The 114,751-nt window shown below is 42.0% G+C and overlaps 1 protein-coding gene across 1 annotated transcript; it reads right to left on the minus strand.

Annotated features, from left to right (window-relative positions):
- Positions 1–12,227: 12,227 nt before the first annotated feature.
- Positions 12,228–70,189, minus strand: LOC104254160 (ephrin type-B receptor 5). Its single transcript, XM_059834351.1, has 16 exons — positions 70,001–70,189; positions 59,254–59,318; positions 54,011–54,707; positions 39,241–39,396; positions 36,745–37,083; positions 23,327–23,451; positions 22,057–22,219; positions 21,086–21,200; positions 18,245–18,300; positions 18,010–18,129; positions 17,354–17,601; positions 16,461–16,676; positions 15,241–15,390; positions 14,898–15,091; positions 13,494–13,649; positions 12,228–12,439 (listed from the first exon to the last, which is right to left on the minus strand). Exons 1-16 carry the CDS (start codon positions 70,092–70,094, stop codon positions 12,331–12,333), a joined length of 3,003 nt encoding a protein of 1,000 aa, XP_059690334.1. The 5' UTR covers positions 70,095–70,189; the 3' UTR covers positions 12,228–12,330.
- Positions 70,190–114,751: the final 44,562 nt, after the last annotated feature.

Consider the following 114,751-nt stretch of genomic DNA (forward strand, 5'->3'; position numbering starts at 1 on the left):
AATGTCTTGTTTGTAAAGCCTGTCGTACTCATCAGAGAGGTGGTGCCCCTTCTCTTACTAGCCTTGGCTGACATATTTTTGAGAAGAAAACATCTGGGGTCTGCATGTTTGGGTAACAGGCACAGGGCTGTGGCTGTAGTAGAGAATAAACTTGCCGGGGGGAGTAGAAACAGCTGAATGGTGGGGATTCAACACTGAGATGGTTAATTTATAATTGTCTCTCTAGGTGCAATGGAAGAGACAGCCCTTCGTGCAGCTGCCTTGTATGGCAATGTGGATGCTGCTCAGGCTCTGATGGAGACAGCCCTGGATCTTGTCAATGAAGTAATGACATCTGAGCTGTAAGCAGGTAAAAATGCTCAGCTGAAAGGACGGTGTGAGGACATTCAAATAGTCCAAAATGGTCCAATAATGGTCCAGATCCACATTAGAGGTTCACCCAGGATCCAAAATAGCCAGTGAAAATCACCTACTCAAGGATGTTCTATTTTACTGTCCCCTGACTCAGTTTCTTGACAACTCTGGATACTCTGCTTTCATCCCAAGTAGTAAACTGAGTACCTATGCTGATCTAAAAAGCATATGTACCTAAACTGTGTACATATGCCAACCTAAAAAACCCAAAGTTAATTTTGTCCTTGGAATATATCCCATTCTCAACCCCTTTTCTCCATTTCTTATTCCCATTTGATTTGTCTGGATTGATAATTGATCAAGATCAGTTTGTGATAACCTCTGCAGAAATGTTTCAGTGTTTCAAGAAGCAGTATGGATGCAGAAGATGACGCTTCTCTCTGAAGCTCATTCTCACAGATGTTGCTAAATAGAGACATGCCAGAGGAAGCAATGCAAGCAGTCCTGGGGAGGAGCCTCCTCCCTGACCAAATACACTCCATGAGAGGAGAATGCATATGAAGCTCTTGTACATTCATGTAGCCCTCAGGAGCAGCAGTATTGATTCTGCTCTTTTGCCTAAATTTTAGGGTGAACATTACCTTTAACTCTGTGAATTTTTCAGGGATGTCACTTTTTTAGAATTATTTCATAGCAATTCTGTGCATTTTGTGAGCATTGCATCCTTCTATTTCAGAAAAAGACTGAAAAAAAGTGGGGTATATAGTGATTTATGTGGGAAACTTAACTATGGCCATTTGCCTCTACCTGAACGAGGTTCTTAATTTCTCTATGCCTCAGTTTCTCCACCTGTAAAATATCATTAACTATTTCAGAGCCATAAACAAAGGCTGATGTAAAATTTGGTGAAGTAATATTTCCAAGTGCTTGAGATATTTACATAGAAGCTATTACAGAAGTGTAAAAATAGGAGTAGGAGCATAAGTGGAATAAACAAGGCGCTAAAACGCTTTAATGAGAAATGCTGAGAGTGAATATTGTTCATTCTGAGTGGCAATTAATTTCAAAGTTGTAGTATCTGCCTTTGTGTCAAAACAAATTAAAGACTGCATGGATGAGAAACTAGGCCAGATCCTGTGGTCCTTCTCACAGGACAAAATCCAGAATGTCTTCCACAAAGTCACTCCTAACATGCAAATGAGATAAGAGTCTGAATTGAGAATTTCAAGAGACTCTAAAAAAATCATACACTTGACCTCCCTAGTTCCATGGATACTCATTACTCATTCCCACAGAAATCTTTAAAATCCTGTATTTTGCCATGCATCTCTCAGTTTTTCACTAATAAAATATCTGTGGCTGTGCTGTGGATTTCTAATTGTTGAAGTGCTTCTGGCACCTTTGGTATGGTGTGATAGACAACAAGGAAATGTTGTGTTGCAGGGGAGATTACTCTTCATATTGCTGTGGTGAAAGAAACCACCAGTTTGGTGAAGGCAATAATGGAAAAGGGAGTTGATGTCAAGAATCCTTGGGCCACTGGGTAAGTTTTCAGACACAACAGTTACAATCTCATCTACTTTGGTATTTACCTGTGGGCTAAACTGCTGTGATGTCTTTATTGCTGACATGCCAGCTGAGTGTCTTTGCATCTGTCCTCCTTTTCTTCCTCTTTCTACAAACTGTCTAATCAGTAGCATGTCCATGTGTCTTCCATAAATCCTAACTTCAGAATTGCCAACACAGGCTAGTCTTGTCAGAGAACTTTGCTCCAGAAGTTTGATCTTCACTAAAAAAGAAAAAGGAAGTAGTCTTCAGTCCATGTACCACAGTGGAACTGTTACCCATGATGAAATGCCTGTCTGAGCCTGTAGGCAGCCTGATACAGTTAAAAGAAGCATCAAACTTTAATCCTGGATGTTAATTCTGTAATATAATGATACTGACAAGAGCTGTTAATGACTTCACTATCACCCATTACAGCACTAATACAACTAATCTGAAATTTCATATAATGATGTTTCTCTTGTGCCCGAGAGCATGAGCTCTTCCATATCCAACTATGAAAAAATTCAACTGTGAATGGAATTATGCAATATGAAATTCTGATGTGTATGGAAAATAATACCAAACCAAAGTCAGCATAAAAATGATCTAAAGAACAAAAGGTCAGATTATGCAAATGTACCCATATTTTTGAATGTTTTCTTCTCAAATGGGACTGTTGTTCTGTGGGTCCACACATGTTGTAAGGAAATATTTGGTATCAGCCATGGCTCCACAGTTTGCCCCTTAAAGTAATACAGATGGCTTTGTGTGAATGATATTTTCCATTCAAAATGTAGCTGTCTGAAAGTATATATATATATATATGAAATATTCACAGAATTTCTTACTTACCATTTTGAAATTAAAGATCATTGCCTCAGAGCGCACAGACTTGTGATTTAGTCATCTGTCTTTCTTATTTCTTTCTCATGTGAACGCATTTCTTTCTCCTGTTCTCTCCTATAGTCTTCATGTCATGTCACGTCACATCATCTCATGTCATGTCATCTCGTCTCATCTCATCTTATCTCATCTCATGCTTCAAAGAAGCATATGACAGCCATGGAGAGCAATTTTTCAAAAAGGTCTCAGAAAATATAACAAAAAGTAAAGGACTGAAATTTGATAAGCAAAAGTGTAGTCTGAGTATTAGGAAATATTTGTGATAGTACAGAACTTGGGATACAAAGTATTAGGCAATTAGCAGACATTTCAAAGCACTGGTCACTTAAAACTAGAGCAGAAAAAGTAAAGAAGAATGATATGTTTGCTAACAGTCAGTAAGGCTCTCTCTTGACACAAAACATCAATCTTTCTATCATAAAAAACCTCTCTCTGAAATGTTGGAATACGTCTGCTGCCAGGATTTGTCAAGATAGAGAAGACGTGAGATCAGCGTAGTGCCTTGTTGCAGTAGAGAATCATCTTTTCATTGTACTGTTAATCTGAATTACCCCTGAAGAGCAGAAAATCTCTGCAGGACAGATGGAAAAGAATGCAAAACCAAAACTGTTTTCATCTCCAAATTTAATTTCTGTTTTCATGTCTCCAAATTCTATAACCTGCTTGTCATATTTCTTCTCTCTATAAAGTTGGGTTATTCCCTTAAGATGTTACTGGGCTGGATTGTCATTTAATAAAAACTGGAATAGTGCAATAAATGTAACTAGCTGATTTATGTTAGACAATGATCTGGCCACTGTATTTAGTAATTGTTAATGCCACGATCTATGAGTGTAAGCAAGTAAGTTTAGGAGAGAAGTTTACTGCTACTTTTTATGCTGGCCCTTCCATTCTTTTTCAGTCAGATATCTGTGTTGTCTATATATGTATATACACGTGGGGGGTGTGTGTGTATATATATGTTGTGTTTATATATGCATGTACATATGTGTATATTACACTTCTATTTCCATTTCTTTCCCAATAATATTAGAATCTACTCCAGATCATAGATCTTTCCATTCCATGGAGTTTTCAATATTCTCCTCTAAAACTGCTACTGGGCCATTGTCTAATTTCAGATTGAGAAAGCATGAAAACTTCTAAAAGAGGGCCACTTATCTCTCCATATACTTGCTTAATAAAAGCCACTTTTCAGAGACTTAGAGATTTTTCAGATAAAATCTGCTACAGATGGTGGGCTAATCTTACTCTTGATTATCTCATTGTAAATATAGTGACATTTCATTGAAGCAAAGGCATTTTAAATGAACTACTTTTATAAGGAAAAAAATAATCTTCATAAATAGAGCCATTATGAGGCTGATGAACTCCTTTACATCCTACTCACACTACAAAATAAGACTGAAGTGGGACGTGGGCCTTGCACTGCTTCTCTGTGCATGATGAACTTCTCTTACATTAATGCTAAGTAGGTACATCCACTCAGGTTCGGTTTTTCCCTGTTAATAGAGATCATAAGTAGGACCTAAGATTATAAATCTTAAGATTAAGTATAAGTTAAGATCAGTATAAACTATTCCTTTCCCTTCTTGTTTGTCTTTTCTGATGTTTGTAAATAATTGTCTTTCTTTGTTATGCTTCCACTTGTATTTCATTATAGGAATGGTTCTTTCTCTCCATACCCTAAAGCCAAGGGGGGATTGCTTCTTTCACTCCTGCACCAAAATGAAAGCATGAAAAAACCCTCATATAAATCGTGCCTCTGGCTGTGTGGCTTTGCAGAAAAGGACCTGGGGGGTCCTGGTGAACACCAGGTTGAACAGGAGCCAGCAATATGCCCTTGCCACAAAGGCGGCTAATGGTATCCTGGGCTGCGTTAGGACGAATGTTGCCATCGATCGAGGGAGGTGATCCTTCCCCTCTACTCAGCTCTGATGAGGCCACACCTGGAGTCCTGCGTCCAGTTCTGGGCTCCTCAGTACAAAAGAGAGAAGGACCTGCCGCACAGAGTCCAGCGAAAGGCCACTAAGATGATGAAGGGACTGGAGCTTCTCTCCTATGAGGCGAGGCTGACAGAGCTTGGTCTGTTCAACATGTACAAAAAAATCTGAAGGGAGGGTTTAACGAAGGCAGAGCCAGGCTCTTTTCAGTGGTGCCCAGTGACAAGACAAGAAGCAATCAGCACAAACTAAAACACAGGAGGTTCTGTCTGGAACATCAGGAAACACCTTTTTACTGTAAGGGTGATTAAGCACTGGAGCAGGTTGCCCAGAGAGGTTGCGGAATCTAGTTAGCCCTGTTCTTGACAGGTTTGCTGCATTTTCAGTCGTTTTGAGGTTGTAGGTCCAAAGCAGTTTCTTAGTTTTAAGATTCTTCATGGATTTTCTTGTTGTTTGTTTCTGATGCTCTTCCTGCCCAGCCTGGAAGGTCTTCTTACTCCTTCTGAAGAACATACATGGTTCATTTGCTCTGCCTTTACTCTTCGCTATGACTTGATTCTTGTCAAAATAATTTTCTCTCCTTCTCAGGCAAAAACCTCTAGATTCCTCTGCTGCTTTCACCTTCAGAAATAATTTTTGAATGTTGTTGTGGCAATTTCAAATTAAGTGGCGGTGTGTAAATGGAGACATTTTTTGACACAGAGTTTTTCTGACTTTTCTGTTAGTTTTGGTTAACTTCATGTTATTTCCTGCATTTCTTTTAACTGCTTTTCAGGGGAACATGTTTTATCTTTTGCTGCCTGTGCTGGGAGCAAGGAAATTGTATGTTTACTCATTGAAAATGGAACTGATATCAGAGCACAAGGCTCCTTGGGTAAGAACTGTTCAATAACCTCTTTCAGTTTTGCTTAAATAATGTGCTATCAGACACTGTATCCCATTTTCCCAAACTGTTTCTGACTGCTGTCACTTCACTTTAAGAGTGCTGAAGTATGAGTTTCAAACAGTCAAGTGAAAAGAGGGATGGTCATGAATCATACATAGTATATGGCACTAGAATATATTAATATAGAATACAGTCCATGTCAAGGTTTCTGAAGACAATCTGTAAGTGAACAATGGACAGCTGATCTCTCCAATTTCCAGAAGTCTAATTTCTGTTGATTTTTTAAAGAAACACTTTAATATTAGCTTCAGCTCAGCAAAGTCTGTCCTCTGTGACAAGGCAAAACACTGTAGGGATGTGCATATGAAAAATTATGCCAAAGACTGGAATTTCAAAGATATAAACAATACCAATTGAAAACCAAGGGGAGAAAACAATCTGCTCTGGAGAGGTTGTAGTCCTAGAGCTACCTAGGCAGAGAAATGCTCAATTCCAAACTGACTATTGCTAAATCAGAAAGGAAAGAGGCTCTTATACTGATAACCTATCACGTCCACTTCAGGTCAGCAGCAAACTACCTTTTTGATGATTTTTTTTAAACACTGAAGGCCTCTAATCCCCTTCAGAAGGGAAGGCATCATCTCACAGCCATAAGAAAACAGAATGCACCTAGGTCTGCAGTACTGAAAGCTGAACTTACAGTTCAACTTGCCAATTGTGCTGCATTCTGACTGTGGCTTGATAAGAGAAGTCTCAAGAATGGTTCATTGATTTTATGATATATATTTGTGTGAAGCTACTCAACCTAAGATCCTCAGTGTTAGCTTAATAACTTCGGACTATTTCCTAATAACTTCATCTATTTCCTAGAGATGTCTAAAAGGCATCCTAAATTTGAATAAAAAGAGTCTAGCAGTCCTCACAATAAACATTACATCCTCACTAAGCTCTATGGGCATACAGTTAAGCAGCTGTTCACATGATCCTAAGTATGTCCCTAAACTGACATTTAGTTTCCTAATTGGTAGGTTTGATAGACTGATCTTTCAGTTTGCAATATTTCACCTGTCAAAAAAATACCTCACTTCTCAGTACAAATCACAGGCAACCCAGCTGTTGAACTACTGCTATTTTTCCTGTAGTTCTCTTCTTGGAGAAAGCCACATTTGTTTATCATGAAAATTGCTATTATTGTTGTCGTTAGTTTGTTCTTGTTATAAGTCTGCAGAGATGACAGGTTAAAATAGCAACAGTTTTGCAACTTACTCTTATAGACTTATATAAGTAGAGTTTTGCAACTCTGCTTAACATAGAGACATTAAGGTACATTATAATTACTGTCCTTTTTAACAGAGCAGCACTAATAGATCTATTTTTAAATAGATTATTTCAGATAGTGCCTTCTCATTCCTATCTGTCAAACTAGCTGACTTCTCTGAATAAATCTGATTTTCTTGTTTTTAATCTCCTGTTCACTTGCAGAGTCAATATGGTTCAAAAAGGACTAGAGCCTGTTCTCACCACCAGAATTGTTTATAGATGATCAATCTGTAACAGCTGTCCAAATGCATGGACAATAGTAGGTTTGTATAATAGTTACCAAAATGCAATGAGAGAGAGAGTTGCATGTATGTAACTAAAAATTCTAGATTTAGCCAGCAGCGTGTATAATTTCCAGTGCCACTGTAAACTAGAAAAAAATCCAACCTTACTTAGCATGGCTTGAATTTAAGGGATTAGTTTTCAGAAGCAAACAGCATTATTGCTGTTAGCTAAGCACACTTGGTCTTGTATAAGAGACATAAATAACAGACCAAACTCTATTAACTAGTTGAGGCATAGATGCCACGATGCCAACCCATTGTACTCATACTTGTGACCTGCTCCTACAGCAGTTGACTAGAAGACCACATTACTCTGCTCGTTCAAGGAACAAAGGTCATGGCAGAAACTAGAAATAAATATTAATATGTCTTCATGAATCTGCATGTTTCAACTGAGACTATTTCAGGAAAAGAGTTTTCTCATTACCAAGAAAAGGGAGATAAGGTGTATAAGCTACAAGGCTCTTTGAGGGCAGTTAAGCCTTCTCTTCTGTGTTTCAGGGAGCAGAACACCAGGGGGAGTAATTCCTCTTTGAACAGGTCCGAGTTACAAAACTGCGAGCTCTGGAAGACACGGTGATTTCTCATTAGCTGAGCGCAGCCCTTTCAGTAACACAGGAGTGGAACAGCTTCATACACACAGCATGATGATTTTGAATACCACAACAAAATGTAAATTCTGAGGGAGGTGCCCTTTTTTCTATACAGATTTGAAAAGTGAAGGATTAGCTTTTTAGTAGGACATGAAGTTTGCTCTTCCATGCTGTCTTTTAATGATATCCAGATTCAAATTTACATGTGATCTACAATCCTTAGGATGCTCGATACTCATGAATAGTTGCTAGCATGGAATACATGTGAACAGCTCATTGCATTGTCCCCTCTGGCATCAGCTGGTTTCAGGGATGAGAAAGAAACAGTTTTGTCCTGAACCCAAATCTATTGCTTAGCTGCACCTTTATGCATAAGAACTGTGTAGTTGACTGCTGAGAAAGTGTGCCAAAGGCAGGATGGATTCAAGCTGCTTACCTTCACTTAGACTAGCCCCCAGGTAGATTCATTGGCTGGAATCCCTGACCAAAGAAGATCCAGTGGTAGGGACAGCTCTACCTTTGTTTTCTTACTAAAGTTAGGTTCCTTGGTGTTGCCCATCATTTCCCACCACACCCAGAGGTTTCATTCAGCTTAATAACATGTGAATTGTCTGGGACTAAGGAAGCTACAGCAGCTTCTTTCTTTCTAGATAGTCCCAGATGCTGAATATATTTGTACTAAACAGACAGACTCTTTCACCTTGCCTTCAGCAGCATTAACCAGCTTGTGCTCCCACAACTAGCCCTAATATAATGCTCTCAAAGTATGCACTAAAATCACATCCTTGAATTTGAAAAAACAAACAAACAAAACAAAAACTAGGGACTGCAAGCCATATCATCTGCACATGCACTGAGGGTACTTGCGTGTCAAACATAGAAATCACTGTGTAAGTCATACTGTCATTGAGCCCTTCCTGAACATCTTTTCAGGCATGGGTGCAAAAATCTTCATTTACGTGCTTGTCTTCGAATACTCCCGGTGAGGAGGGCCTGCTTTTCACATAATGTGGATATTTCACATAAATATGCCATGGCTTAGTGAGGCAGGGGGTGCACAGACCTGTAGCTCCTGGCTGAGAATTCTACTTGGCTGCTGAAGCGGTATAGGTGTGAACTTGCTTGCCTGACGTGCTCTTTGGCAGCACGATACATTAACTGACATACTGGTGCAGACCCAATTGTCTGTCTGGGAGACTGTCCAGCAACAGACACCCAAAAGGCAGGTGCAAGGAACCTCATCCGGAATAATTACAAAACAGCTTGCCTTAAGGTGAAGTTTCTTCCTGTTTCGAGATAGTGAAAACTTGGTGTTCAAGCAGAAGAGCTATTAGTCTTTGCAATATATTCTTTCCAACTGCAGGTATGACTCTTTGGAGTTTTCATACAAATGCCTAGTGCCCTCATGAAGGTCTACGCATTGATACCTATGCATTTAATTTACTCAGTCTTCTTACACACTGCATATTATAGGTATCATAAGGAGTAAATGTGAGCAGTAACTTGTTAATCTCCCATTGCTTCTCTGGCAATGAATATAGCTCTGTAAGACTTTTTTGCATTGTTTCTCACTATTCTGGTGAAGGACAGATTATCAGGTGCCTAGATGAGTCCCAATCCTTTCCCTCCTGGTTCTCATCCTTACCTGTTGAGGGTGCTCATAAACTGCAGGACATCCCAGATGATGTCTGTGGAAACAGAATGTAGGATTTCCACTTTCACATAAGATTGAGAAAAGTCAGATCAGGATATTTCTAATGCTTTTGCCACGACTGCCTTTCCTCCATGCTTGCAGAGTTGAGAACTGACATGATGACAAATAACACAAGATGCATTGTGACACAAGAGCCTTTGCATCTCAAATTATGGAAGAAGTTAAGTATTCTGAAAATAGGTAACACCCTGGGAATAAAGAGAATGGGGAGACTTCTTACAGAAAAGAGTTACCCTTTTGCACTCCATCTGTGACCCCAAGTCCATCCCTGTGCAGTTCTAGCCACAGCCAGGACATCTTGACACTTAACCCCTTGGAACTATCATAGGGACATTTCAACCTTGCCTTAGAACAGGAGGAAGAAGAGATCTATGCTGTCCAATCACTACTTGCCTGCCTTGGTATAGCAAGTAAATCCCTTTCCTCTGACTGTGAAAACAACTTTGCCATAGACCTCATATGCAAAATTAAATGTCCTACTGCCTGAACTACCACCAAGCACTGCAACTCCCCATAAGGGGCTATTAAATGTCATTGTCATTGGTATAAGATTCAGTCAAGGCTCCCATTTTGCCTCCCATTGCATGAAAAGAGAGAAAGCGTTTTCTGCATAGAAGTTTCCACTAGGCTGAAAAGAAGCAATAGGATCTGAACTAGATCACAAATTTCTCCACTAATCTTGATCACCCAAGGCATGGAAAACACAGCCTGCCGTGTTTCCCCAAATGGCCCGCAGAACTTCTAGAATACACTCATGTATGAATATGCATACATGCATTGTTGTCCTCTGGCGAATACATATGAAAGGTGCTAGAGACCACAGATTCCCCTCAACATCTTGTGCTCAATACTTTTTCTGAAGAGGACACCACTTGTTCAGTCTCAGATGCTGTAGGTGGAGCTGACAGTCAGTCAGTGTACATGTAACTGGATTTGTCAGCATTACAAGTTTGTAGAAACCCCTTAAAAAGCAACAGACTCAAATTTTCTAGGGTAGGACTCACTCTAGTCTGATGTGGTTTTTTTCAATCTTCACACTCTCTTGGTACTGCTGTGAATATTTTATTCTTGTTTCCTTGTATTGTTTTTGTATTGACTTTTTTATATCTTGAAAGAATGCACTGCTGTTCTCTGCTGGGTTGACTGGGAGAATCCTTAAATCTGTACAGGAGCAGTATCTGCAGAAATCATGCTATTCTAACCTTGACAGCTGGAGAAATACAGTAAGTTTGTGACTAGTTCAACAGATGGGCACAGATTGGAACAGCTAGGGTTACTTCCTCTCTAGACACAAAGAAGGTATCTTTTTACGTAATGTCTTCACTGGGGTCTTGCTTAACAAGGCCATTTCCATTTCCCTTCCTATGTGTTGGTGAGGTGGACAAGTATATAGTTGATGAGTTTTCCCCTCAAGCTCAGCTTCATGTTTTCATACTCCTGCATAGGGATGGATACAGAGATAGTCCTGAAGCTCTGCTCCTCCTCAAAGCAGATCTTACCTTAAGCAGGTACTAGCCTGTCTGAAGGGAGACATAAGCTCTGTCATCCTGGTCACTCTCATGCACCTCTACCAGACTATATAGTGGATCCCAAGGACATTGTTATTCCTTTTTTAAGGACTGAAGTGACTTGGGGGACTGGTATGCTTCCCTGATCACTCCTGACAAGGACTTGTGAAAGAGTTTCACATCCCTTGTTCCAATTGTCTATTTGGAGTTGACTACTGCAGGACTGCATTTTCTTCAGAAACAATATTCAACCAGCTGTGCCCATTGATGTAGCTGGTTAGGGTGAGAAAATGAGCAAGTATTTTTCAACAGCAAAGGGCTTCAGATTTTTTTGTCACACTCTTCAGTGTCTGTAAGAGGGTCACAGGAGAACAAGACCCAAATTCTGGGTGCTCAGGATTTCAGAATATCAGAATACTATGGCTTTTCTCTCAAGAATGGGCTTGTGAGGACCAGAGCCTATTTGTTTCCCACTCCACTTGCAGATCTAGCAGGATGGATTCTAGGAATCCTTATTGTTCCATTCTGTTGCAGTCCCATAAATAGAATTATGTAGCACCAAGGATTTGCTGTTTCTTGTGTCAGCACAAAGGATTAGTAAGTTTCCCTCCTGGATCGTGGAGCAGACCCAAGAACTACACATGAAATAGCACAGAATTTTGAGCCCTTTACTCTCAACCTCTTTACCAGGTGACATGTCTTATTGCTTACCACATATTGTGCACTAACTGGAACTTGAGTTCTGGACCAAGCTGGCATACCATACCAAGATGGAGACAGCCTGATGCTTGTCTCCATCTGAGTAACGATCTCTCACACCATGATGGTATTCTTTTGGGAAAAAATGGTAATTTTTTGTTGCCTTTATTATGTCTTTGTAGCTTTGCTGGGCTCCCAGCCACAGATAAAGCCTGCTGATGGCATTGTAAAGTTGTCTGACACCTTTTGTTGGCAGAGAAGAGGCAACAGGTGCTTGTGATTTGTCCAAGCTATTATTCCATCTCCTCCCCATGTTATTATAACTTTCCCTCCCCCAACCTATTCCCAATGTATGATGTCAGCCACATTTAAACACCGTCAGTTATTTAGCTCTGCCTTCTAATCATGGCAAGGCTTTGTTTTTGTTCATGGAACAGGACATGTAGTGTGCACTCTTTGGGTGCATTAAGTCTTCAAGTAGCATACTGACATCTCTTCTTCTTACAGTGAAAATCCCGCTGAATTCCCCCAGAACCTTTCCAGAGTTTGAGACTAGTGGAATAAGGATGGTGTAAACATCACACTTCGACTGGTTCAAGCTGATTCAAATGGACTCGCATGAGCTGGATGCTGTTTAGAATCTTTTTCTGATGACCAATGAGGGTGATGCCAATACGCTGGATATCTCTGCAAGAGAATAGAGGAAGGTGTTAAAATGGGCTTCTTGTTCTGAACAGTCCCAGTCCATTTCCCCGTAGATCCAAATCAATGTGTATGGATATACATGTATGTGTATCTTTGTCTGAGAAACAGTTGACAAGGCTTCTGCTTTTGCTTGGCAAATGTGTGTGGGTGGAGGAAGGGTCAGCAGGACTTGGTAGGTTATGATACAAAAAGAAGCAGTGGAAGTGGGCCATGAAAATGATCAGAGGGCTGGAACACCTCTCCTATGAAGAAAGGCTGAGAAAGTTGGGGTTTTTCAGCCTGGAGAAGAGAAGGCTTTGGAGAGATCTTATTGCGGCCTTTGAATATACAAAGGGGGCTTACAAGAAAGATGGAGAGAGACTTTTTACCTGGGTCTGTAGTGACAGAACAAGGGACAACGGTTTTAAACTGAAAGAGAATAGGTTTAGATTGTATATAAGGAAGGATAGTGAGATGCTGGAGCAGGTTGCCCAGAGAAGTTGTGGATGCCCCATCCCTGGAAGCATTTAAAGTCAGGTTGAACAGGGCTTTGGGGAACCTGATCTACTGAAAGATGTGCCTGCTCATGGCAGGGGGGTTGGACTAAATGATCTTTAAAGGTCCCTTCCAACCCAAACCATTCTATGATTCTAAGAATGTTCCTTTTCCTGGCTCCCGTCTTCTACATAACACTTCAACCCAGTATATGGTATGACTGGTTCTACGTATCTCCTTAAAGTGGTTATTACCTGTGGCAGCTGTCATAAAAATTCTGATGTAACAGTTTCTCTGCAACACTGACAATATATTTTGTAGTGTACACAGGGTCAGTATTAGTGCTTATAGAAATAGATTATAAATGTACAGTGGTATGGAGGGTGTCCAGAGGCCCTAATAAGATGTAAGAAACAGTGGCTACTTTGCTCTGGCTTCCCTCTCCTTTTTCATGTGTATGTATTCTCCATATAGCCCTTACTAAATATTTCTCAGACTGCTTTCACTTTCTCCATGGAAAAGTCAGTGTCTGGTATCTTCTGCTCTCTGCCCCTCTACTTACTCCAGAGTCATGCGTGATATGACATCAAATGTAATCAGACCAGCCTGGTCAAAATTCTCCTTGTAACGGCCCATCTTGATAGCATCCAACCACTCATGGGCATTGCTGAGTGAAGGGAAATCTGGAGGACAGTTGCTCAGGAGAGGCTGAGATGGTCTGCAAAAGAGGCAGGTTCTAAAAACCCAAGTTATCAACATCAGCTGACCACACAGGTCAGAGTTATGAGAGGGAGAGAATGCAACTTCTGAAAAGCACAGAATGGAGCAGAACAATATTTGTTCTTTATGCCCTGATTCTTAAAGTCTCACCTTGATGCCCTGTTTCTAGCCTACCTGTGTTCCCTGTTCTGCTTGAAAACAACCAACCCAACCCAAGAAATTGATCCTTCCTTCCCATTTTATACTCTCTCAGGCACATTCTCTTCTTGCTGGCCCAGATGTTTCCACACTTTCTGGGTACCTATTAGCTGGGCAAAGAGTTGCAGTGAGGAGGTTCCTGAGGCACAGAGGTGAGACCTTATAACTTTTTACCTTTGTGACTATCTCTCCCTCTCCTAGATGCACTCCTTGGATGAGAAAGTGACCTATGAGACAATGAGCACGTTGTTTCAGCTCCAACACCCATCAGATAAAAGCATAGCAGTAAAAGACCGAAGAAACGACTGTTTATACATGGCATTTGCTCTTTTCCCTGTCATCTGAATCTGTCCCAAAGCTGTAACTCCCTTTATGTGCTGTTTTTTAGTAAACTGGGCATGACTAGGCAGTTTTCCCCTTCCCCAGCCGTGGGGTACATTGCCGTGAAACAAGGGGAAAAACCCTCCAGGCCAGTAAGATGTAATTCCGTCATCAGCCCAACAGCCTTCTAATTCTGGCACCATTTACACTCCCCTCCCACCCCTCTCCTGGGGACTTCCCCTTTGCAAACCTCCTGCCTCTGGTGCCATCAGGCTGCAAAATGCAGTTGGGAAAATATGGGATGCAAGCTGCAGTTCTAATTAGTTTTAGCTACAGATCTCCTTCCCTCCATAAGCTAAGGTCTTCTCTTCCTTCATCACCTCTTGTGTGACAATACTGTGTGATCACAGAATATCTTGTGCAGCTGCACCCAGATGTGTCCCTCCCTTTGTTCCTTAAGATCCCTCACTCACGTTCATCCTCAGTGCACCTCATCAAGAGATTTATCTCCCCTCATGTTCAGCACTCACAACTCATCACCCATTAAGTGAATCAGGATATACAGTTCTTCTAACCCTCTCCCCCGTTTTTTTTTCCTTCCCATTTGGTCACAGTCTTAGATAAGAGGGTTGGAAAAAATACTGTATAGCCTGATTTACTGCTTTCTTTTCGTCATGATGCCTACCCAGAGACAAGCCTATTATTTTCCACTAAATCCTCATCTCACCTGCTGCTCCCAGTGCCAGTGGCTTTGAGGGCAGATGGCTTGCGGATCATTTTATCTAGGGCACTGACTATTTGCTCAAATTTGGGTCTCTGGATCCGCTCCTTCTGCCAGCAGTCAAGCATCAGCAGGTGCAAAACAGTTGGGCAGTCCGGGGGTGGTGGCAAGCGATAGTCCTGGTCAATGGCATTAATTACCTGCAGGAAAAGAAGACCAAAACTTTATCACAGCTGGGAAAATAAAAGACAAACAAGCTTCAATCACTTGGTAGTGTATGACATTCTTCTACTTGAATTGATACAGGACAGAGAGTCAGATGTACATTCTCACCACTTCTAAAACTTACATCCTGATTGGACATGTCCCAGTAAGGCCTCTCACCATAGGACATCACCTCCCACATGACAATGCCATAGCTCCAGACATCACTGGAGGAGGTGAACTTGCGATACTGGACAGCTTCAGGGGCAGTCCAACGGACAGGGATTTTGCAGCCCTAGAAAGCAGGCAGAGAGCAACCAGAATGTTAGTAAGGTAAGGACTAAGTGAAAATAACATCACTGAACTGATCAGATGCCAGTAGCACGACACAACTCTGAGTGTGGAGTACCAGTCCAGTTGATGCTGTCTTGTAGACATTGTTGGTTTGAATTCAAACTATGTTGAAGGTTTTCACCTTTTTCTACTGACAAATAAAGATGAAAAAACAGAATCATGCCCCCTTGCTGCCTCAAATCCCATGATTATTTTAACTTTTATAGCTCTTCTTTGTAGCATTTGAGAGGTAGCAGATAGTCAAATCCTCCTGAAAGTCACAACCATTTGGAAATCTGAAGTCACTTAAAACAATCCCAACCTGCAACACCCAGGACAGATACACTGAGTGGCTAGCATTAACTCCTTCCTCTTTCCATCTTGACCTCTCTGACTGCAGGTATGACTGCCAGATGAAGATTCATTCAGGTGCTGGTTCTTCAAAACACATACATCTAAAACTTGTTTCACTTTTCAGTGACTGAATTCTTCTTCATCCCCTCAACACCAAATGGAAGTTTCAACCCACCTATTATACTCACACCCATTTTGTGGTATGTATAACAGGTGTCAGAGCTTCATAGGCAGTAAGTTCATTTGACGGTTGGTTGTAAGCCCATAAATATAGACTTATGCCAGTTATCTTTTCTGCAGGAAAAAAACCCAACTCTTTCCTCAAAGGGTGGTAGTACAGGACTTCAATCTCTCCTTCAGTCCTTTATACTTCCTGTAAGAAGCTAATGAAAGGGGAAAGATAACGCCTACATTAGGTTATGAGGTTTGTCCTATTCACCATCATTCCACAAAGAACGGCACTGAGACTCCATTTCACATGGCAGAGTGGATCAGATACTCAGTAATTTTTGGTTTTTTGCTGATTTGGAACAGAGAGCCCACAAGATAGAAGGCTGTGCTCCACTGGTCTCTCTGATCTCAAGGTGGACTAAAAAGGGTATATCAAATCAAGGAGGAACACAGAAAAAAATTACAGATGGCAGCACTACAGTAACTCACTCCATAGTGGTAACTCACCAGAGCTCCAGTATAGGTGGGATTTGAAGCATCATCCTCCAGAAAACGGGACAAACCAAAGTCTGACACCTTGCACACAAGGTTACTGTTGACTAAGATGTTACGTGCTGCCAGATCACGATGCACATAGTTCATGTCTGAAAGGTAGCGCATACCAGATGCAATCCCCCGTAGCATTCCCACCAGCTGTAACACACTGAACTGTCCCTCCTTCTGCTGCAAGTGAGGAGGCAAACATAGGCTTTTATGACCACAGAACACAAAGGCAACAGGGAAGACTAACAAAGAGCAAGGTAACAAGGTTGATTTATGAAGTTAGAGAATAAACACCTTAACTTCAGCCAAAATCTGAAGGCTCAGGGACAGCAAATAAGAAAAGAAGGTGGGCTTAAGGCAATGAATCTCAAATAAAGTCAGACACTGGTGATCTTTTTCTGAAGACAAATCTCATCTTGTGGCCATATCCTTCTTTAGCATCCTATGCCTAGTCTTATTAACTACTAAGATGGATAAATGAATGGGAGCAGACAAATCTGAATAAAGTCTAAAAAACATTATTAGAAAGGCAAACTTTGGAGCATGCACATAAGGAACTAGAAGGCTGTGTACAAAGATAAACAATTTCGTACTGTTTACCATTAATTATTTGAGCTGGAGAGGTCTAAAATACAAGAAATTTTATATGATGGGTGAGCTTTTGGAATATTTTCACCATCCTGGCCCAAAACAACTTACTCTGGTAATTTGCTATTATTTCTATTGCATCTGAAAAGGGCAACTGAGGACTTATAGAGACCAAGGTGAAGAGGAAGGATAGGCAAAATTATCAGATCTGAGACTGGCACATAGCAAGATGAAGAGGCAATGGTTGTGGGAGACTCTGGTTGTGGTACCCTGAGGAAGGAATCCAGTGATCCATTCTCCATGAACTCTGTGACAATCATGACTGGTCGGCTCTTGGTGACCACACCCTCCAGATGGATGACATTGGGATGTTCAAATTGCCCCATGATGCTGGCCTCGCTCAGGAACTCCCGCCGCTGTTCATCTGTGTAACCTGACTTCAGGGTCTTAATAGCTACTGTGTATTCACGCTTCCCTGGGTGTTTTAGGCGCCCAAAGCACACCTCTCCAAACTCTCCTGTCAGGGAGGGAAGAAACACACCTCAAGTAAGGAAACACAGCAAAGAATTTTAGTCAGATGCACTAAAACATTCTACTATGGAAGACTGCAGATGCTGCTTGAAAATAGGGTTACTAGGACTGTTTGTATTAAGGTCAAGTTCTTGATGAAGGCTCTGAATTCAGTCAGGTTGGAGAGTACATCTTCAGGGTTCAAATGAGGAGCTCTGAGTCTTCAAGGGGTGTTTTAAACTTGGTTTGGAGGCAGCATCTAAGGATACGTAGGTTAAGATGAATTTTGGTAAAATGAAGGTTAGCTATCCTGAGACACTTGATGTACCGTGGTTGGGTCCATTTCAGGCCAGTGGTGTGTCAGATCTCAAGGTGAACAAGAAGGCACTTCAAAATCTGCAGATTCTCACACTACCTGCTCCAATGACCTCCTCAATCTTGATGAAGGACACATCAATCTCCTTGGCAAATTCTCGAATAGCTTCATTGGGATCTTCATAGGTTGAAGGATCAATGTAATACCTCACTCCAAGTCCTGTAGTGGAGGAGACAGCCCAAAACATCACCAGAATCAAATCGTGAGAGACATCTGTATTAATGAGTCCTGAAAAGAGACAGGCCCTTGCCATCTGTTGCTCAAGAACACTTACCTCGTGCACTGATATACTGCTGCAGGCGGTCTGTGTATGGAGTCTCTCGCCTTTTACTGCAGGACATAAAGGAAAGGAAAGTCAAAACACACACAAGAGTCTCTCACAGGATGTTGGGGTAGGCTTCTCAATGCAAGACTCAGAGAATCCTTGAATTTAACAATAGAAGACTGGTGTTAAAGATCCTGCTCATCTGTTGGTAACCAGTGCATGCTTGTTTTCTATGTGGTAGTTTTTACACCACTGTTTACATCCCCACTTTAGATAGGACAAAAGATAGGGCCTCCAGCACTATGCTGAAAAAAAAATATTACAGTTTAACATTACTGTCTTGAAAGTTTTCTTGCTATTCAGGCTAAATGTGCATTTTAATTTCATTTAATTACTACAAATTACTCGTCAATACTAATCTAAGCCATCTCCTGTGATGCCTTTTAAGTTCTTCAAAAACATTCTAGGAGCCATTTACTCTAATGCTTAATTTGTATAAATTCCCCCCCAAAGATTAGTTCTTCTTTATTTTTCCTCCTGGTCCTTTAAAAGCATTTACTTTGACTATTCTTTTCATAAGTATGCTACCCAAAACAAACCACACAGAGACAGATGGACAGAAATCTGTTCCATGACATGATTTTTGCATGTGCAGATCAAAACAGGTATGGTCTTTATTATTGTAATATTTATGGCATATATGCATCTAATTTCCAGTAGGCATAGGTCCTTTTCCACATAGGCGTTTCTCAGATTTCATTCTCCCCTTAAATGTGTGTGATTCAAGCAATTTTTTCCCACATGATCTTGTTGTTATTCTTGGTTTGCTCTAAATATATTTTCCATTTTCAAGTCACTTCCTTTGTTCCCAAAAGTGTCTGTATTTTTTTTCCAAAAATGCACAATTCATTGTACTTTACAATCTTTTCTAAATTATATTAATTAGACCAGATTGTAAATCAAACCCCATGGTATCCTGTAGTGTCCTTGGTATGTATGGTATCCTGTAGTATGCATGGATTTGTGTTTGCTGTTTCAGCACAAGACCTTCTAGCTGCTGATTCAATTAGCATCTGAAGACAGAGTATCATGGAACATTATTTTCTTTACTTAGCAGAACTAATTCTGTCATTCTAACAGGAAACATTGTGTATTACTCTTACTTGTCAGGCTTATCTCTTTAAAGTCTGCTAAGATTAAAACCACAGATATTTCTACCTTCAAAATCTGTTCTTTCTGTTGTGGAAAGAAATTGGCTTTACTGGGGGCCTGTACCTAAGAGCTCTAACTCTGCTATTGCATCTGAAAGTCAGGTCTACATTAATGTTTTTTTATAGTTTATCTGACATACTAATGGTTTTCCATCATTAAAAAAAACAACTAGCTAAAATAGGTAAGTGCTTCACGTTGTATATTGCCTGGATAATGTGTACCAACAATTTACAAAAACAAGTTAAAATTATAGCATTTGACTCTACATACATTCAACCTTTTAAAGAACTCCTCATTTCATGTGGTGTTCCTCATTTCCTACACCTTCAAACTTACTTTTCTTACCAAGGACAAATTTAAAATAGAAATTTGGTATCTCCACTTTTTCTGAACCACTATCTATTAACTGCAAGTGATCCTTCAAGTATAAACAAATCTATTTTTTACGATATTTCCTTTTATGTAGATACATTTACAGAAACCCATTAATTTCTTTCCCCAACGCAGTTTTGGTAATATTAATTTATTCTGGGTTTGGTTTATTTTTTTTAGAAAAATATACGCTTTATTGAGTTGTGCACATAATATCACATTTCCAGCTGTAACAAGAAATTATATTTTAACAGTTCAAAGCTACAAAAGGAGGCAACAATGCAATGTAACAATATTTGATAATTCTTTTCTTTCCAGAAAGAAAAATTTTAAAAGATAATATACACAGAAGGAGAAAACAAATGTAGAAAAGGGAAGAGAACAATAAAGAAATAACTAAAACTAGACATCACTTTCTTAAGTAGTTTATACATTTTTTTTTAGATCAGCAGAAAAAGCTAAAAAGTCCCTCTTGTGCAGAGGCAGAGTAGAGCAAAGATACAGAAATCCATTACTGGCAATCTAGGGGATTAAGTTCAAACCTCAGTAAATTCAGGGAGCTGGTAATGACTGTTTCTTTTCTTCAAATAACAAAGCCCCTATTGTTTACTTTTGTACCTCTACACAGCTCTGCTAGTGACACTTACTTTTCTCTTTTTAAAATTTCTGTCCTTCTTTTTTGCCATAACAGATTATCTCTACATTGTCTTATCTGCCCTTTTTTCTTCCCAAAATGGGAAGTGGGATTTGCTTTCTTTAACCTATATTTTATGAGTCAGTGTTCCATGGAACCATTGGGGTTGTACAGCTTTCATTCTTCAGCAAATAAGCTATTGTCTCTTGGTCCTTGGTTAAAGGGTATTTAGCACCTTCTAAATCAGTAGATCTAAATACTTATTCCACCAGACCTTCTTCACTACATTGTTTAATTCTCCACTTGCTTGCCTAAAATGCAATTTACAGTCCCTTCTTTACAGTGATGCATTTAAATACCTTTTGAGCGCTAGCTTTAAAATACTTCCCTTGTGTTCTTATTGCTAACTAGCCAAATATCAGCTAAGTATTTGAGCAGTTTACCAAAGGAGAGGCTCCTCACATAGGAGCAATGGGGCAAGATCTTTCCTTAATTAGAAAATGGCATCTCAAGGACATCTGGATAAATGTAGATCAGGCTGTTTCCCTTGGGACGGGGTTATGTAGCGGGGGTAAGAAAGTTCCACTGTCTGCAGTGCAGGCACTGGCACACGAGCAGGTCAAGGAATTCACCTCTTGAAGATGATGGCAAGGATGGCAATGGCAGCAATTACCAAGAAGGCTAGACCACCGAGTGCTGAGCCCACGATAAGCGGCAGTCGGTCCTGCACCATCTCCGAGCGCTCCCCTAGCAAGGAAGACACATGCATACACACACACAAATGCAGAGGACAGGAACTGTTAGTTTCCCTTCTACTCAACTAGGTCTCACCCATAATTCCATCCCTACCAACCCTTTGCTTCCCAGGCTAGTCCTTACAGTTCAACAAATGCTTGACTTGGTTATCCCTTTACCCCTTCAGTCGCTATGCTTCTCCAGTGCCTTCCTTCCTACTTCTGAAAAGCCAGTGCTCCCTCTGAATCCACTTCTTCCCCTGTTCCACTGACACCTGACTAGCCACCTAAGTATAGCCTCGCTCTACACTTGGGCTTTGATCTCATTGTCCCCTATTCATTTAGCTTTTAGATGACATACATATATGAGTCCTTTGATCCAGACCAAAGAGTATCACAAAGTAATATGTTACTCTCTGCATAAATGGATGGTGATGCTGCTGAAAGGCAAGCTTCTGTGTGTATGTCCTGTGCCCACCTGTCTTTAAGACTTTCACAGAGCATTCAGCTGTAAGATGTCCCACGACAGCTGGAAATCAAACTACAGCAGTGTATAGTGCTATGTACTGTAACACCCTCATAAAGAGAGTTCTACTGACACAGTCTGCTCCTGCTAGTCAGAGGCAACAAGGAGCAGGACTGGGGAATATGGCAGTAGCAAAGGATAAGGGAGTGCAAACAATACGCTCTGACAGCATGAAGCTTCTTTGAGTGAACAAATCTGCATATGCAAATTACGATATACAGAAATACAAGTTGAGTAGGAGTGTCTGATAGCAGTCCTCCAGAGGGTAAGCTAATACACCCAGGGACACACACAAGTGAAAGGTGGTCATGTGCAGATTTGAGTACAAAATGGTAGCACTTACCTCCCATTAAAGTCTGGAAATACATCTTTCCACTGTATGGGCCATAGCCCACTGCTGTTCTAGCTCGTACTTGGAAGGCATAGATCTTGCCTGGGCTCAGATTTGATATGGTGGCCATGTTGGTTTCGCTAGTCAAGGTGAATGAATTATCCTCATCTTCTGCCTGTGAATGGCAGTGACCAAAAAGGAATGTGAGACTTTTGCCTACACCGCTGGCTCTCCTCATCAAGGAATGCTAGTTCCATGTCAGCCCAATATTCTCCAAATCTGTTACAGAGCATCCCAACCACAACTGCTGTTCCAGATCTGAATTCCTCTCACACTACTCATTGCTCCTCACTGCTGCTTTTCATTCCCTTAGGCCTGGACTTCCCACAAAGTTCTGCCAAAGACCCTCAGTCCTGACCTAAACCAAAGTGAGAGACAAAACTACCTTGTTCTGTGGTTCCTTGCTAAGCATACCCATAAAAAAAGCCCTAGCCAGTCCTGAAATTTTGCTTTCTACTGGCTCCAAACTCATGTATTCTCCTAGGAGAATCCAGAGCAAGAATACCTGTAATGCTGCTAGCCATGTTATTACAAATAGCAGGCCCCTTTATTGCTAGAAAAACAGTAGCCCTGCACAATCCTGCAAAACTATTTATGTGAAAGATCAAGAATATGGAATGGGAGCTTGTCTGAACAGCCTTACATACCTTTTCCCCTCAAATCAGTTGGATTAGGAGTCATGAAAGGTGTGAATGGAGAACAACTTTATATTTGCCACCCTGTAATTCCAGCACATAAAAAGGTAACTGATACCTGTCATTTAGTGAATGAAAGAGTGCATTCCTCCTCTCAAAGTTTCTTAGAGATGTCTGTCCAGGCATAAATAGGGACACAGGACTTCCCTCCACAAACACATGACAATGTTGCAGTGAGTCCAATTCCCATGTACGCATTTGAAAACTTCAGCTCCTTCCACTGCTACCCGTGTCTGCTGGTGCTAAACTTACTAGCTTGTTAGCCACAGCTTTTTAGCTTAGCTACAAGCTCTTTTTTTAATCTGCATCGTCCCTAGATGGTTCCAAGTTGGGAAATGCAGATGGACTCATGTCAGATGAAGTGTATATTATGGTTTTGCTATGGCTTGTTCTTCCCTCATAATTGAAGCATTTTTCTCCACCTTACCCATCCTGATCCAGGGGTGCATCTCCCAGACAGAAGATTTCCCTGTTCTTTTTTGCATAACAGCTATACAACAATCAGCACTGCATCGCTTTCTGCTCACCTTGTCAAAGTAGCGTAGCTGGTAATCCAGGATGATCCCATTAGGCTGGTCTGGCTGAGGCCATGATAGTGTGATGCTACTGGTAGTACGACTCACCTGATGCATCATGGGGACAGCAGAGGGGACTGGAATAAAAGAGAGGAAGGAGAGATTGCAAAAGGATAAACTTAACAATTAATTATAATCGAATATTCATTATGATGAGCTAATAAGTTAGGTCAGCTCTTCCTTTTATTTCCCTTAATTTGCATTATGAAGTACTTTATAAAATAACCAGAAGAAATCCAGGCACAATTCTACTCTACTGGGAGATACAGTCACTGATGACTTGGACAGAAAGAAAATGAAAAAATCCACATCCAGCTGATCATACACAGGAATTATGAAATGATCTATATTGTATCTGGAACATTATTCTGATCTTCAAATTTGCAATTTTTACATGCCTTGTTCTAGGATCATGCTTGGACAAACAATGTGTTAGGGGTCACAGGAAAAGCAGAGCACACCACCTCTCTTCTGCTTTCCCCCCAGATTATAATTCTTTGCCTGGGGGAAAAAACCAAGTATGGGCTATCAGAGTAATGGAGGCCTTTCACTACCAGATCACTGTTGCAAACCAGAAGACGTAGGCAGATGAGAACACTGATGGGTTAAGGAACAGACTTTGAAGCATTCCTCAGTTCAGTGGTCCCAGTTCAATTGCAGACCATAGAGAATGAAAGCATCTCATTTTCATAGCCTGATATAGATCATAGAATTGTTTAGGTTGGAAAAGACCTTTAAGATCATCAAGTCCAACCATTAACCTAGCACTGCCAAGTCCACCACTAAACCATGTCCCTGCGTGCCTCATCCACACGTCTTTTAATATCTTCAGGGATGGCAACTCAACCACTTCCCTGGACAGCCTGTTCCAATGCTTGACAACCCTTTTGGTGAAGAAATTTTTCCTAATATCCAATCTAAACCTCCCCTGGCGCAACTTGAGGCCATTTCCTCTTGTCCTATTGCTTGTTACTTCGGAGAAGAGACTGACACCCACCATGCTACAACCTCCTTTCAGGTAGTTGTAGAGAGCAACAAGGCCTCCCCAAGCCTCTTTTTCTCCAGGCTAAACACCACCAGTTCCCTCAGCCGCTCCTCATAAGTCTTGTGCTCTAGACCCTTCACCAGTTTCGCTGCCCTTCTTTGGCACGCTCCAGCACCTCAATGTCTTTCTTGTAGTGAGGGGCCCAAAACTGAAATTCAAGGTGTGGCCTCACCAGTGCCCGAGTACAGGGGGACAATCACTTCCCTAGTCCTGCTGGCCACACTATTTCTGATACAGGCCAGGATGCCGTTGGCCTTGTTGGCCACCTGGGCACACTGCCAGCTCATATTCAGTCGGCTGTCGACCAATACCCCCAGCTCCTTTTCCGCCGGGCAGCTTTCCAGCCACTCTTCCCCAAGCCTGTGGCAACCCAAGGGCTGGACCCGGCACTTAGCCTTGTTGAACCTCATACAATTGGCCTTGACCCATCGATCCAGCCTGTCCAGATCCCTCTGTAGAGCAGCCTTGTGTTCAGACTAGCTCCTGAATCTCAGGCCAATCCCTGTCAGGACTGTTGCCCAGATGTCAAAACTACTACTGTATTTGAGATGCTCAGTCCCTCTGTGGGCTATTGAACCATGGAAGTCTAGTCTGAATGGGCTTCTAACCAGCACTACTGCCTGGAACCACCACCTCAAGGTCACTGATAAGTGTAGGTGTGGAAGTTTCACATGCAGTTTTCCTGTCTGTTCTTACATAGCTTGCTAAGCTTCTGTCTTTTGGTGAACAGGCCAGCCTAGCATACCACCCAGATGGAGCTGTTAGCTCTCTTGATTCCATTATGGTATTAAGTGCTTATATCTGTGTCCGGTATTAAGTACTGTGGGAAAATGTCAACTGCTCTTCATGTACCAAGCAAGGATCTGGACATCAAACATAAAAGAGGGCTTTGGATGTATGAATCTAAACCAGAAAGCAAGCAAGGACTTGTGCCTATGAATTTTAGAAATCTTCTGACTGGGTATTCTAAAAGTCTGAAGTTCAGTTCAAGACTTTGAGACTTGTGTAATTGCCATTACTTCTCACTAACCTGAAACTCATTAAATTGGTAGGAATGAAACAAAATATTATCTTGAAGATAATATGATTAATGATTTCAAACACTGTTCACTGAACTAAAATTAGATTGCAATGAGAAACAATCCAAGCCACTATTTGGGGTAGTTTTGCTTTTCATTTTTTTGTCTTCCTAGAGGCACCATTCACATGTTCTGAAGACAAAAGAAGTACAGAACATCTATTTAATAGCAGGCCCTTTCCTGAAGTAGTTAATTTTTCTAAAAATGTCCTCAGAGCAGGAAGGGAGATGAATGGTTGTTAAAGCCACTTGCACGTGAAGCTTTCTGGAGAATGAAAATCTCCTTCTACAAAAAACATCCATTAATTTATCCATACACCCCACACACACACACACACACACACCAAGTTCGTGCAAAAGCTAAAAAAATATGAATTTCTTCTCAGGAAGAGATTTCCAAGCAAAAATTTCAGGATAATTGGAAGAGGATCTTTCAGCCTGCCAGCTGTCTGTCCACAAAGCGCTTCTCAAGTTTTGCTTTCTCTCTGCAAGCAAAATGTCATGTTGCCAAGAAATCTCCAGGTAGGCAGCTAGGGAACCCTCATTTTCCTAATGGAAGTAACATTTTCAGCAACATGTAAATTTTCCAGAAAAAAGCATGCCAATGAAAAGTTGCCACCTAACTCCACTGGTTTTACACAATAGACATAAACTTCCTTGATGTGAGGAATGAAGCAGAGACATTAGGCAAATGATCAAAAACTGCAGAATAGCATTTTCTTCCCTCATAATTGTAAAAAAGATAAAAGGACTGTTTTTAATAACAAGATACAATTATTCTGAAGGACACAATTCAAATGGGCTCCAAACAGCTCAGGCAAGTGGGAACCAGTTAAAAATGTAAATTAAACAAAAATGTAGGAGTATAAACAATACAATACTTTCTCTCATTCTTACTCCTTTTATTTCTTACAATTGCTTGTCTTTCAAACAGGATTGCACAACTATTTCACCTGCTAATGACAATGTTTCGGCAAGCATGGAAGACAGCAGCAATTAACCAAGACCGTATTTAGCATTTAGGACACAAATGAAGAACACTGCATTCAAAAGACAATGTGAGGACGTAACTGGTCACCTAACATTTGATCAAGACAGATTCTGCTACATTTTAATGTTGTGAAAAGGTTAACTTCCTTCTGATGGAAGATAAAGCTCACACAGGGAGATGTGCAAACCTAAATACACAGCTACACTGCCAGGGAAGAGCCCACTTCCTTCTAGTTTCGAATGAAGATTTTGCAGAATGATCAGAGTTAAATCTCCCCTCCATTCCTGCCCTCCCACCTCTTTTCATTCCTCTCCTTCCCACACCCATCAGTTATTCTTCCCACTCTTCTCAGTTCTTCCCAATCCACAATTTTTCCCCTACCTGGACGGAATACTCAAAGTCAACTAGCAACATTTCACCTGTATTTTAGTTAAAACTTACTCATTCTGATGTCAATATGCACTATCAATTTTTAGCTACCCATCACAGGTTATCTTTTGCCAACAGTACAAAGACCTGGGCTGGCACTGTGCATAGTACATTTAGGCACAGCAAAATCTGCACCAGAACAATGATGATAAATGGCACTCGCTCAGATGGGCAGTATGCAGAAGCAGGTTACAACTACTGGAATTAGAAATATTGGGAAACATAAGAAAAAAATCACTGGAGAGTCTTTACCCAGAGTTACACTGTGTGTATCTCTTGACCATGTGCCGCAGCATTCTAGAATGTCCCTATTATCCAGGTATGTCCATCACTCCGGGTAATCAGGTGGTGGCGGGGGGGATGGCCAGGATAATGCAGTCTGTTGTATTAAAAATAGTAATTTCAGTGATATGTACCTAATAAGCAGATACTACTTAAGGCAAAAGCCTAAATCAGTAAAAATGCTCAGTAATAAAAATAGCTATGAATCAACGCAAGGCAGATGATTGTCTTTAATCTACCTCTCTGAGACAGAGTTCAGATTTTGATACATGTGTTTGCCTCTCTTTAAAGGACAAAACTTATGAAACACTGACCAGGGAGCTCTCCCACCATTTCAAATAAAAGAGATATCTAGATTTCTCTTTTGAAAAATTTCATGCTATGGTGATGTGAATACTAATACTAAGGTGATGTGAAATGGGAACATATTTGTGGGTGGAATAAGTACATATTTCCTGTCAGAAGTGTATGATAAAATTACTCTCCCAGTGTTAATAAATTAGGAAATAAAGAGTTCAAGGTTTTATGTCGTAAGACAATACCCAAACTACTCTACCTCTGCTGCCACAGAAGTGCTAGATAAGTATTTTTCTTTGTATGCATACCAACTATTAAAAATGTTTATAATGGAACATTCCTTTGAAAGTTTGTTTCACGTATACAAGTGTCCAGTTCTATGTTGATTTGTCACTTTTATTAATTTTGCTCTTTTCACATGGGGTTTATAAATGGAGGCATCCTAGGTCTGTGTCTAATGACAGCTGAAATCACAGGGCCTGATTCAGTCCAATCTGGGCAGTTGGACTAGATGATCATTGTAGGTCCCTTGCAAGGGAACTATTCTATTCTATTCTATGCTATGCTATGCTATGCTATGCTATGCTATGCTATGCTATGCTATGCTATTCTATTCATTCACTGAGTGCAAACAACATGTTGTGAGATCAGACCTCTAAGGAAGACTGAAAAATGACTGCTTTTTGTATACTATTTATAAAATAGCAAATTTATGGAAAATTCTTGCCTATATAAAACCTAATTAAAGCTGTAAAGCAGTCCAAACACCAGTTAAATACAGCTCCCAGATTCTATTTTTTGTGGGCTGTCAGTTGCAACTTTTCTACATGGCAGGACAAATTTTTTCCTGGTAGCACAGGGGTGGATTTAAGATATTTTGAGTACCTTGAAAGTGCTGCATTCTCTGAGTTACTAATGCTTGATAAATTTCTGCTGTTTTCTAATAAAGCTGGTGTCCTTGATGGTCGTATCTGCTCAGACCAGCAACACGTGCCTGCAAGCCTAAAAATCTACCTAAGACTAGGTAAGGAAGGAATGTGAAGGAAGTACAGACTAGTATAAGAGTACATGGTGATCCCCACTCACGCAGGGAAGACCATGAACATCTCTGGCATGTGACATTCAGTCCATATTCCATGCAGGTACCCATGATTGATAGGCAGCTGAATCCCATCCCCAGTTAATACAATCAGTGGAACCTAAATGAGCAATTTGGCTCACTCTAAAGCAAACAACTAAGGAGCAATTCAGTTGCCAATACGACTGAGAGGTCCCTGGTATCCATTCCCTCTGTCATCCAGATGGCATTCCAGTAGGTACAGGGTCTTCTACTGTTACTGTGTCATATCTGCTAGCCCTGAGTAGATGTCTTGGCTACACCAGGGTGTCTCAGATGGCCTCAGATGCTTACATGTGAAAAACTGAATGGAGCTGAGAGCTGACAACTCTAAGTGGCCTCACATTCAGAGGCACTGATCCTCAAGGGGGACTTCAACCACCCTATTATCTGTGAAAGGAGCAACACAGCAGGGCATAAACAATCCACGAAGTTCCGGGAAAGCATCAGTGCCTACATCCTGACCCAAGCACTAGAGGAGGCAATGAGGGGAGGTGCCCTGCTGGACCTCACAAACAAGGAAGGGCTCACTGGTGATGTGACGGCTGAAGGCAGCCTTGGCTGTGATGACCATGAGATGGTGGAGTTTAAAGATCCTGAGAGGAGTGAGCAGGGCAAAAAGCAAGCTCACAACACTGGACTTCAGGAGAACAGATGGGATCCCCTTTGGGGGATCCCCTTTGGGGATCTGCTTGGAGTCGTCCCATGGGATAAGGCCCTGGAGGGAAGAGTGGCCCCAAAAAAGCCAGTTAATGTGCAAGGATTACCTCCTCCAGGTGCAAAAGCGGTCCACACCAACAAGCAGGAATTCAGGCAAGAATGTCAGGAGGCCTGCATATTTGAACAAGAGGCTCCTAGCTAAACTCAAACATAAAAAGGAAGTACACAGAAGGCAGAGGCAAGGACGGGTAACCTGGGAGGAACACAGAGGCACTGTCCGAGCATGCAGAGACATGATTAGGAAAGCCAAAGCCTACCTGGAATCGCATCTGGCAAGGGATGTCAAAAGCAAGAAGGGCTTCTCTAAGTACTTAAGTGGCTAAACGAAGAATGGAGAAAATGTGGGCCCACTGCTGGGTGGCGCAGGGGACCTGGTGACACAGGACACCATCTTCACATCAGTCTTTCCTAGCAAGACCCGCCTTTAGGTCCCAGAGACCCAGGGGAAGTCTGGAGCAAGGAAGATCTTCTTCTTGGTAGAAGATCAAGTGAGAGAATATTTAGGCAAACTGGACCTACATAATTCCATGGGCCCTCATAGGATGCACCCATGAGAGAGCTGGCTAGTTATTCTGAGGCCACTCTTGACAATCTTTGAATGATTATGGTGAGCGTGAGAGGTGCCTGAGCACTACAGGAAAGCAAATGTCACTCCTGCCTCCAAGAAGGGCAAGAAGAAGGACCCAGGGAAAGGCAGGCAGCTCAGCCTCACCTCAATCCCTGGGAAGGTGATGGAAAAACTAATCCTGGAAACCTCTTCCAGGCACATGAAGGACAAGAAGGTAATTGTGAGTAGCCAGCATGGATTCTCAGACGGGAACTCAGGCTTGTCCAACCTTCTACAATGAAATTACTGGCTTGGTAGATGAGGGGAGAGCAGTGGATATTGACCACCTTGACCTCAGTAAGGCTTTCAACACTGTCTCCCATAATATCCTCAGGGAGAACATAGTATGGGCTTTAAGCACTGTCTCCCATAATATCCTCATGGACAACCTGATGAAGTACGGGCCGGAGGAGCAGACAGTGAGGTTAACTGAAAACTGCCTGAACAACTGCGCCCAGAGGGTGGTGACCAGTGGAATCAAGTCGAGATGGAGGCCAGCACCTAGTAGTGTACCCCAGGGGTCAATACTGGGTCCAATACTGTTCAACATCTTCATTAATGACATGGATGATGGGGCAGAGCGCACCCTCAGCAAGTTTGCTGATGACACAAAACTGGGAGGAGAGGCTGCTGCAACACCGGGTTGCGCTGCCATCCAGAGGGACCTCGGCAGGCTGGAGAAATGGGCTGACTGGAACCTCATGAAGTTCAACAAGGTGAAGTGCAGAGTCCTGCATCTGGGAAGGAATAATCCCTTGAACTAGTATCTACTGGGGTCTGACCACCTGGAAAGCAGCTTTGCAGAAAGTGTCCTGGGGATCCTGGTAGACACGAAGTCGAACAGGAGCCAGCAATGTGCCCTCTCTGCAAAGAAGGCCAACGGTATCCTGGGCTGCATTAGGAGGAATGTTGCCAGTAGGTCGAGGGAGGCGAGCTTTCCCCCCTCTACTCAGCTCTGGTGAGGCCACACTTGGAGTCCTGTGTCCAGTTCTGGATACACTCTCATATGAGGAGAGACTGAGAAAGCTGGCATTGTTTAGCCTGGAGAAGAGAAGGCTTGCAGGGATCTCCTCAATGTGCACAAATACTTGAAGGGAGGAGGCAAAGAGGACAGAGACAGGCTCTTTTCAGTGGTCCCCAGTGACAGGCAGTGTCCACTGCAATGGGCACAAACTGAAACGCACAAGGTTTCACAAGGAAACACTTTTTGCCATGAAGGTGACCAAGCACTGGAGCAGGTTAGCCAGAGTGGTTGTGGAGTCTCCAGTCTTGGAGGTATTCAAAAGTGTTCTGGACATGGTCATGGGCAACCTGCTTGAGGTGACCCTGCTTGGGCAAGGGGGTTGGAGAAGATGTCCCCCAGAGGTCTCTTTCAAATTTAGCCTTTTTCTGATTCTGACCAGACAGCTGAATCACTTACTCAGGAGTACTGACTAGACATCCATGGACTACAACAGGAGTTCAGACCACTGGCTCACAGGTCATCACTTAACTGGGATTCAGACTAACCCCTGCCAGGGCCTGTGTGTTCTTTCTAGTTATTTATGGGTTTTCTTCCCCTTCTGTCTCACCCCATAAGCTTCTGAAAGCATCCAGTGTCTCTCTCATTATATTTCACACGGTTTGATCAACTTCAGCTATGCCTCTAATGTTCTCTAATATGCCTCTATATTCTCTAAGTCTAGCCCCAAATCTACCACTCTCACATTCTTGTTTCTCCTTCATTACCTCTTCGGGTATCCTATTATCCTCATATTCTAAGCAAATGGCATGAAGACCCTAGCTTTGTTCCACACATCCCACATATCATCTTCAAGGAAGATCAGTCTGAATACAGCGTGCAATTCCCTTCTTTATGTGTTCAATATCTTATCTTTGTTTTGAAAATGTCCTATGTCTTTTCTACAGACTTCAATTTAGTTCTGACCCTTTCTTTAAATACCTGAAAATCCTTTAAAAGTATCTTGGGTTGCCTTCTGTCACAGCCTTGTACTTTACTTCCTGTGGATGAAGACTGCTCTAGAATGGCAAATTAGTTAGTTATTTTCACTTCCCTTACCTCTATCGTTACTACTTTTTGTGTATAGGTTCTACTCATGCCTAATAAACAGGAAAAAATCCTTTATGCCACAAGGTGCCATGTTTTACTGTGCACCTCCTAATTCTACTTGCTCAAAAAGCTTCTGTCTTCATTTAAACAGTTGCTGAAACCTGAAATGTGAAAACAAGCACATTCATTCTCTGCTCATGCTGCAGAAATAGGGCATAGTAAAGAGAGAAACTGGAATAGTTTCTTTTTGTGGAGTGACCACAGAAATTTTTATTAAGTCCCACTCATAACCGGGCAAATCCACTGAAGATGGCAAAGTTGATAAATGTCACTAATGGAAAAATTAGACCTTAAGAGTATTTTTGTTGTTCCTATGTAAGAAGAAAACAATACAGTTAAATTCTTAGGGACCTTTGGAAAGTGCTCAGGGTTGGCAATTAGATCGTAAATAAACAAACATCTTGTTACTTTGAAAATTCATGTAGTTCATTCAGAGGACAATGAACACAGAGCTCACACTCCACTTGCTTTACCTGCTGATTTTAGCCTGGCAAAACACAGTAGCATGTAGCTTTTGACAGGCCTCTTTTTATTCCTTTCCTGTTTTGATCAAGAAAATGCCTTGCCTGTGCCCCTGCTCTTGCCAACTAAGTCTACTGGAGTCTTTTGCCTCTCTTTGGAAAAGCAAACATCTTCAAGCAACTCATCCATTTCCCTTCATAATCTCATAATCATACATGGCATTTAATTCTTTTCCTCTTCTCACACCATTTCACCTGAAAATCTTCTGTCAGGTCCTCTTAAATTTCCTGGCACTACCCATAACTGTCCTTGTCCCCATTCTGCCTCTTACACAAGCCTTCAGACTCTCTAGCTTTCATTTCTGCAGTTCTACGGATTTTTGGCATTGCCAGGTCCCACTGCACTGAATCCAACTGATGCAGAAGGCTGCTACACAGCTTTTCACAGGTACAAGTCAGCCTGGTCACATAACCTTTATCCTCACATATCTCCATTAGCTCTCATAATGTCTGGATTCAGTTACAAAAAAATCTACTTGCTTTGAAAAGTCTGCATAGATTTGCTCCATTTGAGTCTCTGCTGTCTTTATCTCTTCCTCTTTTTTCTAGGAATGTAACAACTGCCTGAATGAGTAAGTTCAGTAGTGTGTAGGCAACAGACATTACTACATGCTTCAGTGGAAGGTGTAGGAAAAAAATGGACAGGTAGTTACAGCTGTGCACAAAGAAATTTATTTCACAAGCCTTTTAAATGAAAACCTGACTTCTGTCCTGAGACGTGAGAAGAGATATTTGTTTACCCTGATAAGTACATTTGAAGATGTTAAAATAATCATTAAAATTTTAGTCAGATACTTTTTTTTTTTTTTTTTTTAATAATATGGTTGGATTTTAAGTTCTTTGCTTTCTTTCTGTCAGGTTCCCCTCTGTGAAGAAGCATAACTCCACTACAATTATGTAATAGCCTTTCCTCATGAAGTTCATGCTATCTGGAACAGCCTCCCAACATCTTTCTTTAGGCATTCACCCTCAGCACTTCCAACCTGAGCTGAGGGCAATTCCCTTCTCTCTTGTCTCATCTAGACAGTTTTTCCTTCTGGTAACTTGCATATCATATTTGCATGTCATAGTATTACTATCCAAACAGGTTTCAGATGCTTTTGCTATAGAAGGTTGTCTTACTATATTAAAGGAAGTTTTTCAGTGCCAGCCCTTCTTATTCTGTCTTCAAACACATAGTCACTGAAGAGTAGGAACATCATAATCAGGCTACCGCAGAAAAATGTGATTGTGTAACCAAAGGATCCTATCACACTTCGAAGCAGGGCTTAGCAGACTGTTAGGGGTAAGCAAACTCTTAGATGCAGTGTTTTGGAGACAAAGATGAAGATCAAATAGGTATCAGGGGAAAAAGAAAAGTAGAACTGTTGCAACACAGAATATTGCCTGAGATACCTCTAACAAAGGGGCAGAGGGTGAGGAGGAGGATTTTTTGAATCAGCAACTGGAAGAAGTGAGAGAAGTCCGACTAGTGTATGAGTAAGCAGTATATTCAGAAACTGCCAGGGCTGGAGTGTCTTTCTTTGGTCACCTTTAATTCAATGGAGAGGAAATGTTTGCTACGGCCATTTATTCTGAAAGCTTATCTTTCTCCAGTTTGCTGCTTTTATACCCTTCATGCCTTCCTGTCCCTTCCTTGTCTCTTCCAGAACATAAGATCCTGAAATGTCCATCTCTGCTTGTATAATAATAATAGTAATAATAATTGTTACAATATCACAACAACAACAATAAGGCATGCTAAAGTGAAAAGCTGCTGAAGGGATCGAAGGGAGGGCGTATGGATGAGACAGGTCACGTGATGGAGGAAGCAGGGCCTTGTTAGTGGGAGCTGTCACTATGCATCGAGGTCAGCTCATCTCAAGCTCACTCCTAATGATCTTAAGGAAGAGCAAGGAAAAAAAGACCCCAAACACAAAAAGAAGCCATTCAGCACACATTGCTGTTTAAGAAAGTTGGCCTCCCCTGAAACTGCTTCAGTGCACAAGAGAGGCACCTTAGAGAGAGACACCCAACACACCCAGAGACACCAAGAGACACCTGGAGGAACAGAGTGGTCAGAAAAGTCGAACAGAAGCAAAAGAGGAGGGTAGGTTTGGTGATTCCAGGCAGGCGAAGGAAGCAGCTACTCCATTACCTTACCTCAGATATAGACGAAGAAGGCTGAGGTGAGAAGCATGGAGAAAGAGAATTCTTTAGGATGTTAATAGAACACCCACCTGTCTCCAGCAGAAGCCAAAGGAACTGCCTGCAATTACCATACAAACTACTCAGCCATGTCGTTTACTGTAAACAAAACCTGATCACCGACTTGCAGCCAGCCTCTTAAGGGGACCGGGTAGCCTATACATGCTCTGCTACCCAATGCCTGTCAGGTAACATTTCAAAGGGAAGAAAAAGATGTTGTCAAACCCCTGGCATCTGCTAACAGTAAGAAATTACTTGGGGTGTACATATATTCCCTTCCTTTCCATAGCATAGAAGCAGAAATGAAAAGATGTGCTTTAACCAAGATCATGATGCCACATCTGATCTTGCAGCATTTCTCCTGAGCTTTACTGAAGCCTGGTTTTGCAGGGGTTTCCAGAACTACACTGTGGAATCTCATTGGGGATTTGTTTGAGTTTAACATTTACACATCTCTAAATGTTTACAGACATTTTCTGTCACTCAGCTCAAATTGTTCCCCCTCTTTCTCCTCCTCAACACATTACTCCTCATAATATCCTCTTAAATGAGCTGTGTACAATTCCTCTCCATACCAGCTTATACATGCTTGTAAAGAACAATATATGCCCAGTCTCTTGTTGTTGACATTTAGCAGAACTGTACGCCTGTATGCATGTGGTGCTCTCCAGCTCCAGTCCTTCTATTTGATATTTACAGAAAATCAGAATTTGCTTGATGCCGTTTTCCATTTTCCTTCATATATATAAGCCTTCTGTACGATATCCATCAGTCTGACCCACTCTTCAACTCTTTAATCTCTCCCCTTCTTTTGACTGCCCACACAAGCCATTAGTATTTTAGCTCAGTCATCCCTGCAGTTTACTTCCTAGTTACAAGGATCACACCACCTTTGATAGAACTGTACAACTGTATTTTAGTATTTCTACCATGCAAAAGGCAAAAAAAACCCAAAACTTTGTTTCCTATTGAGAGGAGAATAATATTGCAAGACCACTTATCAGAACAGCAAGGTTGAAAAGGCAAAAGCAAGGCAGAAGAAAATACATGACATGTGGAAGAACCCAAAGCAACTTCAGTAAAATAGGAATGGTGATTCTGCTTCTGGATCCTTTGTCAGAAGTCCATTTAACACCTCTCCAGGAATTGTCAAAACTCTAGTTTTCATATCCTTTTATGACCCACAGGACTACACAGTATTAACACATGCTATCTCAGGGTCATGCATATTTAGGTGATGAGTAAATATCATTGTATACATTCTTTCTTGTCATACAGCGCCTATCTGTATCTTTAACTGTATCTTCATCTTTAAACAGTGCCTATGTGTCTCTCTGTTTTCCACTTCCTTACTTTGATATGCAGCAAGGCAAAGGTCAACAGATTTGATGAAACACTACCACTTAAAGTGCACTAGAATATGAACTGAAATGAGGAGAATGCAAGGTGGTGTATAGGAACAAGAAAGGATGGAAAAACAGAGTATCTCAAAACATGGAAAGACAAAACAGAAAAGTGAACAGGTGAAAAATGCTAGAAAGACTGATTGAAATATAAGAAGACAAAATGGTGAAGAGCAGGAGATAGAAAAGGTGAAGAGGAAATGAAGACATTCTCTCTAAGAGCTGCCGTGGCAAGCTGATGCTCACAAAAACCCTGGCATACCCTGATCATGTACTCTGTCTTGCACAATGAAGCAACATGCTTTGTCTGACCCACAGAATTACATCTCCCATTTCCATCTTCTCCAGGGCAGCTTCTGCCCCAACAACTCTTCCCCATATACAAGAGGGAAGAAAGGAAAGCCCATTCAGAGAAAGCAGGAATGAGAAGGGCGAAAGTGAAATCATGGAACAAGCAGGGCAAGATAAAAAAAGGCACAATACACAAGTAAGAAGACAAAGCTCCAGGATTCAAAAGATAAAAGCAAATCAAATGAGAGACAGAAGTAGAAATTTTGGGACTCAGGTGCAGGGGTCTCCTCACCTGACTGGCTGGTGCTGACATTGATGGTGGCATAGTGGGGTGCTTCTGAACTCAATTCAGTCACCAAGTTGACAGCCTGGATCTCGAAGGTGTACTGCACACGGGCCAAGAGGTTGGAGACTTGCACACGACTTTCTGTCAGGCCCACCTGGCGTGGTTCAAATTGTACACTGTCCCCACAGCGCACACATGGTCCTGAGGACCCTGCTGGGCATACTTTGCAGATGACATTGAAGAAAACGTCCTTGCGGCCACCCAGGTCCTTGGGAAGGCGCCAGGTCAGGAGCACGTTGGAGCCAACAATTTCATAGCTAAGGTCACGGGGAGCAGAGGGAATGCCTAGAAGACAGAATGAAAGATCAAAATCCCATGAAAGAATGTGAGAGAGGTGGAAGGAGGGGAAAAGACAAAGCAGGGGGAAAAGACCAGAAGAACAAGTTGCTTTTTCTTCTCATTCTTACTCTTCTCTAGTTGTTTCTCTGAACAAGGCTAAGAAAAATGTATTCGTTGCTGCATCAAACATACACTTACATACATGAAGGAGCAACTGTACTATCACATTTTAGAAGAACAAAATTAACAAGAAGGGTCTTTGTGTCAAGGGTGTGACTTTTACTTTTCCCAAAAAGAACAGCCAGTGTGTAGGGAAATTCTAAGCCTTTGACACTTTAAATTTTGCACAAGCTTAGTAAAGATTTTTCTCTACTGAGACCTCTAATTCTCTCCTTTGCTACCTAATATCTCTGAACTCTCTCAGACTTCAGTTAGCCTGCTCCATCTATTGCAGGAACTGAACACCGCTTTCCCTATGATTATTCCTGCTGCCAGCCAGATTCCTGAATGGTATCAGGAGTAAACTCTGACAGCTGAAAAACTACTCATTCTGTGCATCCAACACTTCCCCTGCTGGCACAGAGACAGTGAAGAGAAGGAGGAAAAGGCAGAGGGTGAGATGGCATGGGGATGAGAATGGGACAAGACACTGGAGCTAGAAAGTGAAAAGCTCAGACAGGTAAAAATAAGCAGCAGTGTTGCACTGCTAAATCTGGGCATAGACACAAAGCAAGACTGGAAGGGCAGGGACAGAGAGGCTGAGCTCAGTAACAGGGAGGGGCAAGGGAAACATGATTACAGAACATTTCCCTCCAAAGGCTGTAATGAAATCCAAGAATCCTCATTCTCACCATTACTCTATAGTCAACAAATATCGATGAAAACTATGGGCAAAGCCCTCTGTCTAAAGCTGATCAATACAGAGGATGACACCCCCTATTAGTACCGGTGGATGAGGTCTTTGTGGGGGATCTCTCTAGCTGCAATCTAGTTCATTGCTGGAGCATTTGAGTATTTCCAATAGCTATATTTCCCTGGGGACTCACATTTCCAGTGTTGTTAAAAAAATCAATTATGCTGGAAAATTGCACACAGAAGACTGTTTAAAAAATTTATTACTGACAAGATAAAGCATTTATACATCAGGAAATGTCAGAATTTTTTTTTTTTTTTGTCATCTTCACTGGGCCACTCAGCATTTGCATTGTGGTATAGTATTTAATTGCACGATCACATACTAGTTTTCCCTGAGGATTCTTATATCATTCAATGCAAAGGATAGACAACTGCTCAGGAAAAATAATCACTGTGAAGTAAAGATTGCTTGATGCTGCTGAAGATGGATTCTGTGCAGTAAGGAAGCAAGGGATTACAGAAAAAACCCACAATCACATTTCCTAATTTCTGAGTATTTAACTTCAGAGCCATAAAGTGTTTGCAAGATGCTTTAGGAAGTTAATTTTTTCCCTGTCACTTCCACAAAGTTCAAGGGTGATGTTTGATATATTAGTTAAACTATACTTTTGAGTGCTAATCACTAACCCTATTTCATTTTCTGCATCTAATTATTCTTTCTTGACCTATTAACAGTCATAATCAATGACTGTGAAAAGTCATAACTGGTAAGAACCACAGAGAAGCCAATGAAAAGATTAATTGCAGAATTCGAATTCTGTGCAGTAAATATGGTCTTCACACTTTCAATGATAAAGGGAAGAAAATACTGGTTAACTCCTTCAACGAACAATGTTTACGCCGTGTATGAAATTAATTTAGCATTTCATGAGAAATTAGTATATTATTCTCTCATCAAAATTGGCACCTTATGCATACTTGCAATGGACTTATTTAAGGTTGCATGGGCCATCTACAATTTGACATTTTTTCATTTCTGAGCATCTAGTATTGCAACACTCCAGTATTCCCAAAACACAGTTTCACCAATGTATCGACATTGTAAAAAGCATGAGGGAACACTTCTGCCTTCTCATCTACATTCAGTGAGTGGATATACCCTGTATTCAACTGGAGGAGCAAAGGGAAGTTTTGGGTTATTTCAGAGATCATGAGAAGAGGTGAATTGCAACTCTCCTGAATCATTCAGTCACATTCCATCTCATTAACTGCCCTTCTTGCTTTCAAATACTCCATCCAAATACTTACCAGTGCAGGGAGCATCAGAATTGTCCGAAGCAGACCGATAATAGCGGTTCTGACACACACATTCACTGGAACCTGGCAGTGGAGCGTGGCTGTGGGCAGGGCATAGATGGCAGGGGTCATCTCCCACAGACACTTTAAAGAAACCAAGGGGACAGGCTAAGAGGAGGAAAATGAGAGAGGCAAAAGCAGGAAACTCATTAATTCAGATTCCAGAAACAATGCAATCTTATTTACATTTACCTCGTGCTGCTGCTGTAGGGAGAAGTTATTACATAGAGTAGCCACTACTGGTTTTGTTGCTTTATGGAGCATGTATTGTTAAAGTTGCAATTTCAAACCGGTTTATTTCATTCTATACGATAGTTGCTTAAATTGATTCACTGGCAGATGAAAGAGAACGAGTCCAGAGACAGCTTTGGCCACCTGAAATAAATGTCTTCTCATTACTCACTCAAAGGGCTTTAGCATTGGAGAAGCCAAAGAGCACAGTCATGTGATCTGTTTGGAAATAGCCATAACAGTTACAGATATTATCCACACCTCCTTCTCCCCACCCAACACAGCCACAAAAAATTGATTTTTTTATGCTGCCTTCAACATGTTCATTGCTTAAAGTGATATAAACTACCATGGCTGATTTTGCATCACGATTAGAAGCAGGCACTCAGATCAGCAGTCCTATTGTTTTCCTGTAGATCTGGAAACTTCCCAGTAATGGATAAAAGCCTCTTAATTTAGTCAGATTTAATCTGCAAATGCATAGGAACATGCCTATGCAAAAAGCTGAAACAAGGATGGAAATCCATCCTACAGGGAAAGAAAATGAAAAAATAATAACTTATTAACAATATGGGAGTACTGCACATTCTAGGTTTGGCAAAGATGCTGTGCTGAATTACCTTACAGAAGGTGCTTGGATCTTACATTGAAGTGCTAGGATAAAGCTTTTACAATTTTTATGTAAGTTTTCTGTAAGTTTTCTAAAGCTGGTTTTCTGTATAAATAGATACAGCTCTTTTAGACTTTATGGACTAACAAGATCAGGTGAAAGTTCATTTGTGGACTGACATTTGGCTAGTTAACTTCACAATAAAGAGCATTTACAGGGAATGGGAAACTTTCAGATAGACCGCAGATGACTGTTTGATGTCAAAAGACACAAGGGATACACTCAAGAGAAGAACTGTTCTAGTGATTACCACAAGCAGAACAATCCAAAGGATTGTGGATAGCAAAAAGCTATATAAAAAAAGAAAAATGTATAAGAGAAGAATATTGTATAGAGGTGTTAATATGAAATTAGGGTATCTAATGCATGTTCCAAAATGGAACACCACACCAGAAGCTGCAGAATTAGCCCACTGGTTATTACTTACTGTACTTACAGGCTTCCACCTCCAATAACAATTATTTGGAAAAGTTTCTAACACACATAGGTGCTGAGTGGCCATTGATGCATCTTTCTTAACACATAAACAACTTAGAAAAACAGAGTAGTTTGCTTATCTAACCTTCTTCTCATTTGTGTTCAATTCCCTTTGCTTTGGGTTTTCAAAGCCCATTGTAGAATTTGTGATCTATACTGTGGGACTGCAGGTATGCAAATCTTAACAAAGCTGCAAAGGTTACAGTTGCAGTCCAGACACAACAGCCAATAACATTTGTGGAGTCCCATCAGCTTTACGCCTGTTATATTACTTCATCTTCTCTGTCAGAAGTCTTCTTGGCTGCAGAGTATCCTCCACATATACTGTGATAAGAGTGGTAAGTCCTGGAACAGGGCCATAAAAGGGACTTCAATAACTCTCTCTTCAATAACTCTTCTTTCCCAACACTCAGAAAATGACAACATTCAGTGTGTGACACATTGCCATAAGGAAAGGAACGGAGAAGAAGAGATTGTAATTTTGCATATGATGGATGATGGTAAGAAAAGAACAACTGCCTTTTCCTTCAGGCCTTTATCCAAGCAGAAAGTCAAATTATTCTCATATGGAAACATCTGTCCCTATGTTCCCATGGACAAAAAAGTAAGTAAGATTTTGTCCACTTTATGAATTATATACCTTTCATTTAGTTTAAGGCTCTGCTAACAGCCACAGATGTAGAATATAATTTTCACATTTCTTGGCAAGCGCACCTGTACTGAAACTAGGAGTACTATGAATGGGAAGTTCTCATCCAACCCACTGCATAGTCATTCAATCAAAATTTACCACTTTCAGGGATCTTCCTTTGTTTATTTCAAATTTGAGTATGCTGAACTGAAAGTGAACATCTTTATTTTCTTACAAGTCATTTTATCTCACCCATTTTTTCTTGCATCAAACCCCTTCTCAGGCTTTTGTCAAAGCTTAGAACTAATGGCACATTCATTCCACTTGTCAAGGTAAACCCTGGAGAACGGTTCTTTTTCTTCATTCAGTACTAGAGTCCGACATCAAGTGGGATGATGACCTTGCTGCTAGTCACAATAGTGAAAACGAACAGATAACGATAATGCCTGCAGTCTATGTGATGCTAAAAGGAAATCTGTAGAGGATACAGACTTTACCCCTGCAGTGTAAAAACATATTTACCCCACAAGGGTAGGCCTAAGAGAATTCAGGTAGATTAATCTCTAGCCAAATTGCAAATCATATGGAAAGCTAGACAAAGCTGTGAATGAAGACGAGTTTGTCTGGTATTTGGTAAAAAAAATTATTTTTAAATAAACATGGTTGTGTTAAAAATAAACAAACATTTATTTTTACATGGTGCTTTGAAGTCTACCAACAATGTGCTGTTGAGCCTAGGGATGCAGGGATGAGGTCTGCAGGGATGGCACACTGTTGAGTTAGACAAAGGTATTAAGCAAAAGTACAATGTTGAAGGTTTTATGTAATGGAATGAACATGCCAGTAGCACTACCAGTTCAGGAAAGAAAACCAGTTTATATAAAGCAGAGCAAGTCTATTGCTTAAAAGGCCATGCAAGATTTCATTAATGCTGTGGACAGTCACTCCAAGTGACCAGAAGCATTCAACAGCTGCTTATAAAACCAACCAACCAACCAATGTCGCAAGAATACAAACCTTTGTATAGTGACATGGTTTCTGCTAATGGATAACAATGTTATCTACTCATTCCACAGATACAGTACAATACTACAGAGACAACACTTTGGAAAAGGTACTCATAATGAATGCTAGAGATCGAATACTTACAGCTATTCTTTCATATTTGCCTCAGAAAATCTGATTTCTTCATCCATGCGCCATGCCTGCCATTATATGCCTGCACCATATGCAAAGGCATGCTACTGCTGTCTCCCCCCGCACTGCCCAGTATGCTATGCTTTTCGTGCTCTCTTACTCCTTGAGGCAGCATCTGTTCTCGAATGTAATACCAGAACTGTAAAAGTCAGTGAATGAAGAATTGTTTACTTCTGCTGAAGAGCAATGTCAGCATGAAAACAGGTGACTTCACAGTAAATTACAGGTTTAAATAAGAAGAATGTTTCCACCAACTAAAGCAGCAGGCGTCTGAGAAAAACTTCCAATACAAGCAGCAGACAAAAAAAAAGCCCTAACCACATTTAGGAAGGAACACGGCCTGTTTCTGAAGTGATTTTGTGACACAGTTATCACTGACAGCAAAGTAGCAGACTTAATGTAAACATATCTCTCCCTCTCAATGTCTCCAGGTCCAATACTCCCTCATCCTGTATTTAACATAAGCAAAGCGTGAAGCTATGTGGCCACATAGGCTCATTTATAAGCATTCCACTATAGCTGAGTACACCGGGCAAATAAAATTCCACTGCAGCTGTTTCACCAATAGAACAAATTTCAGCAATATTTCTCTGTCCTCATATGCTCCCCCTATTCTGGGAGAAAAGGTGGAATTTCTGCCATTTTGGCTATCATATTCCTCCTCAGTGACCCAAAGAAACACATGAAAGAGGGGTACAAACAGTGAGTTAAAGTCTCCATAAAGATGTATCATTTTTACAAGAATCAGGTACAAAAAACCCAACTGTGATGGCTAATTGGTTTTCTATGCAAAAAAACAACCCTAAAATGTTAAATTACCACACCACAGAGAGACGGGAGCTAAGAAGGTTCCCAAGCACTAGAGGAGGCAATGAGGGGAGGTGCCCTGCTGGACCTCACAAACAAGGAAGGGCTCACTGGTGATGTGACGGCTGAAGGCAGCCTTGGCTGTGATGACCATGAGATGGTGGAGTTTAAAGATCCTGAGAGGAGTGAGCAGGGCAAAAAGCAAGCTCACAACACTGGACTTCAGGAGAACAGATGGGATCCCCTTTGGGGGATCCCCTTTGGGGATCTGCTTGGAGTCGTCCCATGGGATAAGGCCCTGGAGGGAAGAGTGGCCCCAAAAAAGCCAGTTAATGTGCAAGGATTACCTCCTCCAGGTGCAAAAGCGGTCCATACCAACAAGCAGGAATTCAGGCAAGAATGTCAGGAGGCCTGCATATTTGAACAAGAGGCTCCTAGCTAAACTCAAACATAAAAAGGAAGTACACAGAAGGCAGAGGCAAGGACGGGTAACCTGGGAGGAACACAGAGGCACTGTCCGAGCATGCAGAGACATGATTAGGAAAGCCAAAGCCTACCTGGAATCGCATCTGGCAAGGGATGTCAAAAGCAAGAAGGGCTTCTCTAAGTACTTAAGTGGCTAAACGAAGAATGGAGAAAATGTGGGCCCACTGCTGGGTGGCGCAGGGGACCTGGTGACACAGGACACCATCTTCACATCAGTCTTTCCTAGCAAGACCCGCCTTTAGGTCCCAGAGACCCAGGGGAAGTCTGGAGCAAGGAAGATCTTCTTCTTGGTAGAAGATCAAGTGAGAGAATATTTAGGCAAACTGGACCTACATAATTCCATGGGCCCTCATAGGATGCACCCATGAGAGAGCTGGCTAGTTATTCTGAGGCCACTCTTGACAATCTTTGAATGATTATGGTGAGCGTGAGAGGTGCCTGAGCACTACAGGAAAGCAAATGTCACTCCTGCCTCCAAGAAGGGCAAGAAGAAGGACCCAGGGAAAGGCAGGCAGCTCAGCCTCACCTCAATCCCTGGGAAGGTGATGGAAAAACTAATCCTGGAAACCTCTTCCAGGCACATGAAGGACAAGAAGGTAATTGTGAGTAGCCAGCATGGATTCTCAGACGGGAACTCAGGCTTGTCCAACCTTCTACAATGAAATTACTGGCTTGGTAGATGAGGGGAGAGCAGTGGATATTGACCACCTTGACCTCAGTAAGGCTTTCAACACTGTCTCCCATAATATCCTCAGGGAGAACATAGTATGGGCTTTAAGCACTGTCTCCCATAATATCCTCATGGACAACCTGATGAAGTACGGGCCGGAGGAGCAGACAGTGAGGTTAACTGAAAACTGCCTGAACAACTGCGCCCAGAGGGTGGTGACCAGTGGAATCAAGTCGAGATGGAGGCCAGCACCTAGTAGTGTACCCCAGGGGTCAATACTGGGTCCAATACTGTTCAACATCTTCATTAATGACATGGATGATGGGGCAGAGCGCACCCTCAGCAAGTTTGCTGATGACACAAAACTGGGAGGAGAGGCTGCTGCAACACCGGGTTGCGCTGCCATCCAGAGGGACCTCGGCAGGCTGGAGAAATGGGCTGACTGGAACCTCATGAAGTTCAACAAGGTGAAGTGCAGAGTCCTGCATCTGGGAAGGAATAATCCCTTGAACTAGTATCTACTGGGGTCTGACCACCTGGAAAGCAGCTTTGCAGAAAGTATCCTGGGGATCCTGGTAGACACGAAGTCGAACAGGAGCCAGCAATGTGCCCTCTCTGCAAAGAAGGCCAACGGTATCCTGGGCTGCATTAGGAGGAATGTTGCCAGTAGGTCGAGGGAGGCGAGCTTTCCCCCCTCTACTCAGCTCTGGTGAGGCCACACTTGGAGTCCTGTGTCCAGTTCTGGATACACTCTCATATGAGGAGAGACTGAGAAAGCTGGCATTGTTTAGCCTGGAGAAGAGAAGGCTTGCAGGGATCTCCTCAATGTGCACAAATACTTGAAGGGAGGAGGCAAAGAGGACAGAGACAGGCTCTTTTCAGTGGTCCCCAGTGACAGGCAGTGTCCACTGCAATGGGCACAAACTGAAACGCACGAGGTTTCACAAGGAAACACTTTTTGCCATGAAGGTGACCAAGCACTGGAGCAGGTTAGCCAGAGTGGTTGTGGAGTCTCCAGTCTTGGAGGTATTCAAAAGTGTTCTGGACATGGTTGTGGGCAACCTGCTTGAGGTGAACCAGTTTGAGCCAGGGCGGTTTGAGAAGAGGTCCTCCAGAGACCTCTTCCAGGTCCAGCAGTTCTGTCATTTCCCTTAAACGTATGCAAATTAATATGTCTGGATAGATCCCTGTGTTATTGGCTGCCCCACTGCCAGATCTTTCACCACATACATGATTGTGGGTGTACACGGAACAATGAATGGAAAGTTCTTGACACTAGGCTACATATCATTTCAGATGTTCAGAAGTGAAATGCGAATAGAATTGGCATGTTCCCTCTGAGGGAGGAACCTGAGAAAAGAGTTTAAAGGAGACAGAGAAAAGTGTAAAGAAAGGCAATAAGGAAGATACTCACCTGCCCAGTTCAACACACATGACAGAAAAGGCAGCTTAAGAACTATGGAGTGGAATCCATAGCAACTTTGGAGGAAAGATCTCTCGCACTGATTATTTTTGTATTGTTTAGTGAAAAAAACTAGTGACTACATAAACCTATAATCTCACACTGGTACTTCCAGGAGGGATGGCAGATACAGAGAAAGGATCATGCTTTGAAAGTCTCATTCTGTCCCTGGGTATTTCTACTTCCAGAAGAAAAACAGCAAAATGAAATCATAAAGCATACTGCAAGCAAAGCTGATTTGCAGTGATTAAACATGATTCATATCTCCCCCACCTTCCTAATGAAAAGATAGTTGGAAGAAAAAAAAGAAAAACTATGACCGAAAATTCATAGTTACTTAAATTTTACATTTGCAATTTTGACCAATAAGGCTGGACTGACTACAGTAGACACTAACAGTCCTCCATGTAGCTAAAGAATGGCCTCCATGGCCAGGGACTACAGCTATCACACACCTTCTGCTTCCACCTAAACCCTGACCCCTGCCCCTGCATCCAGTCAGGGAGCTGCTTACATTCACAAGCACCTTTATCCCTTTCCAAAATTGCCTAAGATATGCTAGCTCACTGCACTCAGGACTTTAGCCCACAGATGGCAACAAGAATTGTTCCCATGACGTGGAGCTTTTCCTGGCATTCCCTCAGTCCAGTCACTCTATAAATAGTATATCAAAGGTCAAGTTGGGAGGAAAGACAAAAAAATCCCCTGGCAATCTGAATAGGCAAAAGCCACTTCCTTTTATTCCAGCAGTTACAGTAAGTCTAGGGCTGTCTTTCTACACACAGACAGAATCCGTCTCTCATTTGTTTCTGAAGGATTCTTTTTTCACACCATGAGATTTTTCAGTTTTCATGTACCTGACATTCCCTTCTTATTGCAGATCATCATGTCCACTTGCTATGGTCCTACAATCGCTGCAGGTGACTGCTGTGCTCAGTGGAGACAGTCATAACAAATACCCAAGCTGCAAGCCCACCACCACTAGGACTAGCAGGTTTTGCTTTAGGGAACATTACCATTTCAGGACCATTCCGGAGAAAGCCTGAACAAGAGCAGCTTCTCCTGAAAAACCTCCACTGCGTGCCTGCAGAACAACTTCACACGGAACACCAACACCAGTTAAGCCACAGGCCTTGTCACGAGGGACAGTGCAACTTAGTCATCCCGCAGGCACCACTACCTTCCAAGAAAACACAGATTTCGCTCTCATTGATTCACAATATCCAATGCAAGGACAGAGGGCTGCAGAGCTAGCACCTCAGGGGGCAGAGCAAGCTGCCGCTTCCCATCAAGTCAAGGTTACTATGAAAGGAGAAGGCAGAGTTCAGAGTGCGCAAGCGCTTTTCTCTCAGCTTGTCTCAGTCATTTTTCACATCTTGGCACAGTGTCAGAATGCCACAACAGTTCAGCTGGGCACAGCTCATCTCGGAGACACTGACCCAATTTTCCTCAGCTCCACCCTACAACACTCGCCCCTGTGTTGCCTGTATTTGCCTAACTGCTCACTGGAGACAAGTTCCACCCGGGACGCCAAAGGAGCAGATTCTGACAGACTTCTAACAATAATAAATATCAAAACCAGCAGAGAAAAGTGCTGGAATCAGGAGGGGGGTATGTGTGTGAAGAAAATGAAAATGGGGAAGGGACAGACCAAGAACCAAGGAAGTGAAAAGAGAGAAAGAGGCACTGAAAAGCTCACTTGGGCAATAAGGACAGAGAGGAAATATTCCAAGAGCAAAACAAATTGCAGCAAGGGAGAGGGACCAAGAAGGGCAGTCAGAAACTTCAGCAGAGCTTTATGTACCCCCAGCAGTGTTTTTAGGGAATGTGATACAGGTGACACTCTGTACCCAGATATGATTTGGAACTGAGCTGGGACATAGGAAGACATTTAGAAGAGCATAAAATTGCTCTCTTCTTGACTGAGCCAAGTGATCTCTTTCTTACACAGGAGTTCTGCTCCCAGGTGTACTGTGGGGCAGCAAGAATCAATACTAGATGTGAGAGGTCGAAAATGAACAGAGTGTCAAAGCTGGCACTGGAGTCAAACTGGGAGGAATGAATGGACATACCCAAAGTTGAGGCCTAGGGAAAACTGGACGTGCAGTGCTACAGAGGGCCTCAAATGAGAATGACTCTAGGCAAAGCAGATTCAGCATGGAGTTTAAAAGAGAAGATAACTGGTATGGGCCATGCCACTTGCTTTAACTAGATAATGGGAGGCACTGCTAGAGTAAGCCCCGAACGGAATCAACTGGAAAGAGGGATAGAGTTTGGCAGATACAGAGGGCAGGATGATGGAAAGGATTTAATAATTGATACTATTGTAGAAATGTGATTTAGACATTACTCTCTTATAACACAAGAAAGATGGTGTAATTGGCATCCAGAAGACATACTAGAAAAGAAAAATCTAAGTAACTTTTAGATAAAACACTCCTTTTTTTTTTTTTTTTCTCCCCTTACGGTGATAGGAAGTAATTTCTCACTGGAGCTGGCTATTCCACAGTGACTACTGCTGTGTATCTTGCATCTTGTTCTGAATAAGGTGGGATCAGCCAGAGTTAGAAGCAAGGCATGGTGAAGCAATAGGGCCCTAGGTTGATCTAGAATTTCATAGTTTCTACAACTGTTTAGGTGGGGAAGAGATAGTGAAAAACGAAAGAAACATAAGGAGAGAAGAGTGTGGCTTTTGGGTTTTTTAGATGGAAAGGGAGAGCATCAAATCAACTGAGATAAAATAAATGAAGTGACTAAGAACTGTTTCCTGCTGAACTGTTGATAGGACATCAGTTGAGTAAGGGATTTTTAGGTAAAAGAGGTGGACCTGCAGCAATTACTAGCTAGTTATGGGGATGACTGCCAGGGAATGGGCTGTGTGAAGAAAAAAAGGCAAAACAAGAGAGGAAAGATTTGGGCAGGGGAAGGATGGAATATGAATAGAGAGCAATCACTGGTCATAGGAAAAGCAGCAAACTACTTGAAAAGCACCAAAATGTATGTGCATGTATGCACATCTGTAAGAAAACAAAATATAAATAGGTAGTCTAGCACAAGGCACCAAACATTATTATCAACTGTAAGTTTACCTAGAAGTTAAAGTTCTTACTCAGGAGAGGCTAAGACACTGAGTTTGTTCATTTCAAAGAAAAGAAGGCTGGGGTGGGGGGGAACTTACAGCTGGCATCAGACACCTAATGGGAGGATATAAAGAAGGTGTAGGCAGAAGGTGTAGGCACAAGGTGGTAGAACATGAGGCAAGAGACACAAGTTGTAATAATCTCTTATTGCATCTTATTACAATCTCCTTCTATATAGGAATAAGAAATTTCACCATAGGTGTCGTCAAACATTGGAACAGTTGCCCAGGAACATTGTGGAATCTTCACCTTTAAGAATAATGAAAACTAGACTAGAATAGGCCTTGAGTGACCTTACCCAATTTGGTCCTGCTTTGAGCATGGGATTGGAGCAGATAACTTCCACAAGTCCCTGCAATGTAAATTACTCTATGGTTTTAAAGGAAGCATCTTTTAAGTCATTAAAATTTGAGAGAGTTTATTGTGTTTTGTTTTGGTTTTTTTGCTGATAGTGTATGCGTATTTTTAGCAGACTACTGAAGATTATGCTTTAACATAAATCTTAACATTTCCTTCGCCTCACACACTGGAAAAAGTTTATCCAGGCTGGTGAGGAAGGGCATCTTTTAATAACACAAAAATAATCATGCAATATTCCTCCCAAATGAGCCCTCAAACAGCTGTGTGCATAGTTACTAGCTCCTGCAGTTATCAGTAATACAGACGTGAGTCCTTCTGCAATCAGAAGGGACCACATATGGCCACAGGACATGGGCAATTTTATGGAATCCTCTTCTCCATCTGATGTCTTCATACACCCTTACATCCTACAGAAGAAGAGCCAATTACAACCACTACAGAAGACCTTTTGCTTCCTCAATACTCTCAGAAACATCCAGGGAAAGAAGAGAGGAGAAGCCACTGTGTGGTGGGTTAATCTTGGCAAACAGCCAAATGCCCATCCAGCCACTCTCTCACTCCTCCTCCTCAGCAAGACATAGGGAGAAAATAGGATGAGAAAGCTAGTGGGGGTAAAGATAAAGACAGGGAGATTGTTTACCAATTACTATGACAGGCAAAAACAAACATTAAAACAACACCTTTCCTCCTCCCTCTCCCAAGCTCAACTTAACTCTTTTCACTCCAAACTACTCCACCCAGGCATCACAGGGTAGGATATGGGGTATGTAGTTTCCCTCTGTCACTCCTTCCCTCTCACACTTTTCCCCTGACCCAGAGTGGGCTCTCCACGAGCCACAATTCCTTCAGGAAATATCCATCTGCTCTGGCATGGGATCCTCCACAGGCTGCAGTGCAGATATCTGCTCCGGCATGGGCTCTTCCACAAGCTGTAGAGAATATCTGTTCCAGCACCTGGAGTATCTCCCCTCCTCCTTCTCTGATCTTGGTGTTCCGTCTGCTGTTTCTCACTCTTTTTGTTCCCTCCTCCTCTCTCTGGCTGGTGTTTTTTGCCCTTTCTTAAATATGTACAGAGGTGCCACACACGTGGCTAATAGGCTCTGTCCCGTGGTGGGTCCATTGCAGAGCTGTCTGGAAAAAGCTATGATGTCTGGCATGGGACACCCCCTGCCCTCTTGCCACAGAGGCCACCCCATCAGCCCCCACCACTACTAGAACCTTGCCACGTGAACCCAATACACTATGATACCCAACAAAGGGATCAGTAGTCCAAGTCCAACAAGGGGACTTCAACAAGGATGCAATGACCTGCCCCCAGTCTCGTGATTGAAATAGCTCCCTCCACTCTATCCCTTTCTAAATACGGTTCCATCTATGTTTTTGTCCTATAGTCCCATGATCTTCTCTCCCTCAGACATCAAAGCTGGATAAAGGGAGAAAAGTAATTCCTGTGAGCTACAGAAACAGCAGGTGGGTAGCTGGAGGGTAATTGCACGTGTAGGGATATACTGATACAGTAATGGCGTATTTTCAGTGCTGTGGGACAAACATCATATTGGCTACTGCTATGGGACTGAGCAGAAAACCAGACATGGAACCTGATTGGCAGAACTGACCTGGGATTAATTTGTATTTGGACTTGAAAGGAAAAAAAAATAAACACCATATTATTAAATTAATAGTTCTATTTCAGTGATTTTTCAAGCTAAGAGCTCACCTTACTTCTTCATTTGGAAGTCAGCTTAGCACTTTATCAAGCAGTCATTTCTCTTCTCTTTTTTCTCCACATTGACATTTTTGAAATATTTTTTAAAATGTCTCAGTCATGAATTCTAAGTATTATTTTCAAAAGAATCTGGTAACCTAAATCCCACGTGACTTTTAGCTAAAAGGCAATGATAAGCAGTGGGCAGTGAATCCCAAGAAACACATTATATTGTAAAATGGTTTGTGGGGATGGAATCCAGGAACAACTCTTTTCAGTAATGAATCTGTCAATCTGAGAGAAGTCATGGGAGAACAGCCAATCAGTCCAGAATTTTGGGAACCAGTAGCCTAGGATGGCCTAATCACCCAGAAATTTCCATTTCTGGCCTTCTATGTGGAAAAACACCTAGAGTTGCAGGAAACCTTGCAAGGCAAGGCACCCTGTGTGTATACATCCACAGAAAGAAAAGGAGCTAAGGTCCCAACCTTCCTTTTTCCTCTGTAAACTGCCATTCTTTCTGACTGTTCCACATGAGAAGAACTCTACTTGGATAAAGTCAAAAGTGAATCCCCCCCACACCCCACATCACCTAGAGGGCTTATTAAAGGATGCTGTTTCTCCCTTCTATTCAGCTGGAGAAATTGGCCATATAGTAAGAAACAGCAGGCAGTCTTATGAAACCAATGAAAGAAAGTATCTTAACTCATGGTAGGGGGCAGGAAAAAAATGGGCTTTCTATCTATCTGCTCAGAATGGTTCTTGTCAGATTCTTTGTTCTAAATAAAGAGGTAACAGCTGGTCCAGGAAGGACTCCGCAGGCTTCCATATGGTGAGGGGGAAGGCAATGCCCACACACTCTTCTACTAAAGTATAAGAAGGAAACTTGCTTCTCCTTCCTATCCTTGACTCATTCTTCAGTCCTATTAACAAGAGCTCTCTGCAGGACCATCAGTAGAAATCTGCCCTTGGGCTATTGCTTTTGTTCTTTATTGCATATAGAACACTGTAGCAACTCTGTATCACAGTGTACTTCTGTTCTTAGGAAGATGGGAGAACATACAGAGGAGAAGTCCTGGAAAGGACTCCACGCAAAGAAACACCAAGTCAGGGGTCAAACTACGCTAGCTGAACGTGGCTCCATTCAGACAGAACAACTAACAAGTATTGTTAGCAGGAGAAGAGATCAGGAATGGTGATCAAGCCAGAGGAGTTTGCAAGAAACATGAGGAAAAAAAATACCTTTCTGGAAAAAAAATACCTTCTAACATTAAGGCTCATTATTTGGTTGTCTTTGGCTGTTCTGAGCTTTTATGAGCTCTCAGGAAGTAAATGATGGGAACAGTGTTTTGTAGTTTGATAGACTGTCGTTATTTCAGTTATTCCTTAAAATATTTACCATTTTCATCTATCTCCAGCTTCTGGGATAATGGGGCTGCAAGGGAGTACCAGCTTTCATTGAACGCTACAAAAAAGGGAAGATAGATTTTTAAAAATCCCAATTTTTATTTGCCAAGCCTAATTTCCATATTTTTGAGTGCTTAAGGCTACTATCTGATACTAACTGGCAGTTTACCTGGTTTGTGAACTAGTCATTCTACTGATGCAGACAACAAAGTTAGTGCCATATAGAGCTGCTCTACGTCCATCTGAGCTTTCTGTCTCAGGAGCAGCACTATATGAATGGAGTTACATTTCTTTCAGGATGAGCAGGATAAAAGGTGCACACATTTTAATCATTCTCAAAGCTTAAACAAATAAATAGCACTTACCAATATTAACTGCTTTGTAAGTCTCCAGCACAATGAACTGTATTTTAATAAAGTTATTTTGTATGACCCCAATCATTTCATGAAACAGGAATTTAAGGTAGCATATTGATAACCATTAACTATTTATTTGTTTGCACTTGGGGTTAACCAGAATATTTGTACTCTCAATGTCCCAGTTGAACTCTTACTTGAATAAATTACAATCCAACTTTAAAATTGTGTCTGCAGCCAAAACTGGGTTCCACATTACATTTAATTTTTTAGAGTACTAAGTGTGGTGCAGCAACATTTTGCATCACTGACAGATCTTGATTAGATGCATATTAAAACCAAGGAGGCACCAGCAGAACATTATACACAAAATTACATAACCAACACAAGCAGAGTTTGGTCTAATGGACTGTCTTAAGCTTGAGATAGGAAGACAGTCATGACATTAGACTGGGTATTCAGGCTTGGCCAGATTTTGGCTCAATACCATTACTGGGTGATACAAAATTTATTCTACTTCCTCCTACAACCGTTTCAAAGAAAATGCCATGGGTCCTAGGGCAGAGAGCACATTAGAGGTAATGATTATACTATTATGACTGTTTTTTCTTACCAAGCCAGGCTCATAGATCCCTCCTGCATGTTCCCTATCCCATGACCAGGCTGCTGCCATTTCCCTTTTCTTTTTTTTATCATGAGTTCCAACAGCACTAGCAAAAAGGCCCAAACTAGTTAGGACGGTAGAGTGTATTAGCTCTGGGCTCAGCTTTGCTCCATGTGGCATCTCTCCTCTAACACTGCTGCCTCTTGGTACAGAAGTGGAACTATGTTAGAGCTGGCTAGAAGCAACTCCTGCTAATTTTGTATATGTAGCTGTCTCTGGCAGCAGCTTGAACTAAGGCCTGAGTGAAGTTTCCAGCCATGTTCTTAGGACCAAGAAGTGGTTGCTCCAACTCCAGCCTGAGGCGCTAAAAATGGCAAAAGAGTCTGCTGGTAAGCGTTCTCTGTGAGAAATGATCTAACCTCCTAGCTCTGTGAACTTTTGGCAAATGCCAAATACTACTCATACAGAGAACCAACAAAGAAGAGGCTACCTAAAGGGTGGGGAAAAAGGGTCTCTCACCTTGGCAGGCTCGTTCATCATCAACAGGCTGGAAGCCAGCCTTGCAGGTACATCGTCCGATGGCCACCATCCACTCCCCTTCTCCATTGCAGTGCAACCGGACACCTGAAGACCCAGTCATGCTTGTCTCTTCAGCATTTGGTACGCACGTCCCTGGTGACTCCACCAGCGAGGTCCTCTCCCCTCCAGCAAAAGTTTCAGGGAAGGAGGCAAATCCTTTCACCACAGCTGGGCACTTGTAGAAAAAGACTTGGACTGCCACCAGGGACATGCAGGCTCCTGAGTCCTGGAAGGCCAGGTAAAAGCCATGCTTGGTGAGTGGCCCAAAGCTACGTACTTTAACATTCATCTTTACCACCTTCCCAGTGCTGTCCACCTGGGAAAAGCTTTCATCAGCTGCAATAGTATCCACTTTGGTCCAGGGGCCCTCACGCCACTCTGGCAGTTCCTGAGAGGCTATGTCAGCCTCCGACTGGTGGTAGTAGAGTGTGAAAGTCTCCTTGCAAGAAGAGGCCACAGTGCGCATGCTGGCACAGTCTCTCACTGAGAAACGGAGGCGGACATGGACTCGGTGGGCTCCGCGTCGCTCTATGAAGTGAGTACGCAACCAGTTATTCTGACCTGGTTCAGCCACATTACAAACTTCAAAGGTCCGGATCAGGCGCTTCTTGTCATCCAGGACACTTACCTCATCCCACTATAATGGATATATGGGAGAGCAAAGGAAGAAGAAATAGTAAAAAAAAAAAAATTGATTCAGTGTTCAACTGCACCAAAAATACAGGACAGGCCTTCTTCTTCCCCTCCCGTCTCCTTGCCATGTCTATGACAAGACTTGAACCTGCTGATGGCATGTGCAGCACAGCACTCTAGACAGGACAAAGTATGACCCTGTAAAGAAGAGCTGTTAAAGCCTGCAAGTAAGAACTGTTGTGACAGAAAACATAATTCATGCAAACCTGCCACATGGCACTGAGAATTCTAAAATCCGAGAGTCACACTTTCTTCCCTCCTATTTCCCCACCTCTTATCTCCAGAGACAAGACTCACAACACAAACAAATGAGACAGAGAAACAAGACACTGTTCTTTGGAGAAAACATTAAAGCAGAAGTCCCTTCTACCCAACTTTATCACAGTTAGAGCTGTGCTTTGCCATCTCCAATGCACACAAGGCCAATGCAGCATGACCACTATGCAGGCAGGTCCAGGATCTGTTTTGTGCCAGGAAGGCACAAGGGAGGGATAGGGAGGGGTGGAAGCAGGTTACTGCTGTAAGAGAAACCCCTCCTTACCCTCTCAACTAGCTTTACAGCATAGGTACAAGGCCCTGGGTATGACAGACAAAGCGCATAATGAGATAGAAGAGAAGGAACCTGTGCAAGCACTCTTGCCAAGATCAGATCAACCAATTCCTCGCAACAAAACCTGCATTAAGACCAGTGCCAAGAAGAAACAACAGTAAGTTATGGTCATTGGTGACTCCCTCCTGTGTGAAACGAAAGCACCCATTTGCAGGCCGGACCCTCTTTTCAGGGAAGTTTGCTGCCTCCCTGGGGCCCGGATTAGGGATGTCACCAGGTGACGGAAGAGCTTAGTACAGCCTTCAGACTATTATCCAATCCTGCTCTTTCATGTGGCTACTAATGATGTTGCAACAAAAAGTCTAAGGTTGATCAAAAGAGATTTCGGGACCCTGGGAAGAATGCTAAAAAATTCAGGAGCACAGGTAGTGTTTTCCTCAATCCTCCCAGTAACAGGGAGTGACTTTGGAAGAAACGGGCGATCCCAAGATATTAACACCTGGCTTCAGGACTGGTGCCTCCGCCAAAACTTTTGGTTTTATAACCATGGAAGAGTCTTCGAGGCACAAGGTAGACTGGGGCCTGGCAGGATCCACCTGTCCCAATGGGGGAAGCGTATCTTTGCTCATAAGCTGGCAGGACTGATTGAGAGGGCTTTAATCCAGAATTGATGTGGGAAGGGGATACCAACAGGAAAGCTGAAGGTAAGCCAAGGGTTGGCATGGTATCGCCTGAGGGTGGCAATGCTAGTGGGAAAATTATGGTGCTCCTGGGAGCGTGCATGGCTCAGGAGCACATCTGAAATGCTTGTACACCAATGCATGCAGTATGAGAAACAAACAGGATGAACTGGAAACCTTGGTCAGTTCCCAGAGCTATGATATTGTTTGTATTAGTGACACTTCGTGGAATGAGTCCCAGAATTGGAGTGCTGGGATGGAGGGCTAAAGGCTGTTCAGGAGGGACAGGCAGGGCAGGGGAGGTAGAGGAGTTGCACTGTACATAAGGGAGAGGTTTGATTGTACAGCCCTTACAGTTAGTGACGATGCGATTGAGAGCCTCTGCATGAGGATTAGGGGGATGGAAAACACAGCACATGTTGTAGTGGGTGTCTACTACTGATCGCCCAGCCAGGATGTTAGCACTGATGATTCTATAGGCAATTAGGAGAGATCTCTGGATTGATAGCCCTTGTCCTTATGGGAGATTTCAACTTCCCAGACATCAACTGGGAATACCATACTGCTGTGATGAGCAAGTCTGGGAAATTCCTGAAGTTTGGGGAAGAAAACTTCTTGTCACAAGTACTCAGTGAGCCAATTAGGAAAGATGTCCTCCTAGACTTCCTATTTGTGAATAGAGAAGGACTTGTGGGAGATGTAATGGTAGGTGGCTGTCTTGGCCACAGTGATCAGAAAATGGTTGAGTTTAAAGTTTTTGGTGTAATGAGAAAAAAGGACAGCAGAGTTTCTACCCTGGATTTCAAGAGGGCAAACGTTAAGCTATTCAGGGAGCTACTTAGCAGTGTCCCACAGGAATCTGCTTTTGAGGGCTTAGGAGTCCATGAGTGCTAGTCAGTTTTTAAGAATCACCTTTTAGAAGCACTGCAGCAGGCAATTCCAGCATGCTGGAAGCCAACCAAGTGGGGCAGAAGACCATCTTGGCTGAACACAGAACTCCTCATGGCTGAACAGGGAACTCCTCGTGGAGCTCAAGAGGAAAAAGAAAGTGTGTGATCTCTGGAAGCAAGGTCAGGCTTCGCAGGAAGATTACAGAGCTGTAGTTCATACATGCAGGGAAAAGACACGAAAGACCAAAGCTCAGTTAGAGTTGAAACTAGCCAGTGTTGTGTCAGACAAGAAGAAAGGCTTTTTAAAGTCCGTTAACAGCAAGAGGAGGTCTAAAGAAAACATTGGACTGATACTTGTTCAAGATGGACACCTGAATAATAGGGATGAAGAAAAGCTGAGGCATTCAATGCTGGTTTTTGCCTCAGTCTTTAATACTGATAGACCTTGGGCTGCCCAGTCCCCTGAGTCGGAGGACCGCAAATGCAAGAACAGTGACTTTCCATCTGCAGACACTGAAATTGTAAGGGACCAGCTGTATCAGCTGAATGTTCCTAAGTCCATGGGTTCTGATGGGATTCATCCCAGCATACTGAAGGAGCTAGCAGATACTACAGCAGGACCCCTCTTGATCATCTATCTACCAAAGGTCTTGGGAGTCTGAGGACGTCCCTACTCACTGGAAGCTAGCCAATGTTATTCCAATTTACAAGAAGGGCATGAGGGAAGACCCAGGAAATTACAGACCTGTTAGTCAAACCTCAGCACCTGGAAAAATTATGAAGATTACACTGAGTACAACTGAAAGGCATTTAAAGAATAATGCCATCATCAAGCACAGTTAACATGGGTTCACAAAGGGAAAGTCCTGTCTAGCTAATGTGATATTCTTCTATGATAAGATCACCAGCCTGGTGGATGAAGAGAAGGCAGTAGATGTAATTTGTCTGGATTTTAGTAAGGCTTTCAATACTGTCCCTCACAGTATCTTTCTGGACAAGTTGTCCCACTGTGGAATAAGCAGGTACACGGTGGGCTGGGTGAAGAACTGGCTGAACAGCAGAGCTCAAAGGGTTGTAGTGAATGGGGCTACATCTGGCTGGTGACCGGTCACCAGTGGTGTTCCTCAGGGCTCAATTCTAGGGCCAGTTCTGTTCAATATTTTTAACAACTATCTGGATGCAGGAGCTGAATGCACCATTAGCAAGTTTGCTGATGATACCAAACTGGGAGGTACTGTTGACACTCTTGAGGGACAAGAGGCCTTACAGAGAGATCTGGATAGATTGGAGCATTGGGCTATGATTAATGGGATGAAATTCAACAAGAACAAATGCTGGATTCTGCACCTGGGATGGAGCAGTGCAGGACACAAGCATAAACTGGGGGAGGAGTGGCTGGAGAGCAGCCCTGCAGAAAGGGATCTGGGGGCGCTGGTCGGCAGCAGGGTCAGTATGAGTCAGCAGTGTGCCCTGGCAGCCAACAGGGCAAACCGCATCCTGGGGTGCATCAAACACAGCAAAACCAACTGGTCAAAAGAGGTGATTATCCCACTGTATTCAGCATTGGTGAGGCCTCACCTTGAGTACTGTGTGCTGTTCTGGGCCTCACACTTGAAGAAGGATGTTAAGGTCCTTGAATGCATCCAGAGGAGGGCAACAAAGCTGGTGAAAGGGCTGGAAGGCATGTCCTATGAGGAGCGGCCAAGGACTCTGGGTCTGTCTAGTTTGGAGGAAAGGAGGCTGAGGGGCGACCTCCTTGCTCTCTACAGCTTCCTGAGGAGGGGAAGTGGAGAGGGAGGTGCTGATCTCTTCTCCATGGGATCCAGTGATAGAAGGCGTGGGGATGATTCAAGGCTGCCTCAAGGGAGGTTCAGAATTGACATTAGGAAACATTTCTTTACCAAGAGGGTGGTCAAACACTGGAACAGGCTTCCTAGAGAGGTGGTCAATGCCCCATGCCTGTCAGTATTTGAGCAGCATTTGGCCAATGCCCTTAATAACATGCTTTAACTTTTGGTCAGCCCTGAATTGGTCAGGCAGTTGGACTAGATGATTGTTTTAGGTCCCTTCCAACTGAACTATTCTATTCTATTCTATTCTTGTTAGTCTGTGTGGAGGGATGGCTGGAGACCTCATGAGTATTTCTGAAGGAGGGTGGAAAGAAGAGGGTAAGGAGGTGGCAAAAGTATCCCACCCAGTATCCTCCTCTCTTAACAATCTGGCTTTGCACAACATACCATGTTCAAATTGTTCATATGTACAAAATCCATAAAACAAGTCTCATTGATTCCAGTTCCCCTTTCTTCATCAGCTGCATGCACGCCTTCCCAGCAGAGGTGCACTCAAGAAGAGGACAAGGGAAATGCTTACCCCATCAGAAGGGTGGGTGGTCCAGCCAATCTCTGAGGTCTCTCCAGTTGTATCCAGAAGTATTTCTGTTTATATTTTAAGAAATTAAATAAAAAAAAAGTATTTGGTGCTTTTCCAAGTCAGGCTAAAATCTTATCTGTCCCTCACAAGATTGTGTCTGAAAAAAAACCCCAAAAACATGTCTTGTAGAGGGCTTCCACACACCCAGAATACACATTCATGTTTTGAGATTAAATATGACAAGCTACGTCATTAAGCAGGGCCAAGACAGCGGCAGAAGCACTGGGCACATCATCATGTTAACTCATGGTTAGCAAGTTGCTTGGCAATATTCTGTCTGGATGAAAACTTTCCCAAGCAAAGTGTAAGCACACTGACAGCATGGAGCAGAGTAATCATAATGAACAGTACAGGTGAGGCCACCCTCTTTTTGGAAAGGAAAGGGTGGGACAGAGGGATGAGTTATATGAATGCATGCCAGTCTCCTCAGGACCATGGCTGCCCATTTTTATTTGCAGGTATAAATGCGGACACAAGGCCAAGACACTTTTGTTTCTAGCTCTGGAGCCAAATTTCTGTGGGAGTTTAGGATGATGACCCAGTTGATCCTGTAATGGATTCACTTTGTTCTGGAGCTGGGCATTAAGTTGTAAGCCTGTGTACGAGTCCCAGTTTTATCAGAAAATCAGGATTAAATAGCCTCTTGCATTATGCTGCTCAGGAGTAGGGTACGTGCAGAACTTCACAGGCCTAGCTTATTCCCACAACTAGTCTGCATTTCCGTTGTTATTGAATCTACCACTGGAGATAGGTACTAGACTTGACTGCTCTTGGAGTTGTTATTGTCTATTCAGGTACAAAGAAATACAGAAGATATTGTGACAGCGCAAGTCACGCATAGCATTCTGCAGAAGTGAATGTCAAGGTCTGAGACCACCCTGGAAGTTACTGGTATGCAAGCATGTGCATTTTTCTGTGTACATTTATAGCGAGGACATAGGGGAAGAAAAAGACTCCATCAAACAGGTATTTACATGTGTTCATACATACTGTACAAATCAACTGCTTTTTCTTAAATTCTGGAAAGTCAACCCTTTTTGTTTGCTTATTTTAAATTTCATTTTTCTATCTTGTTGCTTTGTTTAAAAAAAACAAAACCAAAAACAAATAGAAACAAACAAAACTCAACAGCAACATCCAGCTTATTTACAAACAGGATTCATTATTCCCCTTGCAAAGGTTTAATGATATGATTGTTCCATCTTTTACACAGGAGAGATCCTCAATAGTTTCTATTTCCAAATTATGTATTGCTGACTTCACTATCCCTATCAGTGATTCACTCCACATTAATCAGCAGAAAGGAAAGACTAGACTCATTCTAAAGCAGACATGATCAAGTGAGCAAGTTTATCCAGACCTCAGCCTTCATCGATGTCCCCTACCCAAAGCGATGTTCCCTATATTCTTACAGATCATATATTTCTTAGACCTTCCTGAGGAACCAATGCAGTTCCTTGCCCCAAAGCAGTGCAAAAATATCTGGGCAGGCTTGCCAGAACTGGAAAGAGCTACTGGTTACAGCTAAAGCAGAATCCCACTAAAATTACCTAACAGACCTCAGGAAATGCTGAGCAGCTCAGTACTCAAGGATAGCTCAGCTCAGATGGCTCCTCTGAGCGGCAAAACATCTGTGAAAGGCCTGTGCCTCCTTGAGGCATAGTCTTCTCCTAGGCTGTCCTGGCAGCAGAGGGACTTGGCATTCCCCCATGCCCATTACTGTCTGAACTGCACAGTCTGGCACAGGGGTTACACTGTGTCATGCCAATAGTTTGCCATTGGGTTCCCAAACAAGGCTTTGATAGACTGGAATAATATACAAGGTCATTTTTCAACAAAGAAAGAACTTTTTTTCTAATCAATTCTGAGTCTCCTGTTTACCAAAGTATAATGCAAATAACCCATGGAAACTCTAGGACAAAATAAAATAGAGAAAAGTTCATCAGGGCATGGAAATCCAGATAAAAAGTGGGAAAGGAAAGGAGAAGAGAGAAAATGAAGATGACTTGCTTGGCAGCCTGGGCTCTGCCACGACTAGCAGGAAGTATATTCTCCAGACAGCTTCTCACCAGTGAGCAAGGTAATCTTTATCAAGCACATGAGTATTTCACAGGCGAACAGATACAGGCAGCCTGAAGCAGACAGAACTGTCCCTCTCACTGTGAATATTTTAAGTCAGGAAGCATTAGAAACATAAGACAAGCACACAAGAATGTTGTGTGCATAAATCTCATTTGGTGACCTATGGTCAAAAGTCCCTCACTATTCTTCTTCTTCTCCTCCCTCTCCTACTGGCTGTATACCTTGAATCAGATCCCCAGTCATACTAGCTGCATGTACGCTCATAAATCTAACAAGCTGTTAGGCTGTTCTCTAATTCTGAGGACAACAGGCACAGTATGGTTCATGTTCATGTAGCTACAAACTCCAACCCCACAGAAGTGCATGGCTGCATTCAAAACACCTCTCAGGAATGGTTCTTGGTCCATCCTAACCTCTGACATATGCCTAGGCACTGTTTAGGAGAAGCTTAGTTGGCATGGGCCAAACCAATGACTGTGCTAATAATTTTACAGTATCAATGACTACATACCAGTGTACAGGTATAAGCCTTCACTCTGCCACTTTATTAGTACTGATGTAGCATTCCACATCGTCAGTGTGCTGGGCCAGACCAGCGTTCTGCTGCTCTTCAGTGGCAATAGCAATGATCTCTTCAGCTGAACCTACCAACCTGGATGAAAAATGGCTTACATCCTTTCTATCTTGCTCAAAATCATGGGTCTTGCAAGATCAGATCAGACCCAGGCCCAGGACAGTCCATGATGGTGCTAAGGACAACACTTATTGAGGTGACCTCAGAGTATCAACGGAACAATATTCCACTCTGGATTAGAAATGAGGAATAATCAAGGTATCTGAGCAATCTGGAGGCTTTTAAACACATGAAATTATGACAATTCTTCTTTGACTCTTGCATTAATCTTACATTTTTGAAAAATGAGATTCCAATTTCTTATTAAGACTCTTATTTTAATTCAAAGAAGAGAAAAATAGCTGATGAGAGATTCTTCTATATTTCTCTTCCCTAAACTAAAAAACCCCATCATCTTTTACAGCAGTCAAATGGATTAATTACAGTCTTTGTAAACAAAATTCAGAATTAACTACACTCTCATTTCAGTGTCCTCTGTTCTTGCAGGCCAGAAAAGGGGAAAAAAAAATCCCTAAGACTTATGCTAGTACCAGTCTATACTTACACCACAAAACAATTTCTTGGGCTGCACTATACTATAATGGCAACATCAAGATCAACTGAGCAGAGGTTGGAAGTTGCTATTACAGATCAGGCTGTTCAGAATAGGCATGTTAATGATTTTCAGATTTTGGTTAGCCTATACTTCGAAGCGAGACACTTTAGTGCTTGTGTTATAGGCAAAACATTCCACTGATGCCAAGAAGATGACAGTTCACCCAAGGATGATTGACCCTTGGACAACCTTCATGAAGGCAGAGATGGCCTAACAGCTTTCTGGATTGAAGAACACTTGTCCTCAGTATCTTAACAGTGGAGTGGTGCAAGAGGGAATTATACAACCCAAGTCTAGGCAAACTATAGCCACTGAGAAGAAAGCTGATCCTGAGAAGACAGCAAAAGAATCCCTTTCCCTGTGGGATTAGAAGCTGGTGCTAAAAATGACCAGACCATAGAATCACAGAATGAAACAAGCTGGAAGGGAGGTATAGAGGTCATCTTGATCAACACCCCTCTCAAGGCCAGGCTAAATTAGAGTACATTGCTCAAGGCCTTGTCCAGTTGAATTCTGAATATATCCAAATGTACACGTACCTTGGTAGATAAGGCAAAGGGCACTAGGGTAAAAGGTAACACTCAGAGAGTTTACTTTTCTATCCAGCTGAATGGCCCAAGCAGCAAAACTCTCCCGCTTAACAGACTTCTTGAAAAGAACTGAAATATTACTGGGCTTAAGTCTGCCTTGTATGATCATGCCTTGAACATGAACAAGTAGGAAGACTGAGAATGCTCTCTAAGAGGGCTGGAAAGAGAAAACATTCTCTGGGCTTGTGCAAAAATATTGTTAGGGTTTGCCAAATCCAGTAACCCCACATAAGCAAGGCTGCTGCAGCTCCATGTCCTCAGATCCAACCAACAGCAAGGTTGAGTGGGTATTCCCAACAGGCACACACACAAACACATGCAGGCACTGCACATATATACAGGGCCAGCCAGGAAGGTCAACACAAACAGAAACACTCACCAGTCATGCAAACAGAAACAGCACCACCAACGGCCTCATCCTGCTCCCCTTTCTGGCTGGTCAGGATGAAGGTCTGTTAGTGGGAAATATATATGCATTTATATACAATATGGATCCCTGCAATAACTGTCCTTAAACATTCAGTCTCTGGTAGCTGACCTCTGGATCTGTGGTCTCCCATTTGCTGGCACCTGCGCATATAAGCACCTGAAGCTTGCAGCCCCACTCCTGTTCCTAGTACTCAGACACCCTCACACACTAATACATCCCTTCACCCACATACACCGGCACACTAGGGATCCTGTACTAACTAGCCTTAGGCATGCAGGCTACCCAGTAGCTGGCCCTAGATTCTTGTTACCCAAGGTTGCTAGCACTCGGACATGTGAGTTCCCAAGCCCTGCAGCCAGTTGCTCTAGTGTTGCCCCACTCCACAGAACCCCACTTATACATACAAACACATGCACAGGCACACACACTATGGACCCCTCCAGTAACTGGCCTTAGACACTCAGCCTACCCAGGAGCTGGCCCTTGGATCGTCCTGTCTCCGGTTGCACAGAGATACACAATATACAGACAGGACTCTCAAAGAACCCCCAGAACTTATGGTCTCCCCAGCATTTGGCCTGGACCTCCTGATCCCCTCAGCAGATAGCTCCTCTAGCTGTCTTGCTCACAGAGACACACACATACAAACAGGTGTCTCATTCATCCTCCAGACTATCTGGTCTCTCCCTGGCTTCCCAACCCACTTACTCTACTAACCAGCTAGTCTGGCTTGACACCTGCTAGAGCTCACATTCTCACTCATATAAGCTTGCTCACTCCAGTTGCTGGCATCAGAGAAACACAAATCCTATGACCTGTGGTCCAACTTGAGTTCCTGGCACTTGATTTTCATCCATTCCAGGCTCTCCAGTTGCTGGCAGCACTGGCAGATGGGCCCCTATGACCTGTGGTTCAACTCCGCTTGCTGGCATTTACACATCCATGTACACACATACACACAAAATAAAAACCCCTCACCCAGGTAACCACTGAAAAATTGAATTTAATAAGAAGATAGGATAGACTGTGGCAATCAGGTGCAGATCAAGGCCTGACAGGCATGCTGACCAGCAGCCTGTTTACACATGACTTACCTATTTTCTCACATTTGATCCTCCCCAAAACCACCTTGATCCCTCCCTTTCCCCACCTATAGTGCCTCCCCTAAACCACCCACACTAAGTTTTGCAGAAGTCCCAATGATCTTCCCTACATCCCATAAGTCCCATGTCCTTGTTGGCAGTAACCCCCCTGAATCTGCAAGGTGTTCTAGAAAGCACTGCCATTGACTTATCTTAATGGGTTCCATTCTCACTCAATGGGCTGATCAGGCTCCTGTGATAGCCCTGGGAGAAGCTGGGTCAGGGTGCTTATTCCTCTATTAGGTTATTCGGGTTCCCCTGCCTTTCATTGGTCCTCTGTGCTCCTTTGAGTGTGCAGAGATGAGCCTTTTATCATGCAACTGAACAAATGTATTTATATATGTGGGCTATCACTTGGAGACAGAATACAGTGAAACCTTTGGGAAGCCTTAAATACACTAGAACTTCTTCCAAAACTAAACAGTTATTCTGGTGAAGTAAATAATGTATCAATGGCTAATGACATATGCAACTGTAAAAAGTATTTTCTTTTTCAAGAATGAGTTGATGAAACAAGTAAAAAACCAAACAAAACCAGCCAAAAAATCCCAGTTGTTCATAACAACTCAATACAAAGATTGCTGTTATTTAACAAAAAATGTGTTTTTTACAGTTCGGCTATGACTTAACATGAAAGAACAAGCTACAGAATTATAAAATATGCCTCCTAACATAAGAGAATATATAAAAAAATAATCTATATGAAAGAAATTAGTTTGATTTTTTTTTCTTGGATAAATCTACATTGTGAAGTCATTCCTGCAATGGATGTTACTTCTGTACTCATATGCAATTAATAAAAAAAGCTATTTGGAGCCCATGGGATATGTATTTAGTGAGTTCCATGAAGTATAATAATTTTTAACTACTTGCTATGTCAGAGTAAAATGCTGACACTATCAGAACATCGAAGCTGTCATCTGCATGGAGGAATTCTCACACCCCAATCAGGAGTTATGTACCATCTGTGAAAGAGAGACATGACAGCCAAATGCTCTAGGATATGGAAATACACAGCTATTTGGAAGGTAGCACAGCTTTTAAGCTTTATGAATGACTGTGTATTTTTCTCTTTACCTCCCTTATTCTTTTGTTAAAGCTCTAGGGAAACTGCCAGGATTAGTATGTTGCACTAATTCTTCTGATGTCAGGAAATGCAGACATCAGGAAATAAAAAAAAATGACATTAAATGCTTAGTTTCATCTTTGCATATGCAATCAAATTAAATTATTATCTACAACTTTCCTAGTAATACAATATAATACGTATTCTTACAGAGCTTAAGAGATTCATTCTGCAAACACCCACTATTGAGACTAGAACTTATCCAACTGCCACTGCCATCAAACTGGCTACTTTTGATAACTGTACAGTGTGATTTTTCATGTTTATCTATCTTCTTCTGCTTATTTTTGTTTCATAAACACTAAAAAGTGAGCTTGGATCTTCCAAGGTTTCACTGAAGCATATACTGAAAGTCCCAGATACCATATATGACAAGAATGCTGTTTGCTTTCTTTGAAGCTTTAATTAGCTTTGAATATAAACAGCGTTAGTTGCAGCATGAATAGCCTCTACCATCCTACTGGCCTCCAAGCAGCAAGAGCTAGCCTGCAGCTTGTGAACAGTTTCAACATAGGGCTACGGTACATACCTGGGAATAGGGATGTCCTAGCACAAGGACTACAGAGTAATCTCTTATGGGAGAGAACAAATCAAGCGGAGCTGCTGAGACTGACCAATGGGATAACCCAGACACTCCTCCCCTTACAAACAAGCTGCACATCCAGTCCCATTCACCTTCCGAATGTCTACAACAGGAGATTCCTCTCCCCTGGGCTTTCCAAGCATGCAGCAAAGATTTTGTCATGCAGGGAAGTGTCAGGAAAGAACTGGGAAGAACATAACAGAAAATCTTTGGTGATTTTAATAGCTCATGTGGATCACAAGCAACAGAAGTAAAAAGTTAATTTTACTTCTTTTTTTTCCTGATGTAAAATAACATCTATTTAAACCTTTCTTTGTATATAACAAAACAAAAGGCAATGGTATTTTTTGTACTCTGAAGATTACCTTTGAGGAAAGTATAGTTTTCCTCCGCTTCAAAGTCAAGCCAATTTGAGCAATCAATACATTATTTTCAATAACCCAAGATGACAACCAGTTAATAGAAAAGATAGGGGAAAAAATGAAATAAGAATGCCTGACCTCCCAACCCTTTTCTTGCATATTCCCTTTGGCCAAGGAGACACTTTTAATGCAAAAAGTTTCTACCAAAGCTATTATTACCCTCTCTATATCTTGAACTTCCAGAAGATATTTAGAAAGTCTGTCCAGCCATTCTGCTGGCTGGAGAGTTGTAAAATAAATGCAGTCACTCACATGCAGAACACACCATTCCTTTGGAACATATTTAATGAGTTCTGCAAAATGAACTCCGCTTGTGTTTACAGCTGTGAACATTTATAACTCAGTCAAACCAAAACCAATATTCCACAGAAAATTCAGCTCTATGCCTCAGTAAGAGCTATTTCATTAGCAAGTTATCACTTGCTTGCAGCTATTCTGACTGTAGCCCTCAGGCATTCTTAAATTCTATGCTTCACTAACTTTTACAAGCAGAAGGGTTAACCTACAAAAATGTTAAATAATAAACTGTAGACAGTAACTACATACATATATAGATACTCACAGAAATAAAATTTCTGTGTATTACTTTACACAAAGAAAAAATCTATTTTTTCACCCAGCACGTAGCTCAAAAATAATGCTCCCCGAACTAAAAGCTCAAAAACTCTTGCAGAGCCATAAACATTGGGAAATGCAATCTTAATGAAAACTTTTGTCCAATCTTGTTTCCTTTTATACAGCTGAAATAGTAAGTTTACAAATGTATTCTATTTCCAAAACAGTTTTCCCTCATGCTTCCCATGCAGGTTTTCTTTTAGCCCAAAAATCATGTCAGGAAAATTTTGGATAGACATGTTCATTCCTAGTGAAATCAGTGTGTCTAAATACTAGATCTGTATCAAAGAAGTTCAGCCTAATGATTCCTTTTTATGCATTAAAAACAACAATAAACAAAAACATTTTCAATTGCTTATAAGAACTTCTTTACTTTTGAGTCATGAGGGGGTTTAAAGTGCTATTAGGTCCTGTAAAAGGGTACTGCCTTCCTTATATCCGAAAAGCATTCTGCATAAAAAATATTTGCTCTCTTCATAATGCATAGAAAGATGGTTTGAATACTTTGGTTGCTTCTCTTCCCCTCTCTACAGCTTCTCCTTCTTTTCTTAACCATTTACATTAAGGTTTTATCAATATTGTTCTTCCCTGTTAGAAAATTTCAAACAAAGCTTAGTTTGAGACAAAAAGTGATTTACATTCAGACTGTTTAAATCTAACGCAAATGCCTGCGAAACACTTGGAAGAGAAATTACCTTGATTGATTTTCTCACTCAGTCAATCATCTTTAGTTAGAGGCAAGACATATTTTAGACACCATCTATAAACTTCTAAGAAACCTTACAAAAACTAAAGACCAACCCGGATATTCCCTATATTTTTCAACTTAAATCTGAAACCTGAAGTTCAAGTTTCTACTATATATAACAATGAGTCAACAAAATGGCCATGGGCCTTTTTTCTTCCTTATGGATAACTCTGTTGTAAAGCAAAGCTTTCTACATAGTTATCATCAGACTTTCTTTCCCCTAATGCATAATTCTTGGCCTTTTGACCACAACAAAAATACTTAACTCTGAGATGCAAATTAGCTTTCAAGTGCAGTCCTAGGACCACGTAGTACAGTCACAATGAAAGGTGCTGATTCCCCTGACTCTGAATTGAGAGTTGAAATTCAGCTCATGGGCACTTTTACTGCTTCATCTCCATAGGCAGAACTTTACTGTCCTATTTTAATCCAGGCAATTCAAACATGTGATCTGTGAAGCTGTATCACACAGTGTTTTCTAAATTCTTTTATGTCTACAAACTTACAGGAGTAATCACTGAATTCCAAAAATGTCAGTTCCTACAGGCATCACCGAGTTACTTCATATTTGCAGAGAATGGACATTTTCTCTCCCTTTTCTATCTCAGTTCCTCTACCAGTTACACTAAGGAATAACATAGTACTTTGTAAAATCATTTTTAAATCAGCAATTAACAGAGTTGCAGAGATTTAAGAATCTGTATTACAATCCTACATCAATTATTTCCTCTCTGAACTCCCTTCCACTCCACTCCCCTCCTATTAAAAGAAGGGATGCTTTAACAAGCTTTCCTCTTCATTATTAATAAGAAAAAAACAGTATTTTTTTCTTCCCAATCTCCACCCCCTTTTTCTTAGATCTCACACTATTCTCCTTTCCCCCCCTCTAGGCCTTTCCTTCCTTGTCTCCCTTTGATTCACTCTCTCCCTCCTCTACTTTTTCAGAGGCTTTCACATATGCAAGAGATGAACATTCATCACAAAGCAGTGCAGTTCATTGAGCAAATGTAGCTGCAAGGAAGTATCTTGGAACAAACAAGAGGATTGTTTACAATACCTCTGCCCTTCTCTAACTCTCTCCCATAGCTCTCATCTTATCTCCTGCTCTCATCACCCTCCCTCCTATCATCTGTTCTTTCTTCTCCTGTTTTCTTGGCCTGTCTTTTCCCCTGCCCACCTTTTCTCTATCCTGTCTTCACTTCTCTCTCCCTCCTCTCCCCTGCTGGCTCAACACAAACTGCCTCTTCTTGTCAAGCATTCTCTCCATGTCTATTATATGAGGCAAGTTGTTGAGATGGCAAAGACAAAAATTCCTGATTTCAGCCCACCGGATGCTGCCTTGTGGAACCGCATAAACATCAAGAGATTGTTTCACAAAACAAACACGGTGTAAGAACAGGAACACAAGAATCAAATACATGCAAAGCATAAACAAGGAGCTTATTCCCCAGGCAAAAAAATTATTCTTTGAGAATGTCACTTCTGAGAGAGCTAGCAGAAATGTTCATTAATGGTCCTTCATAAGAGGGTTTGCCTGTCTCACTAGAAACAATACTAGTATCTTTTTACATCTCATGAGATGGTGATCAGCCATCAAACAGAAAGACATGTGCTCAATGCTCATCTGGACTAGGATAAGCATCCTGGAGAGCACACTTTTTTTTTTTCTCTCTAGAGAAAACTTTATTAAGTTGTTGCATTATATAAAATCTGTTCTTACCTTCTAGCGAGGTGACTAGATGAAAAAAACAGACCATCCAGAGCCAACCCATTCCCGCCACTCTTCTTGCACTGATGCCAGTATTAGAATCCATGAAGATCCTCTGTAGATACCACCATTTCAAAAAAACACACACCACTCCCTTGAAATGGTCAGAGATTTCTTGGAGTGTTTTAATATCTTCCCAGACCAAAGCACAGAGGCCTTCACACAGAAATACTGGTTAAGAAAAAACAGAAGGTGGAAACAGAAATCAGGTCACAATAATACAGAACTGGCAGTTTTTATACACCCACTCCATCATTTACTTCTTCCGTGATACAGGTGAAAAAGAGTAGCACAGACCCAGTATTTACCATATACCCACACCTCCCACCCCTCAAGACTTCAGTTTTGTACACTGGCAGTACACACAGGTTTTGACACATTCATGGCATCAGTGAGAGCGGGGTTCCCGGATAAATGTTAATCTGTCCCACAATATAGGCTGTACTCTTACTTAAGCCCTGACCCTTTGCACCTTTGGCAATGCCCCTTGGAAGGTCTCCATTCCATTTCCCCTGCACGCTTTCCAAATTCTGCCCCTTACAATTACACTTCGCCTTTTCAGGACTCTGCAGGGCAGTAGTCGTGACAGGAGAGTTTTTGCCATTTATGCAATACAAATCTGCACTGCTGACACACTTGTAACTGCATTTCAGATGCAGGCATTTGTCCCTTTAAGCATACGACTGTATAACACTATTGAAGCTGAACAGTGTTTCTCCCATTAATATGTCGTAAGCGAGGAAGCAAACGTGGTATTTAAGGTCAAACAGGGAGCCTGCGTTACAGCCAGGAAAAGCACACAAGTCCAAATTTATTATCTCAAGTGGGAAAAAATCCAAACAAACCCAAACAAAACTCCACCACCACCGTTAAGAACCTGACATAAAGGCTTATCTCACAGTCAGGGCGCAGCACGCAGCCTAATCCAGCACTGCATTAAATCAATCAAGCACAGTAATTTTGCTAAGCAAGGTATTTCTGGCTCCATCTGCCCAATTTTCAGTCCACCAGAGAAATATCATGGTAATATGTAGGTTGCATGCAAAAAGCCAGTATGTTTTGTTTCTTTAGGTGCTCTTTGCACAGACCATTGAAAACACTGCAATGTCTTCAGTGAGACAGTGAAGCGTAGCTAAGGAGAAAGAAAAATGTCTCAGGCAATATACAGAAATGGCTCAATAACTTGGCTGAAATAGGGGAGAGAAGAGTTGTAATTAAAAGGGCCAGGCTCACTGCAATTATCTGAAAAGCTAATAATGGGGGATTTGAGCAGGTTAGGCACAGCAGAGAAAAAAGCAGCCTGGGGAGTATGAGAAAAGGCAATGGAGTGCAATCTGATTTGCTTTACTAAAAAGGGCAAGAAATTACTGGACAGGATGGAATAGTTCTCTCTTACACTGCCCCTAATGAGAACCTAGAGCACCAAACGCAGGGGCACCATCAAAACATAAGGAAACTAAAGAAGGACCTCAAGAAGCAGCAAAAACTTTGATTCATGGTTTATAAGGAAAGAGAAAAATAAAATCAGTTAAGTATAACTGAGCAGAAATGAAGATTAAATGGGAGGATGGATGTAATACAGGTACTGCATATTAGTTTAAAAAGCACGTATACACCACAGAAGAAAAACGCCACTGGATGAAACTGTAAAAAGGAGAAAATTCCAGGCTGAATGATCAGAAAACCCTTCTTTACAGAAAGAACTATCCAAGCACATAACAGTGTTCTCCAGGAACAGGGCTGAAGACTAGTGGTTGAGCCACCAAAAACAAGACTCGGTACACCAGAATCAAGCCTGCATGACTACTCTGCATGGAGACATACATACTCAGCATTTGTACTGCCAGTCAATCTGTAACACTATAACATCTAAAAGCCTTTTTTTTAGGTCAGCCAACTCCTGAGAGATGGGGACTTTTAAACATTCATTTTGAAGGCAAATAAATGCAGAAACAGAGGTCAAATAAACTGAAGAAAACTTTCATTTCAGTCAATGGGACTGCATTCATTTACAGAAGGCTTGAAAACAGCCCACAATTCAGACTTCCTCAGTGTCACGTAACTTACAAGTGGAAGAGCAGGAAACAGAACCCAAATATGCTCTGGCTGCTGGATCTCAGGCCAAAGTCTTGAAATTACTAGGTAATATAAGGAGGAAATCAGTTTGCTACCACAAAACAGCTACAACTAAAAAAATCCTGCTACCAAGAAGCAGACACAAGATCATTTCTGGCTCCAAGGAAACCAATTGTTCTCCTTCCCTCCCTACCTGCACATCTCTCTTATAACATCTGTTTAGCTTACCCTGGTAGACCCTGCATCGCAGCAATGTTGCACTGCTCTTCATGAGGCATCATACAGCCTTTGTCTGGATTAGACTGGAAAATTATTTTTCCCTGAAACAAATTGTGGCTAAACCAAAAAGCTGGTTTTGATTTAGCAGTTAAAAAAGGTAAATCTGTCTTTTTCTTTTTGATTCTGCCTCTTCTACACCTCAATGAAAAATGCTTACTCCACAATGAAGGGTAGAGGAGAACATTATGGAAACATTTAAGGGAGAGTAGGAGGGAAGCACTAGCCTCTCTGAATTAAAGAGTACCAAGACCCTAAATTGCTAACCACTGCCCTGCCCTGCCCTCCAGCACTTGATGTGTGCAGCGTTTGACTACACCCAAAGACACTCGTCTTTCATTCTTCAGTTCTCCCACTATTTCTTCCCTACACCAAACTACTTAAACGGAAACCTCAAACCATCCCAACTTCTAAACCACCCTCTTCTCTTGTCCATACAAGCACCTTTCCATGGCCTGCTCAGCTTGTTACTTCTTCCAAAACCGATTTCAGACAGATTACCTCTCCTTGCTACAGAATCCACTATCCCTCCATTCTCCTCCAAATCCTACTGCAAAGTAATACACCTTCCCTGCACAGGATCTTTCAACAAACTTCCTTAAATATCCCTTCTCGTCCTCTCTTGCTTCCACCCATGTACCAGCTGTTGATACTTCTTATGCTAACCCTTCCATAAAGGATTCTAAACCTTTTTTGGGCCTATACTTCTTTGGCTAGTGGAATGATCTCCCAACTCCTTGGAAGTCCTGAAAATCATAAAGCATCTCAAAAGCATTACAGTTCCTGAGGATCCAAATGTCTTTTAATGACTCAACATTATAAAACAGTGAAGATCCCAAGCAGTCAGAAAAGACCGGTTATATATTGCCTTTGCTTTAGTACCAAGCTCCAAGAGATGGGAGGTGGAAGTCTCCAGGTTATCTGCTTATGTTATTCACCAATGCTATCATGATTACTTACTTTGATACCATCACTGTGGTATCTCGGTTACCAAAACTTAATTACGTTCAAGATCCCAATAAGAGAGATGAATACAATCATCAGCAGTATTTTCAAGAATCCTGGTTTCTTAGCTGAACAACCAGCGAGGGAGAAGAGTTCTTTGGGAAGCTTGTCAAGGCGAGTTTTGAACATCTTCAAGGATGGAGATCCCCCAGCTTCTCTGGGCATCTGTTCCAGTGCTGAACCACGACTGGGGATTTTTTTTTTTCTTCCTCATATATAGTCAGAATCTCCCTGACTCTCTTCTGATGTATGTATCAACAGAAGAAAGTCAGCTCTTGCCCAGCATCTCAAAGCTTCTTCTACACACGACTGCAGACACAAACCATTTCAGCTGGAAAGCCTTGAATATGAAACAAAGTATGCCTGGCTTAACTGGCACTGTTTACAGCCTGTCTCCTCTCACCAGACAGAGCTAGTGCTGCAATTTCTCAGTTTTTCTGAACTCAATCTTGAAGTAGGAACACTTTGGTACAGTCTCCAGGCAAATGATGCTCAGTGCTACAGGATAGATAGCGATAGTGCTCCCATATGTACTAGGACAACTGACACTTGTACAGGACTATGCTTGTGAGATTTCTGTCACAAAGGGGGCTGCTGTGTGCCCATCCTGTAACTAAACTGTGGCAAACATGAAGTACTTCATGCAGCCAGTATCTCTGTAGCAGTTTCCTTATGCAGATAAAGGATTGCCTCAAAGTTCAAGCACTGTCAACGATGACACCTGAAGAGCCACAGGGCACTAGTACTGCTAAACAGGCCAGCATTGATTCAAAATTCTCTCTTCTATCAGTGCATGTGTTTTTATTAGAAGGGAAGCAGATTTCCTCCTAGGTTTGTGTAGTCCCTTATTTTGGAGTACCCCAATGGCGTATATCTTGAATCTTGATGGAGGTGGTCATGCACATGACAAACGTAAGAGGGGTCTCCTTAGAATGGACTGCTTTTTTTCTTCTGGTTTGCCTGGCACTCTGAGACTGATCAAGAACAATGACAACTAGATAAACAGTATTAATTCTCTGCTGGCCACAGGTTCTGCTGGACCTAAGCTTTAAAGAAAACCCCTTGCTTTCTAATCTTTTTGATTCCACCCATAAATCTTGAGACAGGCCTTCACTGAAGCATGTTCCAGCCTAGTATGCAGACAATATGTAGCCACAGATCAGAAAGTAATGCACATTGACCCTATTCCCCTCTGACAGATACCACCTGCAGAACGTGACATGAAAGCATTCATCTGAACTATGCACCTGCCTGGGTTCTGCAGGAGGAATTCAGGCATGCCCTCAGGATTAAGAAAAAAGCTAGGATTGTTCAGGCACTGCACAAGCCTCCTGGAGGAAAGATGAGGGCCTGACAGGTTCTTCCTCTCCATGAATGGAATGTAGCTGTTTGTTTGCGTTCTGTGAACTTAGAGCAAACCAGAGGCAGCAAGAAGAAGTATTAGTCCCATAGCCCCCAATTCCTACAGGAGACCTAAGGTCAGTTCCAATATTCTATTCTCTAAAAGCTGACAGGAGCTTGATCCACTGCAGAGAGGATGCTCCACCCTGCACTACTTTGTAGAAATCCCAACTCTTAATATTGGTCCAAGTATGTCATTCCCAGGAGGCATAGAGAAATGGAAACAATGGGGCTGCCAACACAATACAAAAATTGTCAGTTCTTCCTGACAGCCTTCCTTATTGGAAGAACACTTGTGTTTTTGAATGTGCAGTCAAGAGAATAACAATTATTTGTGCTTTAGTGCAAACTACATTTCAAAACACAAGAAAGAACACTGAAGCAGATCAACGTCCATCTAACCCAAGTTTTCTCTGTGTCTACAGTGCCAGGAAGAGGTACTATTTAGAGACAGCTTGCAAGCCTGGCCTCTGTGTGGTCCACTCCCCTTCTGCCCCTCCAGCATGCACAAATACAAGACTAGGGTTGCTAGAGAGTATACCCCAATACATTCCCTAGTATCTCTTTATGAATTTATCTAATCCCTGTTTTGAACTTGCAACAGATTTGCAAAGATATTTACCCTGTGCAACAAAGTACTTTCATATATTTTAAATTGTTCCAATAGAAGCTGAAATCGTAACAATGCCAGATTTTTACTCTTTCTATTCTTCTTAACTGTACCAAGAACTTTTCCAAATCATCTCGTTTCCTCCCACTGGAACAATGCTTCTTCCTCCTTCATTGTTAACTGACTCCTCCAGGCCTATTTCACAGTAGAAATCATTATACGGGTATAGTTTCCCTCTGCTACGCTTGATTCAACATATTTCCCTCATATTTGTCATACTCCTTCCTCACACACAGCATCTAGATGCAAAATAAATGCACCTCAAAAATTCTTCAGGGCAGAGAAAACACTGTACCTTTGCAGGCACGGTCTTTCCTCCTCTTGCACATTTTGCCCTATGACTCTTAAAGCTTAATATTATCTCTCAGTGAGAAGCGTTACAAAGATAAATGAGTGCAACACCTGGGAGAGTCAATAAACTACTATTCCAATTAATTTGTGCTGCACACCGATTCATCACATCTAGGCAGAGTACAAAAAGTGGAATTAATACCTCTTCTCATTCATAATAAATAGGGAACCATTATACTGTTACACACCAAAGAAGAGGCCTTTCCCCCTCCTCTCCCCCCAGTTCTCTCCTACTATAATTGCTCCTTCACCATTGAGATGCCCTTGTAGCTATGGTCACGCATCTCACTAGGATAAATCTCACAATGCTGCTGTGAAAAGCTGTCACTCAATGCCTGTGCAACACTTTGAGCATGACATAATACTGCCTACCTTCTTTCTTAGACAATAATTACAATAACTGCTATTCATAGAAATCTTTCTACACTCTAAACAGGAAGTGAATGGGGGGAGAGCAACACGTAATTTATTGCTCAAAGTTTTAATATTGTGAAGTTAATGTGCTTTTCTTCAAAAAATTTATCACTGGGGCACATACAGCAGCACAGAGAAATGTTTAATTAAATATATAAATAATTTCAATAGTTGCTGTATATCCTTTTATCTCTTGTTACTATTTGAGATTATTTCAAATTACTCCAAAATACTTTAAAAATATCTGAGAGGACAGTGCAATTTGCAACAAAGCCTTGTGGATTTTTTATGGTCTGTTCAGTTTATTAATTTAATTTTGAGAGAAAGGCTCTAGGTGCCAATGTATAACTAAGCTCAAGGGAATTCTTCCTCAACAACGTACTTCATAAAAGATTTCCTCTGGCTGCCTTGATCATCGGTTTCTTACAGATTATCTAAATAGGGTTGTGTCTGTGTCTTTTGGGATTCTTTAAGTTTACAACGACAATCCAAAAGTTGATTTTGAATGCTCTCCAAAGAAAGGGATTTGTTTCCTTGTTTACCATGGAAACACCAGGAGTCTTGAAGCTGATCTTCACGCTCTGATTATACATTTCCTAGTGGGATCCAAGTTAAGAACTTCCATAGCCCTTAAAGGGAAGAGGTGCCTGTTTTCATGCATTTTTATTAAGCCCTTGAGGCTCGGATAGGGTGCCCAAATTAGAAGCATAATCACTCAAACAACCTCTACAGTCAGTGGACTGAGCTGAATCATCTTCACTAGGTACCTAAGATCTGCACTAATTAAAAAAGGGAGCTATGGACAGCTGAACAGCCCCCTCCACATGACTCCTTAGGTGCGGCCTAAAGGTATCTGGGGAGATTCTGAGCCTCTGTGTTGTCTTCCAACCCATACAGGTGGCCACGTTAGCATTTCTTTAGATAACCACAGTGCTTTCCTTTAAATCTCTCTTCTCTGCCATGACACACATACTTGGCTAGAGAAGCCTCACAGCTTTGCTTGTGACCCTAGTTTATCTTCCTAACCAAAATCATTCACCACTGCCCTGTGTTTCTGCAGACTCTCTCAATGCCTCCCCATTATGTTTCTGCTATGCCTAACAAGATGGACACTGATCTCCTGAAACTATTGCAATTTTTAAAAATTGTTTTTTTAATTAAAGTTATATATTCTTTCTTCCACCTGCTTTTTAGGCACTTGAATTACATGCACGTTAAGTACAACAAAGCTCCGGAACAAAATCTCTTCCCACCTCACAAGATTTGACTTAATTGACAATTTTTATAGTGATTTGTGTACTTTGCAAAGAAACATTGGTAATTATACTAAAGTTTCTAACATTAACACCTGGAACCAAAATTCCAGCTCTAAAATATTAATAACCTTATAGAATGAAAAATGTGAAGAAATGCACTGTTGTGTATGTTATCCATCACTTGCCTGATAGAAACTCTCCTAAACAATAATAGAAATGGAGTGATAGAGAAATTACTCCCTTTGAATTTTCATACAGTAAATAAAGGAGACTGCAGAAAGAAGAGGGAGAAAAAGAATTGGCAGCTGCCCATCACATTTATCTTCTTTGATGGCAAGAGAAGGTAACAGCTGTACCTACTGGGTATAGTTTCACTGTGCTCTTATCAATTTTACTCTAATTTCTCAAGAAACTTCTCTCAGTACAACTGTGCACAGATCCTTGCAATGCACTTTTATCTACATGAAAATAGACATGATGTCTTCAATTCAAGTATGACTTACCTTTAACAAGTATACTTTTATCTGTACAAAAGGAAGACATAAGGCTTCATAAAGGAAAAAAAATACGTAATTTACAAGCTCTAGGGCACAGCAGCAAACCTTTCTGAAGCACTGTGTAAAAGGTTGTATTTCCAAAATACAATTCACAGAATTTTATGTTTAGGGGATTTGACCGAAGTATCCCTGAAGATGGCCACATTATTAACTTCTAGGTGAAACCATTCTGTGGTAGTAAAAATTCTTTGAAAATTGACATTTCCTTCTCCAGTACAACTGGCAATAGCTAAGTTTAAGTAAACGCTTCAAATTTCAGAGTAATTTTATGATAGAACAAGTTTGAAAACAACAAGGAAAAAGATGCATACTATTTTGGCATTAAAAAAGGGAAGGGAAATAAAACTTTTTCACAAACAGTATTTAAACAAATGATGTGTGACGTAAAGAGCATGTCCCTAAAATCATGTTCTCATCTACTCAGCAATGCTGATCTTGCTTCTTTTCATCTGAAACTGAAGTTTTATTATATACTGAGTTCTGATTGCTGATGGATGGAAAATGATAAAGAGGCCAAGCACAGCGTTAGCGATGGCCAGACAAGCAACGCCACAAATCAGACTAATAACCTTGACATTTGCTGACCAAGTCTGCGAGAGCATCTGCAAATCTGCATAGACAAACCAAGCACGGAGCTGCAGAAGGGCCTTAAAGGCACTGTCAGGACACTGGAAAAGAAATCAAGGGCCTGAAGGGTTGGGTGGCAGCAAAAGTGAGAGTGGCTTACAAAAGTAAGATATGGATAAGCCTAAGAAAAGGGATATTTTATGCTAATGCTGTTTCCCATTTTAAATTAAGAATGTAGCCTTACCTGGCATGTCTAGAAATATACGAACCAAGCAAGATCTATGCACAAACACCTAAAACATACAATGGAGGGCAAAAACCAAACCGAGAATACTTTTCTTAAACTGCTCTTTGTGGACCAAAGTTTGCAAAGCCCTTTAGTAAGGATTAAGATTTTCTTCAGCTGCCACTGCAGCTGAAGAAAAAAAAAATCTTCATTTTTTGTAAAAATATACTGTCTTAATCTCTAATTTTGCTTTTAACTTTATGAGGTTTTTACAGTAAGGAATATTTAGCATAAGCAGAAAATCCATGCTATTCATATTCACAGTATCCAAACTTATGCTGTCCATTAGAAGACGGTGGCAGCACTGTTAAAAGGTAATGTTCCTTTTCTATGGGAATTCCCTGCATTTTGAAATTGCCTTTCATTCCATGAGAGAAACTGACATTTCAAAACAGAGTACAGAAAGAACTAATAATATTAAAACATCTTCATTTAAGTGCTGCTCTTCTTATTAACCTCCTTTCTGGCTTCAAGGAGGCAACTTGGGTTTTCAGAGAATGTGCTTCATGATTTAAGGGTTAATTATAACTACTTTTTTCCATTTTAATCAGTTTCACAGCCTTGGGCTGTCATAGAGCTTGGTTCTCAAATTGTTGGCTGCACGCATTTGCAGATAGAGGTTACTTTTATTTTTAAAACTACTTAATTATTAGCATTATTTATCATCACTGGTTTTATTCCTGTTAAAAGAAGCAAGGAAAGAATGCTTCTTTGTAAAACAACAAGGCAGAAAAGCACTGAAGCATAATCACTTTACTAACTTGTTAATTGCCCTGATCTTGCCATCCAAACCTCCTCCCCCAGCCCCACTCCATGCACTTGACTACCAGCTAGCTTCCATTCAAGTGTACCCCCACACGTATTGCAAGTATCAGTTTTCGAGTTCATAAGGTTGCCCTAACAGAGGCCTGCAACATAACATATTCCCTGAATGGAAGCGGGAATGAGAAATTATCTTCAGGCAAGCTGATTCCCTTAAATTTTGCTGACTGCACGAACAAGCTATACAATACACAAGCTTTAGCTCCGGCATGTAAATTAGAGTGTTTGATGTGGAAATATATGCACAAAACTAGGAAGCTATGAGGGAGAGAGAAAATGGCTCAGAGAGTTCTACCACACAGTTTTCATCCTTATATGACCACTGGTTGCCTGGATGGGAATTCTCTTCCACCATTAGTTTGAGCCTCCTGTTCCCATTAGGCACTAAACCACTAAAACAATCCTGTATTGCACTGATCGTACTCCACAGCGCTGCACACCAACACTAACTATAGTCCGTTTATAAGCATGTTTGCAGGAGGTGTTACTGCACTGTGCAGTAACAAGCGACTAGGGAGCTACCTTGGTAGCAATCTTTCAAGGCACAGTAAGAGCACAGAGACAGGAACTATGAGACCTAGAACTTATTCTGGGAAAACTTTAAGAAAATAGATGATTTCTCCAGTTTTGCTCTCTTCAGTTCCAATCTCCAAATCCATAATCTTCATTCAGACCTCATAGTACCTTGTTCTCATTGTTAAAATGACTGAACTGAGCAACAAGAACAGAGACTGTAAGGGTCCTATTCAACTTCAGAAACATCTGACTTGGTCTTTAACACTGATTTTCTTTTTCCTTTTCTCAATGATATATAGATATTTATTTAGAGAACAACATTAATGATTCATGCTGGTTCAAGGCTTAGACCAGGCTCTCACTTTGATTTTGGGAAACAGGTTGCCCATAATTGGCTCTTGTCTAGCAGGCAGTTCAGAGAGCAATGAGGCAGAAATGGCAGCTTGAAGAAGAGAAGTGAGATCAAGGCTGCAAAGAAGAGAGAGATGACCTGAAAGGGAATGACTGGGTGGAACAATTAGCTAAGTTCAGTGAAGCATCGTAGGGAGCCCATGTGTAGTGAAAGTGGGTTAGAGAGTAGTGAAAGCGGGTTAGAGAGCCCCACCAAAAATTTGAACTTGCCACTGGAAGAGCCTGCAGAGCAGCCAATTCCATTCTCAGGTCCTTCCCTCCGCCTCCTCCATCCTGCATTTCCAGTTCATTGTTTCCACCCTCAGGAAATAGGAACATTATGTGCCACTAATATTTCAGCAGAACAGAAAAAGTCTTAAGTGGAAAAGGGAAGGCCAAGTGGGTTACAGTAGAAAGATATTTCAGGCTCATAGCATCTCTTTCTAGTGCATCTTTGTATTATTTTTGTGCCAGAGATGAAAGAAATAACATATAAATCTCAGAGCTCATCCTGCCTCCTCTGTGTCTCAAAGGCTTGTTTATATTGCAGTGTGGATGCTTACTGCTCTTGTTACAGCCACGTCTAACTTCGAAACCAAAGGATTACACCTAAAATGGAGCAAGTACAGCACACCACTTCCTTTCGTTGGATACCAACCAGTCTTGGTTGTAACACAGCATATCCAAAATGCATGTTCTGTCAGGAAGGTAGTCCCTCCCCCAGTTGCTGGTGACACTGTAATAATAGAAACTAAAAGAGGGAGATGGGTATCTTTATCTAGACAACATCTGGCCTACAGTCCCCAGTCAACTGCAAGATTTTTGTCTGTATATTCCTTTAAGCTTTTCGAGTTATATTTTTAAATTACATAAGCAACAGGCCTTCCACGACTTCCTACCATCTGCTTAGAACCTTGCTGGAAGAAAATGTGCCTTAATACTGAACCTGAAATCATCTACTTTGGGCAATTTGAGCCAGCCCTTTTGCTCTAGCCACATTACCTAGGATCCTGTCAATAGTCTCCCAGGTACTATAAATACTCCAGAGCAACCCTTTTTCAGGTATCATTAAGCTAGTTCTTTTTAATAGCATGTCAAAAATTCCCTGTAGTCTCCTAATCACTTCCGTTGCTCTTCACTGAGCTCCCAGTTCATCAGTGCCGTGGCAGAGAAGTTCACACCGTCAAATACAAATAGCCCATGTGCATTTGCATTAGTGACATAAAGTCAGGGATTGTCCAATTTCAACACCAGAGGTTCAGAGGCACAAGATAAAATATAGTAGAAAACACAGGGCTCATCTGCTATGATCTGGGGAGAAAAAAAGCAAAGCCTTTTTCAAAAGGATCATCTAAAAAATAATTTTAAAAGAACTTCCTGAGGTTTTAGGGCACGTTCCCCCTTCCCACTCTGATTTCTATCCCCATAACTCTTTATACCACCATTAGACACAGTGGGCTGGTACAGACCATCAGACAAAAGAAGCAAGATGCGTACAACAATTCAACGAGCCTATTCTGATCCTTTCAATTAGAGTTGTCCAGTATGTGTTATTTTACCAAACAGAGTAAAACTTGCTTTAGCTTAATTCTTTTAAAGAACTGAACGTTTTTATTTTTACTCTGTTCCCAAAGGCTGACTTTTTTCTTTACACCCTGCCACTGCACACACTCTTTTGGGGGTAATTCATTAGACAGAATCAAAAGAATCTGTTTAGGAAACAATTTTTTAAGCCATTTTCTTCAGGTAACAGGGATCTAGTCACTAATTTGATTTGCTTAGTTGCAGGAACCTGCAGCTTTCTGAGACCATCTAGAGCCAATTCTAATTCAAGATGGGTAAAATTATCCATGAGAAACATGCAACTGTCAACACGATTCTTCCAGTCAGCATTAGGAGGACTTTTGACTGAAACAAGGAGCACAAGTCATGCATCATTCCCATTACCTTATTTCACCAAATGTCTTTCTGGTGCTCAGCCTGGGGCCCTGAGCAAGAAGGCGCTACAGTAAGGCTCCAAAAGAAAACTAATTACTCTTCAGCATCAGACTCCACATACCTGTCCCAGCAGAACACAACACCAAGACACATGCAAATGACAGAAAATTCCCTCTGTCAAGCCTCTATCTATCTGCTAGATTTTAACAGACTGCTGATTTATACTCAGGTCAGCACAATTTGTTCTCAAATCACGTTGTACTGCACGTCTACCGATTTCTAACATGCTTAGATACTGGAGGAGGAGAAGGCCACTAAGATCCTCTCTGCACTAGTAATTAAATGAACATTCCTCAACAGAACTATTCCATTACTGATACCATAATGATGGCAGTGGTAACTGCTGATATGGTGGCCCCTTTATGAACAACACACACTCCAAACGGGATTAGCAAACCCACTGAAAAGTGAAAATGCCAGTACATATTTGCATTCCCATTGCTGCTGGCACAAACTCAAAGCCTACTGACATTAGCAAGGGAAGCAACCATCTGGGAGACAACTGCAGGCAAGCATCCCAATCCAGCTGTGCTTCCAGCAGCTTCTTCCTGGCTCAAAACCAAGAAGGAATAATTTCAAACATCTTCCTGACACAGAAAGCATTTCAGATTCTGCTTACTGGGATCAAATTGACCCTAGCTGTGAGTGAAACTTAACATTTGGAAATTCAGTTTTATAAACAGTCCAATTTGAATTTCCAAATGAAACTTATTAAAAACCTGCCCAGAAATCCCTGCAACAATATCCCTCTTGTGACATCACACCCTCTTCTTAAAGAAAAGTTAGGAAGATAAGAGAGCTCTGCCAGGAACCCTGCTTCCAGCTGTAGACATCCTCAGGATCTGAGAGAGCCTGTGGTGAGCCTGATGCTAAAGGCCTCCACACAGGCGTCTGTATCCTACACACTGCCTCTGAAGTGGTCAGCTGGGCCAAATAGATTCATATCATGTGAGTGTTTTACAGTAAGTGGGAGAGAGATCAGGTCATTCAGGGAGCTTTGAAAGCTCTACAGTAACTTGGAGGAACATCGGTATGCTAAAACAGAAGTAAGTTATAAAGAGTCAGTACTCCTCAGTCGCTAGCTTCTAGGGTTTAATTACATGATTTAGACACATTGGATATTTTCCAGAAACATGGCACAGAGAAAAAAACTGCACTTGGAAACTGCAGAATCAGCAGAAGAATCATTTACTTGGCAAGCTTGGGGAGACAAAAAAAAAAAAGCCTGTCTGAAAATGAAGTCATGTATGTTTCAATATACAGGTCTGGGCTGGTGAGAATTTCCATCCTAAGGTGAACCAAGACCTTCAGCCTTCATATGTAAGGCTATCGTTTTCAGATTGGATAGGCTGAGTTCTCATAGTATCCAGCATCTTCTCTACTCCCAGGATAGCACTCCTTTTCTCCTCTTTAACTGTTGTTGTGTGCATACATGGGCATGCGCAGGTATGCCTGCATATGGGAGGGGGTGTGTGTATGCACGTGGAACATTTGAACATAAATTTTCTTGACAAATGAGCCCTGAGTAGCAGAATACACAGGGGCCTCTGGAGGCATGGAAAACTGAAACCAGTGACTAGAAGAGCTTGCCTTCCAAAGCTGCTGCTTTTCTCAGAAGTGGTCTCAAGAACAATCTTCAAGTAGCACCTCTGCGACAGGAGCATCAGCCTGCTCCATGGTGACTTTTTAAGATGCAAGACAGCATCTACCAGATAAAATATTGTGCCAGTACCTCCATAAAGTACACACTTTTAATTTTTTTTTTTTAAACACATGTATTAATAGTACACTTAAAAGAAAATACTATTCCTGGTGGCAGAGGAGTATTTCTTCAAAGCACAACATGTGCTTCTGAGAAGAAAGTACTAGTGTAGTTCTTCACTTTGTTAAGTTTAGAACTCCTTCTATAAATCAAATGCAAGGAGAGTGACAACATGAAATGGCATTTTCTTACTCAGCAGATTTGCTGCTCACATGTCAAAGTACTGTGGCTAAAATGAGTAATTAAGGAGTTTTTATCCTTTTTGGGATGTTTACATAGCACAGTTGGCACCCTCGAGACAGAGAGCTAGTTTGCTGCTGTACATCATCTGCAGAATTATTTACAAAATCCAAAGTTATACTTGTGCACACCCTCTGAACTCCATGACACTGCATGGTTGCCAAAGAGAGCAAATATGGAGAGCAGAGGGATGTCCAACCCAAGACTTAAAAGGCAGAAGCTAAATGGTAAGGTTGCAAAGAGTTGGAAAACTGCTGAATTCGTGGAGTCAGTAGCTGGAAAAAGTACATTAACTGTATTGCTGTAAGATGATAAAAACTTCCTAACAAAATACAAATTTTCCTTTTTTTAAACAGTAAGATATAATAGTAATGTAATATTAAAGCAGGTTTAAGAAAAAACGTAAGAGAAAATAATGACAAAGTTATAGGAGGCTCATCAGTTTCTTCCTAAAGCTTTAATCAACTTTTCTCTTCATAGAAATGAGTCTTTCAGCTTTTTGAAAAAAATCATTATGTTTATGACTGAGAACAGCCGATCTGGTATATTCTTAACAAACATTTTTTCACAATAGCACCCTTTTTGGGTGATACTGCCATCCTTTTTGGTGGCTAAACCACTTTATAAAGATCTAGCTTGACCACACATAACAGTTTCTAATTCTTCCATCTTCTATTGTTTGTGTGTGCAGTAAAGATACGCAATATGGCGACAGAAATGAGAAATAAAAATAAACTGTGCAACGTTAAATGTGTTCTAAAAGTACTTTGCACTCATCTGTAGGGACTTTAGGAGAGCCTTCCGCACAGGGGCTGCTGAGGGCTAATGCATGGATAACAAGGAAAAGCAGGTTTTAGAGGGAGCAGAACTATAGAGGGAAGCATTCCTGAAGCCAGAGGAAAAGCATGCAGGTATCCAGGGAAGGAGAGTTGACCACAAAGCAACTCTATCTTAACAGAGGCACACAAGGTAAAGGGTGAGAAACTATAGTGATCTCATACATGATTCTCTGCATATGGCACATGTAGTATCAAAGGGGAGAAGGGGAAGACATGCACCTGGGCACAAAGAGGAATGTACACAGTGAATTTGTATAGGCATAAAGACAGACAATTCTCAGTGGATTCAGGGACCAGCTCTCGTCAGACACATCTGCTGGCAGCCTATGGGAGCATGCTGGAGAATAAGCAGCTGCCTCCTTGGAGCCACCAGCTGCCTTTCCCCCAAAAAGCATTTACACTGTGTCATTGGACTCGATGATCTTACAGGTCTTTTCCAACTGTACTGATTCTGTGATTCTGTGATTGGTCAGCCTGCAAGTCAAGTACAGAAGGCGAAGACAGTAGCAGCCTTGGGCAAAAGAAAAGAGAGGAGACACCTCTCCCCCAACTCCCTCCAAAAACAGTCTCTATAACCCAAGCTGTTCTTGCCACAGATAACAGCTTGCAAGGGCTGAGAACCTCAGAACAAAGCAAGGAAACATGCCTTTCTGCAGGGTTTTGGTGGTTAGAGAGGATACAATCCTGCTTCATACAAGCTCCAATGCCCCAAAGTAATGGTATTTCCAAGTTTCAAAACACATGGCCATACAAACAAGTCTGTGCAGCTCAGTGCAAGCGCAAGAAAGTCAAATAGGAGAGAATTCAGAAGACAAGAAAAAACATTTAAGTGGCTAGAGGGGCATAGATACATGTCAAGGAATTAAAAACTGCACATGTGTAATTTGGCTAAGAGGACACACATGCAAAAGGTAGTAAAGGAAAGGATGCAATTACGTGCAGTTGAGGCTTGCCAAAACACTAGCAAAATAAACTGAAGTGGTGCAAGGTATTGAACTTAGGGAATGAACTTCTAGAGAAAACCAGTATTTTTTTTTTCTTTCAGCACAGAGATCAGGTAACATCAAAGAAAAAGGATGGTTAGATTATGGATTATCTCTTCCTTTCCTGCTCCCAAAGGAACCTCAGCACTGGAATTATTTCAAACTGGGAATGAAGAAAGACCCAAAAATAGTCACTAAATCTTGTATTAGTGGCTTGGGGAGGTGGATCAGCTGTGACTAAACAAGAGTTGCACCCACATCCAGTTTCCACGTTTCCAATTAGAACCTACATAATAAGGAAGAAGGGAGCCTCCCTTGTTCATCCCAGCTGAGGCTGCAGATCTGTCTCTGTAACAGATGTGTCTGGTGGCAGCTACTCTTCCCACTGTCTTGACTTTGTTGTTTCCATCTGCCCTCTCACTCTCCTTTCTCATCAATCTGCGTGACTTGATATCACTGCTAACGAAGGATGCCTCTTGGGAGATTTGCTTCCCCATCTTTACTCTCTTATTTCTAGAACCTGTGGGGACGCAGGCGATATTCACTCTTCTCCCCAACCAAATGAGTGTGGTAATAGCAAGAGAAACTTCAGAGTAAGTGAAATGATCTCTGAGGATCCATGAAAGGCAAATTTAAAATTACCCATCACAACAGCCCCTCCCACATTCACAGATTTATTTAGCATGAGTAGTAGTAACTTGCATCATCTCCTTGAAAAATAGGTTAACATGGCTTTTCTCTGCCACAAGCACTCATACAACCATCTGTCCCCCACAACAGCATTAAACAACCCTACCCACAGAGAAGGCCACAAAGCCTTCCTTGTACCGCTCCTCGAGGATCAGGAACCTACACCAGCATACATCTACCCCTGCCTTCCTGCTTCAGAGACTTCAAAGGCAGCTCGTCAAACACCACGCACAGGAGCGGACCAAACACACCATGCATGTGCGCAAGATACCTGGTTTTGATAGTAATTTCTGTGAGCAGAGAAACCGTGACCCGATTTCATACAGCTTTTCTCTCCGTGCCCTCACACAGCATCTGACAGGAGAGGTGCGCTTGGAGGAGGGTCTTTCCGGGCACTCCGAGTCCCCGTAGCACAGCCTTTAAACGGCAGACACCAGGAAAGGAGAAAAAAACCACAACCTTTGGAGTTTTAATCCCCTTCAGAAGTAGCACTCGTTTGTTCTGTGTCTCCCCCCCGGACGGCAGAGACCCGAGGATTTCCTCGACCGTGGCTCCCTTCCTCAGATCCCTTCGGCCAGGCTCACAATGCCCTTCCCCGCCGGCCCGCTCGCCCGCCACAATACCTTCCGCAGGACTCCAGCAACACCCCCTTCACTTCCCAGCATTACTCAAGCAGTTTTCGCAGGAGCCCTTCCCGCTAGAGCCGTGCTGACCGGCCTCCCGGCATCAGAAAAGTTGGACAAAGAGCATTTTCACCGCGGAAGTTACACCATCTCGACGGGCTAGCGCCAGGTCCCTCTCGCTCTGCGCGCACTGCCGCTTTGTCCCCCGGCCCCGGGCACAGCCCTTGGCCCTCGATCGATGCCTTCAACAAGTCGGATGCTTGCGAGCAGTCCCGATCCTTGCGCTCCTCTCCAAGCCCTTCTCGGGGAACGTTTTTTCCTCTCCTCTCCTCTCCTCTCTTCTCCCCGCCCAGGATCCCTCTCGTACAGGAGTCTCTCTTCCTCCCGCTTCCTAGGATCTGCCTTGTCCCTTTCTCCGGGCTCCTCTCTCTCTCGCCGTCTCTCTCCCCTCCCTCTCCTCCTCGCCGCGCCCCTCCTCCTCTCTGTAGCCCCCCCCACCCCCACCCGACCTGCTTTCCTTTGCAGAGGCCCAGCCTGGCGCAGCAGCACGCGGCTGCAAATGGGGCTGGGGGCGCTGCGAGGTCCCACACCCTGAGGCGGCGGCCGCCACGCCTGCCCCTTCCGCGGCGGTCACCATTCTCTCTCCCGCCCCCGCCGGCCCCCTCGTCCCCTGCCGCCGCGGGCTCCCCTGCGCCGGCTGCTGCAGCCAGGGCTCGCGGGGACGGAGCGGGGCGCGGAGCCGCCCTCATCTCGTAGCCGCTCCGCGGGGCGGGCCCCTGGGCGGCACCGGGTTCCGTCCTCGATTCGAGCCTCCGCTGCTCTGGCTCCCTCCCGCTTCCCCCAGCCAGCGTCTTTCAGAGGGTGTTTTCCGAGTGGGTCTTCCCTCGCCACAGCGTCAGCGCTGCGGGCCTGGCCTGCGCCTCTGCCCGACTGTCTTGCTGCAGCCCGGCTTTCTGTGGGGATGCCCGAGTGTGACTGCAGGTGTGCGAGCCCCTGCTAGGTTCGTGCCAGCAGGTGCAGTGTAGCAGTACAGGAGTTAAAGCATGAACTACGGAGCCTTGGTCAGGCTCTCTTGACATTGTTGAAAGCCATGTTGCTGTATGGCACCTGCTGTTGTTTGGGGGCAGCCTAGCTTCAAGTTAGCATGTACGTGCTTACTTGCACTCCACTTCCAAATGCTCAAGATCAGATGTCACAGAGGCTATGTGCTTCCTTGATTCTAGGTACTAAGAAACATCAGTGGCCAATGGCTGGATGAATCAACCGGGGTTCCTCAATTCTCCCAGAGCAGAGAACCTCAGCTTCCCAAGTAGCAACAAAGGAGTGGAAGCATCTTTCTGCGTCACTCTGGTCTCCTGCTAGTGCAAGAACAAGAGTCTACCTACTCAATCTACAAATGTCGCTGGGCTGAATATGTAGAAATGCTAGCGCATGAGGCATGCTGCATAACCCTCTGATTGTACCTACTGTTCAGGGAGTTACACCGACAAGTGGCAGAAAACGAGGGTGCTGTGAGCTACAGCGCAAGCAGAGTGTGCCCATTGGGACTGAATGGAAAATGTATCAAAACTCAGTGGCTTACAATTCACAAATACCTCTGTGATAACACAGAGCTGAGTTTTGGGCCTCTGCAGCCAAAGTAACGTCCTTTGGTTTGAAGTATGAGCTTCACGTTACATACGATATAAAGTGACTGTGATTCCCTTCAATGTAGAACACTGGTACACATACAAAAGCACAAATGCACATTAGGCACCCCACTGCATGATAAAATGTATAAACTTCTGCTTAAAAGAAGTACTATCAGCAGATAGTGCCACATCTCAGACTTCAAAAAGCTAGGGCTAGTTTCCACACAGCACAGCCTTTTCTAGCAGTTCTGTATATATGCAGAATAACACAAATACCTACATCTTCTGAAACAGCATACTTTCCTTCTTAATCTTCTCTGGGGGGGTTTCTAGATACCAATTACAACAGACCTCTTTCCTTCCAACTCCCCTCCAACCTTTCCCCCCATCCCTCCCCCCACCCCCACCCCCCACCCCCAGCCTGATTCTAAAAGAAATTGACTTCAGGAGAAATTGCTGGTACTCAGCTCCTCTTGGAATCTGGTCCTTACTCAGTTCGGTAGTACATTTTTGCACATATGTTTTCCTTTCTTCCTCGTTTTAGTACTCTGAGGAGCATCTGGCCCCTAGAAAGGATCAGTGGGACTGCACCATTGTACCGGGGTCGGGAAAGAGGTTAACTAGCTGCTTTGTTCAATAGCTGCAGAAACATTTCCTCCCCTTTATGGTAGTGGAATATTCCCCCCAAAACCTCCTCCTCCTCCTTCTTGTGGAATGAAAGCCAAGCATGAGTGAGCTGCTACTCTGAATGGGGAAGTTTGGGAAAAGTTCCTGTGCTACAGGGACACACGCATGCACATGCAACATTCAAACCCTGTTTAAAATCTCACTCGGTGGAAGGCAAGACAATAGTCAATCCTTTACTAGGGATTAATTTTCAGGCAGTGTTTAAATGTTCTTTCTTCAGTGCTGCAGCATTTTGCAATGCATGCATTTATACCTTCAAAAACTTTTCCAGTTTCTGAAACCTTCCTCTACTAGGCAGATTATCACATCACACCAGAAAAACTCACCCCTCTCAAAATGTAAACAATCACAGCCCAGACATGACAGAAACAGAGAAAAGCTCTCCATCCCAAACTACCATGGACGGATCAAATTCTCAGGTCAATCTTAAATGTGACAAAACCAGCACACCTTATGCAACAGTGTGGCTGCATGAAACAGATCAGTGGTCTCCAAAGTGCACACCTCCGAGGCGTGTGCGAGACAACCCATTGGGGTGCAGGAAGAAAATACTAGAAAGTCAGTAGTACATTTACATAATTTATAAATAAGTAAATATACAATAGTGAGTTGCAAATATCCAGACACATAAACAGATCTCATAATATTTAAAGCAAAAGAAGAAGGTGCAGTTATTAAAACAATGGTCAGAATAGCAAAGCATAATCCCATTTCATAAATAATCTCCTCACTGTGTGAAACATGTTAGGTCTTGAAAAGAGTTGGAATGTGCAGGGCAGACCACACAAACCAAAGAGAAGAAAACCACCCATGAGAGAGTAGCTGAGGAGGATAAAAGGGAGGGGTGAGGCTAAGACAAGGGGAATAGAGTTTCAAAGGAAAAAGAGAGAAAAAGGAGGGTAAGAGTGAGAGAGGTGGGAGACAGAGGTAGAGAAAGCAAGATGCACACAGAGCAACTATAAAAGACAGACAAGGAAAGAAAGGGAAGCGAAGAAGAAAGGGAGGAGCTGGGAACAACAAATAGAATAGCAGGCAGGGGAAAGCGTAAGAAGGGTACTATTTATACATGAGAGGACATGTTTGACAAGCAGTTTTGAAGCAGAACTATTTTCAGTGGGTAGAATCTTCAAGATTTTTTCAAGGGCAGATTTATCACTTCAAAAGTCTAAAATAGCACATTTTCCTTCCCAGTTTTCTGAAAAATAATTATACAGATCAGTAAATTAAAACCTTGTAATACCCTTCTAGATACCATATATTATGTCCTTGCTTTGTTTGTTGATGTGTTTGGTGAAGTACAAAGGTATTTTCTCCCTAAGAAAGCCCAGCACAGAAAGAGGGAAACTGACAGAGAATCAGTAAGAGATAACTGAAGAGAATTTACGGAAGCTCAGAAGTGCAAAAGGACTGAGGGGCAGCCTGAGATGGAGTGTGAAATACCAGACCCTGCAACTTCACAGTCTCTACACTGGCTCTTGGTAGCCATTAGTATACAGTCATGCATTTTTTTGTTAATTTTTTAAACTTGATCACAAATAATGAGATTTTCTACAAGCAAGGAAGCTTCTTACGGGTTTCAGTTCTCCCTTGAAATAAGCAGTATGCTTCTGCTTACAGAGCAGACTTGTTCTCTGCTTTGTTCCTTCTGTGCCATCACTCACTTCTGCTTAGAGCATTGTTTCCTGAGCTTTAATGGAAATAAATCTAAACCAGAGAGGGGAAAAACTTCATCTACATTAGCTGAATATGCACCCACCTGTATTTTTAATGACTATTGTTTTAAGTGTGTGTATAAGTTGTTATGAAAATTCCCTTCCTTAACTATTATATCAACCAGTCTTTATAGTAAGACAGTGTATCAACTTTGTTAATATATATATTAGTTCACATTATACACTGTATTGTCATGAGCTGGTGAAATTTACTGGAGATGTTAGTTAGTTCACTTCCTGCTTAAGTGAAAGAAACCAAAGGACAGCCCAGTCTTGGAAATAAGGACTTTGATTCTTGGAAGCTTAGAGCTGTCCATGAAGGATAAAGGATACCCCAGGTCAACCAAGATAACACCAGCATCCTAGCCCATGTCTTCGAAATCCTCCCAGCATCATCTGGCATCACAGATAAGTAACTATAGCAAGACTGTCTCAATCAATAGACAAGCAGCAAGAATGCTGCAAAAATACAGTTGCTTTGCAAAGTTTTACTATGATTAGTAATCAGTAGTGTGGGTGTTAGTAATTAGTCAAATTGTGTAGTACCTGAACATTTGAAGGGTATAAGAACCGTGTGTAAAACCACATTTGGGTTGCCCCAATTTGCCTGGGACACCTCGTGCACATGAGTAAATATTTACCCTTGTAATTCTATACTTTGCATCCTAACCTCTCTCCTCAGTTGGCATGGGCCAGTTGCAAATTTTCATGGCAGTCTCAAAGGTGAAGAAACAGCTAGACTGCTGCCAGTTCACTGGAGCTACAATCTAAATGTCTGTTCATCTGTCCATTTTCTAGCAGTCTGCCTATACAGTTAAAGCATTTTGACACACTCATCACACAGACTGAGTGTTGGTGTTCACACCCAGAAGGAAAACCAGCCACTTATGCTGTAGACCAGGATTTGGGAAACATTTAAAAGGTGAAGTAGCTGCTTGAGAATCCATGGCTGGTTTCACAATAAGCCTAGTTCCATGCTGGGACCAGGCACTTTGGGTGTATTTAGTCAATTCTGTGTAGACCTGCAGTCCAGCCAGGTTAAGTTCAATACTGGCTGCTAGCTTTTTACCTGAATGCTCAGACCTAGTAAATTAATTTGAAGCTTACTGGGACATGAGACACTACAGGGTTTCTGAAGCTGCAAAAGGGGGAAAAAATAAAATTCATGAGCCCCACAGCCATGGCTTAGGAACACAAATGTGCAGCCGTAAGTGAGAGAGATGTATATTTATCTTGTGCATGTTGTTACTGAAGTCCTATGAACTCCCTAGAATGTATGAATGTATAGGTATATCTCTTATAAAGGTATATATATCTCTTGCAATCTTCTCTGTATTCTATCAAGCACCTGAGACTAGCCTTTTCTTTCTGCTGATCCATGTTGATCCATGTCCCAAGCTTCACCCACTTCCTTTGGAGGTGTGCTGTGTCGCTGATTCTTGACCAAGCATGAGATTTGCAATTTCTGCTGGATTTGTGAACAACAGGAACTGCAAACTGTAAATACTTCTTTCTGTACTGTAAATACTTTTTTCTGTACTGTCTGTCTGACTTGGAAGAAAGAGGAGCTCAAATAAACTGCAATTATCCCAGTGTTTTGTTGCTTCAATAAGAGTGTTTGGAAGCGTTCCATACTTAGAGCAGATCTGTGCTAGATTCAGGTGACTGAATTGTATGCAGTTCAACAAGGCCAAGTGCCAGGTCCTGCACTTTGGTCACAACAACCCCATGCAACGCTACAGGCTGGGGGACGAGTGGCTGGAAAGCTGCCTGGCGGAAAAGGACCTGGGGGTGCTGGTTGACAGCCAGCTGAATATGAGCCAGCAGTGTGCCCAGGTGGCCAAGAAGGCCAACGGCATCCTGGCCTGTATCAGAAATGGTGTGGCCAGCAGGAGCAGGGAGGTGATCATGCCTCTGTACTCGGCTCTGGTGAGGCCGCACCTCGAATCCTGTGTTCAGTTTTGGGCCCCTCACTACAAGAAGGACATTGAGGTGCTGGAGCATGTCCAGAGTAGGGCGACAAAGCTGGTGAGGGGTCTGGAGCACAAGTCTGATGAGGAGTGGTTGAGAGAGCTGGGGTTGTTCAGTCTGGAGAAGAGGAGGCTGAAGAGAGACCTCATTGCTCTCTACAACTACCTGAAGGGGGGTTGCAGAGAGGTGGGTGTTGGTCTCTTCTCCCAAGTGACTAGTGACAGGACTAGAGGAAATGGCCTCAAGTTGCACCAAGGGAGATTCAGACTGGATATTAGGAAAAATTTCTTTACTGAGAGAGTGGTGAAGCACTGGAACAGGCTGCCCAGGGAGGTGGTGGAGTCACCCTCCCTGGAGGTATTCAAGGAACGTGTGGATGTGGCACTTCAGGACATGGTTTAGTGGGCATGGTGGTGTTGGGTTGATGGTTGGACTTGATGATCTTACAGATCTTTTCCAACCTTAGTGATTCTGTGACTGTTGCTCATCTGAAGAATGACTCCAGAAAGCTGCATAAGATTTCAAAAAGCTCTGTTTTCTGTTGCATGCTTATGCTCAAATGGAGCAAATAGACCAACAGTTACGTAGATGGTAGTGGAAGTTACATTTCCTAAGTACCGTGGGGTTTAAGCAAAATTGCCCTGCTAAAAAGATCCTATAACATACAACTTGTTCTTGGAAGCCCGGTAGAAAAATAAGGACAATAGGTTACTGGAGTTGAAAGACAGAGCAGTGAAGGTTGAACAGGGAAGGGAATGGAGCTGAGGTTCTGTGAGAGAATGTAAGGTAGCAATGGACTGTTTCTCTTTGGCTCCCAAACTGGGCAGCTTGCGCCACCTTACGTCAAAGTACAGGGTCTCTGAGCCTGCTCAAGGTTACAGAAAGGGGTTAAGTAAATAGCTGTAGTTTCAGTTTAGCTCTTGGCTGAAAAATGAGTAGGAAAGGAGAACTACAAATTTAGTTTGGATTGGAATAAAATTATTTCTTTTCTTTCTGAGAGAAAAAGAATGTGGGAAGTGTTAAAACAATTTTGTTTAGCGTGAAACACTCCATTTAACTTATTCATTTCATGACCTCTTCAGAGAAGGAAATGAATGGCTAGATACATAAAGCTGCTGGCAGAAGAAGAGTTTCATGAACAGAACAAATCTATAGCGTGGTAGTTCCTGGGTCCCAGTCTGTAGCCTGGGTTCCAGTTCCTTCCCCAGGGAATGCTTAATTACTTGTAAGGCATGGAAACATCTCAACAGGAAACATGTATTTCTCCCTTCACTCGTTCCATCTCCCATGCACAGACTGGCATGCTCAGGAACCTGGTGGTGACAACATATTTGTAGAAAAACAGTTTAAAATCACTGTAGTGCAAAATGGGAACTGCTTCTAAGGCTGTGGTCCCACAAACATTTCAACCCCACAAGAATACAAGCCTCTACTGAGACAGACAACCTTACTCTCTCTTTTCTCTGCTGGAGCTGTACGCCCTCATCACCTTCCCTATGCTGGCAGCAAAGATTTGTGCAGTGACCTGGATCAAAGAACTGATCTGGCTGAAAACTAATTCAGAAAAAATTACGTGTAAAATTTTGGAGTACGTGTAGGAGGCTTTATGTGCCTGTATAAATGCTACAGCTGGAAGATGGATGGGAAGGCAGAGGATGTGCAGGTTGGGGAGGGACAGGCAAGACCACTCCTTTTAGCAGCAACCCAGTTGATGTATGTTTAAAGTGAACACATGCCAGTCCCCAGAGTATAAGGCCTTTAACACTGAATATCCCATAATAGGGATGGGTTTTCACTACCCCTTACTCTTGCAGTCTGTCAGTGGAATTGTTCTCTTCCCACCAAGCATAAAGCTGGAAAAAGAAAGAAAATCCTTCAGAAACTATGCAGGAAACTAAAGATAAACTTGAAAATGCCTCCAGAAATTGTTGAAATGCCATTGTTCAGTAAATCTGGCAAACACTGGGAATGTGGGGGTGGGAAGTCACCCAGGTTTAACCACAGTGTAACATGAAAAGCATAAAACTCCTACGAATTAGGCATCACTCCTGCAGAAGGTGAGTAAGCACCCTGAAGGTAACAGTAGCAATGAACAACTGCTTCTGTTTGTCATGTTGGGGAATTATCTATTGTAATCATCTCAGCTCTCTTGCTTATCTTCCTGAGTGTATATTAGAATTGTAGAATCATAGACTATCTTGAGTTGGAAGGGTGCCATAAGGATCATCAAGTCCAACTCTGTGCTCCTCACAGGACTACCTAAAACTAAACCATATGACTAAGAGCGTCATCCAGATGCTCCTTGAACTCTGACAGGCTTGGTGCCATCACCACTTCCCTGGGGAGCCTGTTCCAGTGTCTGACCACCCTCTCAGTGAAGAACCTTTTACTAATGTCCAATCTGAACTTTCCCTGACACAGCTTCATTCCATTTCCTCGTGTCCCGTTGCTGGTCACCAGCGAGAGGAGATCAGCACCTCCCCTTCTGCTGCCCCCCTTGAGGAAGTTGTAGACTGCCATGACATCACCCCTCAACCTTCTCTAAGCTGAACAAACCAAGCGACCTCTTGCTCTGGAGACCTTTCACCATCTTGGTCTCCATCCTCTGGACACACTCTAATATTTTGATGTCCTTCTTGTATTGAGGTGCCCAAAACTGCACATGGTACTCGAGGTGGGGCCACACCAGTGCAGTGTAGTGTGGGACAATCACCTCCCTCAACCAGCTAGCTATGCTGTGCTTGATGCACCCCAGGACAAAGTTGGCCCTTTTGGCTGCCAGGACACACTGTTGACTCATACTCAACCTGCCATCAACCCAAACCCTTTCCCGAATCTCCCCAACCCAAATATCTTTCCGCAGGGCTGCTCTCCAGCCTCTCGTCCCCCAATTGGCAAGTATTAGAGTCCAGGATACGAGCAGAGAGGACTAAGATCTGTGAAAAAGGCAGGAAAAAGAGTTGAGGAAGAGCTTGGAGAAGGAAGTGTACTTTTGAACTGGATCTCAAGAGAATAGAGAGCCAGTGGAGGTGTTTGAGAATGAGTAATAAAATTTTCCTTGCGCTGAAATCGGGATACAGGGGTTCAGAGGCTAAAGATAATATGTGGAGGGTCTAGCATTTCTCTAGTTCTTTCAAGAGAACATGGAATTCTAGTTCTGTGTGTGTGTAAAATCACATAAAGCATGCAATTTAGGAGTGCCTCTTTCAAAAACCACGTGTTGGGGCCAGAGGACGCCACTTTGCATTTATGTGATTGAACAGTACCACTTGGTGGACAGCAGTGGTATTGTTAGCTAACAGAACAGCATGCTGCATAATATCCAAGCATCCCAAAGCACAATAAAACCTGCAGGTAGGGGTATCAGCCTCCACTGACCTCCAGCTGATACTTCACATGAGTACCATTTACTAGAAGGAGAGGTATAAAAGCATTGTGTATAAAAATTTTAGAAATTCCATGGGGGAAAAAAAAAGCTTGGAAAAGTACTAGCCCTCTCTGTTTAAGGGTACTTATTCACACTGCACAGTTCAGGGTAAGTTTATTTCCTTCAACCAACTGAACTCAGTAGAGAAAGGATTTTGAAACTACCGACCATGTCGCTAGCATTGCAGGGATACTCATGAATTCTAAGTGACTATGATTACCCTTCTGGGCTTCTCTGGGCTGCAGAAAGTATACTGAAGCAATGGGTGCTCTCTGTTTAAAGTCAGCATTATCGTAGTGACACGGTGTGATGTTTTTAAAGAAGTCTTTTTTTCTATGAGCCTATGATTTCCTCTATGATGCTTGTTGAAGCTGTACTCTTTCAGCGAAGACAGCCAGGGTCCTGAGTGCACCAATAAGCCTTAATTGCACTGAATAACCTCACCTGCACCCTCCAACAACACGATCTCTGACCATTGCCCCAAGAACTGTATTTAAGCTCAAACCTAGGCACACATCCTCTGTCTAAGCTATGTTGTAGGTAGTGCCTAGTATTTACTTTTGTTGTTTCTGGCTTGTTGATTTGGTTCATGGATGGAACATGGACTTGACTCGTCACTTTGTATTTATCTGATAATTAGTTTATGGAACCTCTCATTGTCACCAGCCTTGCTTGGGTACTGTGGGACTGTAGCCTTATCAGTGAGGATGCTGCTTCTGCCTGTCTTGTGGTCTTACATTTCTCCTCTTGTGGGAAGAAATGGCCTTCTTCCTTTGCTCTTATTGCTCCCTGAAAAACCCTCAACATTAATGTCCTTATCACTAGGTTTTTAAAGTAATTGTCATATTTTTCTTAAAGCTAGCATTGGTGGTAAATTCTGGTACAATAATTACATTTTTGTCTGTAAGTGCAATTCCTTTCCTAGGACATCTCTGTGGGTTTTACACATCGGAAAATTGTGGTTGCAACTGGTGAAACAGAAATAACCTTAGAACATTAAAACACAACAGGCAGTTTTTCTCCAGTGAATGAAGTTGTTGTAGAGAAATGTCATCCTGATTAATTTCATTTGGACTGTCTATGGGGACTTGAGACTAAGTCAGGGTGGTCTTCCATAGGTGCCACCACAACAACAAAACCCCCAACCTTTTAGCAGCTTTTTCTTGATTAATATGTGTTTTGTTTTGATCAGCCAGTCAGAACCATAGAAAAGAATCATCTCAAAGCTCATTTTGAGAATTTGTCTTCAGGTGAAAACAAATGTAACAACATGACACTATAAGGATTTGGCCTTTTGTGCTAACTAACTGGTGTACAAACACATACAGGAAGATGTAGAGAACCCTAGACTAGCACTTTGAAAACCAAGGGATCTAGGACTAGAAATCTATTTAAAGTTACATGCCTCTGCCACATGAGCTAAAGCCTCTTCAGCTAGCGTTAATAACATTGTCTTTTTTTCAGACAGCAAAAAAAAAAAAAAAAAGGGCAGCAGAGGGCAGCAGGATTCCACATCCAGAGACAGTAGGTTAGGAGAGACACCTAAAAAAAAATCATGTGAGGTGTGCAAAAGGAAGACCATGCTGAGTTATGAAGCAAAACCAGAGTGAAATGCAGCTCAGTCTGAGCATTAGCGAATGTGGCATTTTTATTCAAGTGTGCTGTAGTGCACAGCTCTGTATCAGCAACATTGGGGTCTCCTTGCAGTGACAGAGTGCATTCAGTTACTAGGAGGAGCTGCAAACTGCTTGCCTGGGAGGTACTTTTTGTTGTTGCTGGGTGAGATGCACCATTGCCCTGCAGATCCTGCTTTGCATTTGTTGTTAGAAAAAGCAGTAGTGATCTCTTAGGGAATATACTTACAAATTGCCTGTTGTTATGTGGACAGTCTCCTTCTGGCTCATCTAAAGGCTTTCTCTCCTACTTAGTGACCACTGGATTGGTGCAAAAAGGTTCTTGGGAGCATTTTAAAGGCAGAGTTTCATTCAGGAAAGGCCAGCTCAAGGTCTTTGCCAATGACACAAGGCTATGTTACTTTGCCAAAACACAAACATTGATTGGAACCCTTCTGAGATTCTATTAGCATTACTGAGACAATAATTCAGTCCTTGTACAGGCAAGAGCAGGGCGATGTCATCCTAGAAATACAGTAGGTTTTATGGGAAATGTCATGGAGCTACTTCTGCAAGGTCTACCAATGAGAGTCATGCTTCTGAGAACCATACCTAGTTAGATCTGCATCTGTTCATGAGGTTCAAAGTTCCTGGCAGAGAGAACAACTGTAATCTTGCCTTTAATACAGGCTTCGACTTTCATGTTCCCTTTACTTCTGAATATGCCATTGATCTATTAATAAAAACACTATGTTTAAGTTTCTCTTTGCGCCTCAACAAAGCAAAGAAAGAAACTCTGATGCTGCTGATACAGAACCATGAACTGCAGCTCACTTCCTGCATAAATGGAATAACAGTTTTGACAAGGTATAATCAAGTGAACAATAAACAGCTGTAGAAAAGGAAGCAAAAATGGTGAGCTTGTTGCTGTGCTTTGCAGCAAGATTGGTCAGGGAACCCCAATAAATAGATACATTTTTTTTTTTTGTATACATATATATGTATGTATGATTTCTGCATACAAAATATATGGTACAGTTGTTGTATTCTTAGAGTTGATTTTGTGGTTGCTTGGAGAGGAGGACATAGCAGACAGCTTGTCTGTGCATGAAATGCAGATGAGAAAGAAGATACCTTTCCCTTACAGTAGCTAATGTAGCGTGCTTGCAGTGAGGTGCTTTCTGGTTTCACAATCAATAAGATGAGTATGGATGTGGTTGAAAGATTTCTGCCTGTAACTGCAACCGTTTGCACCCTTGACTAAGTATTCTCTGGCTCAGAGAAAAAAATTAGCTTCAAGAAAAGGCTGCAACTTCAGATAAGGACAAGACTGTTCTTCAGACAAATGTGGAAACTTAGAAACCTCATTGTGAGGTCAAGGACCAAGCTGACATGGCACCTTTGATCTGTTTAACTCTGTAGTGGAACAGCTTAGCAATGGTCTTGAGAGTCTAAACAGGAGTTCCAGAACAAGATAAATCCTCTTTAAGGAACAGTCAGAGACCTCTGTAGGCAGGCAGTAAGCTGGGTTCTGGGCTAGGGAGTGGTTTTGGTTTTCAGACCTCACCCAGTGCTAAGCAAAACAGCTGTTTGTTGTGCTCATGGCTAGCTGTGAGGCTTTTGTGCTAATAATGGAATGCTCAGAGATAATTTTAATGGTCTTTCTGCAAGAATGACACATCAATTCATGAAACATACCATGCTGGAGGGGAAAATGCTATCTTGTAGGGGAGTTCTCAGGCTCAGGAACAAAAGAGAAAGGTGAGAAGTCCAAAACCATTTTTCTGCAATCAATGCAAACTGATGGATTAATTGATGGTCCCTAGCCTTATAGGCTAGTAGGCAGACACTTTGTGCAATCTGCCTTGATAGGAACTCTGTGTTGCAGGCAGCCTTGGCCTTCTCCTGTCTGCTGGGACTCATTCTACCTCAGACACATTGCATCTGCATTTATGATCTTACCTGGTGGCGGGCTCTGAGCCAAATGACTGCTCATCAGCTCTGGTGTTGGAGCACACTTTGGGATGCTATGTAAATCCCTGCCAGGAGTGCTTGGAAGAAACTTCAGCATGGTCTGGCCTTTGCATCATTGTCTAGTGCTCTCCTACAGCTCTTCTGGATGATCGTGCCCACAGTTAGGAGCAGAGGGTCAGCCTGATGGACCAGCAGTCTTCCCTTGCTTGTTGGATGGTGTGCCAGGCAATCCAAACTTGCACAGGAAACCAGAGACTGGGAATAAGCATGCTACTCTACATTATGGTTCTCAGCAATATTCTACATGTCTGTGGTTTGTGTTTCAGTTCAGAGAGTCTGGTAATAACTGAAATCGCTGTTCCTTATGCTTAGCACATTGTAAGGCTGAGAAAAGGTCTTTGCAAATCCTGCCTGGACTATCTCCAAAGCTAGCTTCTCTGAAGTCCAGCCTTCAGTTAGGCTGGAAACCAGAATCCTGGGAGGAGCTGCTGGCCTGGTCACCAGTGACAGGCCTATCAGTCCTGAGGAATGTTTGAGCATGCTTGGCAGTTTTCTCTATAGGCCAAGCTTGCCCTGTGTTGCTTCCCTCCAGGTCAGTTCCTTGAATACCTTAGCAGACAGCCCTTGAGAGATGGGCTGGCAGGCTGGAAAGACTGTGATCTTTGGTGGGGTTTGTGAAAGGCCAGGCACTAACTGCAGTATGATTTGCTTAGGAGAATGAACACTACCTGGGACTATGAGCTTTTACCTCAGGGTTGACGTGACGTTAAGACCCAATCCAAGCCAGCTCCTACTGGCTGAGAACACCCCGCACTGACAATAAAATAATAGGAGATTTCACTTAAGAAACCAGGCATATAACCACAGCCAGAACAGCAACTGACCAGAATCCAGTATAAAACCACTCCACCTGCACAGAACGTTGGTTTAGAACAATGAAGGTTAACACACCACTGACCATATGCCTACACTACCTGCATGAGACAAGCACGTACTGATCCTGCATGGGACAAGCACATACTGATTACGCAAGCAATAATAACTGATTTGCCTGCCCCTTAACATGGGCAACTTGATTGGCCTACACAACTGTATCGTAACATATATAAACCCTGCTTTCCTCTATGTCAGGGTTGTCTGTGCATTGGGCTGGAGCACCACTGCACACACAGCTAATATGAGAGAATAAATTCCCTTGGTAATTCTATACTAAGTGTCCTTGTCTCCCTCCTCTGCTGGTGAAGAACTGACTTCTACAGGTTCTTGGGTTTTTTGTGGGTTGTTTTGTTTTGTTTTGTTTTTCTTTTTTGTTTTTTTTTTTCTTTTCACTGGACCAGAGTACAGTGGCTTCTGTTAAGGAGTCTGACCTCAGGGAGGCTAAGGGAGGCTTAGAAGGGAGGCTTCTCTTGACATTTCTTGTCCCCTCTGGAGTCATCTCTTTGGGGCCCTGACAGCCTAGGTTTTATTGCCATGGGGTGTTCAGTTTCAGATTATTCCCAGGTGGGCCAAGAGACTCCTTTCTTCCTACTGGCTTGTGTGGTTTCTGGATGACTACAGGACACTGAGGCTCTGGGAGCACTGTTATCTGTGGCCTGGCTATGAGGGTCAGTTCTTTGACTGTGGCCTGTGTAAGTAAGGAAAGTAAAGCTATTTTGTCCACAGCAACGTGGGTTTCCTTTTTTCCATAAATAAACTAGACTTATGTCTTGCCTTCTACCTCAGTGTCCTAGGGACAGGCCTCAGTCCCAAATTACCTTTCTTTTGCTTTCTACAAATCCATTTCTTCTCTCTCCCTCACCTTTATCCTAAAAGACAGCCTGTGTCAATCTGCTGACTGTACAATGACATTAAGTCTATGATAGTCTACTATTTCTATCTACTGACCTTCTGTCATTCCCTTGATCTGAAGTGCTTTTTAGTGAACTGCTGAAATTGCACATTTTCCTGGGCTTTGAGTTACTGCCTGAGCAAGACCAAATCGGTAATAGTTTTGAGCAAATAATTTAAGAGGAGAGGTAGTTGCCATATGCAAAGAGGTTCATGACCGACTGTTAAAAGAAGCTACAACTCTGCCTAGTCAGTTCAGGGTATCAGCATCCTATACTCAAGTTCTTACACAAAGAAGAGAAGAAATGAATGTGAAGAATTCATGTTTAAAGTAGATTTATCTGTTGTTTTAAAAATGGAACATAACTTGCAAAAGGAACACTCTAGGAGATCGGGACTAATTTGACACCCAGTTTTTCAGTAATTCTCTGGTAAGATGATTCTGTGGAAGATGAATGTTGAAAAAAGCATCATAGGAAAAGCATTAACTTCTGATTTTTCAAGAAGATGGAAAGGTAAAGGAAGAGGGAGGACCAGGAATAGAGGGAAAGTTTAGTAAAAGGAGGGAAAGTAAGAGAGACAGCATGACTAAATAACAAATCCAGAGGAATGAGTTAATGGAGATTGGAAAAAGGAAGGTTTTGTGGGGAAAAATAAAATCAAGGCAATAGATAGAACATCTGACTTCAAAGTGCCTTATATCTCTTGCTGAGATCAGTGCTGTTGCAGGACAGGAAAATGTTGACATGGTTGTTGCTGTTCCTCCTTACAGCTGCTGAATATAAGAACAGAATTGAGCTGTCAGGACCAAGAGGTACGTCTTGTCTCTTTTTCTCCTTCCTTCTTTCAGGTGAGCACTCGCAGACCCTCTACGAGCCTCCACGATTCATTTTTCAGCTCCAGGGAACATCCGTCCAGCTTCTTGGAAAGCTACAGTGGCAATGCTTATACGAACCAGCAGTTAGCCCATGAGGAAGCTTTCCAAGCTCCATTGTTTTGTGTTGCACCAGATAGTGCACGTATCCTGCACAAACATGTCATGGCTGGTTGTCAGAAGAGTAAGTTCACAGTGAGCACAAGGAGCTTCATCAGCAATGGCACAAGAGGTGTGTTACTGGTGCCTGGAGCCTCATACTGAGCCAAGTGAACACGGCTCTCACACAAAAGCTACTCTTGACCCAGCTGAGCAGAGCTGTGTGGGTTTCAGCTGGCACTTTCTATCCTCACTGAAGGTAAGGGCCTCAGACTACTTCCTGATAAATGCAGGCTATTTACCTTTTGTTAATCCTGGAAGCTGAATGCAAAAGGAATCCCTTATTACTAAAGTCTTCTCAGAAGTTTTATTTCAGATCACAAAGATAATTACTGCCAAGTTCCAAAGAAATTCTGAGTTAATCAAAAGGCTTTTTATTGTTTTTTGCCAATATTTCTGACAACTTTTGTTTATTTTTTCATCATTATGTTACATTCAAAAATAGCATTCACTGGAAAATATAAAACTGCCTTCTCCTCCTTGAGAGAGTTCTCTTAAGATCTGCATTTTCAGGGATGTATGGAACATGATTCATCCAATTCAGTCTAAAGAATGCTGGTCAGTGAGACATCCACAGCAAGGTGAGCCCCCAAGTGTGTTCATGCCCTAGGGGAAAAAGGATCAGCTCAGGATCAGCTTAATTATGTGTAACAACTTACTTTGACTCATCCTGCTTGTGTTCATGCACTGAGATTTTATTAATGAACAGAGAACAGGTTGTTCTTACATTCTTATTTAGACACTGTGACTGTTCACTCAACTCCTGCTCAGATTTTGGCTAACAGCTCATGCTAAGCCCTGATGTATGCTGGGTGCAGTGCTATTAGGTCAAAGTGAGAGCACCATGTAGGCGGGACAGGCGGCCAGAAAGAGCTAAAGGGACATTATGCAGCCATTATCACCTGCAGAGAGCTGGGTCCTGCAGCCATCGTCTTTGTCTGGTGGTTTCTTCAGAATCCACTAACTTATGGAAATGGTATAGACCAAACCTCCAAGCTGGAAGATATAAAAACATCAGCTTACTCAAAACAGCCTTTGAAGAAGATCCAACAGCAGCTGCGGTGCTGAGGATTTCATGCTTCCCGATGTCATACAGGGGATGCCCGCACAGTGATAGAAGAGGAAGGATGAGCACTCTCACTGTCGGCTAGGTAACTAATTCTTTTTTTTTTTTTCTTCTCATAATTGCACGAGTTAAGAGTTATGGGTTATGTTATGAAACCTTATGACTTGAACGGTGAATAAGTGAATTTACATGATAGACTAGTCTAGGCGAAAGAGGACTGAGCCCCGGTTTGTCGTGTTTGTTGCATTTCTTAATGAGCTCATGAAATAAAGTTTGAATCACAGGCTATGTTGTCCTGTAAATTTGAGAGATCCAAATGGACCGTGACAAGACATTTGATTTGATAGCTCCTCGAAATACTGGGTGTATCCTAATGCTGCTCTATATACATTCTCTTCTAGACATACTTGATATCTTCCCTCAGGTCAAGGCAAACAAAAGGGTAGATGACATGTAAGAGCTTGTTTTAGGGACAGAAGAATGTTGAAGGTTTTCAAGTAGAAAAAAACAAGGCTGTAAATAACATCTTCACTGGTCTGCACTATATTAAACAGTTGTTTAATATAAATAACTTTGTTTTCTGCTTTCTTTTAGGGTACCTGAATGCAAGTTTAACTATAGTGAACGAGATGAATAAGAAAACATCCTTTAGCCCTACTGATGGTAGAAATTCAGCCTAGCTGTTCGTTAGTCATCTTATGTAACTGCAGAAAAAGAAGATTCATTGATTTTAAGTCTCTTATATTTGTATTTGTCTGCATATACTATTTTACGGACTTATATTTGATGCCAGCTTTATTAATGTTCTAGATTAAAAGTGTAGAAAAGTTAATAGAATTTGATTAAAATAAAGTTAATTGTGTTATCACATATCACATGTACCTAATTATAAGTACATTTCTATAATCACAATGTTCCCCAAACTCTTTTTTAGCTTCAACTAAACAGCTTCACAATCTTTTAAGGAAAGGATAATAGGGATTGTTCTGTGGTTTCAAGTATATCTGTAAAAGTCAATAGTGTTAAAGCTATGGAGAAGCCCATGTATATCTTAGTTATGGAGTTTTATTAATGTTTATTTAAAATCCTTTATCTTTCTCTATGAAAAAGTCAAGGCACTCAAGTTTAAAAATGGAGCAGTAAAGTTCTATGTTTGCTTTAGCTTGTGAGATATTTTTCTCCTGTTAGAAGTACCCTGATTACTGACAGAACATCACCATAAATACGGGTGTTTATGGACCTAGTTCTTATTTATGGGTCCCTTCTTCTTTGCCAGAGGACAAGTGTCTTAAAGTGAGCGTAACTAACTGCATGAGTTCTTTTCTCAGGTTGTGGTAAGAATTATGGAATATAACAGGGCTTGTGTACATTGTTGAACACTGAAAAGCGGCCTCATAAACGATGAGATTATGCTCATCAAACTAGGAAAAAGTTATTAATGTCATTCAGCTTCAGTCCACTTTCCCCTCCTTGTTTAACTGTTTGCAGAACCATCTTCTAGTTCATTTTAGCCAGTATGTAATAAAAGTTTTGGAATAATCTGAGCAGTGTAAAAATGGATAGTTATGGCAGATGCAGAAATAGCAGTATTTCTTTCTTTCCTTGAGTAACAAGCACATTTTGAGAGCACATATCAAATATATAGCTATATCTGTTAATTAAAAGTACCTTAAATATTGACAGTTTATGCCTCGATCTTGTAGTATCATCAGCCAGAAAAATTTCCTCCTCCTCCCATATAGTCCTGCTGTCCTCATAAAATGCAAGCTATGTTTCTTAGTTCTGCTAGTGTGTGACCCTCACTTTATTCACTGCCTGGCTATATGGTATTTGTGTATTGGAAGGAAGCAAAACTGCTAAGCATAATTGTTTGCAGAGTCAAATGCTTTGGTTTTATTTTTTTTTTTATCATATGGGTAAGATTGGGAGCAAAGAAATGAATTTTCTTTGGTGGTCATATGTGAGGTTTTGCATAGAGGTGTCAGAAAGCGAACTCTGCTGTTAAACATGTTTATCACTATGTGATAAAATGACAATTTCAGACTGGTTTTAAGGTTTTGCTGACTTGCCTTCCTTCCTCAGTTTTGCAGTAAATTACTGTATAGTTAATGAGCAGTATCTTCTATTCAACAATGCGTGGCAGCCAGCATGCTTTAGGTTTTAGTGCAGCTGTGCTGTAAAGCATGCTTCTTCACTTACATTAGAATTGAGAGGTATGTAGCTTTTGTTTCCACTGCAAAGTCTTTTATTACCTTCAGTGACAGCAAATATACTCAAAATCAATATTTTGAATGTTAGGTATTGCTTAAGTGAAGGACTTGCAGATATACTTGCTGGATTTCAGTCTGTAGTATTGCAAATCGACTAAACATCCTTTTCTTGACTTTCTATATCCTTTTATTTAAGCCTCCATCTAGCTCTCTTCTGACTGAGACAATACATCTGTCTTCTGTTTGTGCTCTTTCCAGTTTTGTCCTCTCTCTCACCAAAGTAGTTGCCCTATTGATAAACAAGAGAACTTAGCTTTATGCCAACCTTTCTCTTTTACTATTCCACTCATAATGCTGTCCATTCTCCCACTGGCTTTCCGTTTTAAATCATACACAAACTGGTCTATTAGGCAGAACCAAAGGAGCAGTAGACCTGCAACATGTTTGATGCTGGTGGTTAAAAGAGGAGGCAGACTGTAATAGGAGTTGGGATCAGCTGCCCAATGAGTCATCAGTCCTGCAGGACAGGATGTTCATGGCTCCTAAGTAGTGTGATATGAATGACTAAACAAGGATGAATGGGAGAACATGATTTGTTACAGTTTTGATTTGCCAAATTGAAGGAGGCCTCCAGTATAATACCTCTCTACTGTATGTGTGTTTGAAAGAACAGAAGGTAGGATTTGTAGGAGGAGGTTGTGTAGTTCATCAGACCAGATGAGTGAGTGGGGAAGTCCAAGATTTTCTTGTGTTCTTAAGCATTTACAAGATGACAAAAAGTAGTTATCTGAAGATCTAATAATGGGAAATTTTAAACGGTTGCTTTGTTATATGGAGAATGAACAAAACTACAGTCTGATCACAACTGTGAAACTTGGCAGGTCTTGATGCAGAATGATTGTGTAGTTGGTACAGGCACAGAAAACACATGTAGAAACAACGAGTTTTACGTGGGTGGGAAGAGGAAAAATAAGAAGAGAAGAGAGGGGAAAGGAAGTCATCTCTAAGAACATTGTATGGGAATTGTAGAGCACATTAGGGATAAGCATAAGGATATCACAAATGTCAGGGGGACATAGAAAGTCTGAAATGGTATTTGATTCAATTGATCTGTAGGTTATACCTGGCTGAAGGAAGGCAAGTTGTCTGAGATCAGTGGTGTTGAAGGAAAGTAAGATACCTGGGTAGCCATTGCTTCTCCTTTTTATCATGACATTCACTAAATACATGAGCAGAAATGAGCTGCCAGATCAGAGAAGACTTTTCCTTTCTCTGTTTTTTCACTCCTTCACTCTTTATTTCTCTCTTTCTTTCTTGTACAGGTGGACACATTCAGATTCTCCACCAGGAGGGGTACGGAGGCAATCTTGCATGTACTGGTTCCAACAACCAGTCCAGGGAGTTCAGATAACATGTTTTAGTGCCAGGCAGCAAAAGAAGTATAAGTTTACACTGAGCATAAAGCCACTTTATCAGGAAAAAACCCATAGGGGTGCATTATTGTGCCAGGAGCCTTTAGCAGGACCAAGCACATGCAGCTCCTGTGACAAAAAAAAAAAAAAAATCTCCTTTACTCTCGGCTGTGAGGAGCTGAACAGACCAAGTTTCAGTCAGTAGGACAGTTTCTTTCCTTCCACCCTCACCAATGGATGTTCCCTGGGATATACAGTCCAATCCTTAATTCTAGTATATAATTAATTAAAAGGCTCTGCTGTTAGGCAGCATTTTAATAACTTCAGAAATCCAACTTTTTTCCCACAGAGCCTTCTTGGAAGCTGAGATCTTTTCAGTATACAAATAGAGGCAAGCCTCTTTTTGCAGGAAGAGCAATGCAGACCAGTCTTCCCTGCTTCCTTCCTTCCTTCCTTCCTTCCTTCCTTCCTTCCTTCCTGCCTGCCTTCCTTCCTTCCTTCCTGCCTGCCTTCCTTTCTGCCTTCCTTCCTTCCTTCCTTTCCTCCCTCCCTCCTTCCTTCTCCCCTCTTCCATAGAAAACTTCCTTGTCCCTTTAAGAAATGATTGTAATTTATTCCCCCAATTATTAAAAATCCCTACTCACTGGAAGCTAGCCAATGTTATTCCAATTTACAAGAAGGGCATGAGGGAAGACCCAGGAAACTACAGACCTGTTAGTCAAACCTCAGCACCTGGAAAAATTATGGAGAAGATTATACTGAGTACTATTGGAAGGCATTTAAAGAATAATGTCATCATCAAGCACAGTTAACATGGGTTCACAAAGGGAAAGTCCTGTTTAACTAACTTGATATCCTTCTATGATACTTTCTTTTTTTTCTTTAAAAACATTTGTATTTACTGAAGCAGTTCTCAGCATGTTTTGTTCTTGTAAATATTAACCTTGCTAATAATATTTTTTTCCACATCTTGCAATTTCAGAGTCACACAAAAATCCCAAAATAACTGGCTAAAAGTATAATCATGTCATTTGTGGGGAATCGTGCGGTTATAGGACATGGTTATAAATGTGTTCATATGTATCCCAGGTATATAGGGCATACAATAGCTGAATATGCTGGTCCAGCTTTGTATAACAGCCTGTTAGAATGTAGCAGTGTTCAGTGGTCTGGCCTCACAGATAGTAGTGCTGTAGTTTTTCAAAACAATTACCTTACATGCCCTCAGATGTAGCTTTCATATGTTCCTGGATACCAAATTCATGAAGCCCGTGTCACAATCATTCCCACTGAGGAGAAAGGAAGCCTATCACAGCACTGAGCTGATGATCACCCAGGTTATTTTATGCTCAGAGCCACAGCAAGACATTTTGATACCTTTATTTTTACAACTTCGTTGGGCTCCTTCTAACTCAGTCCGCCTTCATGGATCTGATACTGCTTTTGCTGTGGCATCAGCATATTTGTCTCCATTTGACATCCCCTTTCTATATCTCCACTCCAAGTAAGGTCAAGAAAAGGGACAGTAAAGTGGGTGTCATAGCTTCTGAGTGGATTCACAGAAGGTAGATTCGCAAAGGGATATAAATGTTTAATTGACTTTTTAAGTACCCAAGGCAAATTTGAGCAATCATTAAGATGCTTAGAACTTTGTGCTTTCACATTTTTACTGGTAGCAAGATCCTGACAAATAGGTTTCTGCCAACATCCATGTTCAAAATAGCCTAAGCATTAAGAAAGGTAAGCAGCTTGGTGCCTAAAGACTTGGCTAGATTTATTGTGTAGGTGTTTACCAGTCCAGTTTCTCAGGTGTGCACAGGAAGTCCAACCTCCCAACAAACTCACTGTGGTGGTGTGCTCTACCCCGCCCCCACCCCCCCCACCCCCCCCCCCAAGCCATAACCACCTGTGGGGGTTGTGATGGCTGCATCCAGCTCAAGTTGAACCTTGCAGGAGACAGATGGCAACGCAGTAGCCAAAGGCTGTCTGGAGCAGTGACCAGATAGATGTCTTGTTGGTATGCAAATATAAGTCAATCATCGTACTCTATTAATAACAGATAGCCCAGGGCCCATTGAGCTCTCCTGAAACGACAGAGGGCTGCACTCCAAGATCTCCTCTTGAGTAGGGACGCCTCTCAAGGTTACTCCTCGAGGTTGAGAGATTCCTAGCTGCAACAGATTCTCATAAGTGACTAATAGCATGCTGAACTTTGAAACCTTAGCTAAGTGATGTAAAGGATTGATTGTGCATATATAATCCTTTAGACATAAACCATTGCCCCAGTCTGGGACTAGGATTGGATCCAACCTCACCTAGACTCCTCTCTGAGAAGGAGTTTAGGAAGCAAGGCGGTCCTTTCTGAACCTCATGACTCAACAGCAGGGTCTCCCTGACAGTTTTGTCTGACCCTGTCCTCTGTGCAGTAAATAATCAAGTGTACTTTGCCATCGAATCTTGTTAAATCACTGTCATGTTTACTATCAAACTTTGTTAACTCTCTGTTAAACTTTGTTAACTCACTGTTTTATACCAGTAAAGTATATTGTTGCTTCTCTCTTACAAGTGAAGTGCACTCTCACTCATCTGTGACACTCACCACCAGGATTATATGATGAGGTCTTTCCATCCAACTGCTCACACTTAGTAGTCCTAGAAGTAAAATACTCATCTGGAAATTAGCAGACTAGGTTTTATTCCGCCCCTTGTGTGCTTTGGCCTTGACTTAACCACTGGTGTGAAACAGGGTGTTGTGGGCCAGATTTTCCTCTTGAAATTCTTTTGCTTTGTATTAAATACTTAAATATTTATTGAACAGGCATAGAATCTGTCCCATGTGAAAGGTCTAGGCTATAAATTTGTATTTTTTATACAGCAGAAGACCATTTGCCATTAATCATTTTGCAATACCTTACAACACAGTGCACTGGAGAGTTGGTTTGTCTGGATTCAGAGCCTGGCTTGAAACAATGACAATGGGGGATTTGACTCTGGATATTGTCCTTGAATGTTTTACCTATTATATTGCTGTATACCAGTCCTCTGCCCCCAGTCCCACATAAACCCGGAGGAAAACTCTAACTATGTGTTCTGTGTGAAAGCAGGTTTCCCCTTCCAGCCTATTTACCTGGATCTTAGGACAACTTTTACAGCATATCTATGTCACTAGTTAGGTATCTCATCAGCTACTTCACACATGAGTTCCCTCCCTCAGCTGCATTATGTTGGCTTTGTGAAATCCCATTCTTAATATCAGCTCTGAGACCTTTCTCCTGCAGATGACGAACTTGTGTATTTCTGAGTCAACACTCTCAATTCAGCATTTGACAGTCACCAGTTTAATGACAGACATATGTCTCTCTGGTGCATCAGTTCCAGTCCCCTTTCCATGCAGTTCTGCCAATGCAAAAATAGAGAACTCTGGGAAATACAGCCCCTAAGGATCACTGTAAACACCAATTCATTCCACCAGATGGTATCCTTCCACTTAAGAAAGAATAGTTTCAGTAGCACAGATCTTAAGTTGTTTGATTTTTGGCATTGGTCTCTGGGGCCTCATTTCAAAGCTATAGGTGACAAATATGACTGCTGTGATGGTTCCTACTGTGCATCCAAAATACTGTGGCAGGACAGTGATCAGTCTTCTTAACAGAGGTTAAAAGGTTGTATCAGACACAGTGATACCACTCTGAGTCCTGGAAGTACAGGTACTGCTGGGACAACTAAGGGAAAAGAAGTTGTTAGATGTTTGCTTCAGGAACAGCCTGAGTTTCCTTCAGTTTTGGTGTGTGCCAAGGCTACAACAGGGTCTCATGCTATTCCCAAAACAAGATCGTGAATGCTGGCTCTGACAGGTGAAGGAAGAAAATTAATTAACATCTGAGCATATGTGTTTTATTTGCTCTTTTGCCAGAAAGAAAGGTTCTAGCAGTCACGAATACAAAAAAAACCATACTTGGTTATACTAAACATTTTCTGTTGTATTCTGGAAACAAAATATCAAAAGGTAAAATAAAACATGCAAGGTTTAAATAAAAAGACAATTGTCACATATGACAATATCCTGTCTGACAGAAAAACTTCCACCTGAGTCAGTTTTAAACTTTCTGTGTGTTTTCAACAGATACACTCCAAAAAAAAAGCTTTCGCTTGAAATTTCTTGCAGGAAGGAACTTAGTTTTCACATAGATTTAGCTGTTACAGAGATCTCTGCTATTGGTTTAAGAGAAACATGTGAAACAGACCTATAGAAGTCCCTTATAGTGGTATGCCCACTGACTACTGAGGCGGAAATGAGGATGTGGACAGCCTGGTGCATGGCCATGTGCTTCTTTGGAGCAAGTAAGGCATCAGTAGAGTGATGATACCTGCTCTGCTCTGGGAGAATGTAGCTTACTTGTTTTACTGTGGTTTTGTTTTGCTTTGTCTTATAGGAGCTAAAATCACCCAAACCTCAAGTCTTGTCGTGAAAGAAGATGAGAAAGCTACTCTGACATGCAGTCAAAATGATAATCACAATTCTATGTACTGGTATCTGCAGCAGCCAGGGAAGGGTCTGCAATTGCTGTATTACTCCTTTGGTGCAAATCAGCAAAATGAGGGTGACTTGCACATTGGATTCAAAGCTAAGCGGTTAAACCTCGCAGACTTCTATTTGGATATTTTATCGGTGAAGATGAACCATTCAGCTGTCTATTTCTGTGCCAGCAGATTGGACACAACACTTCAAAGTCACTTGCTTTCTTTACATAAACTTCTCTCCTTTACAGCACCTTCCCTCAGAAAGGAGCTGCTCTCAGCACAGGAAAAGGGTATGTAGGCCTATTGACAAACCAGATGTTGCCGAGGAGTTGGAACAAGAGAGGCAGAATAGGTCTTTTAAGTGCAGGTTAGTTGCTGACCTCTTCTTTCCTGATCAGCCATTTATTCTCTATCTCATCAGAATAATCAATAAAGATTGTTAATCAAATGAAGGCAAAATAAAGAAAATGGAAACTGCAATCTACACAGCCACAAATTATTGTCCCCTAAGCCATTTTCTTACCTGACACAGAACAGTTACTTGAAATATACATATTTCTAAGTCTGAAACACTTTACAGATAGTGACTTGTATGTGCACTCTCATTCCTCTCTGAATATTATCAAGCAGTGAAAGCCACAATGCTTTTCACTGTGCTTGGAAAGGTTACCCTAATCACAAGAAATCTGTAGAACTAAGATTGTCAACAGTAATGAGAAGAAGCCTGAATGAAAGATGAGATAAGAATAGAAGCTAAACAGAACTAATATGCTGCAGATTGGATTAAAATGAAAAAAGAGCAGCCATGGTCTGCAAGGGCATAGACACAATCCTGAAAAGTTTTATGTGTATGGAGGATATAAAGAGGAAAGGGAGATAGTACAAAGTAGTATGCAACTTACAATGAATTCACATTCAAGAAAAACAGCATGTAGATTTCCACTTGTTCAGAAATTGTTCTGACTATCCAGTTTACTTCTGGCTACATAGTGAAGCACATGCCACTATGTGTGTCACATCTATCTCTTTATGCCTCGTACTTACACCTCTCTCACAGCCTAATAAGCAGCAACACAGTCTATATTAATCTGGTTTATTCCTTATCCTATGGATGAATTCTGAGGTTTTTTCCTCCCAGGCAACTTTGTGACGTTCCTCATTCAAAGTCTTGTAGTGCTCTTTGACTTTGAGCTAAGCTCTAATATCAACACTGCTCAAGAGAATATCCATGTTTTGAGACAAAAATGCAGAGGGATGAACAAGCAGGATGTGAATGTAATTTTATTTACCATATAATGTCTCCCTGGTGGAATATTTCAGTCTCAGCATGAAGAGTCTTGTGTCTCACACAGGAAGACCTACCAGTGTCTTTCCAGCACCACCATTCTCCCAGATAGTGTCACAGATGCAGTGGAATTAGTCATAGCATGAGGTACTCTTTGGTGTAAGCATTCTATGATGATTTTATACAAAATTGCCCTAAATTGTCCTACAGCAAGAAAGCACTAAGCAAAGTTCTTGTGATGTGTAAAAGTCACCTGCATAATTTGCTAGTTCTGAAATAAATAAGAATAATAATCTGTTTCCAGACAAAGGGGTTTGGAAAGGTTTAAAGAAAGGGTGTAGAATGAGACTATTCCATAATTACAGACACAGCATCCACATTCTGAGATTATTCTTATCCCAATCTGAATTATGTCAAATTATATTGTAAATGATGTAGGGCAAAGGAGTATCTACATTACCACATATGCAGGATAAGCATACTGAACTTACAGGGAAATTTTCAATTTGTGGTTATTATGCAGCATTTATTCATTGGGAAAGAAGTTACTGGATTACAGGCACATCATCTGGGGAAAAAATGAAAGAACCTTTAGCTGAGACATTTAAATAT

Source organism: Gavia stellata, chromosome 1 (genome assembly GCF_030936135.1).
Source record: "Gavia stellata isolate bGavSte3 chromosome 1, bGavSte3.hap2, whole genome shotgun sequence".
Taxonomy (NCBI): domain Eukaryota; kingdom Metazoa; phylum Chordata; class Aves; order Gaviiformes; family Gaviidae; genus Gavia; species Gavia stellata.

Bases quoted from the DNA above. Each gene is read 5' to 3' on its own strand.
- LOC104254160 (XM_059834351.1), bottom strand. From the start codon at position 70,094: ATGGATTCTAATACTGGCATCAGTGCAAGAAGAGTGGCGGGAATGGGT. The intron at 54,708-59,253 runs GTAAGCATTTCC...TATCCATTATAG, and splicing joins CCACCCACCCTTCTGATGGG to TGGGATGAGGTAAGTGTCCT. The intron at 15,092-15,240 runs GTAAGTTTTAGA...CTTTTCCTGCAG, and splicing joins GGGACATGTCCAATCAGGAT to GTAATTAATGCCATTGACCA.